Source organism: Glycine soja, chromosome 7 (genome assembly GCF_004193775.1).
Source record: "Glycine soja cultivar W05 chromosome 7, ASM419377v2, whole genome shotgun sequence".
Lineage (NCBI taxonomy): Eukaryota > Viridiplantae > Streptophyta > Magnoliopsida > Fabales > Fabaceae > Glycine > Glycine soja.
The window spans coordinates 31,817,757-31,961,935 of NC_041008.1; the positions used below are offsets into that span (position 1 = coordinate 31,817,757).

The 144,179-nt window shown below is 37.9% G+C and overlaps 3 protein-coding genes and 1 pseudogene across 3 annotated transcripts; 1 reads left to right on the forward strand and 3 right to left on the reverse strand.

Annotated features, from left to right (window-relative positions):
* Nucleotides 1–2,229: 2,229 nt before the first annotated feature.
* Nucleotides 2,230–6,264, reverse strand: LOC114420586 (ATP-dependent DNA helicase PIF1-like). Its single transcript, XM_028386444.1, has 4 exons — nucleotides 5,694–6,264; nucleotides 3,792–3,969; nucleotides 3,156–3,699; nucleotides 2,230–3,078 (listed from the first exon to the last, which is right to left on the reverse strand). The coding sequence occupies exons 1-4, from the start codon at nucleotides 6,262–6,264 to the stop codon at nucleotides 2,230–2,232; spliced, it is 2,142 nt and encodes a 713-aa protein (XP_028242245.1).
* A 28,112-nt stretch (nucleotides 6,265–34,376) lies between these two features.
* On the reverse strand, nucleotides 34,377–36,390 carry LOC114420587. Its single transcript, XM_028386445.1, has 3 exons — nucleotides 35,649–36,390; nucleotides 34,736–35,548; nucleotides 34,377–34,651 (listed from the first exon to the last, which is right to left on the reverse strand). Exons 1-3 carry the CDS (start codon nucleotides 36,388–36,390, stop codon nucleotides 34,377–34,379), a joined length of 1,830 nt encoding a protein of 609 aa, XP_028242246.1.
* Nucleotides 36,391–37,007: 617 nt separating this feature from the next.
* Nucleotides 37,008–69,196, forward strand: LOC114420589 (annotated as a pseudogene).
* A 1,470-nt stretch (nucleotides 69,197–70,666) lies between these two features.
* On the reverse strand, nucleotides 70,667–71,047 carry LOC114420590 (uncharacterized mitochondrial protein AtMg00810-like). Its single transcript, XM_028386447.1, has one exon. The coding sequence runs from the start codon at nucleotides 71,045–71,047 to the stop codon at nucleotides 70,667–70,669; it is 381 nt and encodes a 126-aa protein (XP_028242248.1).
* Between the last annotated feature and the right edge of the window lie 73,132 nt (nucleotides 71,048–144,179).

Sequence of the window (144,179 nt, forward strand, 5' to 3'; positions counted from 1 at the left end):
GTGTTGCTGTTGTCCCATTCGATGGTTTTCCTGATGAGCAGTTCCCATGCATGCTCATGAAAACGGTAGTAAAAAGCTACCTCATCTCCGGATCTTAAATTTTTTTCATGAATCAGGTTGAACCATGGTTCTGTAATAGCTGGCATGTCATTGTGGATGTTGAGTGCCCATTTGGTGGATTTTGGAAGTCCGTGGTGGATGGTAATACTTTTTTTTGAGCCATAGACAAATTTGGAAGCTGTTGCAGGAAGTGTCTGTATCATCAAAACAAAGGATGGTTAAACAAATTGATGAGGAAACGACAAACTATGATAGATTGAAAAAAGTGTAGTATAACGCACCAAAGGCAGGTTCTGCTGTAGCATATCATGTGTGATATCAGCTGTGAAAATGTATCTTCTTCTATATATGATGGGCTTTAGGCTAGAGTGGTGGTGTGCAGGTCCGTCAATATAAACGGTGAAAGAGGTATTTTTGTCACTGGCAACCAAACATAGAATGACGCTTTCGTTGAGGTTGTGTGCCTTTCTAAAATCATTCAAGCCATCAGCAAAAAAGCATTTAGTATCGTATGTTCTTACCCGAATGAAATGTATCTCGCCATCGTAGTGGAATAAAACATATTTGGGGTAGTTCCGGAGCCATTGCCTATGATAGGAGAAAGGAACTTGGAGAAGGTTCTGCAGGCAAAGAAAGTAAGGCGAGGCAGTTGAAAAAAAAATGGAAATGCAGTTAAGTAGAAAACGGTTTTTTATGTGAAATGTTACCTTCTGAACTCTGAAGGGTGCGGTGAATCTTATGCTGTCCATTGCATCGCGTAGGAACTATACGAATAATGTGAAAATATTAAGTAACCAAAGGAATAGAGGAAACAGATATAAGAAAGATGAAAATGAGAAGAAGAGGAAATAAATTACAATAGTGGAGCGTGATGCGGAAGTGGCCATAAGGATGCAAAGAAGATGAATAGGGAGTCTAGTTTGGTTTGGCAGGATGCGAAGAAGATGAATAGGAAGTGTAGTATAGGTAGATATATGTGTATAGAAGTGTTGTAAGTGGCGGTGGTGTTATATCGATATAATGACTGATTTAATTAACAAATTAAATGGTGACTCTTCGTTGTTGAACGATGCAAAAAAGAGTTGTGAATAATCACAACCCTATACAGCGCTGACGTCTCCCGATAATGATTACATTTGATGTCGTATAGGGAGATACAACTGCAGTAATTGTCTTAGTGCATTTATTACGATAGTGCCTTAGTGGTGTAAGTTTTATGTGGGATGGGAAAGCGGTTTTTTTTTTGTAAACAAAGTGGAAGTTCAGAAGGCAATCTAATAGCAGAGTAAGCAGGGATATTAAGCGTGTAGGAAGTGTGTACGTATCGGGAAAAGTAAGGGTTGAGCAGCAATTGTGCAGTGTATTTATTAGGAATACAGATTCGTTGGTGTAATTTTAATTTGGCAATGAATATAAGTTGAATTTATTTGTAGACTAAGTGGAAGTTTAAAAGGTAATGGTATAGGACTAGAAGCACGAATACAAACTTTGGATGGTTGGTCCAGGACCCAGGGACTTCGAAAACATTTTCATTAAATTAAATCATATGGTATCATTCATATTCATATTAAATATTAAAGGATTGAAGTTGGATTTATTTGTAGACTAAGTGGAAGTGTAAAAACTAATCGTATAGGAGTGTAAGCACGAATACAAAATGTGCAGGGGTGGTCCAGGTAGTTGGATAACATTTTTGTTAAATCACATTAAATAAAAAAGGATTTCAATTTAATTAACCATAATATGGATTTGTACGTGTATTTCGTAAATAATTGTATGATTTGAAATTATATAAATAAATTACCATGAAATAAACAATTTGATATTGACCATGTAATATAAATTTTCAGATAACATTTGCAGCATTAAATAAATTTGTTGAAGTTGGATTGAATTCCCCAAAGTCAATATAGGAATTTTGGAATGCAACAGCATACATGGTATATGTGTTATATGTCAAACTGAACAAAAGGAGTAAAACCGAATATGATGTAGAATTAAATAAATTTGTTGAAGTTGCATTGAATTCCCCGAAGTCAGTATAACAATTTTGGAATGCAACAACATACATAGTACATGTGTTATATGTCAGACTGAATAAAACAAACAAACAGAAAGATGTAATTAATGCGACAGCATAATTGTATTGTACGATGGAAGGATACCTGCTTATAAATTGGCAAAGACTTCATTGTAAACAACATTACTGGTAATATTTTTTGGATTACCGTCATTGTCATGTATGAGAATATGAAGTCCATCTTTGCTTTTAACCCTTGAGAGTGCAACATATAGTTGGTCATGACTAAAAACTGGGTGTGGCAAATACAGTCCTATGTGGTGTAATGATTGTCCCTGATATTTGTTTATAGTCATAGCATAAGAAACTATGAATGGAAACTGCCTCCTTATAAGTTTGAATGGCCATGGAGATTCAGATGGAGACATATTTATTCTGGGTATGTATGTCCTATTTCTTGAATTAGGCCCAGTAATTGCTTCAGCCTCAATCACATTAGATCTGAGTTTGGTGATAATGAGCCTAGTTCCATTGCACAGGCCATCAGTCTGGTCGAGATTTCGTATTAGCATGATTGGAGTTCCAACCTTAAGTTTTAATTTATGATTAGGTATACCTGATGTTTGCAATGAATACATAAATTCAGGTGGCAATAATGCGAAAGCAGGATTGAGCAATTCATCTGATTTATCAATACTATCTACGATGCAATACTCTTTTTCGTTATTGGGTATAAGTGATAGGACATAATCATTTATTTTGTCAACAATTTCTTTTTTAGAGGCAAGAAAAGCTCTTTTTTGCAAGTAATCTGTGTCACTGTAGTTATCTAACAAGCTGGGATATGTGGCTTCAACAATAGCATGGATAGGATCATCATAATTTTTGATAAGAAACTCATCTGGAATAGTGATTTCTGAAAATCCATCATTATATTGTCCAATTTTTCCATCTCCTATGTCAGGTAGCCAATGTGCAAATTGTTTGAGTTCTTCATTGTTGGGTTGTTGGGGAGCATTTGATAGCAATCTCATGTTTTTTTTGTAAGTTTAAGAATTTGTCAATGGTCCCAAATGTATGATGCATTTATAGTTGCATGGACGATGTCTGAGCGATTACCTTTTGGAACAATTGGCAAGATCTGTCGAAAATCTCCACCAAAAACGATAATTTTCCCTCCAAAAGCCAGATTGTTTTGCATGATGTCTTTAAGACTTTTATCTAGTGCCTCAAATGCAAATTTGTGACACATTGGAGCTTCATCCCAGACTATTAGTTTTGTAACCTTTAATAATTCAGCTAACTCACTGCCTTGATGAATATTGCATGTTGAATTTTCTGTTGCAGGGACTGGTATAGCAAATTTGGAATGTGTGGTCCGACCACCAGGCAATAGTAATGAAGTAATTCCACTCGAAGCAACTGTACAAACAATTCCACCATTGGAGCGTATACCAGATGATAAGGCTATCCAAACAAATGTTTTGCCAGTTCCACCATATCCATAGAGAAAGTAAACTGTAGCTGATTGAGTGTTAACCACAGACATAATGGTATCGACAATAGTTTTTTGCTCATTTGTAATTATATATTCACATATTAACAAATAGTAATATATACTATTGTGATTAAGTAGTTGCTATATCAAATGTGTCATAATTTGTGAATACCTGTGAGCAATTGGTATGTCGTGTTGTATTGTTCTGCTAACATTTCTTTGTCATATGCCATTTCATTATGGATAAGATTATTATGATGTTGGTTTCGTGCATATCCTATTGGGTATGGCATGGATGGAAAATCTCGCAAGCTCCTTCTGTTCGCTTGTAGCATATTCTCAATCTTAGTTAAGCATAAATGAATTGTTTCCTTTTTAGTAAGGCGAATACCTACGATTAGTAAAATAATAAACATAATGATTATGAGTAACCAATATTTATTTAGAATATATAAAATCACCTTGTTTTCTATGATTGAATATGATATCATCTGTCATCCATTGCCATGTCTGTTGCCAAACATATTTTGGTCTGTCCATGGTGTTCAAAAATAAAAGCTTGACAAATAATTTTCTTAGGTAGTGTGCAGTACCCCAATTATTAGCTTCCTGTAAAGCACTAATAAATTCTTGATCACTACCTAGAAAGCCTTTTGCAAAACATGCTTCCCTAAATGTAGGATATACCAGACCGTTGACTGTTCTAATGTCACTGTAAGACTGTGCACCTTTGGCAGTGGATAACATCATTCTAAGGTAAAACAGTTCACCAGCTGAAGGTGGGACCCATATGAGTCTGCCTATTGTATTCCCTTGTTTTCTTGGTTGCCAGCATCTTTTGCGGGCGACATAAACAAATCTTGAGATATATTGATGATATGTAAGATCCCGTCCATAAGAACATATTTTGTTAAAATGCATCCAGGCTGTGAACATGGATTCTTTGATTGTGTTTTTTGATAGGACTTCACCTATTTGTTGATCATCTGTCCAGTAAACATGCTGTTGATTTTCAAGGTGGAAATATAGTCGCTCCACTGCCGGGGAACGTGCATGCATTGGGAATGCAAAAATTTTCCAACATGCTTCTGGGGGAGATACTTATCTAATGATTCAAGCAGCACACATATATTGTTGAAGATAGAATCAGATGTTGGTAAGTTTGAGTTAAACATATAATATCAAATAAATTAATTTATGCTAAATGATTTTGTTAATCAAATCAGGTGAGAATAGAAGGATACCTGCAATCAAGATATTGCTTAATTTCATCTTGATTTCCAAGAGAAGCTGTGATACGGTCAGAATCTTTGTTGATGTATTTGAACAGATATTTAATGGATGTACTTTGATTACACCATTCCATGTTTAAGTGTGTTTTATACTTTAATAAGAGTTGTGGATTGTATGGTACAACAAATCTTTTATCTAGTTCAATTCCATTTTTCATCACTGTACGTCCATCATTTCTTCTCCTATAAATTGGGAATCCATCCTGGTCAACAATCGTTGCTCCATGGAATTTTTTTGGAAAACATCCAATGCACTTTCCATTGACCATACATGGTGATTTTTTATTTGCAAACCCACATGGTCCATGCATCATATGGTTGGACACAATTTCAAATAATTGTGCTTGGGTCTGTTTGTCAGGTATTTCTGCTGAAATCATTTGATCAATATCGAGTGGGTTTGGTAACTTGTTTGAAGGGTGCAAAAAAATTAAAATGTAGGCATGTGGCAATCCTCTTTTTTGCCACTCAATTGTATAAATATCTGTAATAAACTTGCATCAGTGATATTATAAACATCAATTTAGAAAGTAGGGAAAAAGTCATAGAATTTTTTATTACTTACATCCAATAATGTTGCCAAAGATATTGTCATGTTTTAAGTCATTCATTAATTGATTGAGTTTTATTTTGAAAACTCGTGTGATAATATCAGGGCAATTATTGGGGGTCAGATTGGATTGTGTGACCTTGCGTTGTATTTCTGGCCATGTTGGATTACATGTCATTGTTAAGAATAAGTCTGGAAATCCAAGATGTCCACAAATTGCCATGCCATCAAAATACAATTGCTCCATATATCTTTGACTACCAACAAAACTACTTGGCAGTATGATTCTCTTTCCTCTGTCCCTACCAAGTGTTTCAAGATGGTCATTAGAGCCAGTTAAATTGATGTATTTGTCAACCCTGAGTTGTTGTTGATGTTGTCTGACATAGTTTAGTTTTTGAGGCTCAATCATACAATATCCATCAATAATCCATTGCTGAAATAATCTTCTGGAATGAAGTATAGTCTGTGCTTCATTAGTTCTTGACTGTAGGCGGTAACAAAAATATTCGCACAATGTGACTTGTTTCCTCTTTGCAGCATCTATATTGGCATGATCTTTGTGAGGTATATTTAGTTTGTAACCATCTTCTCCTTTTGGGTATAAAAGTGGATATTGCAAAGGCAAATATGCAGGATGAAGTTCATGTATTCTCTTCAGAAGTCCGGATTTTTTTTCTATTATAATATCTCTTTTATCAGCTGAGTGTTCATCACCAACAATCAAGGAAACAACTTCAGTGGTAGTTGGTAAGTTATACAACCTTCCGTCTGTTTGTCTTTGACTAATGAGTTTCATCTTCAAGTCTGGAACTGCAGCATAATGCAATTTGTCCCTTGCCATTCGAAACCTTTGAGCATAGTGATTATGATGATCAAGCATGTCTTTGATTGCAATGATAATCTATTCATCAAGCATATCATGCATCCTGTAAATAAAAAATTAGCCAGAACAATATACACAGCTATTTGAATATGTAATTTTTTACATGTGTGACATAAGTATGAATACTAACGGGTTTTGTGAAAGTCTGTTGATGATCTCATTGTCTGTATCATAAATATATAGTTGTGCAAACTTAGGTGGGTTATTAGGCATAGGGAGGAGGCTTCCAATAAGATGATGTGTTTGTCTATGTATACGAAAAGTTGGAGGTCCTTTTCCAGTGTTATAGGATTTGTCAAATTTGATACCGGGAGATGTAAAGGCAAACATTAGATTATATATTCGTATGTACTGCTGGAAATTCTTAGTTTTAGGATCCTGGTTATTGAAAAGTAAGTGATTTAATGGATGGGGTGGTTCATGCAACAGAGGCAATTGTATTTTTCCATCAGAACAACATAATGAAAACCTTGGTTTGTTTGTCTTTATTTATCCTCTCATCATACCATATCATAGCCTTACAATGTGGGCATTCCCATATAGGATCTCCGATATCAATGTAAGTACCACCTATAAATAAGGTATGAATAATAATTAAATATATCAAACACATTTGAATAAATTTTATAGTTGGAAGATCAAACCTGTATTTTGGTATGCAGATGAGGCAGATAGAAAGGTTTGTTCATCATAATCATCAAGATCATCTATTGTTGGGTCATTTAATGAGTATTCTATGCATATTGATATGGTATAACACACATCAGCCGAAAATATTCAATTTATTTATTTGATCATCAAAGAAACAGAATATAAAAAAATATAAATGATGGATAAATACCTATATCAATGTTTTCCTGTGTCATGTTTACATCATCATCAGTGGAATCTGAGTTGTCATGGCCGACAAATTGATCATGCTATGTAGTGTTAGTTGGTGTCTGATGTTCATCTGGATAATAAACAACCAATTTGGCATTCTATATATAAGTTGACTGTAGAACAAAATCTGAAAAGAATGTAATAATAAATAAAATGTGTGCATGTAGATATTTGATAATAGCATAACAATAAAAATGACCTCTATGAATGTCTGACTGTGTCATATTGGAATAAGGATTACTGCCTTGGCATGTGGATGTAGAAGCAGTTGTTCTATTTTTTTATGCTCAAAAGATGACATCAAATTTCTCTGGATGCAAGAAACATTGACTATATGTCTTTTTGAGCATCGTTCAGAATCATCTATAGATAAAGTCCCGTGCGATGGTGGTGTAGATTGGAAGCTTTTAGCAGGGTTATTATTATGGTTAATGGTTGGACTACATTGTGAGTTAGACTGCAAGTTTTCTATAACAATAGTTTTTGTAAGTATAATATAATATTAATATGATATGAACAATAATAATGTATAAATGTATTACAAATTGCAAATTAGAAATCTGTATTAAGTATTACCATTAGTAGCTGAACGTTGTTTTTTCCGTTCTTGTAAAATACTTTGCCTACGCTTCCTTTGTTCAGCATATTTGTCCATGAGTGGTTTGATTTCTGCAACAACTGCCTTATAATTGTCAAACAACACCAAAATCAAACATTGAAATTGTGTTAAATAAGTTGCTAAATACCAATATTGATCTTTTCCTGTGTCATATTTACATCATTATCGGCGGAATGTGAGTTGTCATGGGCGACAAATTGATTATGCTATGTAGTGTTAGTTGCTCTCTCATGTTTATCTGCATAATAAACAGACAATTTGACATTCTATATATAAGTTGACTGTAGAACAAACTTTGAAAAAGATGTAATAATAAATAAAATGTGTGCATGTAGATATTTGATAATAGCATAACAATAAAAATGACCTCTATGAATGTCTGACTATGTCATATTGGAATAAGGATTACTGCCTTGGCATGTGGATGTAGAAGCAGTTGTTCTATTTTTTTTATGCCCAAAAGATGACATCAAATTTCTCTGGATGCAAGAAACATTGACTGCATGTCTTTTTTAGCATCGTTCAAAATCATCTATAGATAAAGTCTCGTGCGATGGTGGTGTAGATTGGAAGCTTGTAGCAGGGTTATTATTATGGTTAATGGTTGGACTACATTGTGAGATACACTGCAAGTTGTCTATAACAATAGTTTTTGTAAGTATAATATAATATTAATGTGATGATATGAAGAATAATAATAATCTATAAATGAATTACAAATTACAAATTACAAATCTGTATTAAGTATTACCAGTAGTAGCTAAACGTTGTCTTTTTCGTTCTTGTAAAATAGTTTTCCTACGCTTCCTTCGTTCAACATATATGTCCATGAGTAGTTGATTTCTGCAACAACTGGCTTATAATTGCCAAACAACAGGAAAATAAAATGTTGAAACTGAGTTAAATAAGTTGTTGTAGTAGGCAGACTTTAAAATGATACCAACATTATAGTTATTTGCATTTGCTTCACCGAGTAAAGGGATATGTATTTGCAATAGAAAAAGCAGAATAACATAAAACAATAGAAAAATTTGTATTCAAACACGCATTAAATTTCATACTCAATGGTTTAGTGCAGCACGAATGATTTGTTGCTCTAAAATGTTAGGTTTGCAAATTCTCTATTGTGTGAACATTTATGATCATCGTTTTTCTTATTGAAGTTGTAAACATGTAATTTTTTATGAGAGAGAAAACAAAATGTTGGAAAATAAATGGGGCATTTCCAGATGAATCGGAAGTAACAAAAGTTTATTAACAATTGTTTTCATATCATTAATATTGATATTGATATTGATTGATTGACATCAATGGGGAATTGACAAAGTCCGTCGAATGAGGGAAATAAGTTGGTAGAGTTGGTGAATCCAACTAACCCATGAAGCTTAGTCAGTGTTGCTGGTAAACGTGTATTTATATGTGTTCTATTAAATGCATTGAGGCATTGAGTGTGGCATCCCAAAAAATAGCCGCCTATAAAACATAGAACAATGATACCATATATTTTCATAGCTGCACACATTAAATGCATTTGCAGATAATGAGGTCAATAACAAAATAATAATAATTGTAAAGTATTCAAAAAATCAGTGCATTGAATATTGTATATATGAATAATAATAATAAATTATGGAAGTCTGGGATACGTTAAGCATGGGTTAAATTTTTTAAAAATAATTATTATTATTATTATATAATTAGTATTATTTATTATAATTATTAAAATAGTAATAATAATAATATTAATAGTAATACTAATACTAATTGAATTAAAATTTAAAACCATATATAAATATATAATAATACTGATTCCAGTGTAATATGCCAACATATTTGAAAGCAAAAAACAAACCCTGTTATATACTTGAAAAAGGAACGAAACACTGTTATAAGTGTTATCCCTTGCCTGTTATATATAATTTTATATAAAAACATAAATAAATTAAACCATTAAATGACATAAGTCAATTTTTTTTGTTTCATCTTTAAAATCTTAAAATTAATTGATTGTAAGAATTTAAAGTTGATTGCTCCTCATAGATGATTTAAAGCTAATTGATAAAATACAACAGCAGTTTATTGCATGAAACCAAGTATTTTGTTCGTCATACAGTCAAACTTGACTTAGTAATATGCAAATAAAGCAAACCCAATCGATTTATATGCTATGGTATCGCAATTTGAATAGGTAATTGATATGGTTGTATGTTATTCATTTAATTAATAATTGTGATGGTATTCACGATAGTAAAGAGTATAAGACGAATGAATACCAATGAAAAGTTAAAGTTTAATCAAATATTATCATATATCATATAAATTTGATATTCAATTGTTTATACATCATTTGCTATGAAATGATGGTGGACCGCAGAAAATATATTGTCATATCTACTCAGTGAGCAGATTCAATACGATCAAATTGATGTTAAACAAAACATAGAAGCTGAAGCCACAGGATTGTGAAAGTCCTAATTACTCAACTTTGATATGTTTGTTAGTTGATAACGGATACTGTGCATGCTCATCAGAATCGAAATCATAACTGGTTTGCTGACAACTAATCCTTTTGGTTGGAGTTAAACAGGTAGAGTTTCCAGGATCGTAATCAGAAGACTATGACAACGATGGCGGTGAACATATTTACCAATATATATATTAAGAACAATATCATAAGTAAATATTTGACATGATGCAATATTGAAACAAAAGACCCAGCGTGGGAACAAAAATTGGTGGTGAACTTTCTGGCTCAACAACTATTCCTTTTCCCTTACTTGATTGTTCCTGCATGAAAAATATTAACACAGGAGAAACACCATTTATTGTTGTTGACCTTATACTGTGATAAACTTATTTAGTTATTACCTTCAACCCAAGGGTGGCTATCAATGATTGAATATGATGGAGTTCTTCACTCACATCCAACACAGATGATTGGCGTAATTGTGAACGGAACTTAAATCTGACAGCCCAAGTTTTCAACAGGATTTCATCAACACACTTTGGAAATACCTTAATATCATCCCCAGCCTAGACAGGTGAAATAAATGGTATCAATGACAAATCACATAATCATTATTTAATCTATGGTTCAATTGTGTAGAACATACCGCTATCAACTCATCTCGACATTCTCCAGCAGTCTTACCAAACAGCTTGATACATGTTGCATCCCAGAGAAGGAAGTTTCCTTTGTCCCCATTATGCTCAATCCTAACATTTAATTTATACCTTGACATCCATAGAAATTTCAGGGAAATTTGCTAAAACAGCAAAGCGTGTAAATAAATAATCAGTACAAAAAATGATCATGGCTAACCGTGGAATTGTATCGATCACACTGGTATGGCAAGAACGGCAAGCTGAGCCACCTTTTGATGGATCAAATGTGGTTGTACAGTTAGGACAACTGTCATAACTCCATGGAGCATCAATAATGATTTCGTCAACTATTCCAACAGTTAAGCAGTAACAATCTTGTAACATGGTGAATAATAGATGAGGAAACAAACATGTGGTAGAGGCCATATTAACAAAAGCATTGTTCAACTATTAACCTGTCTGAGATTGTTGATTTCACCTATACTGACCACTTGAGCATTCTACAGAATTTTTTCCACCACATTACTCTAGCTAGATTGGGACTGAGAACCATCTTTATCATTGATTATCCCACCAGAATAAAATGGCACAGACAAACTGAATGGACAACAATATAAAAAATTAGAGTTCAACCATTAAAGCGTATAAAAAATGCAAAGGAACTAAAAAACATAAACGCTGCAGTATGCCAACACTGTTAAAATGCAAATTTAATGACGAACCTTTGACGAAATTTGTGTATCTCTGTAATATCAGCGTTGACATACAATTTAGATCCAAATTTGATATTCTGCACGCTTAGGGGATACTTGTCTGGAATGATATCCATCAATATCATCAACAACATACATATTTATCACCCAAAGTAAATCAATCTACATAATAAAGACTAACCAACACCAGACACACCTGTAGCATCCTTGATTTTACCTAAGGTCAACATAACAACCAATGGTTCCTGAAACAAAAGGTTTTTGTCAATAGCATCATGTAGCTGAATAGCATTGTCCTCCCAAACAGTTATTAGAATGTCGCAGTTACTATAACCAAACAATCACAATCAGTATGTTAGTTGTTGCTAACCCATTCATCATATCATATATCATCATATATCATATATCATGTATCATCATATAAAATAATAAGGACAAACTGCAATCGTATGATTTGTTTAGTGTGTGAACACACATATATATATATATATATATATATATATATATATATATATATATATATATATATATATATATGTTTAGTGTATGACTTGTTATCCCTGAGCCTGACTGTCATCCTGTGAGGGGGATTAACTGTCTTAACATCGATCAGATCAACAACGACACCAACAATATCTTGTCAAACATGGTCAGGCAAGACAAATGTTAGTCTGACACAAAGATGCATATAAAATTGTTGGTTAAACAAAAAACTAAACAAACTGACCCACTAAAGTATGGCATGGTGCGAGGCCAGAGATTATATCAGTAAAAAGAGTTATGAGATAAACATTAGAAGGAATTTCTGGATGGTGAATTTCCTTGACAGATGTAGTTTTTAGCAAATAAACCAAATATGGAGCTGGGCTGACTCTGTATTCAGATTGGTTGTCAACAATCCTCAGGTTCTGAATCAAATACGAAGAACCACACTGTAACTTGTCCCGCAATTCAGTGAAGAGTTCTTGCCAGAGAGTAGCTCCAATTTTTGAACCCTGAAACACTTAAATCATAAAATGAAGTGACATGACATACAATACAAATTAGTAATAACAACAATCAGAAAGAACACAACAACAACTGTTTGGTCCATCAACACCATCTCAATTGTTTGTTTACTATTTTGCTTTCGAGCTTGCCAAAGATCAGTGATACGCATAGCTATTTTCCATGTTCCTTTTCTGGTGTGTAACTCAGATATCAGATTTTCTTTGCGAGACATCACTACAACACAGATAATAAAGACCATTGCGAATCACAAAAAGAGAGACTAATACAAAGAAAATAGGAATCACATTCAACAGGAACAAATAATTGGGACAATACCAACATTAAAAACCTTTTTGTCATTGCAAAAAACCCCGCCAAACAGAAATGCATAACTCAAAACGTGGTAAGAACAAAACAACAGCAGACATTAGCAAACCTTTTTGGTTTTGCAAACAGTGGCAAATAAGAGCAATCCGGCAAAAAAAGTTGGACGAAAATAGAAACCTGCATATAAGAGAAGAAAATAGCAACACACGTCAGTAAAGCCCAACAAAAAGGTAAAGGGTAACAGGAAAAAAATGGACAAAAACAGAGGAAATAAAAAAAAATCAAATACAAAAGTAATACAAGATTTTGACACAGCAATGAAAACGGACAGAAACACAATAACCATACACAAACCTAGAAAAAGAAGAATCAAATGACAGCTTCACGACTGGATATAGAAGAAGTCAAACAGTACTAATCAAAATGAGAGTGACAATGAGACAAAGGTTACATTTGTTTTTAGTCCAAAGCAAAAATCAAAATGAGACAACATTTGTTTTCAGTCCAAAACAATATACAACCAAATACAACGAAACTAAATGACAATAAAAATGAGACAAAGCTCAAGTATCTTCTTTTTTTTCAGTACAAAGCAAATATACACAAAAAAAACCAACTGCAAAGGCAAAACTTTAAACATGAAGGAAAATGAAGAGTCCAAAACAATACACATAAAAAACAAACACAAAGGTAAATGTTTTTTAACACATGCATGCAAACGAACATAAAGGCCAAAACGAACACATGCATGCAAACCTGTAAAAAAAACAAAATAGAAACAGTTGTAGGCATCAAAACGAACAGAAAGGCATAAACAGTAGCAATGTAAATCAGAATCAGGCAAAGCTCACGCATGTTTTCAGCACTTTAGTCCAAAGGAAACTAAAAAAGCTAAACTGACAATGAACACATAACCGAAAAAAATAAGCAAATGCAACACAAACCAAAAGTTCAGAAAGCAAGCGCAAAGGAGAGAAATAATGAACGGAGTGAGCACAGAAAATGCAAAAAGAAGAAATGGGAAAAAAATGAAAAGCAGAAAAGGGAAGAAGCAAAAAGGGGCAGGACGAACATAAACAAAGAGACAACACACGTGGACTGAAGTGAGCAATCAACAAAGAAATATAAAAGAGGGTTTTTTAATGGACAGGTGGCTACACACAGGCTGAAGAGCAAAGAAGCATAAAAGAGGGTTTATTATTGGGCAGGTAGCAACACATGGGAATGAGGAAAGAAGAAGCATAAAACACGACAATGAGCAAAATGAGCAAAGAAAGAAGCATAAAAGAAGGCCTATAACTGGACAGGTGTCAACATGACAGAGAATAGACAGTGGACAGGTGTCAACAGGACAGAGAAAATGTAGCCAGGGCCTTGTTTGTATAATTATATAGATTATATTCTTGGTACTAGCAAAAAATATAATAATATTTCATTAAAATATTTATTTGATTAAATTAAATCCTCTAATTTAATTATCAAATAAATTATTTTCTTTTCCAAAGATTAGACTAGTCATTTGTGTGTGACCCTGGAGATTCAATACTATACCAGTAGTAAAGTAATCATAATTAATTTACTGATCAAGGTTGGCGTATAGTAACACTCCTTAACGTCCGGATAACAGAAGTAACATCTTTTATCTTCAAGAATCAATAGAAGAATGATAAATAATGTAATATTTTCTTTCATCATTCATAGCTCAAGGTTAACTCTAGAGTATAGTATTATTATCAAACTCTAATAATCTATTAAGAAACTTTTTTCTTCTTTCATTCAATTGTCTTGGTCAAGGTCTTAATTTTATCATAGAGCTCAAATTCATTACCTAGAATTCATGGATTTCTTCTTGATTAATCATTAATTCTACAAGTATTTAATCATATCCAATATTCATTCAACTAGTGTCCTAAGGCATTAGGTGCCCAAAATTAAAATATAACAAATAACTTGTTAATTACTATGACAATCTCATGTCAAAGGAAACTATTATAATTTTTCTTGAGAACTTTCTATTGACATATCGAGGTAATATTAACTATTAAGAATTCTTAATTAAATCAATTCAATTATGATATCCACATATATATCATCTATATATACAATTTAATAAATGATATTTATTAATCTTTATTCAATAAAGATCATTACACATATATTGATCTATCTGAATTATTGATATTCTATTCACAATATTCCTACGATAAAAAATAATTTAGATTAAAATTATAAAAGACTTGTTTCTCATTATCATAATCTCTATCATGATAATAAATCTCTCATTTTAATCAAGGATTTACCAAATTAATAATTTAATAAAATAATAAATATGATAATAAAATAAAAAATAATTATTTTCTAAAAATAATAACATGATAAATTAAATATTGGACATACATATTTACCCCTTTAATCTCAAAGCTTCACATGTTGTGTTTTGTCATTTTTCTACTCCGGGTGAATTCATATAAATTATATAAGATGTCGGCGAGATATATTAGGAGTTAATTGGTAATATCATTAATTCATCAAGACCTATTGAGGGTTCATTAAAAACATCATTAATTCATCGAGACATATTAATGATTAATTGATAATGTCATTAATTTAGCGAGGTGTTTAATTTACAAGAATTTAAGTCCAATATGTGAGTGTTTAATTTATAGCGTGATTGAGATCTATAAACTCGATATGTAATAGTTGTAGACTCGAACTACATATTCACCAAAAAGGTAAAAACTAATGCTTAATTTGGTTGAAAAGATTTAACAAAGAAATAAATAGGAAGGGGTAGAAATGGAAAGGAGGTGGGTTTTGAGTGTCTTTGGCACAGTGAAATAGATTGGTTTTGGCCCCCCTTCCCTTGGTTCAAGTGTAATACTGACGTGGCATAGCCAGAAGTAGTCCTGGGATTGTCGGTTGTGGGGGAATTTTTATGGATAGCAATGTTGTTTTTGTTGGTAGTTTCACAATGAGAATTGGCATCCAAACAGCTTTCTTTGTTGAGGTTAAGGGGGCTATTTTAGCCATTGAAATGGCTTATAGCAACAACTTTCCATCCTTCATGGTTGGAAACTGACTCTAGTCTTTGTCCAAGCCTCTCTACAATAGATGGAAAAATTATATAAATCTGATCCTTAATTTAAGATTTAGAATCTCTCACATTTATTATGACACAAGACAAATTTGTCTTAGTGTACAAAATTTAGGATTTACTTGGTGGAATTCTCCACCTTCCTTTATATCACAAGAGCTCCTTAGGTACAGGATGGGGCTCCCCTCATACATGTTTCTTTAGTTGTTTTGCTTTGGGTTTGATGTTGTCTCCCCAATCCCCGTCGTCAAGTATTTTGTATATCTTCCTTTTACAATATATTATCGACTGTGTTGCTACCAGCAACATTAGTAGGGTGTCAATCTAGTTAGGATATTCTTTCTATTTTTTTTTTTTTTGCTTATGGGAAAAATGGAAACGAAAAACTACACATGACTATCTTTCACAAGAAGGTTAGCAAGAGAAGTACAAAGGGGGAGTCCTTGGTGGACACCCAACGCCACAAGGGAATGAGCCATCAAATTAGCCTCTCTACTAGTATGCTAGATAGACAAATTTTAGTTCCTGTGAATAAGGTCCAAAAGGCTAAGAATAAGACTTGCATTCGGATGAGGGGGGTAAACATCTTCTTGCAAAATGGTCACTAGGGGAAGGTTCTCAGGCTCACAAATAAAGTGTTATGATTCCCAATTGTCATGCCAAGTGAAAGCCATGAACCAGACCTAAGATCTCAGCCTTCACTACATCACCAATACCATTATAAGCACGGAAACTCGACAACCAATTACAAGAGCAATCTCTGATGATACCGTCGGATCCTATGTTACCCAAATCAGGAAGAAAACTTCCATCCACATTAACCCTAAAGGTTTGAGGAAGAGGAGGCATCCAAGTAAAGAGCCAAAGAGGGCCTTGAAAGTGTGTTTGGATGAGGAAATTTAAAATTCTGAGAAATTTTAAATTCTAAGAATTTCAAATACTTCAATTGAAATTCTTTTATTTTCAAAATTTTGTGTTTGGATAAAAAAAAATTGTGAGGGTGAAAGAAAATGAATGCAAAGAGAAGAGAATATATGGTTGGTGTGCTTTCAAAGAGAAGAATATTGATGCGGCATGGAGAGTTGCAGGGGAACCGGGACACGACGACATACAGCACCATATTCGACCACAACATTCAGTCAACGGTGCAAGGCATGGCCCAGGTTCTCTGCATCGGCAAGCACCTCCATCGTGTGATAGGCAGCAACGGCTGCTCCCCTAACTAGCGGGTACAGTTCTACGTGTCCCCATACGCCTGCACCCAATCAACGCGAGCTTAGATGGTATTTTTTGAAAAAGAGGATCATCGGCATGAGAGAAGAGTCGTGAGTTCTAAAACGAGATTTCGGGAACTTTAAGGTGGAAGAGATGATTGAAGGTTATAAAAGAAATACACATATGTTTTGGAAGGTTCTTCTATCAAGAAGAAAATTTTAATTTCTCACCTTTTAAAAGAAAATTTAAATTCCACATTTTTAGTTGTTTAAAATTCTATTTTAAAATTCCAAAAATTTAAATTCTTCATAAAAAAATATCCAAACAATGAATAGATTAAAAAAATTTAAATTTTTTGATAAATTACTTTCTTCAATTAAAATTCTTTATCCAAACACACTCTGAGAGTCATTAAGATGGAAATAGCTGATTCGGCAGATAACTTTGAACCAAAGCATGTTATTGATAACATAATTGATGTTCCACTTTCCATTGTTGTTTTGGAGTAATACAACATTTTTTGCCCAAAAAAAAGAAGAAAAAAAATAGAGTAGAAGAAAAAAAAGTGTGGATCTCACACTTTTTTAAACAAGAAAAAATGGACTGAAGAGTTTATTTTCCTCAAAACATAATTGATTATTTGATTTTCATAATCAATTATTTGACACCATCACAAATAATTTTTAGGGTTGCACATACACATTTAACCGATTACCAATATAGTTAATCATTAAAATTTTCTGTTTTAGGTTTTCTTATTTCTTTTTTTTTCTTTTCTTAAATCAAATACTCATACTTATTCTATTTTTCACATTTTTTTGACTTTATTTCTCAATTTCTTATTTTCATTTAACCTATTTTTTTACCTATTTCTTTATATTTATATATATATATATATATATATATATATATATATAAAGAATTAGTAAAAGGATATTATAACTTATAAGATGATTATTTCATTCTAAATATTATCTTTACCGAAATTAATTAATTAATTATTCGTTGTACCAAGAAAATTTATTACGTATTGAAAGTTGTTAATTATGAGATACTTTCTCCCGAAAACGAATTGGGTTACTTTACCTTTACTTTTGAAAGTCAACACTCCAGTCCCAAGTGGAAGATATATACTTTTCATACTTATTACGCAACAAGGAGTGTCGTTGATTTGCGGGAGAATAAAGGAAAAACAAAATACTACTAGACTTGCAAGTGGGACTTTTTTTTTAAAAAAAATCAAGATGGGTTATTTGGTAAAATTAATTATCAAATAGGTGTTTTACAAAATTATTTATCTGATGTGAATGATTTTTGTCACAGAAAATATAAGTCACCACCCTTAATAATAATTTATGTTTTTTGTTTGGCATGCAGTCAAAAGTGACCTTTGATTGAAACTTAATTGAAAATTTAAAAGTATTTTGAAATATCAAAACAATAGTATAAGTTAAATTCAAGAACTAAAATGTGTGATTAAATTCAAGAACTAAAATGACAATAATTTACTAAATTTAGATACCATGTTAAAAAGTTAACTTTTTTTTACATGTGACAGACACAGACAACACCCTCATATATGACATGTGATAAACATCCACTGACATGTCATCACCACAATTATTTGAGTTAAAAAAAAACTAACCATTAAAATTAATTTGTCACACTTTTTATAATTTTAAAAATAAAATTTAATTTTTCAACTTTAAATAATCTAACTATCCACACTTAATCTATTCAAAAATAAAAATAAGTATTTATCCTTCAAAATAAAATGATATACTTTCTCTTGGAATGAATTGAGTAAAGTTTTTGTGAAAACTATTGAAAAATCAAAAATTAAAAATGATAGACTGGGTCCACAGCCATTCTTTATGTCTTTGGCATTTGGAAACTTCCTTTTTTCTTTCCTTGTCCAAGTCGGGTGAATTATTGCTGCACTCCATGAATCTATTTGTACGGACTAGTACACATCATGCATATTTTATTATTGGATTTATAAACTTTATTACTACTTAATTCGTGCTTTATATTATGTAATATATAACTTTATAAAATATAAAGTAGTATACTAATATTTTCTTTCTTTCCTTTGGATCCAGTTCATGTGACAAAAATCTACCAACAACTAACAATGTAGCATATTGCTTGTAGTTAGAGAGAGAGAAATATAACGAACTCAGAATCTCTATAATTTATTTTAGTTTTTTAACCTTACAAAATTAATTAAGATATAACTATCAGCAACAGCAATATGAAGAATCTTCGAATCATTACTGTAGGGTCGACTGTAGGCAGTTCAGAGTTCAGACGCTTTTTGAGAAGTGAAAAGTTTGGTTAGTAAGTACAACATTTTATAATCTAGTCTTATTGTCATTGTTGTATATATATAAAGAATAAAAAGATAATACAACTGGTAAGAATAAATATCACGTATATTTCACAGGTGCAAGTTTGATGTTTTTTTTTTTTACTCATGGTACCAAAATTTTATAATAACTAATAAATTTTATTTAACTAATTGAATTACACCTCTTTAATAATCTATAAATACTCTTATAAATCCTTTTTGAATTGCGATATTCTATATATTGAACACTTGAAATCTACTTTTCTTAAAAAAAAAATCCTTCTAAACATATTTGATCTACAATTAAAACCAATTTTACAAATTGTAATATATGTTTTGAAGTTTAATTACACATATCCTAATGCAATCCTCTCTAGGAAGGGACCAGTCATTAGAGCCATGAGAAAGAGGCTCCAAGATGATTGGGCTAGAGCTGCTGAAAAAGGCTCTAGGGCTCTCACGAACCTCAGGGTAGATTTCTGGGCTCATGGGCTAACATTGGGTCCAATTATCTTTGTACATATTATACTAGGATGTCATTATATTTGGTCCTTGTATTTAGGGTTCCATAATGTAGATAGGGTACCCTAGAAATATACGATTTTTCAGTTGTTGTATTTTAGGGCACCTAGACTAGTTTTTGTATTAGAGGTAGTTTTGTAATTTCACATGCACTAAGTGAATATTTAATGTGTGTAGTTGGAAATAAATTTAATTGAATTGGTTGAAGCCCAATCCAATTAAATTTTAGAGGGGGAGGTGAGCATTTGCTTACTACACCCCATTGTCACATCATATAGTTATACTTTGGGCATGTCCTTCATGCTTTACATGCCTCATGACACCTAAGTACACTTAATGGAGAATCTTGGAATTGATCTTGGATTAGTGGGCTGAACCATAACTAAAATTCACTAATCATAATTAGTGTAATTTTGGCTCCACAAATTCAATTTCAAATACAAGTGAAATTTGAATTGAAATTCAAATTTCCCTCCAATTTTGTATGACACTTAGGCTATAAATAGAGGTCATGTGTGTGCATTTTTTTCAACTTTGATCATTTGAATATTAAACTTCAGATTTCAGAGCTCTTTTAGAGCACAAAATTCCGTGCTCTTCTCTCCCCCTCCCTTCATTCATCTCCTTCTTCCTCCAAGCTCTTATCCATGACCTCCTATGGTGGTGAGCTTCTTCTAGACTCATCTTCTCCTTGAAGTGGCGCCTCCTCTCTCTCTTCCTTCTCTATTTCGCTGTCATTCATCTTTCAAGAAGCAAAGGAATCCATTGACGAAGAAGATCCTAGGCCTACAAGCTCCAATGGAGCTTACATCATGTGGTATCAAGAGCATCTTCATCTAGGTGATGTTCTTATGCTTCCTCTATCTTTTTGTTTGGTGAATTATCTTTAATTCCTTGTTCTTCATTTTATTCTCCATGTATATCCTCCATTGTCTTGTGGTTTGGTGCTGTTTAGAGTAGATTAAAAAAAAAAACCCGATTAAATCTTATATCTACACTTGTTTTTGCATTTCTATGGTTCAAATTTTGTAGATCTACTCTTGAATCATGATTTTGTGTTGATTTTAGGTTCTATCATTTTTCATTCATAATATTCTTGTGCTGAACCTTAGATCTAAATTTTCTTCCAAAATATTGATTAGAAAAAAAAACTCAAAAATCTAAGTGTAAATCACTTAATCCATGTTGTCTTAGAGTTATGTTTAGTCATAGTAATTGTCACATTATGTTCTAAGTTTGTGTTGAATTTTTATTTTGTTGATTGAATTCTAGATACATTTGTTCATGTATTCTTAGCCTATCTTTTGAATTTTAAGTCTAATTCATGCAAGTTATTTAGTTCATAGCATGTTCTAAATCAATTCCTAGAAGTAGTCTTGTTGTTGAACTCTTTTTCTTTTTTTTGTTTTCTAAGTTTCCTACATGATGCCTATGATGAAGTTGAGTTGTGGTGCTGAGTTGTGGCTGGATTTGTGAATCAAATAAGTCTTAAGCTCTATTGAATTATTTTATTCAAGATAATTGAGCATAAGCAAACACAAATTGTAACTATCCAAGCCTTAAGCAACATAAACACTACTCTTGATTTTTAGGTTAAAATCGTTGGTGCTGGCAGTTTGAACATGCAAAATTGTATAAATTACTGGGAATTGGTCACTACGTTTTTTGAGCTGAAATTTTTACTGAATTTTCTAGACATCTGGACCAAAATTATAAAAAAAGAACAAAGCTATTTGGATTAAAGGAAAAAATAAGAAAAATTGCACAAATTGGCATAAAAATCAGTGTCCAGGAAAAAAAAGTGAAAGGGAAGTGTGCTTGTTGTTTTGGCTCAAAATTTGTTCTATAATTGGTGTCTATTTTATACCAATCCTAGTTCTGAAATTTCAATTGAAAATTATTGTGAAAACAAGTGCCAAAAGTAGAGGTTTCTTGAGTCTTTTTTTTTAAGTTTTTCTACTCTACTCTAGAGCCATTCTAGGTTTCTGTGAGTCCTAGCTTGCTTTTTTGTGCTTTTCATTGCTTTAACTGTTGAATAATCCTTGAAATTTTGTCTTGTTAAAACTCTATTGGTTTAGCTTTCATTTCATTTTTTTTTGTTCTTTGGTTATTGCATGTCTCTTTGTTTCCTTGCTTGTGAGTTGCCATATAGGGAATTGGAAAGGAGGATTGGTGCCATATCTTGAAGAATTTGAGTCAAGAAGCAAGGGGCCAACCACCTTAAGAGCTATTGGACTAAGAAACACTCCAAATTGAGTGAAACACTAAAGAGAGAATAGCCACCACAACTGAGGACTTTTTTTTGTAATTTTGTAATTGACAATTTGCTTTGCTTTCAAATTTTGTAACAAAAAGGCCTTTCATTGGAAATAAGTTGGGAGCCTCCAATAGGTCACCCCACTTCCATTTGTGTGTAATAATTTTAGGCAATTTTCCCTTAGGATAATGAGTGTTTTGTTGGGAACCTTAAATAAGGTCATTCAAACACTCTTAGGATCCGCCTAGTTTGCAATTCTTTCACTTTAATTTCTTGCTTACTTTCATAGCTTATTTCCTTTACCCTCCATTGTTAAACCGCCTAGATAGCTTGCCTTTTACCAATTAGTTTTTAGCTTATTTTTCACACCTCTTTTAGTGTTTATTTTGGCTAGTTTCAACCATAGTTTTTTTTACCTTTTTTTTTTCAAACCCCCAACAAGAAAGAACCATAACTTAGGAACCAACATGAGTCTTCATTCTTTATCTAGTGTTAATGGTGAGGGTTCTACTCCTAAGGACCCCATGTATAAGATATTAGATGAGTTGAGATCCCTTAAGTTGTGGAAAGAAAAACAAGAGAGAAAAGAAAAAGGTAAAAAAAAAAAGAGTGGAAGAAATAAGTCAAGATGAAAGAAAGAAAATAAGAGAGGAAGAAAGAAGAAAAATAATAAAAGAAATGAAAAGAGAAAAACATGTCTCCTATAATAGTCATGACTCTTGCAAGAGTTTAAGTGAAGAACTTAGCGACTATTATAGAGGGCACCATAGTTCACATACTAAACATCACTCCCAAAGAAAAGAAAAGGATAGAATGCCTCAAGAGGTTAACATTAGCCTCCCATATTTCCATGGAAAAGATAATGTTGAGGCCTACTTAGATTGGGAAATGAAGGTTGAACAACTCTTTGCTTGCCATCATATTAGCGAAGAGAGAAAAGTTCCATTGGCTACCCTTAGCCTTCAAGGGTATGCCCTCTATTGGTGGACTTTCCTTGTTAGGGAACGAAGGATTCATGGGGATCCTCCAGTAGAGTATTGGAATGATCTTAAGAGTGCCCTTAGGAAGAGGCACATTCCCTCCTACTATGAAAGGGAGCTTATGGACAAGCTCCAAAGGCTTAGACAAGGGAGTATGAGTGTTGAAGAATATAAACAACAAATGGAACTACTCTTTTTAAGAGCTTGACTTAGGGAGGAGGAAAGAATAAGCATAGCTAGGTTCCTTAGTGGACTTAATATGGAAGTGAGGGACAAGGTTGAACTCCTTCCATATAAGAACCTAGATGAGCTAGTCCAACTTTGTATAAGAGTGGAGCAACAACTTAAAAGAAAGCCTTCTTCAAAATCTTATGGCTCTCACTCTTATCCAAGGAAGGACCAAGCCCATGGAATTTTGGGGGTTGCACCTTCAAAACCTAAGGAAGATAAAGGTAAGACCATAGAGAAATACACCCCTAAGACTAGTTCCCAAGAAAGGACTAGTAATATTAAATGCTTCAAATGTCTTGGGAGAGGTCACATTGCCTCTCAATGCCCCACAAAGAAAATTATGATCATGAGGGGTCAAGAAATTTATAGTAGTCAAGAGGAGACTACTTCTTGCCCTTCCTCTAGTGGAAGTGAAGATGAAGTAAGGGGTGAAGAGTCTAATGAGGAAGTCTACCCCCACGAAGAAGGTGACCTCTTAATGGTTAGAAGGCTCCTTGGAGGTCAATCTTGTGATCTATCTCAATCCCAAAGAGAGAACATCTTTCATACAAGATGCAAAACTTTAGATAAAGCTTGTTCTCTCATTGTGGATAGTGGATCTTGTTGCAATTGTTGTAGCACAAGATTAGTTTCCAAGTTGAACCTCACTATCATTCCCCACCCAAAACCTTATAAACTTCAATGGCTCAATGAGCAAGGGGAAATGATAGTTAACCAACAAGTGAAGGTACCTTTCTCTATTGGGACATATAAGGATGAAGTTAATTGTGATATAGTTCCCATGGAGGCAGGACATATTCTTTTAGGAAGGCCGTGGCAATTTGATAGGAAGATCATTTAAAATGGCCTAACTAATGAGATTACCTTCACCCATCTTGGCACTAAATTTGTGTTGCATCCTCAAACACCTTCACAGGTGGCCAAAGATCAACTAACTATGAAAGATAAGAGGGATGAGGAAGAAAAACTAGAAAAACAAAAGAAAAAGAAGGATAGTAAGGCCTTGTCTTCAAAGGCAAAGGGGAAGGAAAAAGAGGAAAAGGATTCCTCCAAAAAGATTGTTAAGAAGGAAAATCATTTTGCAACAAAAGGTGATATTAAAATAGCACTCCTTCTTAAACAATCTTTCTACCTTCTCCTATCAAGGGAAACATCCCTTAGCATTGCCACAATTCCTACATTTGAGACCTTACCCCCAAAGGTCCAAGAACTCTTACATGAATTTAGTGATATATTTCCCAAAGAGATACCCCCTGGGTTACCTCTTTTAAAGGGAATAGAACACCAAATAGATTTAGTCCCAGGAGCAAGCCTTCCTAATAGGCCAGCCTATAGGACTAACCCTCATGAGACTAAGGAGATAGAGTCTTAGGTTAAAGAATTGTTGGAGAAGGGCTGGGTCCAAGAGAGCCTAAGCCCATGTGCTATGCCGGTGTTGTTGGTGCCCAAAAAGGATGGTATGTGGAGAATGTGTACAGATTGCAGGGCCATCAACAACATCACTGTAAAGTATAGGCACCCCATTTCTAGACTTGATGATTTGCTTGATGAGTTGCATGATGCCAATATCTTTTCAAATTTTTATCTTAAAAGTGGGTATCACCAAATCAGGATAAAAAAGGGTGATGAGTGGAAAATCGCTTTCAAGACCAAGTTTAGTTTGTATGAATGGCTAGTGATGCCTTTTGGGCTCACTAATGCATCAAGCACCTTTATGAGGCTTATGCATCATGTCTTAAGGGATTTCATAGGTAGATTTGTAGTTGTTTATTTTGATGATATTTTAGTGTACAGTAGGAGCCTAGATGATCACTTAGGACATCTCAGGCAAGTTCTTTCAGTCCTTAGGAAAAACACCCTCTATGCAAATATAGAGAAGTGTACTTTTTGTGTAGATAATATAGTTTTCTTAGGGTTCGTAGTTGGTAGAAATGGGGTCCAAGGGGACCTGAGAAAATCAAGGCCATCCAAGAATGGCCCACCCCAAAAAGTGTGGGAGATATTAGGAGCTTCCATGGGTTAGCAAGTTTCTATAGAAGGTTCGTTCCTAATTTCTCTACAATTGCATCGCCTCTCAATGAGCTAGTGAATAAGAATGTGACATTTACCTGGGGTGAAAAACAAGAGTAAGCCTTTTCTTTGCTCAAAGAAAAGCTTACTAAGGCACCTGTTCTAACTCTTCCTGACTTTTCTAAAACTTTTGAGCTAGAATGTGATGCCTCTGGAGTGGGAGTTGGAGCTGTATTATTACAAGGTGGGCACTCTATTGCTTATTTTAATGAAAAACTTCATAGTGCCACCCTCAACTACCCCACCTATGATAAAGAGCTTTATGCCTTAATAAGAGCCCTCCAAACTTGGGAACATTACCTTGTTTCCAAGGAATTTGTCATTCATAGTGATCATCAATCACTTAAGTACATTAGAGGGCAAAGCAAGTTAAACAAGAGGCATGCAAAATGGGTAGAGTACCTAGAGAAATTTCCATATGTTATTAAATACAAAAAGGGAAAAACAAATGTGGCAGTTGATGCCCTCTCTAGGAGACACACATTGTTTTGCTCCCTAGGAGCTCAAATTTTAGGATTTGATAATATTAGGGACTTGTATGCTTTAGATGAACATTTCTCTCACATTTACGAGAGTTGTGGGAAAAAGGCTCAAGATGGATTCTATTTGGCTGAGGGGTATTTGTTCAAAGAGGGAAAGCTTTGCATACCCCAAGGATCCATTAGGAAATTACTTGTGAAAGAGAGCCATGAGGGTGGGCTCATGGGCCACTTTGGGATAGACAAGACCCTTGTCTTACTCAAAGAAAAGTTTTATTGGCCCCATATGAAGAAAGATGTCCATAAGCATTGCACTAGGTGTGTGGCTTGTTTACAAGCCAAGTCTAGGGTGATGCCTCATGGACTATACACACCCTTACCCATCCCCTATGCACCTTGGGTAGACATTAGTATGGACTTTGTCCTTGGGCTTCCTAGAACCCAAAGAGGTGTAGACTCTATCTTTGTGGTGGTGGATAGGTTTAGCAAGATGGCACACTTTATACCATGCCACAAGGTGGATGATGCTTCCCACATCTCAAAACTCTTTTTTAGGGAAGTTGTGAGACTCCATGGTTTGCCTAAAACCATTGTGTCAGATAGAGATGCTAAGTTCCTTAGCCACTTCTGGAAAACCTTATGGGCTAATCTAGGAACTAAACTTCTTTTCTCTACCACTTGTCATTCACAAACTGATGGGCAAACAGAGGTAATGAATAGGTCTTTATCCACCCTTTTAAGGGCTATTCTGAAAGGCAACCATAAGTCTTGGGATGAGTATCTTCCTCATGTATAATTTGCCTACAACAGGGGGTTCATAGAACCACCAAGCAGTCCCCTTTTGAGGTTGTCTATGGGTTCAATCCCCTAACACCGTTAGACCTCATTCCTCTCCCACTTGACACTTCTTTTATACATAAAGAAGGGGAATCTAGGTCAGAGTTTGCAAAGAAGTTGCATGAGAGGGTTAAGAACAAAATAGAGAACCAAACAAAGGTGTATTTAATTAAAGGCAATAGAGGAAGAAAAGAGCTAGTTCTTAATGAGGGTGACTGGGTTTGGCTCCATCTTAGGAATGATAGATTCTACTAAAAGGAAATCCAAGCTTAGCCCTAGAGGAGATTTTCAGGTTTTGGAGAGGAACAATAACAATGCCTATAGGTTGGACCTCCCAAAAGAGTATGGAGTCAGCACCACTTTTAACATTTATGATTTAATTCCTTTTGCAGGTGGAGTTGATATTGAGAAGGAGGAACTAACAGATTTGAGGTCAAATCCTCTTCAAGGGGAAGAAAATGATGCAATCCTCCCTAGGAAGGGACCAGTCACTAGAGCCATGAGCAAGAGGCTCCAAGAGAATTGGGCTAGAGCTGCTGAAAAAGGCCCTAGGGCTCTCATGAACCTCAAGATAGATTTTTGAGCCCATGGACCAATGTTGGGTCCAATTATCTTTGTACATATTAAACTAGGATGTCATTATATTTGGTCCTTGTATTTAGGGTTCCATAATGTAGGTAGGGTACCCTAGAAATATAAGATTTTTTAACCTTTGTATTTTAAGGCACTTAGACTAGTTTTTGTATCAGGGGTAGTTTTGTAATTTCACATGCACTAAGTGAATATTTGATGTGTGTAGTTGAAAATAAATTTAATTGAATTGGTTGAAGGCCAATCAAATTAAATTTTAGAGGGGGAGGTGAGCATTTGCTTACTACACCCCATTGCCACATCATATAGTCATACTTTGTGCATGTCTTTCATGCTTTACATGCCTCATGACACCTAAGCACACTTAGTGGAGAATCTTGGAATTGATCTTGAATTAGTGGGCTGAACCATAACTAAAATTCACTAATCATAATTAGTGAAATTTTGGCTCCAAAGTTTGACTCCACAAATTCAATTTCAAATTCAAGTGAAATTTGAATTGAAATTTAAATTTCCCTCCAATTTTGTGTGACACTTAGGCTATAAATAGAGGTCATGTGTGTGCATTTTTTTCAACTTTGATCATTTGAATATTAAACTTCAGATTTCAGAGCTCTTTTAGAGCACAAAATTTCGTGCTCTTCTCTCCCCCTCCCTTCATTCATCTCCTTCTTCCTCCAAGCTCTTATCCATGACCTCCTATGGTGATGAGCTTCTTCTAGACTCATCTTCTCCTTGAAGTGGCGTCTCCTCTCTCTCTTCCTTCTCTATTCCGCTGCCATTCATCTTCCAAGAAGCAAAAGAATTCATTGATGAAGAAGATCCTAGGCCTACAAGTTCCAATGGAGCTTACATCATATCCTGAGTATGTTTTATATTTATTATAAAACTTAATAAATTTATTATACATATTACATAATAATAATGTTAGATGGGATGAAAATATAGCTTTTTTATATTCTTGATGCATTTTGGTTATTTTGATAAGATATTTTAATTGATTTTTTTTACTAGCTAAAAAACTTGTTTGATTGTTCGATAAACAAGTTTGTTAATAACTTCTTGATAGTATCTAGTATTTTTGAAATCTCACTTGAAGTAGTGTTTTTTAAAATATTAGTTTCTATTTTTTCTTCTTCATATTTTCTTTCATTTTTAGGCTCAATATATTTATCCATTTTCCTAATTATTATTTTTTATAAAAAAGTAAATTATGATTTTTTTCATTCTTCACTTTTCAATTAGTTCAATAATTAATTTTATCATATACTTATAATTTAATAATATAACTTTTTTAGCTACCAACTTCTAGTTAGTTTTTCGGCTAATTTTTTTGGAACATATCATTTAATTAAACTTTATGTTTTGTTGTGAAATATGCGATTTAGATAATTTAAAGTATATATTTTAATTACTTATAAATATTTAAAATTTATTTATAAAAATTAATTTTACAAAAAATTCAAAAGAAGCAAATATTTTTGGCCCAATTATTTTGTAACCTGAATGAACATTAACAGCGCAACATATTGTTGCCTCTCAAAATACTTGCCTTGAAATGTGTCCAACATCATTTTAACATATTATTATAAAATGCGTTTGTTTGGTTTGTTGTTTGGGTCAGTGTGATGCGCTTTTTAAAGTAACTTATACTATACATGACTAAAAAGCATATTGATAAAAGGACTGAAATTTATTGATATCCTAGTACTAGTATTATATATACAAAATTCCTTTAAATGTTCATGATAAAAGGACCGCGATTTATTTTTGACCCAAAATATTATACATGACATTCGCTCTGTCACAAAATAATAGTCGTTATTGATTATTTTACATATATTAAGAAAAAATAATAAATAAATAAATTAATAATTTTATAAAATTAATCTTATATATCATTAATTTTTTTATAGATTTTGTTATCCACCATTAATATTATAAGATCTATAGATGAAAAAATATAAATTAATATTATATTAAAAAGTTAAAATGATAAATTTTGGGATAATTTTTTTATATGACGATTATAACGAGAATAAACAAGTAAATGCTATTGATTAAATTGATTGCAACGGTTGTTTAGAAGAGTAAAAAATAATACAGATAATAATCTATTTATTTAGTTTAATGGAAGAGAAATGAAAAATGAAGGTTTTTTAATTAAAAGTAATTTTTCAAATTTTCCCTTTTTAATGTAAATGTTAAATTTTACTTTCCTTCTTACCAAAGAAACCTTATCTAACACTTTGAAACGAAGTTTGGAACAAGGAAGGAATTTTTTCTACAAAAAAAAAAACTACCTTTTCCAAAAAAAACCTACCTTGAGCAATGTACTTTTATCCGTGTGTGTTATTAAAAACAAATCAATACAGAGAGTTAAATTAATCTTGTGGAGCATCGGGTGTAGCTTAATTGGTAATGCATACTAAGTTTATGAGTAAAAATTTATTGTAGAATACATTTTTAAGAAGGGAGGAACCGTCTTCTTAAGTGTTGTGACTAAGTTGATTAATTCTGTAGTCAATCCAAACGACCAAAACGTCTTAAGTGTTGTGCCTAGAGTCTTAATTAGTGTAGTATCAAATAATAAAATTAATCTTGTGGAACCTAGGAGATTATAAATATTAAATATAAATTAAAACATTAAAATATTAGTTTCATCATTAAAAGCATTTTATTAATGATAAACATTAATTAAAATATAAATATAAACACTTGAAAATTTAATTAAAAATAAAAATTATTGGTCGTTATTTTGAAATATTTTATTATGTTCCATGTTAATTAAAAATATAAAAAAAACCCTCATTTGATTGGATCATTAATTGAAAAATAAATATTAATTTATTTTGATATGAAAGCATAATATGTTGATTTACAAACATATAAAATGAAAAAGAATAGAAGTTGCCTGCCATTAAAAAAGTGCGAACCGACTAGGTTCTAGCTTAATTGATTAAGATATATAAATAAGTTGTCGTAAACAATCGCTATCTAAATTCGATTTCTACGTGAAAACAAAATGATTGCATTAAAGAAAGTACATATAATATTATTTCGCTTAAGAATAAAAATTTTAATTTGTTATATAAAAGTGAATCATCATTTTTAAGTTTTAATTTATTTTTAGATTTTTTTTATTAATTGAAATAAAATAATTAATGATGCACTGTTTGGATAAAAAATAAATAGGAACATTTTTTAATCTGTTTTTAGTTGAGAAAAGAAAATATTTTTAAACTGAAGAGGAATACAAAAATGCAAAAATAAAAAATTATTATTTATGCAATAAATAATATATTTATGACTTTGTATATATCTTTTATTATCTTTTATGATATTTTTTTATTTATATTTATCTTTTATATCTTCCCATTTATTTTTTATATCCATAAATAAGCTACTTCTATTAAAATGAATACACATAGTCTTGTTTTCTCCAAAGTTTTGGCTTCTCTATTTTTCTAGTCCAAATTATATTTTATTTAATACGTTATTCATTTAAATGTTACATTGTTTTCTCCTTTGTATCTTTAAATAAACACCATAAAAACGAATAATGTCTTCAAATAAAATTCCTTTTAAATTAAAAGCAGTTAATTTTCATGTAATTTAGTTAAATATATTTTGTTATATAAATAAATTTTTAAATGACAAATTAAATAAATATTTCCGTTTTTGGCGCTATTCCTTTCGCATACTCTCCACATTGCTTGCAATTGCATAATCAAACAAAGGTGTGTGAAAACATTGTCAGAAATCACTATCTGATGCGGTAAGCTTCACCAAACTCCCTCAAACTTTATTTTTTTCTTTCCCTCAATTCATCTATCTTTTTGAATTTAAATTTAATAAATATAAATTTGAAAAATTATTTTATTTTCGTTAGCCCTAAAATACTTTTAAGAATACTTTCCATAATACTTTTGTTAATCCTTTTTGCTTTTTCTATTAAGATAGTTAGAAACAATTTCAATTTTTCACTTTTAAGAATAATTTTCCACTCAATTTTTCACATAATTTTTGCAAAGAAAATGCCTTAATGGTTGCTGGTGTGGAAGAATTCTGTCTTTCTTAGACAAATATGTTGCATTTCTGTCAAGTTCGCATTTTTTTTTATTGTTTTTTTCAGAAGATTGGAGAAAAACATTTGAGCTTTACCACACGATTGTAGAGCTTCTGATACTTTTGGAAGAGGTGAGCACAAATGAATATTTTTATGTCTAACAATTCCTTTGATGGGGAGGTTTTTATGAACTAAATGGGTTTTTCTTTCTATGGTTTCTTTGACTAGTACATCTTTTTGGGAAAATATGTAAACGTAGATCATATTTTGGGTGGAAGGCAGAGTGAGATATCAGAAAGGAAAAAAAAAAAAAGAGAAGGTAGAGAAAAAAAAAGTGGTAGATGTGATAGTTGTTGTAATAAGAAAAGAAGAGAGAAATTCTTGAATCAGTTTTCTAATTCACAAAAGTAAAGTAAAAATTCATGGATCAGTTTTGTTATTAAGATTGGACTCAAAATTTACCAGCTTTATATTTTGACTATGTACAAAAAAGTTTTAATGGATTTCTATCTTCTTTTTTAATTTACTTCTTTGCCCAAATGGCTGAAAGCAACGGGTATTTGCCAGTTTTGTTGATCCTATATAGCTTGTTTGTTAATTTTTAACCAACTTTTTCATGTTTGAATCCACATCACGAACTACAACCAGGGCTCTATTTCTGCTGCTGCTTATTTTGAGAAATGAGGTAGCATAATTTACTAGATATCGAGAGATGTAAAGCTAAGGTTTAACAGTTTTGTGTATACCATAGATTTAATTGTTTGATCTTCTTTTTGTGTAATTTCTGGAGCTTTAAACTCTTTGAATTTTACTCCTTTATACTTACTGATAGCAACTGGAGGACAATTAAAGTTGCTGACATTGTAATCCTGTGATTATTTAGTTCCTGAGATAGGTGGAAGCTGCCTTTACATTTTTTTACGAATGAACCATCTGTATTTTGAATCTGAATATTTTCCTGAATTCATGATCTAACTCGCATGTTACATTTGAAGCAAAGGTTTCTAAAAAATGCAGGCTAAAGGTTGAACTAGTTCTTGACATCTGTTTTCATTTTCTTCTTTATTTTTAGTTCTATTGGGCAATTAGTTTTTGCAAGGGAGAATTCATTTTCTCTTGTGGAATATTTTTCCTTGAATGTTATTTAATGTGAAACAAATGAAATAATGTATTAGGTATTATGATGCTAGGCTACAATCTTCTATTGACAGTAATTTCTCAATGCTTTATCCCTGCTGCCACCTTCCTACTTTTATAAATAATTGGAGGTTGGACTTCCATAAGTAGTGCTGAGTTGCTAAGAGTTGTTTTCTCATTTTTATTTTTTTATTTTTTTTATGTCTGGACATAATCTAGGCTTGACAAAAAAAGAAGCACCTGAAATTTGTTGAGAGGTGTTTTGCATTCTTCAAATGGGTCAAATTGTTAAAAAACTTTTAGATAATTCAGTAGAAGTATACAATGTATGGTATGTTTGGAGATCCATTGGAATGCACTTTAAAGTCCGTTCACACTTTCCAATAGACAAAACATAGATGCAAGATTTGTTTCATCCGGGTGAACGTGGGTTTCTGTTGTGATGACTGTGAAACAGACACACTAGTACTCTTCTATGTAGATTCCATTTTGTATCTAAAGTTGTTTGTCCCTGCAAATTTGTGTTACAATTATTTCAACTGTTTGAAGATTATTTGCTGTTTTTGAAAGATATAAGGGATAACTACGATTCCTCTGGCACCATAAATATGTCTTGTTATATCAATGTGCTTGCAAAGTTTTTCTGAATATGGTTAGACTATATGGACGCTTTACATATTTAAGTATGAAAAGGAAAAAAGTTAAGTTACTTTTAGGAAACTTGAAGACTTAAAAGAATGCAATATAATATCTATGTAGATTCCATATTGTTTCTAAAACTGTTGCTACCTAGCAAATAAATGTTGCTCTTGTTTTCTTCCTTTTAGGGATGTTTACATTTTCAAAAGACATTATGAGTCTTCTTAAGTTTTGCTGACTATGGTTTGACTATAAGGACCTGTTGCATATTTAAGTTTTACATGCATAACATTCAGGGTAAAGTGAATAAATTTTGAAGTTGAACCTTTCCACTTTTCTGTTGCGAGTATACTGGATTTCTATGTTGTTCATTAGTTCAAAACTCTTTCCAGTTTCTGAGTAAGAATATTTAGATTGTTATATGCAATAAGAAATGAATATGTGGAACACGTTATTTCTCAATAATTGGTTAAAAATAAACCTACACTGTGAACTTACGTGTAGTCGTGTTCCGACTTCAGTGATATTTCTATCATTAAGAAGTGATTAACAAGTTGCAGACGTAGCAGTCTTAAATTTAACAAATTTGGTGAATATGCTCAGTGTATATACAATAATGTGTATATTTACCTGGATAATGTGCGTAAACTTTATTCTGCTTTAATCGTCACAAATTGTTGAATCTGCTTGTTAATACAAATTGATTTCTTTTAATTACTTGTTGTGGCATTATAATTTTTTCCAGTGCTGTTAAATTGCAGTGCCATGGCCACAATGGCAGGATGGTGTGGCAGATTTTTTGCCAACCGCCATAATCAATTTGTGAAGGGAAGCTCCCTATAGTGGCACCAAAGGCCGCAATGGCGGGTCTATATGGAGGAATTTTGGCCTTCCGTCATCCGTCATTGATAACATTGATATTTTCACATCTGTATTATTTCCATTTTTTAATTTTTTCTACTTCTATCCAGGAAAGGAGAAAGAATTAGCATTTAGGATGGGTAAAACAATTGAGTTGTATGGATTCCCTACATCTGTGAATGTGTCTGATGTAAAGACTTTTGTAGAGCAGCGTACTGGTGAAGGAACTGTGTTCGCCAAACTTAGAACTTTCCGTACATGCTCAAAGGTACTCCAATTACGCTCACATCCTGATGAGCTATAAGTCAAACTTAGAACTTTAATGACAATGGTTTGCAAGTGTGGTGTTTTTCCTCCATACAATTTCCACCACTTAACTGTAAAATGCAATTCATATGCATTAGCATTTACAGATATTATTAATTAATCATTCAAATTTATAAGTGAATTTTTCCACTTACCAGGAGATATTTCAGTCCTTGCTTTCATTGCTGCAGTCATACCAAACCTCTCCCCAGCCCTTTTATACACTAGCAATTGTTTGTGAACTTCAACTACAAAATCATCATCTTCACTAAGCTTATCAATACATTTGTAGAGGCCATCCACCACTTCATTATCACTGTCAATGTTTGGATTGGTGTAAAAGAACTTTGGATTTAGATAATAACCCGCTGCATGCAAAGGGTGGTGAAGTTGGCAATCCCATCTTTTATCAATGATTGCAAGGATATCCTTATACTTCCCTTCATTGTTATTGAAAGCTCTTTGAATTGCTTCTTTGGCCCTATCCATTGCTTCATAAATGAAACCCATTGCAGGTTTTTTTTTTTCATTATCCACCAACCTTAACACCCTTACAAGAGGCCCCATAGCCTTTAAAGCATAATCAACATCATTCCAAAATGATGGCATAAGAACAACATCTGTTGCTTGCTTCCCCTTGGGCTCTTTAGCTGCCTTAGACTTCAACCATTCATCTGAAGTAAACATCCTTCTAAGATTGGCCTTTTGCTTATGCAATCTTTGCAAAGTTAAGAAAGTGGTAGCAAATCTTGTAACTCCATGTCTCACTAATTCAGTTTTTTGTGTGAATTTCCTCATGGTGTTCAAAGCCAATGCATGGTTGTAAATGTAGCCTACAAGCTTGATGCCTCTCTGTATAACCCTTTTTACTTTTGGGATCTTTCCAATATCTTCTAGCATCAAGTCAAGACAATGTGCAGCACATGGAGTCCAAAATATTTTTGGTCTCGTGACTTGTAAAATTTTAGCTAAAAAGACCAAAATCAATAAACTTGTATGAGTAGTGTAACAATTAAAAGTTATAAGTAACTACAAAAAAAACTTCATTAAGTATGATTGAATTCTCACCCGCCAACACATAATTACTTCCATTGTCCGTCACCACTTGAATAACATTCTTTTCTCCAATCTCCTCAACAAAGCTATCCAAAAGCTCAAAGACCTTCTGACCAGTCTTCATGTATTCAGAAGCATCCACACTCCTCACAAATTGTGTTCCCAACGAACAATTTACCAAAAAGTTAATCAAAGTTCTATTCTTCCTATCCGTCCAACCATCTGACATAATTGAACACCCATATTTGATTCGCTCCTCCTCATGACCCCTCAATAAGCCCTTCGTGTATTCCAACTCTATTTTAAGGAGTGGAACTCTCAATTCATGATAGCTTGGAGGCTTTAAATGAGGACCATAGGTTCCAATCGCCTCAATCATCAACTTGAAACTTTTTGATTTAGCAACATTGAATGGTATTCCATTCCTAAAAAAGAAACGAGCAATGTACTGAACTGCCCTGTCTCTTGTAGCCTTGTTATAAGTTTCATTTACACTTGATTGTCTCATGGTTTTTCCTAATTTGATACTTTCTTCAGGTGCTTTGGAGAACAAAAAATCAATAGGGCCTTTTTTAGTTGTGATCCTCTTATTGGAAGCAGTTGAGGAGGCTTCATTTGATGTTGTTGGATGCTTTTTTCCACTTTTAAGTCTTGCAATCTCTAGGATCCCATCTTCCTCTTCCTCGTCTTCTTCTTGCATTGCCTCCATGTATGCTGCAGTTTCAGCTATTTTCTTCTCATAAGCAGCAATCATTTCTAATTTAACATCCTCCGGTACTTTTTTACAAGAACCCACATCTCCTTTTATTTGAAGTTGATGTCTTTTTGCTCTAGAAATTCCTCTCGTAGTCGTTTTGTGACAAAAATCACAGGTTACACTCTTCCTGTTATTTTTATCCTTTAAACTGTTCCATTTCCAAAAGGCATCTACCCTATCACCGGTAGGCTTGAACAACGAAGATCCCTCTGAATTCAACATTCTAGTAGACTAAAGTCTAATGCACAGTAAGGAGACTAAAGCACTGCAACCAAATAAAAAATTACATAAAATTCTGCACTCTATTATGTAAATAAATAGTGTCACTCCCTAATGCTAGAGTTCTTACTTGAACAACAAAAAATTGTGAACTAATTGATACAAACCATTCACAGTTACAGCCAAAGCCAAAAATTAGTAAGTAACAAGGTAAAAATTAATTATCAAAAAATTAATTAGTAAGTAACAAGGTAAAAATTAATCATCAAAAAATTAATTAGTAAGTAACAAGGTAAAAATTAATTGACACAAACTATTCACAGCTACAGTCAACTCTTTTTAAATTCTTTGGCTTTCATTTTCTGCACACATGCATCAACAGGTGGATAACAACTATGGCTGAGATTGTTCCTCAATTTTTTATTGTTGATTCAACACTTTGCTAGTTGCTAGACAATTCTAGAATCTAGCATATGTGGCAGTCACATGACAGGTGGTGGATAATAAGTTAATAACTACTTCATGCTTCACAAAAAAATGAATTCAATTCATATAAAATAAAAATCACAGCACAGAGCCGCAGACACCCAAGAGGCCAAGACCCAACAGCAAGAGGCCAAGACCCAACAGCAAGGTAAGAGTAAGACCAAAAAAATCCTCTTCGTTGTCTTCCTCACCTCAAGCAAGGGGGTGGCGGCGTGGCGCAGTCGCAGGACGAAGACTCATCGGGTTGCAGCTTCGTCGGGTGCAGAGTCGTCGCCGGAGTCGCTGGACGGGATCGTCGGAGTCGCTGGACGGAGTCGTCGGAGTCGCAGGTCGAGGTTGCAGCGCAGCTTCAATGGAGAAAGGGTTTCTCAAGCCGTTTGGATAACAGATCGGGGAGGGAGCTTCAATGGCCAGGTAATAAAAAAAAAGCCAAAAATACCCTCACTTTCTCGCATTAAGTGAGGGCATTTTGGGCTGTCAGTGTAGCGCGCGAAATTTTGCGTCGAGATCCCGCGCCGCGCCGCCGCTTTAGCAGCCGCGACGGCCGCTACTCTGAACTGCCCCGCTTCTCCTGCCTTCGTCGCGGTAGGGTGCCGCGCCGCGCCGCCGTGATAGCGGCCGTGACGGCCGCTATTAACAACATAGGGGAAAATTCTGTTTTATGGAAAAAGCAGGATGTTGTTGTAAATTTTGGGACTGGAATGAGAAAGATGCATTTCTTATTTTCCCACAACAATGTGCAATACAAACTTGAGCTTTCATATGAGAACATTCGGAAGATTGAGCTGCATCGACCACGGAATGAGACTACATGATATCTCTTGATTCGGGTTGTTAAACTTAACTTTTTCATTATGTGTTTTAAGGCATATAATTTAATTTCTGAATGAAATTAATAATGAACATGTTAAACTTCCAACTGGAGTTGAATCATGACAAATACATAGCTTGGCTTCGAATCCAGGGGTTTGCAATTGGAGTATGGTAATATTAACTTTTAAGTTTTTCTATGCTTGTGGCCTTTCCTGTCCTTGGACTGGGGCAATCATCTCTTCACCCTAATTTTTTATTTTCCAAAAATAAAAATGCTACCAAACTGACAGTTGCAGAGACCACCAATAAAATGATATGCCTAAGCATCCTTCCTAGTGTTCCAGAACTCAGTTACCAAAAAACAAAATACAAAACAACAAAGCACAAAACATGTAAAATGAGGAAGATATGGAGTTATAGATTCTGTAGAAAGTTCTTGCTTATGAATTTCAACTAAGGAAATTTGAAATAATGATTCGATGAAGAATTTGGCATCTGAAAATTATTGTATAAGAAAAAGTCCCTTGAATGGTATGTAATTTGGTTTTCCATTTCCATTTCCATCAGGTGCTAAGATTTCTCCTACTCTTTAGTTTAGAATAGTTTTTCCTCTATTTCCATGGCCTAGATTAATTTATCTTTAGGAAATTTATTTTTATTAAACAGTGTTGGGTTATTATAGAATTTCATACAAAAACGGAGAAGATAATATTTTAGGTTTGTTGCTCAATATGATTAGGAAAGGTGGTTTTAATGTTTAGAAATGGTTCTGCAATTAAAATCAAAGTTGAGTGAACTTGGGACATTTATGGCTACTACATTAAATAAGATATAAAGGAAAGGTAGTTTTAATGTTTAGAAATGGTTCTTCAATTAGTTTTCTTAATCAAAAGTTTCTCAATGTTCTCCTACATTTTGTTTTCATGTATGTTTTCTTTCAGAAAGTAAACGTAAGATTATCTCCCAAATCAAAGTAGTTATTTTATTGTCTCTCAAATTTTTAATTGTTACCTTTCATGTTGAGCAAGTTTTCCTAATTGAAATTATTCCATATTATATCTTCTGCAATAATGGGTTTAAGAAATTTTGTTTTGTGCTAAATACGTTACAGTCTATTACTTATCAGAGATAAAACTTCGTGCAAATTAATATTTACTGCATTAGCTTTTTCATCTTTAATTATGAACTCTTATCAGATTTTATGATTGTCTCTTTTCTGAAATTGTATTTTACTATGATTGCTGAATCTTATCCAATTCGCTTCAATTGTCAGTTACTTGGTGCTCCCCGGGTTTTTGAGAATGATGTACCTACATCAGCAAATATATTTGATGATCCTTTGTTCAACTACTACAGAGATGTCCTTGATGAGCAATGGATCCGGGCAATTGATTTCACTTCTGATAGTCGTATTGGGCAGTCCTCTGCCATATGTCTGGAGCTTCCTAATGGCCGACAATTTCCAAATTTCAGTGAAAACTTTGCTTATTACGAGGAAAGTGAGAGGCAATACACTTTACAGACTGGAGTTCCCTTTTCTCAAAATTGGGGTCTGGTCCCCATTGTTGCTCCTCCTCAAGGTGGTCAAATTCCATATGACATCTTGTTTAAAGTCAATTCATTGGTTCAGCATGCGTGTCTTGCAGAACCTTCACTTGATGGTGACTTCTATCGCTTGGTTGATCCCTGTAGAATGCCCCTTGAATTTATTGAACATGCTTCAGAAAAGATTTACCATTCAAAGCAATTCTGCGATGAACCCACAAAGTGGCTGACGGATCAGTACAAAACGTACCTTAAATCAAAGAATCATCCTCGGTCACCTGCAATATCCTTGGATACACGGTTGTTATACGTTCTCTGGGTTCAGATCACACCTTGCAAAGTATACTTTTGTGTTCCAGAGATTAATATCTCAAATCGTGTTCTCCGTCATTTCCATGAACATATTGATAATGTTGGACTGTGACCTAAATCCATATGGAAGTTTATTCTGTTATTTTTTTTTTTCTGTTTTGTCCTCTGCCTATATAAAGCAAGGATGCCCTGTATTTTTTTTAGAGACAAGCTTCCATTTGTATACTGCAACCATAATAAGAAAAAAGCTTTCTGTTTTTCCTCCCGTGGATGTAGCCTTGATCAAGGTGAACCACGCAATTCTGTGTGTGTTCTTTCTCTCTTTCCTTCTCTTTCACCTTGCTGCAAAACTCTATGTGTATGACATAACTTTCTGTTGTTTCTGTTGCTGTTGTTCTTGCTTGTTCTTCATCACTTCCATAACAAACTGGTATCAAGAGCTCAAGTTGCGATCAAGGGAATTCAATATTCTCGTCTGAATATAAAGATCAAGCTGTGGGAGTCTTGTTTCTGGTTCTTTCGCTGCTTCTTGGTGATCAAGAACACTCAAGAAATCATGTCAAACACAATCAGGATTGAGAAATTCAATGGAAAGAACAGCTTCGATCTGTGGCGCATCAAGATGCGTGCTTTGTTGAAGGAACAACGTGTTTGGGCTCCTGTTGCTTCTGCATCTCTGAAGAAAGAAATGGCTTCTGAATCCAAAGAAAAGGCCTCTGTGATGCAATCCTACCCCCTAAGGGTATTGGATAGAAGACTCCTAGAGGCTTGGGCTAGAGCTACTAAAGAAGGCCCTAGGGTTCTCATGAACCTTAGGGTAGATTTTTGAGACCATGGGTCAAGGTTGGATCCACTCTTCTTTGTAAATATTAGAATAGGTTTTTCCTTCTTTTGGGCCTTGTATTTTGGCCATTCTAGTAGTATAGGGTTTTAGCCTTGTATTTCAGGGCATTTTGAGTAGTCTTTGTAGTAGGGACTTTTTTTTTTGTATTTTCATGTATTTTTGGAATAGGGGTGAGCTTAGCTATTATAGGGGTGTGTAGTTAAGCTCTAGCTTCTCAACTCAAGGAGGTGAGCTTAGCTATTAGAGAGGTGTGTGTAGCTAAGCTCTAGCTTCTTTAGGAATCTTCTCAAGGAAGCTTCTCAAGGATGTGAGCTTAGTTATTAGAGAGGTGTATGTAGCTAAGTTCTAGCTTCTCAAGGAAGTTTTCTCAAAGAAGCTTCTAAAGGAAGTTTTCTCAAGAAAGCTTCTCAAGGAAGCTACCTAGTCTATAAATAGAAGCATGTGTAATACTTGTGGTAACTTTGATGAATGAGAGTCTTGTGAGACACAACTCAAAGTTCAACTTCTCTCCCTTTTTCTTCCTTCAATTTCGTGCTCCCCCCTCTCTCTTTCTCTCCCTCTTTCTTTTCCTCCATTGAAGCATCCTCTCCAAGCTTCTTATCCAAGGCTCATCTTTGTGGTGAAGCTCCTTCTTCCATGGCTTATTCCCTAGTGGATGGCGCCTCCTCTCACCTCTTCTCCTTTGTCTTCCGCTGCATCTCCATGGTGGAAAATCACCATTAAAGGACCTCATTGAAGCTCAAAGATCCAGCCTCCATAGAAGCTCCATAAGCAAGCTTCCATCAAGTGGTAATCAGAGCACAAGAGCTTCAAGTAGGTGCTCCTTAAACCTCCATTAATTTTTTTGCTTTACTTTTCTTCCATTGTTATTTCTTCATTTTTCTCCACTATCTCCTCACATGTATTGTGCTAAATGTTGTTAACATGATTCTTTAGAGTTTCCACTGATTAAACTTGCTATAGAAGCTAGATTTGATTTTCTATGGTTCAAATTTCTTGTTCTTGTTCTTGAACTATGAATTGTGTTGAGTTTAGGTTCCTTTGAGTTTTGTCTTGTTATTTTTTGTGGCTGAAACCTAAACCATAAAATTCTTACAAAAATATTTAAGTAGGAGAAAACCTCAAAAATCTAGAGTGACTTGTTCACCTATTGTAGTTTTGTCATAGAAGTCATGTCTAGTCATGAAACTTGTCACATAAGATTTCTTATGTTGTGCTGGATTTTATTTTCTTGTTTCTTTGTCTAACTCATTTGTTCCTGAGTGTATGAAATTATTTTAGCCTATGATTTGATTTGAGTCAAATCTTTCATGTTAATTAGTCCTTAACATGTTCATGCAAAATTCTTAGAGAGTCTTTGATTGTGAACCTTTTCTTGAACTTTTAGGTTTCCTTATGATTGTGTCTATTGTGAATTTGAGTTTTGGTGATTGAATTGCTGGCTGAAACGTTGATCCTAAGTGAATATTGAACTCCTAAAACTGTGGTAAACAATCCTAGTGAGTTCAACATACATAGGAAGGTTGAAAGTAAGCCCAAGGCAATCAATATACCATGCTTAAAAAAAAATCGCTGGTGCTGGCAGCTTGGACATACAAACTTGTAAAAATTACTGAGAATTGGTTACTTCGAATTTTGAGCTGAAATTTTTACTGAATTTTACAGACATCTGGAAGAAAGTTATAAAAAAAGAACCAAGTGATTTGGAGAAAAGGAAAAAAAATATAAAAATCATACAAGTTGGCAGAAAAAATCAGTATCCAGAAAAAAAAAGTGAAAGGAAAGTGTGCTTGTTGTTTTGGCTCAAAATTTACTCTATAATTGGTGCCTATGTTATACCAATCTTAGTTCCAAAATTTCAATTGAAAATTACTGTGAAAAAAAGTGCCAAAGCTAGAGGTTTGTTGAGTCTTTTTTTTAGTTTTTTTTACTCTACTCTAGAGCCATTCTAAGTTTCTCTTTGAGTCCTAGCTTTCTTCTATGTCATTTTTATTGCTTTAATTGTTGAGTAATCCTTGAAAAATTGTCTTGTTAAAACTCCATTGGTTTAGCTTTCATTTCATTTTTTTTGGTCTTTGGTTATTGCTTGTCTCTTTGTTTCCTTGTTTGTGGGTTGCCATATAGGGAATTGGAAGGAGGATTGGTGTCATCCCTTGAAGAATTTGAGTCAAGAAGCAAGGGGTCAACCACCTTATGAGCTATTGGACTAAGAAGCACTTCAAATTGAGTGAATCACCAAAGAGAGAAAAACCACCAAAATTGAGGACCTTTTTGCAATTTTGTAATTGACAATTTACTTTACTTTCATTGCTTTCAAATTTTGTAACAAAAAGGCCTTTCATTGGAAGTAAGTTGGGAGCCTCCAATAGGTCACCCTACTTCCATTTGTGTGTAATAATTTCAGGCAATTTTCCCTTAGGATTGTGAGTGTTTTGTTGGGAACCTTAAATGTGGTCATCCAAACACTCTTTAGGATTCGCCTAGTTTACATTTCTTGCTTACTTTCGTAGCTTATTTCTTTTACCTTCCATTGTCAAACCGCCTAGATAGCTTGCATTTTACCAATTAGTTTTTACCTTATCTTTCACACCTCTTTTAGTGTTTATTTTGGCTAGTTTCAACCATAGTTTCTTTTACCTTTTGTTTTCAAACCTCCAACAAGAAAGAACCACAACTTAGGAACCAACATGAGTCATCATTCATCTAGTGTTAATGGCAAGGGTACTAGTCATAAAGACCCTTTATCTAGAATCTTAGATGAGTTAAGTTCCCTCAAGTTATGGAAAGAAAAAAAAGAGAGAAAAGAAAAAGGAAAAAAAAAAGAGTGGAAGAAATAAGTCAAGATGAAAGAAAGAAGAAAAATAATGAAAGAAATGAAAAGAGAAAAACATGCCTCTTATAGTAGTCATAACTCTTGCAAGAGCCTAAGTGAAGAACTTCGCGACTATTATGAAGGAAGACATAGGTCACATCTTAGACCTCACTCCCATAGGAGAGAAAAGGAAAGAAAGTCTCAAGAGGCTAACATTAACCTCCCATACTTCCATGGGAAGGACAATGTAGAGGCTAACTTAGATTGGGAAATAAGGGTAGAGCAACAACTTAAAAAGAAGTCTACTTCAAAATCTTATGTCTCTCACTCTTATCCAAAGAAAGACCAAGGTCAAGGCATCTTAGGGGTGTCACCTTCTAAGCCCAAAGATGATAAGGAGAAGACAATAGAAAAGCAAGCCCTTAAGGCTAGTATGCAAGAGAAGACTAGCTCTATAAAGTGCTTTAAATGCCTTGGAAGAGAACACATTACTTCTCAATGCCCCACCACGAAAACCATGATTATGAGGGGCCAAGACATTTATAGTAGTCAAGATGAGGCTATTACTTCACCTTCCTATAGTGAAAGTGAAGAAGCAAAAGGGGAAGAATCTAATGAAGAAATCTACCCCCAAGAAGAAGGACAACCATTAGTGGTTAAAGAGAAGTGTAAGGAGGTAAGTGTCTCCTCCAAGAGGTTAGCTAAGAAGGAAACTCATTTTACAATATAGACAAACATTAAAGAAACTTTCCCTCTTAGACAACCTCCACATATTCTCTTTTGTAAAAAGACACTTGCTAGCATTGCCACATCTCTCGGGCTTGAGTTTATTCCTCAAGTAAAGAAGTTGTTGGATGAGGGTTTGGTTTGCAAGAGCTTAAACCCTTGTGCTTTGTTGGTGCCCAAAATAGGTATTATTAGGCACCAAATCCCTACAATAAGTGATATGATGAATGTGTTGAGTGTTGCAACCCTCTTTTGTAAAATTAGTCATGCACCCAACGTCTTCATGATTCATGTACATAGGGACTCATTAGGTAGGTTTGTTCTTATTTTTGGTTTTAATACAAACTTAGGTGCTCATATGGGACACCTTAGGTTTGTCATATTTTTTTGTAGGAATAATCAACATAAAAATACAGAAAAAGGCACGCTTTATTGCATTACTTTCCTTAATTTTTTAAATAGTGATCAAGGGGTTCCCATGGACCCTAAGAGAATAAAGGTCATTCCTGATTGGCCCACTCCACCAAGTATAAGGGAAATCTGGGGCTACCATGACTTAACAAACTTTTACAAAAGGTTTGTTCCATATGTTTCTATACTTGTAGCACCACTCATTGAGTTGGTGAGGAACCGTGTTCCCTCATGGGAAGATGTCCATGAAAGGGGTTTTCAAACCTTACCCTACTGTAACATACCCAACACCACTAATACATATGTTTTTATTCTTTTTACAGGTGTTGAGGGAAAGAGCCCAGAGTATAAAGAACCTCGGGATTTGAGGTCAAATCCTTTCCAAGGTGGAGGGGATGATGCAATCCTACCCCCTAAGGGTATTGGATAGAAGACTCCAAGAGGCTTGGACTAGAGCTACTAAAGAAGGCCCTAGGGTTCTCATGAACCTTAGGGTAGATTTTTGAGACCATGGGTCAAGGTTGGATCCACTCTTCTTTGTAAATATTAGAATAGGTTTTTCCTTCTTTTGGGCCTTGTATTTTGGCCATTCTAGTAGTATGGGGTTTTAGCCTTGTATTTCAGGGCATTTTGAGTAGTCTTTGTAGTAGGGACTTTTTTTTTTGTATTTTCATGTATTTTTGGAATGAGGGTGAGCTTAGCTATTATAGGGGGTGTGTAGCTAAGCTCTAGCTTCTCAACTCAAGGAGGTGAGCTTAGCTATTAGAGAGGTGTGTGTAGCTAAGCTCTAGCTTCTTTAGGAATCTTCTCAAGGAAGCTTCTCAAGGAGGTGAGCTTAGTTATTAGAGGGGTGTATGTAGCTAAGCTCTAGCTTCTCAAGGAAGTTTTCTCAAAGAAGCTTCTCAAGGAAGTTTTCTCAAAGAAGCTTGTCAAGGAAGTTTTCTCAAGAAAGCTTCTCAAGGAAGCTACCTAGTCTATAAATAGAAGCATGTGCAACACTTGTGGTAACTTTGATGAATGAGAGTCTTGTGAGACATAACTCAAAGTTCAACTTCTCTCCCTTTTTCTTCCTTCAATTTCGTGCCCCCCCTCTCTCTTTCTCTCCCTCTTTCTTTTCCTCCATTGAAGCATCCTCTCCAAGCTTCTTATCCAAGGCTCATCTTGGTGGTGAAGCTCCTTCTTCCGTGGCTTATTCCCTAGTGGATGGCGCCTCCTCTCACCTCTTCTCCTTTGTCTTCCGCTGCATCTCCATGGTGGAAAATCACCATTAAAGGACCTCATTGAAGCTCAAAGATCCAACCTCCATAAAAGCTCCACAAGCAAGCTTTCATCACTCTGTTTCAAAGACTGAAGAACTTGCAGAACAAGAAGAAAAGAATCACTCACTAATCTTGCTTTCTTTTTCTAATGAAGTTTTATATGAAGTTGGAAATGAAGAAACTGCAAGTGGCTTATGGCTCAAGTTGGAAAAGCTGTATATGACTAAGTCAATTTGCAACAAGCTCTTCTAGAAGAGGCATCTATTTGGTCTACACATGAAAGAAGGTACATCTCTTAAAGATCATCTTGATGAATTAAATTCTATTTTGATGGAATTAAGAGATATAGATGTTAAGATAAAGGATGAAGATGCTGCCATGATTCTGTTAGCCTCTCTACCACCATCATATGAAAGCTTTGTCAATTCTCTTAGTGTTGGTAAGGAATGTGTCACCATGGAGGAGGTGAAATCCAACTTATAGTCAAGGGAACTTCGATCTAAAGCACCTGGAAATTCTGAAGAATCAAATGGATCTGGTCTTGTTGCCTTTAACTCTAACAAGAACATCAAGAAAAAGGTGTTTAAAGGAAAGAAGAAGACTCATATCAATCCAAAGGATATCTGTAACTACTGCAAGGAGCCAGGTCATTGGAAGAAAGATTGTCCTAAGAAAAAGGGCAAACCATCTGCTGCTGTTGCCAAGGAAGGTTCCACATCTGAAAATGAGCTTGTTCTCTCAGTTGCTGATCATCACCAACATTCTGAAAATCAGTGGATATTAGACTCTGGTTGTTCCTTTCATATGTGTCCTAACAAAACCTGGTTTGACACCTGTCATACCCTAATTTCGTCCGGGGACCTTTGCTTGATGACATGCGACCATTCTTTGGTCCTCGTGAGGTGCTTGGCACCCATCATTAGGCAATTTGTGAAATTCCAGGACATGCCGAAAAACCAAAAAATATTGATGCACAATCCGTAAGTTTCCGTGACACACCGGAAATCAAATGGAAGCATCGTTGCATAATTAAGTGAGGTTCCGTAACATTCCGTAAGTCAAAAAGGGGATGATTATGTAATCCGCAAGGTTCCGTGACATTACGGAAAGAAAACAAGTATCGTTACGAAATTCGTAAGTTTCCGTAACTTTACGAAAAAAGAATTACCAAAAAACAGCAGAGGGGGGTGTACTTAGTAAAAATGGGGGTGCAAATAGCACCCAGGCCCACTTGGGCCCTCCAGAATATTCCTCCAGAAGGCGGTTGCTTCTGGAGGAAGCAACCCTGCTCGCCTGGGCGAGCTGAGCTCGCCTGGGCGAGCTGGGCGGCAACCACCTCCCCTATTTTGCTATAAATAGGGGAGGAAGTGAAGAAGGAAGGGGTTCAGCCCCTTAGGCACTTCTCTCTCTTTCGAATTTGCTTGGAAAAATTGTTTCCGTGAAGAAAATCTAAGCCGAGGCGCTTCCGAAACGTTTCCGTAACGTTTTCCGTGAGGAATCTCGCAAAGGTTTCAACCGTTCTTCGACGTTCTTCATTCGTTCTTCATCGTTCTTCGATCTTCAACGGGTAAGTACCTCGAACCAAGCTTTTCGATTCATTCTATGTACCCGTAGTGGTCCACATTGTGTTTCGTGCATTTTTATTCTCGTTTTGTTTACTTTTTATACCCCCTGTTGACGTGCTTAAGCCATTTTACTTAAGTCATTTCTCGCTTAACTTAAAAATAAAATAAATTTCCACCGAACGTTTGAATTGTATTATCCATTAACTTCGGTCAAAATAAATTCCGACCGTTCGGTCGTGCCGTAACCACGTTGGAAATCAAAAAGAGGTAAAAAATAATATAATAATCAAAAAGACATCTTTTAGTAAAATAAAGTGGAAAATCAATCGGACGTTTTCTCTTTGGGATTTCTCATTCTTAATCGAATTGATTAATAACTAAAGTGAAACTAAAGGCTAAAATCAATTCGCCTAGTCAAGCTCGTCCATAAAAATAGGCTTTTGAAGTTTGTCATTTCATTTCCTCACTAAGTAAAATGGATCATTTTTAAGGTCCAACGCCTTAAAATGATCACCTCTTAAAGTAAAAAAGAATCACTTGATAAGAAAGAACTACGTAGGTCTGATTTTCTCATCCCAATTGAGGAATACGTAGGAGCAAAGGGAAACACCCTTGTCGACCACAAAAAGAGAAAATATAAAAAGGGTATAAAGGATATAGAGACATAAAAAGGAAACATAAAAAATCAAAGTCATGTTTGCACATTCGATTAAAGGCTGCCGTCCCTTGGGGCGGACGTGTGGGGTGCTAATACCTTCCCCGTGCGTAAATACAACTCCCGAACCTTTCACTTAAAAGTTCGTAGATCGCGTCTTTTCCGGTTTTTCCGACGTTTTCCTCAAATAAACGTTGGTGGCGACTCCGCGCGTATTCCTTTCGTGGAACACGCATCCCGCGAGTCACGCGTCGCCCTCCCGCCGAAGGGTAGGTTGCGACAGTTGGCGACTCCACTGGGGACTGTTTTTTTAGAGAGTTAGGCCATTTAATCTTGTGCAATGTTTTATCATGACTTTCTCCTTTGTTGGTTTCCCTTTATTTGTCTTATTTTCTTGTGTATATAAACTATTTGTTGCTTTTAGTGTGTTTTAGAATGTATGCATGAGGTAAATATTTATTCATTTGATGCACACAAACACTAACACTATTTGCACACACTGTGAGTGAAAAAAGGGCCCTATACCCGGGTTCGTGGGAACATAAGGAGTGGAGGTGAATCTGTGATCATGCTAGGTCTCCGACTTGCTTGATTACAGTGAACCCTCATCTAGAGCTTTTCTCTTTGAAAACCTATTGTTGCTAGTAGTCCCTACTGCTACAATATGTTCTTCAAAGGGGATGATACCTCTAGAAACCATCAAGAGAGATATAACTACCTTGGGGATTATTGCTAAAAGCCTAGTTAGTTCTCTCCCTTATAGATCCCTTAAATAGGGGCACGAAGCAAACACGCTGCGTGCCATTTTTCACGCTGCCATGCATGAGTATCATATACCCTTTTGCTTATGTTCGGTAAATATTGTCATACTGTGCACATTCCCGCATTGTGTCGTTTGCATAGGCATTGCATATGGGTTCTGTCTTGATCCCTACTGTAAACAAACCAACGGAGGGTCCGTGTCGCCTTCTTAAAAACGTGCGTTGGGGCATTTCGCTACCCCTAGACGTCGTATCTAAGAAGGGGACAAATTCCCCGGACCCCCGCATTCCTAGATTGCATCTGTGTCATATGCATTCCATCATGCATGCATCCATCCCACCCATGAGATATCGGAGTTTTGATTTGCACCAGCTTTTGTCTCACTTTAGTAAGCATGGGAACAAATCAAACCGGCAAGAGGTTCTACCAAGTCAAGGTCAAAAGCCCAGATACCACCAGCATCAAGGAATTAGGGCGGTTGATGGAACCCCTCCAAATGCAAGCCTTCCGCAAGACTTACGGAAAGATCTTAGAGTTGACCATAGCAGAGGTGTCCATAGAAGCCATTGCATCACTCACCCAATACTACGACCAGCCTTTGAGATGCTTCACATTCGGAGACTTCCAATTAGTACCAACCATTGAAGAATTTGAAGAAATTCTAGGATGTCCTCTCGGGGGAAGAAAACCATATCTTTCCTCCGGATGTCTCCCCTCTTTGAGCAGAATTGCAACTGTGGTCAAGGATTCAGCAAGAGGTTTGGACCGCATAAAACAGACTCGGAACGGCATAGCGGGCCTACCACAGAAGTACCTAGAAGACAAGGCGAGGGGTATGGCCAATCAAGGAGACTGGGTCCCGTTTATGGATGTGTTAGCTTTGCTAATTTTTGGGGTCGTCCTCTTTCCAAACGTGGATGGTTTGGTAGACCTAGCAGCAATCGACGCTTTCCTTGCCTACCACCATAGCAAGGAAAGTCCGGTGGTAGCTGTCTTGGCAGATCTATTTGACACATTTGACCGAAGGTGCGAGAAGAGTAGCGCACGGATCATCTGTTGCTTACCCGCCCTCTGTGTTTGGTTGGTTTCACACTTGTTCCAACAAGACACAAGACATCCATGTCCGCTCCTGAGCCATCGCTCGTGTACTGAAAAGAGGAGAATGGATTGGGACCAGCTCATGGCCGGGATAGGAGGTAGAACAATCAGTTGGTTCCCCCGATGGAAGGAAGGAAAAGAAGGAGTCCTTTTCTCATGTGGAAGATACCCAAACATTCCGCTGGTAGGAACGAGGGGTTGTATTAATTACAATCCCACGCTCGCTATAAGACAACTAGGGTACCCCATGAGGGGAGCACCGACGGAAGAAAGCATGTCTCCTTTCCTTGTGAGGGATCTCGGCGCACAAAATTCCAAGACTATACAAAGAATCCATAAGGCATGGGAAACCCCGTTAAGGAAAGATCAAGAGCTTAGAGGCATTCGTAATGGCATCATTGGTGGGTACCACGAATGGCTGAAAGTTCGCATACGAGGTTTAGATTGGCTCGCCAAGTTAAAAGTCGTCAGCGAAGAGAATTTTGAAGCACCGGAAGAGGACGAAGAAGTCCAAGCTCTCAAAAGCGAGTTAGGAAAGGCAAAACTCGCCAAGGAGAAGTTCAAGTTGGCTGCTACACACGTTCGGAAGGAGTGTGCCGGGTTACGGGAAGAGAATGCAATTACCGCAAGAGCCCTTGAACAAGAGACCAAGAGGGCTCGCAAGGAAGAGTATGGCCGGAACAAATTTCGCGGAGCTCTATGGGGTAGAAATAATGAACTCAAGTTGCGAAGGGAAGAAAGGGACCAGTCGCGAGCACATAGCATGGTTCTGAAAGAGGAGTTGATTGCTTGTTCAAGGTCCAAAAGAAGCTTGTCTCAGCATTTATGCGAGACGGAGACCAACATGCTAGCTATCATCGCCAAGTACCAAGAAGAGTTAGGTCTAGCCATGGCCCACGAGCATAGAATCGCGGATGAGTATGCTCAAGTATATGCGGAAAAAGAGGCTAGAGGAAGGGTGATCGACTCTTTACACCAAGAGGCAACCATGTGGATGGACCGGTTTGCTCTTACCTTGAACGGGAGTCAAGAACTTCCCCGCTTGTTAGCCAAGGCCAAGGCAATGGCAGACACCTACTCCACCCCCGAAGAGATTCATGGGCTTCTCGGCTATTGTCAGCATATGATAGACTTAATGGCCCACATAATTAGAAATCGTTAGGAAACTTGTATGGTCTCTCAGACCTTGACTAGATACGACTTCCTTTTTTTTGAAATAAAATGAGTTGGTCCCATGTTTCTACTCCAAAAAGCTTGTGCAAATCAAATCACTCCTACATTTTATCTCTAGCATGCATTGTATGTTGGTCTCGTCCTTTGTCACGGGAAGCCGGAAGGTCCATATCACCTTCTTAATTGTACACATGGGGCACTGCGCCCCCAAATGCGCGAGTAAGAAGAGATAATTTTCCGGGCTCTCGTGTCCGTAAAATGCATTCATATCATGCATCGCATAAGCATCTCTTCATAACATCATAATGGACATATCCTGCATTTGTCCGTTATCATATTCCAGCCTCACATTTTGCATGAGTCATGGCATCATCATGCATATGCGTTCAACAAACTTTTTGATCTGCAAAATTGCATACCATTTGTTTTCATGTTTGCTCATCCTTGCGTTTTCCTCTACAAAACAAAAACAAAGAAGGGGGAAGCGTGAAACTTCACACTACATTCTTAGTTTCATGTGTTAGGAGCCAACCATGTTGGGATCATAAACCCGTTTCACTTAAAAACAAAATAATTGAACATGGTACCTAATGCATGGTTAACTAGGAAATGGTGTTTCTTCGGGCATCTCAATTTCATAATTACATTTTCCGTGCATAAGCTTAAAGTATGCCCGAGTCATTCATCCCTATGAGATGTTGTTGAAGTATTGGCGATCAGAATTTCCATTCCTTGGATTACGGGGTTGAACCAAGCTCAAGCTTTTACAAAAAGGTTCATCAAGTCAAGTTGAAATATGGAAGTAACCATCCTGCAAAATTGGGGCAAAAGATGAATCGAGTCACATCACTGCTTCGTCTACTGCCAAACATATTTAGGATTATTGATGTCCTTGTTACTTCCAGTTTCACCTTGACAAAGATGTCATGGACCATGTTGAAAATCTAAATTGATTCAACCCCATATCCTGCGTAAAAATTCGCAATACTTCGACTGTACATCATTCGCATGCATCCATGCTTTTCATTGGTTGCATTGCTCATTGCATTCTTTCCTTGAAAAATAAAATAAAATAAAATGAACTTATCAAAAAGAAAAGGAAACGCTTTACGGCGCCCTTACCGAACTCGTGCTAGAGCTAGAGTAATGGGTGAAGCAGAGAAGGTGCAAGAGAAGATGAAGGCCAAAAATGGAGGCCATAAAAGAGCAAATGGCCACAATGATAAAGGCCATGATGAGCATGAAGAAGATAATGGAAGCCAATGCGGTTATAGTTGCCGCTATTAAGCGTTGTCGCTAAGGTGAACCCAATGCTCCCATCTGGCCTCAAGCAAATGAATCGTCCAACCTCAAATATGGTAGGCAAAGATTTGGGAAGTACGGATGACCCCATGATGTGCAAATTCAAAACGAGCACGCCTTCCCATCATATGGCTTGCCTCCCAACTATACACCACCCAATGTGGCATACACTCTCAATGAAAATCTCAATAACTCCACTCCGATACTCATTGAGAACCAATAACCTCATCAGGCACATATCTCTCAAACCATGGGAAAGACACATGAAATTCCCCACCACAATCTAGCTGACTTCGAGCCTTGGCTCGGATATGCCACTGAAGGGCAAGCAGTTGGTGGTATACCCTTTGAAAACACTTTGGAGAGCCCTCAGTTTCGCCCACAACCACAACCATTGCATTTTTGCGGTGGGAAGAGCCCCTCCTGCTATGGCCGAAAAGGGAAAGACGAATCATCTAAAGGAAAGGCTCAGGGCCATTGAAGGAGGTGAAGATTATGCCTTTGCTAACCTAGAAAAGTTGTTCCTAATACCCAAACATGGTCATTCCCAAGTTCAAGGTGCTGGACTTTGACAAGTACAAGGGGACTACTTGTCTCAAGAACCATCTAAAGATGTATTGTCAGAAGATGGGGGAATACGCAAAAGATGAGGAATTGCTGATACATTCCTTCCAAGAAAGTCTTACTGGGGTAGCTGTTACCTGGTACACTAACTTGGAACCTTCCCGAGTCCATTCTTGGAAGGACCTAATGGTTGCCTTTGTTAGGCAGTATCAGTACAATTTTGATATGGTTCCGGATAGGATGCAACTACAGAACATGTGCAAAAAGGGGGACGGATCATTCAAAGAACACGCCCAAAAGGTGGAGGGATCTGGCGGCCCAGGTGGTACCCCCAATAATGGAAAGGGAGACGATAATCGTGATGGTAGACACATTATCGGTACTCTACTATGAAAAGATGGTGGGCTGCGCACCCTCAAAGCTTTGCAGATTTGGTCTTCGCCAGTGAAAAGATCAATGTGGGTCTGAAAAGAGGCAAATTTGATCATCCTACTAGGACGACTGAGAAAAATGGGGCAAATAAAGAGGGTGAGAAAGAGGGAGAAACCCATGCTGTGACTGCCATTCCTATACGGCCAAGTTTCCCACCAACCCAACAATGTCATTACTCAGCCAATAACAAACCTCCTCCTTACCCACCACCCAGTTATCCACAAAGGCCATCCCTAAATCAACCACAAAGTCTGTCTACCGCACTTCCAATGACGAAGACCACTTTTAGCACAAACAAAAAAAAACACCAACAAAAAGGAATTTTGCAGCAAAAAGCCTGTAGGGTTCACCCCAAATTCCGTTGTCATATGCTAAACTTGATCCCATATCTACTTGATAATTCAATGGTAGCCATAACCCTAGCCAAGGTTCATCAACCTCCGTTTCTCCGAGAATACGACTCGAACGCAACGTGTGCTTGTCACGGAGAAGCCCCGGGGCGTTCCATTGAGCATTGTAGGGCTCTGAAGCGTAAGGTGCAAGGCCTAATTGATACGGGCTGGCTGAAATTTGAGGAGAATCGCTTGTTGAATCCTAACATTAACAAGCAACACCATACATGGGGCAATTCTGGAAGCTGTTGTTATGACTCATCAGGATTTTCAAGTTTATGCCATAAACCACAGTTACAATGTTAAATGATATGGATAAAATGGACATCCTCTCACGAACACATCTTTGCTTATTCAACTTCCACCGGAATGTGAGTGTAAGCCATTGGTCTGTTTGCTCAAGCAACCTGCGCTCCTGAGTGTTGACTTCCAAGACCGTTCAATCAGAGATTACTCATCTTGCACGTTGGTGGGGGTGCCGTAAAACAACGAGTAAAGTTCAAAACAAACAAGTTTCAAAATAAAATAAAATAAAAGTGTTCAAAAAAAAAAACATTTGATTGACTGTGCTTTCAAGACGTTCATGTGACCTCATTTTATCATCCTGGAAAGTTTGTCTTTTTAGAGAGAAGTGAGTTATCAAGAATAGGATGTTGGACAAATGGCTTCAGTAACCTTGAGAAGAAGAGGGGATTGAATTAAGATACGAATATTATTCCCCAATTAAACTTTCACTCTCTCTTTTTGGATTAACAATGCACATAGGGACAACCCTTCCCTTGTGTTCAAGAATCCCCTACAACAAGAGACCCACGGTCTCTTAATCCCTTTTCAGAAATAAGAAGAAGAGAAGAAGAGGTCTCTCGTAAAAGAGGTAGATTGTAAAATGAAGATCAATCAAAAATTCCTTATTGAATAAGCAAGTGGTTGACCAAGGAATCTTTTTGAGAGGATAAGACATTTCAGTTCAGAAAAACTCTTGATCTTTCGAGAGGATAAAACTGTTTGGGCAATGAAAACTCTCTTTAAAACATTTGAATGGCCATTCATAAAACATTTGAATAGATATGTCTCTTGGAAATTATTTTCTGAAAATCCCCTCTGGTAATCAATTACAAGACTTATGTAAACGATTACAGGTTTTAAAAATTTGAATTAAAACATTTTCAACTGCTGGTAATCGATTACCAGAGAGCAAATCTCAATTTGAAATGATAGAATTCTTTGGTCAAACCTTTTGTTTTTCAATTTGGAAACTTCTTCCTATGATTCTAGAGATCAAATTGATCATATATCTTGATTTCTTGTCTCGAATAAAACTTGGAAGCACTTGATCCTTTGGCATCATTAAGACATCAAAACATCTTGCTTCTACATAGGAGTCATTTGACTTAATCCATCAACTGAAAGATCCTTCAACTATTTCTCGTCCTTGGAAAATTCTTTTTGCAAGAATCAACTGCTTCTTTCATTCTTCCTCACTACGAGGTCGTGAAAACAAGACAACACTTGGTACCTCTAAGCCCTACACTGGGGCAACGAAAGGCACCATGCAAAAACCTCAAGCGAACCTAGGGGCAGATTAGCAGTTCTCACCCAATAGGTTCCCTCCTACAAGGTCATGACGAAAGGCAACGATTGGTACCTCAAAGCCTTACACTGGGGCAATGAGGGGCACCGTGCATGAGCCTCAAGTGAACATAGGGGCCGATCAAAAGTTCACACCCGTCGATGTTTTTAAACAAGAAAAAAAAGGGAGACAAACCCTAGGATTTCGATGGATTGATTAAACATCAAATGGCTCCATTGCCGTCACTCCAAAACGGTCAAGTGACTAAATCAAACAGAACATACACTCTGAGGGAGTTCCCGGAGAGATTTGCAAAAAGATAGGATGAGGTTGCATGAATTATCACCTCTTTCAAAAGGACAGTCAATCTGTGTTTTCCAAAAAAATTAAATCAAAATCAAAATCACAAAATAGGGAAAGAATGTCATGAACATTGTACAACTTTCCATTACATTGCATTGTTTCATATGAAGTCCGCATTTACCAAATTTCACGACAAAGGTTGCATGCATCTGCATCCCTAAAAATCATGTTAACTGCATAGATTTCCTACATCTAATGTCCAAATCTTGTGGATTTGGGATAACCGGCCCTCTCGATGAGTCGATCTCTTGCTTTCTCATAAGGGTGGACCCTTGGGTACTTGTACCTATCACTTTTAGAGGACTACACGTCCTCGCCAACAGAGGGCTGCACGCCCTTACCTCCAGAGGACTACATGTCCTCGCCTTGAGAGGGCTACACGCCCTCACCTTGGGTACTAGTTACCCTCACCGTCAGAGGACTACACGTCCTCGCCTTGAGAGGACTACACGTCCTCACCACCAGAGGGCTGCACGCCCTTACCTCCAGAGGACTACATGTCCTCGCCTTGAGAGGGCTACACGCCCTCACCTTGGGTACTAGTTACCCTCACCGTCAGAGGACTACACGTCCTCGCCTTGAGAGGACTACACGTCCTCACCACCAGAGGGCTGCACGCCCTCACCTCCAGAGGATTGCATGTCCTCGCCTTGAGAGGGCTACACGCCCTCACCTTGGGTACTACTTACCCTCACCGTCAGAGGACTACACGTCCTCGCCTTGAGAGGACTACACGTCCTCACCACCAGAGGGCTGCACGCCCTCACCTCCAGAGGACTATAAGTCCTCGCCTTGAGAGGGCTACACGCCCTCACCTTGGGTACTAGTTACCTTCACCTTCAGAGGACTACACGTCCTCGCCTTCAAAGGGTCATGTACCTTCAACTTCAGAGGACTACACGTCCTCGCCGTCAAAGGGTCATGTGCCTTCACCTTTGTAGGGCTACACGCCCTCACCTTCAGAGGACTACACGTCCTCACCTTTAGAGGACTACACGTCCTCGCCATCAGAGGACTACATGTTCCCCATTTTCAAAGGGGGGCATGCCCTCACCTTTAGAGGATTGCACGTCCTTGCCATCATAGGACTACACTCCCTCGCCTTCGAAAGGCGACACGTCCTGAACTTCAGAGGGCTACACGCCCTCGCCTTTAGAGGACTACGCGTCCTCACTTTCAGTGGGCTCCATATCCACACCTTAAGATAATTTAAGGTCCTCTGTCCTTAAATGCTTAACCGAGACTTGCACTCCCGGTTAAGGGACCAGTAGTTTCCTTTTAACGGTTTCGGGGCCACCCCCTGATATTGGAGGAGGGCCAACTGTGCGAGCACAACTAGAAAGGGAGGCTATCACACTGCTACTATGCATACTGGGGCAAGATTTCACCCGTGCCGCTGCAAAGAGACGAGTGCGGATCATGCGCACCAACATGACCACTCTTACATAGATATAGATGACGTTGCTACTTAGCAACATTCTGCCCAGCGACCGCAATGCCAATCTCCCCCTGCAAAAGTATCAGTTGGTCTGTGTCGTCCCGACATGGGTAAGTATGCATATAGTTCAACTGATTTCTGATACCATCTATTGTTTGCAGGGATCGCACCCACAAGACACCCAGTGGACCCGGAAAAGTCCAACAGGGCCCTGGGGTTTCCAGCTCTGGTTACGGGCCTCTATCAGTCCTACAGGGTGCCCGTACCCCCCCGGCAAGGTCACGTCATCATAGGTAAGTATGCATATGGTTCAACTGATTTCTGATACCATTTATTGTTTGCAGGGATTGTGCCCGCAAGACACCTAGTGGACCCGAAGAAGGCCAACAGTGTCTTGGAGTTGCCAGCTCTAAATACGGGTCTCTATCAGTTCAAGGGAGTGCCTGTTGCCCCCAGCAGGGTCATCAGGCCCCCTACCAATCGAGTTTTCATCTAGAAGTGTTGCGCCCCCAGGCAGGCGCAGGGCGAGACACCACAGCAGCATTGGGATGGACGGTAGCGGGCAATAGACACACCGCCATCACCACTAAAGTTCACCTCAGCTCATCCATAAAAAGGTTAGAGCGTTGCCTACGACACATGGCCGACCAATAGGCAACCAAGTCCAAAGCCAAAGGTAAGCAAAGTACTAGGTCAGTGACCGACAAGTCATAAGGCGTCCAGCTAAAGACGTTAAAGAAGCGCTACTAGGAGGCAACCTAGTACCTTTTGAATCTATGCTTGTTATTTGATCACTTTTTATAGTAGGACGCACCTAGTTGCTCATGATCCTGGGGATTTAAATAAAACAAGCGCAAGCTCGAAAGGTAGTCATACCTCACAAAATATATATATGTATGTTTAGGTAGTGAAAATACCTTAGATATGCATGTATGTAAACAAAAAACACTTCACAAAATATATATATGTATGTTTAGGTAGAAAGATACCTTAGATATGCATGTATGTAAACAAAAAAAACACTTCACAAAATATATATATGTATGTTTAGGTAGAAAGATACCTTAGATATGCATGTATGTAAACAAAAAAACACTTCACAAAATATATATATGTATGTTTAGGTAGAAAGATACCTTAGATATGCATGTATGTAAACAAAAAAATACTTCACAAAATATATATGTATGTTTAGGTAGAAAGATACCTTAGATATGCATGTATGTAAACAAAAAAATACTTCACAAAATATATATATGTATGTTTAGGTAGAGAGATACCTTAGATGTGCGTGTATGTAGCAAAAAAATACCTCACAAAACATATATATGTATGTTTAGGTGGCAAGATACCTTGGATATGCATGTATATAGCAAAAATACCTCACAAAAATATGCACATGTTTAGGTAGCAAAATACCTCATGAAAAAAAAAAAAGAAAAAAAAAACAAGAAAAAGAAATAAACAAATGATAATGATAAAAAAAAAAGAAGGAGAAAAAAGAAAAATAAGTTGTCAAGCTGAAAAACCAACATGCTTTTGGAAAGAGATGACTTCCAACTTTTCTTTGGGAAAAATTCACTGATCATAACTAGTTTTTGAAAAAAATGTGTATACACCTGAAGGGTGAATGCTGTGAAGATTTTCCTAGACGCCCGAAATGGACTCGGATGAATGCACAAATTGATAAAAGAACATATTTTGGAAACATTGGGTTGATTTAAAATAGAGGAAATGAATCCTGAGCCCTAGCATCACATGACCATAAAAATTTGACACTTGAGTGTCCGCATAGGTGCATGCACGACCAGTTTTGCATAAAGTTTCCAAATCATCATTTTTGCATTTTGTGTCATGGAAATAATGTGGGGCATCCCTTTTATCCTTGAGCCAAACCAAACCCCGACATGTATCATGTCTAGCCATTCTACAAACCTTGAGCCAAAATCCTGACTCACCATAATCCTTACCCTCGGAAGCAAAAAGAAAAGAAGGAAAATTTCCAATCAAAGAGAAAACAAAAAAAGAAAAGAAAGGAAATTCCCAATCAAAGAGTGGGAGAAAGCAAAAAGGAAAGAAAGGAAATTCCCAATCAAAGAGTGGGAGAAAGCAAAAAGGAGAGAAAGAAAAAAAGAAAAGAAGAAGAAGAAGGAAAGAAAGCCCCTGATCGGGGATCTAAGGAAAGACAGAAGGGATATGCAGAGAGGTCTTTGGACCGGACAATATCTGAACAATACAGAATTGTCACCAAATGAACAAAAAAAGAAGAAAAGGGAACCACGACCTAAAATAGTCTTCTCCCTTTGATTACCAACCAAAATCCCGTGCGCTAGCGACTTTTTTTTCTCGCCCCGCACTAAACAAAAACAGAAAAAGAAAAAAGCCAGAAAAATCAAAAGCCAAAAACACACAAAAGCCGAAAGAAGAAACCACCAAAAGAACCCATTCCCAAGGGAAGCCCTATTGATCCATGATCACGCGTGTAATTTTTGATTTGATAGGAAATAATTTGCAAAGCCAAGTCATGACATATCTATGGTTCGGAATTAGGATGAAACACTTACCTGTGCGAGATTGATACACTTTGAGTGATTTTCTTCTATTTTTGTCGAACCCAGTGTTTCCTCTAAATGGTCATTTAGAAACGAAATGCTAACATCCAAAATCTCATTTATGGTTATGGGAGATTTCATCAGCAGACTCTCCTTCCCCGGTAGACGCATTGTTTTTCACTCAAAAAAAGCATATGCTGCTCTAAATCAGTTGGAATATTTGTCTCTTTGCTAAAGCATGTTTGCATTTTAGCGGAGAAAACACCGAGATTTTTTCAAGTCTCACAAGTTATCCAGAACTACGTAGGTCTGAGTTCCTCATTGGAGGATACGTAGGAGCAAGAGCCTCGCTTTTGTCGACAACACCGCCTTTTGTTGCCATGACTCAAGAGCTGGTAGCCCGCGGAGACACCTTACGGTTATCCGCACCTCGTCATTCAGTGACCCCAAGTGTGATTCACGAGCAGAGACCAATATGGTCATCTGCGCCCTTTCCGGAGATGTCAGCATTTTCCGATGGAGACTTTTCAAGTCTCACAAGTTATCCAGAACTACGTAGGTCTGAGTTCCTCATTGGAGGATACGTAGGAGCAAGAGCTTTGCTTTTGTCGGCCGCCCCATAATCTTTGTCATACTGACCCTGAGGCCATGTGACGTGCACCCTTGTATCATCCAGAGGCGGCGGGCCCGATGATACGCGGAGATACCTTACGGTTATCCGCACCCTTTTGTCATCCAGAGGCGGCGGGCCCGATGACAAGCAGAGACCAAGTTTGGTCATTCTGCACCCTTGTATCATCCAAAGGCGGCGGGCCCGATGATACACGGAGATACCTCGGTTATCCGCACCCTTTTGTCATCCAGAGGCGGCGGGCCCGATGACAAGCAGAGACCAAGTTTGGTCATTCTGCACCCTTGTATCATCCAGAGGCGGCGGGCCCGATGATACGCGGAGATACCTTACGGTTATCCGCACCCTTTTGTCATCCAGAGGCGGCGGGCCCGATGACAAGCAGAGACCAAGTTTGGTCATTCTGCACCCTTGTATCATCCAGAGGCGGCGGGCCCGATGATACGCGGAGATACCTTACGGTTATTCGCACCCTTTTGTCATCCAGAGGCGGCGGGCCCGATGACAAGCAGAGACCAAGTTTGGTCATTCTGCACCCTTGTATCATCCAGAGGCGGCGGGCCCGATGATACGCGGAGATACCTTATGGTTATTCGCACCCTTTTGTCATCCAGAGGCGGCGGGCCCGATGACAAGCAGAGACCAAGTTTGGTCATTCTGCACCCTTGTATCATCCAGAGGCGGCGGGCCCGATGATACGCGGAGATACCTTATGGTTATTCGCACCCTTTTGTCATCCAGAGGCGGCGGGCCCGATGACAAGCAGAGACCAAGTTTGGTCATTCTGCACCCTTGTATCATCCAGAGGCGGCGGGCCCGATGATACGCGGAGATACCTTACGGTTATTCGCACCCTTTTGTCATCCAGAGGCGGCGGGCCCGATGACAAGCAGAGACCAAGTTTGGTCATTCTGCACCCTTGTATCATCCAGAGGCGGCGGGCCCGATGATACGCGGAAATACCCGAGTGGTTATCCGTATAAACATTCTTTTGCTATCTGTAAGACAGAACGCTTGATAGCATGCAGAGGCTGACATAGTCTTCTGCACCTTTTGTTCCTCCGGGAACAACAAGTCATTTACATGCGGAAATTTCATGGTCGCCCGCGACTCTCGTCAACCGAGAGGAGCGAAATTAGTGTCATACACTGATTTTCGGGGACCTTTGCTTGATGACATGCGACCATTCTTTGGTCCTTGTGAGGTGCTTGGCATCCATCATTAGGCAATTTGTGAAATTCTAGGAGCGACAAGTCATGGTCACCCGCGACTCTCGTCAACCGAGAGGAGCGAAATTAGTGTCATACACTGATTTTCGTCCGGGGACCTTTGCTTGATGACATGCGACCATTCTTTGGTCCTTGTGAGGTGCTTGGCATCCATCATTAGGCAATTTGTGAAATTTTGGGAACAACAAGTCATTTGCATGTGGAGATTTTATGGTCACCCGCGACTCTCGCCAAATCGAGAGGAACGAAATTAGTGTCTTATCTTTACTTTCCTTTTATCTCCAATAAAAGACAAGTAAAGAGGGGCAACTGTCATACCCTAATTTCGTCCGGGGACCTTTGCTTGATGACATGCGACCATTCTTTGGTCCTCGTGAGGTGCTTGGCACCCATCATTAGGCAATTTGTGAAATTCCAGGACATGCCGAAAAACCAAAAAATATTGATGCACAATCCGTAAGTTTCTGTGACACACCGGAAATCAAATGGAAGCATCGTTGCATAATTAAGTGAGGTTCCGTAACATTCCGTAAGTCAAAAAGGGGATGATTATGTAATCCGCAAGGTTCCGTGACATTACGGAAAGAAAACAAGTATCGTTACGAAATTCGTAAGTTTCCGTAACTTTACGAAAAAAGAATTACCAAAAAACAGCAGAGGGGGTGTACTTAGTAAAAATGGGGGTGCAAATAGCACCCAGGCCCACTTGGGCCCTCCAGAATATTCCTCCAGAAGGCGGTTGCTTCTGGAGGAAGCAACCCTGCTCGCCTGGGCGAGCTGAGCTCGCCTGGGCGAGCTGGGCGGCAACCACCTCCCCTATTTTGCTATAAATAGGGGAGGAAGTGAAGAAGGAAGGGGTTCAGCCCCTTAGGCACTTCTCTCTCTTTCGAATTTGCTTGGAAAAATTGTTTCCGTGAAGAAAATCTAAGCCGAGGCGCTTCCGAATCGTTTCCGTAACGTTTTCCGTGAGGAATCTCGCAAAGGTTTCAACCGTTCTTCGACGTTCTTCATTCGTTCTTCATCGTTCTTCGATCTTCAACGGGTAAGTACCTCGAACCAAGCTTTTCGATTCATTCTATGTACCCGTAGTGGTCCACATTGTGTTTCGTGCATTTTTATTCTCGTTTTGTTTACTTTTTATACCCCCTGTTGACGTGCTTAAGCCATTTTACTTAAGTCATTTCTCGCTTAACTTAAAAATAAAATAAATTTCCACCGAACGTTTGAATTGTATTATCCATTAACTTCGGTCAAAATAAATTCCGACCGTTCGGTCGTGCCGTAACCACGTTGGAAATCAAAAAGAGGTAAAAAATAATATAATAATCAAAAAGACATCTTTTAGTAAAATAAAGCGGAAAATCAATCGGACGTTTTCTCTTTGGGATTTCTCATTCTTAATCGAATTGATTAATAACTAAAGTGAAACTAAAGGCTAAAATCAATTCGCCTAGTCAAGCTCGTCCATAAAAATAGGCTTTTGAAGTTTGTCATTTCATTTCCTCACTAAGTAAAATGGATCATTTTTAAGGTCCAACGCCTTAAAATGATCACCTCTTAAAGTAAAAAAGAATCACTTGATAAGAAAGAACTACGTAGGTCTGATTTTCTCATCCCAATTGAGGAATACGTAGGAGCAAAGGGAAACACCCTTGTCGACCACAAAAAGAGAAAATATAAAAAGGGTATAAAGGATATAGAGACATAAAAAGGAAACATAAAAAATCAAAGTCATGTTTGCACATTCGATTAAAGGCTGCCGTCCCTTGGGGCGGACGTGTGGGGTGCTAATACCTTCCCCGTGCGTAAATACAACTCCCGAACCTTTCACTTAAAAGTTCGTAGATCGCGTCTTTTCCGGTTTTTCCGACGTTTTCCTCAAATAAACGTTGGTGGCGACTCCGCGCGTATTCCTTTCGTGGAACACGCATCCCGCGAGTCACGCGTCGCCCTCCCGCCGAAGGGTAGGTTGCGACAACACCTATGAAGAGAAATCGGGTGGAAATGTCTTCATGGGAAATGATGTCTGATGCAAGACAGTTGGAATTGGCACAGTAAAAATCAAGATGCATGATGGAATTATCCGAACACTTACTGAAGTTAGGCATGTCCCAGAGCTGAAGAAGAACCTAATCTCTATAGGTATTATGTATGGAAAGGGGTTCAAATGCAACACTGAAAATGGGGTCATGAAAATTCAGAAAGGCTCTACAATGGTGATGAAGGGTATAAAGAGGGGTAATCTCTATATACTTCAAGGTACAACATGTGTTGAGGATGGTCGAGTAGCTGTAGTATCAAGATCCAATAAGAGCATACCTGACTTAACTCAATTGTGGCACATGAGACTAGGTCATATGAGTGAAAAAGGTATGATGATACTTCAAAAACAGCAGCTGTTGGGAAATCATAAACTGGATGAACTGAAATTATGTGAGCACTGTGTTTTCGGCAAGCAACATAGGATTAAATTTCCTAAAGCAACTCACACCACCAAAGGAACTCTTGATTATATTCATGCTGACTGTTGGGGGCTTGCAAGAATACCTTCACTAGGTGGTGGAAGGTATTTTCTATCCATAATTGATGACTACTCAAGAATGACATGGATCTACATCATGATTCAGAAGAGTCAAGCTTTCAAATGCTTCAAAGAATGGAAAGCACTGATTGAAAAAAAAACTAAAAGGAAAGTTAAAAGACTCAGAACTGATAATGGTTTGGAGTTTTGCTCAACAAAATTTAACAAATTCTGCAGAGATGAAGGGATTGCTAGACAACTTACTGTTAGGAACACTCCTCAGCAAAATGGAGTTGCTGAAAGAATGAACAGAACACTCCTGGTAAGAACAAGATGTCTATTGTATAATGTTGGTCTCAACAGAAGTTTTTGGGGAGAAGCTATCAATACAACTTGTTTTCTGATCAATAGAACGCCCTTTACTGCTATAGGACTTAAAACTCCTATTGAAATCTGGAATTGCAAAACAGCAAACTACTCAAACCTAAGAGTATTTGGCTGCAATGCTTATTATCATGTCAATGAAGGAAAACTGGTACCTAGATCAAGAAAGGGTCTGTTCATGGGTTATGGTGATGGAGTGAAAGGCTATAGGATCTGGTCACCATCTGAAAAGAAAGTTCTTCTCAGTAGAGATGTAATTTTTGATGAATCGCATTTGTTTCATCCCAAGCTTGAGGTTCCAATTGCTGGAACACAGAGCTGCCACTCTCCTCAAGAAAAGGATGTAGAATCTGAAATTCTGATACCAATGACAGATGTCGTACCGGATGTCACGACATCACGCTTCAGAACATGCAGATGATATTTGACAGTATGAACAGATTAAACAAGTAAATAACACAAGAGAATTGTTAACCCAGTTCGGTGCAACGTCACCTACATCTGGGGGCTACCAAGCCAGGGAGGAAATCCACTAAAATAGTGTTAGTTCGAAGATCTAACAACCACTGTTTACAACCTTCTCACCTAACCACTACCCATGCAACCTCTACCTAAGAGCCACTCTTAGATATGAGAACCCCTCTCACTCCCTCTCAATCACTCTCCCGTGTTTACAAATAAATCAAAGACACACCAGAGATTGCTCTCTGAACAAAAGAGATCAACTCTACACACTCAGGTCCAACACTTGATGTTAGGGTACCATCAAGGTGGCTCACAAAACACTCAAGTCCCAAAACTCACAAAATAACTCTTCAATCCCGGACTTGGTAGAAAACTCGTGCAGCCTTCATGTTTATATAGCAGTGTGCGTATCTGGGCTGCAACAACTTGCGCTGGATAAGATCTATCATTCTCCTGAAAATCTGCACTTAAAGATCTAAAAGATAAAGTTTGATCTTTTAGTTTTTATCTTTAATCTTTAATCCCTGAACGAACTATTCAAGTTTGTAATTCGAACTTTAATTATCTTTTAATTCGTTTCTAAAGATAGATCGTCTAATCTGTTGCTAACTGCACAATAATCTGTTAAAGATATAACAGATTTATGTGTCCAGTATTTTCGGGCAGGATGTCCTGGACATTGTATCCGACATCGTGGATCCTGCAGCTTCAATTCTTCATTTGACATTTTATCTTGCCTTGTGCATTGTGGAGCCCAATCTGATTCCTTGACATAATGTTGGACATCATGTGCAGCAACTCCAGCTTTCCTTCATTGTCTAAGTGCTTATGTTTTAACAAAATCTTAGCCAATCTTTTAAAACTCAGTAGAGCTAAGCACTAACAGAATCTACAGCCAAAGACTCAGAAAAAGGGGGTCATTCTGAAACATCTCCTGTGGTTCTTCAAGAAGGTGAGAAATTAGAAGATTTATGTGCAAATGAGTCTCATTTGGCTGCTGTACTTGATCCTCCATAACTCAATTCTGGAATCAATCAGAGACCAAAAAGGGTCACTAAACCTCCTGAAAGATACGGATTTGAAGACATGGCTGCCTATGCATTATATGCAGCTGAAGAAATAGATTCAAATGAACCAGCCACTTACCAAGAAGCTATCAATCATCCTGAAGCTGAAAATTGGTTGTTAGCTATGAAAGAGGAAATGGAATCTTTGTATAAGAATCAGACCTGGAAACTTGTTGAACTACCTAAAGGAAGACATGTGGTAGGTTGCAAGTGGATATTCAAGAGGAAACCTGATCTTTCAGAAAAGGAAGGGATAAGATACAAGGCTAGGTTAGTTGCCAAGGGATTCAGCCAGAAAGAAGGAGTAGATTTCAACGAAATATTTTCACCTGTGGTCAGGCATACATCCATCAGGGTTATGCTTGCTATAGTGGCAAACCAAGATTTGGAACTTGAACAACTTGATGTCAAAAATGCTTTTCTCCATGGAAGATTGGAAGAAAATATTCTAATGAAATAGCCTGAAGGGTTTGAAGTTCAAGGAAAAGAGAGGTATGTTTGTCAACTACAGAGGTCCTTGTATGGTTTGAAACAATCTCCAAGGCTATGGTACATGAGGTTTGACAGCTTTATCACCAGCCAAGGATTCAAGAGAAGTCTCTATGACTACTGTGTTTATCACAACAAGGTGGAGGATGGATCAATCATCTATCTTCTACTCTATGTAGATGACATGCTTATTGCAGCAAAAAGCATGCGTGATATACAAAATCTAAAGATCCTCCTGAATGGTGAATTTGATATGAAGGATCTAGGGGCTGCAAAGAAAATCTTAGGAATGGAGATCTATAGGGACATAACTCAGAAAAGGCTATTTTTGTCTCAAAAGGATTACATTCAGAAGATACTTGTGAGGTTTGGAATGGCTGATTCTAAACCTATCAGTACTCCCCTTTCAGAAAAAGAGAAGCTGTCTGCTATGATAAAGGTTCAAGCTCAGGTTGATCAGGATTATATGTCAAAGGTTCCATACTCAAGTGTTGTTGGCAATCTCATGTATGCCATGGTCTACACCAAACCTGACCTTGCTTATGTTGTTAGCATGGTTAGTAGGTTCTTAAACCAACCTCAGAAGGAACATTGGAAGACTGTGAAGAGAATTTTCAGATATCTTAAAGGGATTGCAGATATAGGATTGATCTATGGATCTCACTCGGATTGCTACCTCACTAACTATTCTGATGCAGATTTTGCTGCTGATCTGGTCAAGAGAAGGTCTCTAACAGGGTATGCTTACACCCTTGGTGGCTGCTTGGTGAGTTGGAAGGCAACACTTCAACCTTCTGTTGCCCTATCAACTACTGAAGCTGAATATATGGCTCTTACTGAAGCTGCAAAGGAAGGAATTTGGCTGAGAGGTCTGATAAATGATATCGGAATTAATCAAGAATATGCTAACATCTACTGTGACAGCCTTAATGCTATATGCTTGGCCAAGGATCAGGTTCATCATGATAGAACCAAGCATATAGATGTTAGATATCACTTCATTCGGTCATAAAGAAGAATCAAAGTTCATAAGATTAGCACTCTGCACAATCCTGCTGATATGTTCACAAAGCCAGTTCCAAAGAGCAAGTTTGATCATTGCTTAAGCTCGCTCAATGTTGATTGTTGGGGTTAAGTTCTTGTGTGCTTGGAGGGAGCAGTTTGTGTCCTATATGGATGTTAGTTTAAGGTGGTGAATTGTTGGACTGTGACCTAAATCCATATGGAAGTTTATTTTGTTATTTTTTTTTTCTGTTTTGTCCTCTGCCTATATAAGGCAATGATGCCCTGTATTTTTTCAGAGACAAGCTTCCATTTGTATACTGCAACCATAATAAGAAAAAAGCTTTTTGTTTCCCCTCCTGTGGATGTAGCCTTGATCAAGGTGAACCACGTAATTCTGTGTGTGTTCTTTCTCTATTTTCTTCTCTTTCACCTTGCTGCAAAACTCTGTGTGTATGACATAGCTTTCTGCTGTTTTTGTTGTTGTTGTTCTTGCTTGTTCTTCATCACTTCCATAATAGATAACTTTCTACCTGTTTCATTTGTCGATGAGGAGTTGGATAAACTGTTTTCAACTGATTTATCATCACGTGCACAAAACAAGAAAACTGAGATATACACCAGAATTCTTTCCATCCTTAATAATGGTGTAGTTATTGGTGATAAGAAGTTTGAATTTCTAGCATTCTCATCAAGTCAGTTGCGGGAAAACTCTCTCTGAATGTTTGCTCCTACAACAACTGGATGTACTGCTGCTTATATAAGGAAATGGATGGGTAATTTTAGCCAGATTAGGAATGTTGCTAAATATGCTGCTAGGCCAGGACAATCTTTTTGGTTCATCTACTGAAACTCTAAGCGCCTATAGGGATGAAGTTGAAATTATTCCTGATGTGAAGAAGCTTACACATAATGGAAACGAATATGTCTTCTCTGATGGAATTGGGAAAATATCTCTTGAATTTGCCTGGATAGTGGCTAAAAAATATGGTTATGATTCCACTCCATCTGCCTTTCAGATTAAATATGGTGGGTACAAAGGAGTTGTGGCTGTTGACCCAACATCATGTTACAAGTTATCATTGAGGAAGAGCATGCAGAAGTATGATTCAATTAACACAAAGTTAGATGTTTTGGCCTGTAGTAAGTTTCAACCGTGTTATCTAAATCGACAGTTAATTTCTCTCTTATCCACTCTTGGTATCAGGATGGTGTTTTTGAGAAAAAAAATTAGAGGCTGTTAATCAACTGAACACTATACTAATAGATTCATTAAAGGCTCAGGAAGTTCTGGACTTAATGTCTTCTGGGGAGATCACTAATGTTCTGAAGGAGATGCTCATTTGTGGCTACAAGCCTAATGAAGAACCATTCCTTTCCATGATGCTGCAAACATTTAGGCATCAAAACTGCTGGAATTGTGACTCAAATCCATGATCTTTTAATCTAAAAGGAAGAGCAATGATGGGATGTTTAGATGAAACTAGAACCCTAGAATATGGTCAAGTATTTGTTCAGTTCTCTAATAATAGGCTGTGGAGTCTATCTGATGATTCTTTTCCATATAATTCACCAAAGAATTATATTGCCACAGGTAAGGTAGTAGTAGCCAAAAACCCCTGCCTGTAGCCAGGTGATGTGCGTGTTTTACAAGCTGTGAATGTGCCAGATTTGTACCACATGGTGGACTGTGTTGTTTTCCCTAAAAAAGGACCAAGGTAAATATGCTTCTTAAATATTTCTATTTTTAGGCATGTTCAACACTATTTTATGGAATGATCTAACTTTTAAAGATTGTGTAGAATTAAAAAATTAGTCTCTAAAATTCAAATAAATGAAACTGGTGAAATAATGGTTACTTAGCTGCAGCCTACATTGCTTTTGTATGTTTAAGGGTTTTTATACAAATTTAAGGGTGTTCAAGTATGTGATAGGCATCTCTTTTATAGATCTTGGACACTAAGACTAGAACTCAGAATTTTACAGTAATTAAAAGGATCTTGAGAATGAACTGAAATAAAAGATACCACTAGCTTGAGAGAGGCTTTCTAAATCCCTACTCAATCTTTGCCTCTTTGTCATGAACACTTTCCTCTTACAATCCATTAACACTCCTCTCTCCATTGCCGCCATGTGTCTGGAAAGTTACAAGGAAATATCCCCTCATGACCTTTCAATTTATTTTTCTTCTGATAGACTCTAGAAATAGGAGAGTAGCCACTACTATGCTCAATGAATATTAGTATCACTTTACTGCCTAATATGCATGAATTTTCAAGAGAACAACATTTGAACATAGGGTAGGAGTAACAAATTTCTAATTTTGCATTGGATGGTTGGGAAGTTGCTTTAGCATGGTTATTTCAGTAGAAGGTCCATTGGTAGTATTGCTAGCCTTGACATGTATTAATAATCATTCTAAATAAACCAAAGATACATCCATATTTAAAACTTTTGCATTATTTTTTTTTGTTGAATTAGGTATCAATTTCTTTGTGCGGAAAGATGTTTTATTTTCCCTTGAATCTGTGAATGGTACATGGGAGGTATATATAGAATGCACAGGACATAAATAAGAACAATAATCTAGCCAAGAAATTAGGGGCTTTGATCACCCTATAAATGCAAATTCTAAATATGGTAAAGACAGAAATGACAGCTAGCTAATAATTATGTACATAAAACCCTAATGAACTATACAAATAGAATCTGTTGATTCTGCGTTGATCTTCAACACTCTCCCTCAATCTCAATTGTGGATATCTATCATACCTTGGATATGATATTCTTGTCTACATTTCTTGGTAAAGGCTTTTGTTAAAATGTTCGCTGTTTGCTGGCATGATGGAACATGATTGACACTTATAATCTTATGATCAATTTTCTCCTTAATGAAATGTCTATCAATCTCTACATGCTTTGTTCTATCATGATGCGAACTGGATTCTTCGCAATGCTTATGGAAGCTTTCTATCACAAAATATCCTCATGGTGTAGTTGGTAGGAATTTTGATTTCATTCAACATTCACTTGAGTCATATTCCTTCACAAATACCGTGTGCCATAGCTCTGAGTTATGCTTCTACACTCCTTCTAGCCACAACAAACTATTTCTTGCTTCTCCAAGTTACCATGTTCCCCCATACAAATGTGCAATATCCTAGTTGATTTCCTGTTAGATAGACATCCTGCCTAATCCGAATCAGTATAGACTTCAATACCTCTGTTTGAGTTCTTCTGGAAATAGAGCCCTCGCCCTGGTGTACCTTTAAGGTATTGGAGGATTCTATTCACATTTCTCATGTCAGTTTCAATTGGGTTTGACATAGAACGACTAGCCATGCTTACAGCGAAGCCAATGTCTGGCCTAATATGAGTTAGATAGATTAGTTTTTCAACTAGACTTTGATATCTATCTTTGTCAGCTGCTACACTATCTTCTTCACTCCTTTTGAATGGTTCTATGGGAGTATTGGCTACTTTGCATCCAAGCATTCCCGTTTCTTGAAGTAAATCTAGAGTGTACTTCTTTTGAGAAACAAAAATACCATTCTTTGTCCGAGCAATTTCCATCCCTAGAAAATACTTGAGCTGGCCTAGATCATTGACTTCAAATTCTTGGCTAGAAGATTCTTCAGATGATTTATTTGATCATAATCGTCTCCTGTAATTACGACATCATCTACATAGACAATAAACAAAGCTATCTTTCCATTCACAAAATGCTTAACAGACAAAGTATGGTCTGTTTGGCATTGAGCAAAACCATCTTGCTTGACAACTTTTGTTAACCTGTCAAACCACACCCTTGGAGATTGTTTAAGGCCATATAGAGATTTACGAAGCCTGCTCACCATGTTTGAGGTGTTGGGTGATTCAAGTCCTAGAGGTATTTGCATATATACCTCCTCTTATAACTCCCCATTTAGAAAAAAAACATTCTTTATGTCTAGTTCGTGTAGAGGCCAATCTAGATTTATGCTAGAGATAGTAGGACCCGAACAAAATTGAGTTTAGCCACGGGTGAAAATGTCTCTTCATAATCTACTCCATATGATTGTGTAAATCCCTTTGCAACCAATCGAGCCTTGTACCTATTTATACTGCCATCAGCATTGCATTTAATTGTGAATATCCATTTACATCTTACTGTTGTCTTCCCTTTTGGAATAATGGTGACTTCCCATGTGCCATTTTTCACAAGTGCTTGAACTTCTTCTGTTACAGTTGCTGCCCATTCGAGTCTTTGTATAGTGCCTCTTGAATATTTCTTAAAATTTATACACTGTCAACAGCTGCTACAAAGAACCTATAGTTTTGTGACAATTTTTCATAGGAGACATATCTCTCAATAGGGTGTTGAGTACAAGTTCTCACCCTTTTTCTCTTAAGAATAGGAATATTAGTATCTGATGCATTTATATCAAAAGCTTCAGGGTTAGGAAGAATATTACTTGTGAGAACTTCATTTCCTAGAGCTTGGTTGGATTCATGGTTTTGCATTAGAGTTGTGCTTGACTCTGCATCCTTCCCCCTTTTTCTCTTATAAACCTTCCAATTATCTTCTTGTGTTTTCGGGCCATGGTTTTATTGAGATGCAGTTGAAACTTTAACTACATCCTGTTCAGTTTTTGCTACAAGTTCTATCACAAACTCTGCTGTCCTTTCAACTGGTTTAGGTACAGGTTCAACTGTTTGAGTGTTATGGTTCTGGTCTATTAAGGTTTGTGCAGAAGTAGTACAAGTTCGGTTATCTCAAGAGCTAAAGGTTGGTAGTCTGAGTTTTCAGTTGCATAGGTGTTTGGTTGCTCCCCCTGAATGCCAACTTTGGGATAATAGGGCTGATTTTCATAGAACTTTACATTCATAGTGTGGTAAAAAATTTTAGTATCGGAGAGTAACATCTGTATCCTTTTTTATGAGGAGAGTAACCAATAAATATGTGTCATACCCTAATTTCATCCGAGGACCATTGTTTGTCGGCATGCGACCTTCGTTTGACTACCTCAAAATGTTTAACACCCATCGTTGTGGAATCCGTAAAGTTCCGAGATGTTTCAAGAAGAAACCGGTCAAAAACACGAAAACGAGAGTGTATTTAGCAAAGTGGGGTGTGTGTAAATAAACTGTTACACTCTAATTTCATCCTAGGACCATTGTTGATCTCTTCGGAAGGCTTAACACTCATCACGGTGGAATCCGTAAAGTTTCGTGAGATTTCGGAAAGAAAACGGCCAAAAACACAAAAATGGGGGGTGAACTTATCAAGATAGGGGTGTAAATAGCAATACGGATCTAGCCCTTCCGACATATTTTTGGAAATTGGGTTGCTTAAGGAGGAAGCAACTGGGCAGCAAGCTCCTCCACGTTGTTGAAAAATGGTTTCCGGGGCTTCCGTAATGCTTCCGTAAAATTTCTGAAAACCTTAGGTAAGCATATTTCACTTAACATTGGTGAAAGGGAAGATAAAAAAAAGATGAAAATCAAATTCGAAATACTTCCATAAGGCTTCCGTAACTTTTTTGTAAAGTACGGAAAGGGGGGTGAACTTAGTAATTAGGGTGCGCTTACTCAAGAAGCCTCTGGGCGGCAAGCACCTCTCTTTTTCCCTATAAATAGGGGAGGGGGGATGTTTGAATTCATTCATGACCCCTAAGCTATGCATTTCGGCTATTTTGGGCAAAAAAACATGTTTTCATGAAGAAAGATCTAGTCGAAGTGCTTCCGTAACGCTTCCGAGACGTTTCCGTAAGCGATTCTGTGGAAATTCTTCATCGTTCTTCACCGTTCTTCGTTCGTTCTTCGTCGTTCTTCAATCTTCAACCGGTAAGTTCCCAAAATCGAATCTTTCAATTCATTCTATGCACCCTTAGTGGTCCCTACTTGTTTTGTGTACTTTCACTTTAATTTCGCTTACTTTCAGTTTTCTTTTCTTCTGCTTTAACGAGCTTTTTACTATTTATTTTAGCCGTTTTCTCACCTAATAAATGATAAAATGAATTTCAACCGATCATTTGTGTTGTAATCTCGTTTAATCACTGTTAAAACAAAATCTAACTGATTGTTCATGTTGTAACCACAGTTAAACAAAAAAAGACAAAATAATAATAAAATAATCAAAATATCTTGAAAAATAATAATAAAATAATCAAAATATCTTCAAATAAAATAATAAAAAAAAATCAATCGGATGTTTTTCTTTGAAAGTTTCCTTGAATGAATTGACTAAATAACCAAAGTGAAACTAAAGCTAAAATCAACTCACAAATCAAGCTTTGTCTGCAAAAATCACTAAAAACCGTTTTAAGGTCCAACGCCTTAAACGGTCCTCTTTGCTTTTATCGGTTAACATGGACCGTTCAAAAGCATAAAATCAACATGTAACTTTACCACTTTCGCAAGAACTACGTAGGTCTGATTTCCTCATTGCAATTGAGGATATGTAGAAGCAAAAGCCCTGCTTTTGTCGACCACCCCAAGAGATCGTTTATGGTCCAACGCCTTAACGTTTCTCTACTTTCAAAAACCAAGAGATCGTTAATGGTCCAATGCCTTAACGTTTCTCTCCTTTCAAAATCAAAAGATCGTTTAATGGTCCAACGCCTTAAATGACCTTTTGTTCGGTTAAAATATATCTTGCGAAAAAAGATAAAAACAACTTAACCAACGTTTAATTGTCAAAGAACTACGTAGGTCTGATTTTCTCATCGCAATTGAGGATACGTAGGAGCGAGAGAAACACCCTTGTCGACCACAAAAAGATAAAAAATACAAAAAACATAAAAGCATAAAAACACAAAAAGACATAAAAAAGGAAAAATAAAACATTTTGAAGTCATATTTGCACACTTGATTAAAGGCTGTCGTCCCTTGTGACAGACGCGTGGGGTGCTAATACGTTCACCATGCGTAAAAACAACTCCCGAACCTTTCACACCTAAAGTTCGTAGACCACACCTTTTCCGGTTTTTCCGACGTTTTCCTCGAATAAATGTTGGTGGTGACTCCGTGCATTTTCCTCCCATGGAAGACGCACCCGTGAGCCCTGCGTCGCCCTCCCGCCAAAGGGTAGGTTGCGACAATATGTATTTGATGGATTTAGGGTCCAATTTGCTACTGTAAGGGTTTAGGTTGTGGACAAAAGCTGAACATCCAAAGATTTTGAATGGAATGAAAGAAAAGGGGGTCCAATTTGCTACTGTAAGGGTTTAGGTTGGGAAGAAGGTTTGAAGTATGGAGAAGGGGGTCTTAAAGTCAAGGATACGGGAAAACATTCTATTTATGAGGTAAGTTGTTGAAAGGACAGTTTCTCCCCAAAATTGTTTTGGAACATTGGAGGCTAGCATGATTGATCTAGTCCCTTCCAGAAGGTGTCTATTCTTTCGTTCCGTAATCCCATTCTATTGGGGGGGTGTCCACACAAGAACTTTGGTGAACAATTCCAACCTTTTGAAGATACGAATTTAGAGTAAGGTTGTAATACTCACGACCATTGTTAGTTCTAAGTATCTGAATCTTGGTTTGAAATTGTGTTTGCACCATATTGTGAAAGATTTAAAATATTTTTCCTACTTCTGATTTTCCTTTATTAGAAACTCCTAGGTGACGTGTTGTAGATGCAATTGGCTTTGATGTTTTGATGATGATCATGATGATGTGTTGCAATTGATGCAAATGGGCTTTTCAAGATTAAAATTCAAGACAATACTTCAAGATTACAAGTCACAACATCAAGATGATCACTAGAATATTAGGAAGGGAATTCCTAATTGAATTAGCAAAGGTTTGGCCAAGTGATTTAAAATAAAAAGTGTTTTTCAAAGGTTTTACTCTCTGGTAATCGATTACCAGAGGATGTAATCGATTACCAGTGGCCAAATACGTTTTATAACAGCTATAAAAATTTGAATTCGAAATTTTAAAAGCTGTAATCGATTACACAATTTTGGTAATCGATTACCAGCAGTTAGTAAACGTTTTAATTCAAATTTTAAAAGCTGTAATCGATTACACAATTGCTGTAATCGATTACCAGACAGGAATTTCAGAAAAATAATTTCAAGAGTCACAACTTTTCAAAGGCTTTACTCATGACCACCAATGGTCTATATATATGTGACTTAAACACGAAATTGCTCAGAGATTTTCAGTACAATAAAAGTGTTTATCCTCTCAAAGAGCAAATTCATTTTATCCTCTTAAGAATTCCTTGGCCAATTCAATTGCAATTCATTAAGGAATTAATTGAGTGCTCAATCTGTAAAATCCATCTCTTTCTAGAGAGATTTGTTCCTCTTCTTCTTCTCATTCTCTAAGGGATTAAGAGACTGTGAGTCTCTTGTTGTAAAGGATCTCTAAACACAAAGGAAGGATTGTCCTTGTGTGTTTAGAACTTGTAAAAGGAATTTACAAGATAGTGGAACTCTCAAGCGGGTTGCTTGGGGACTGGACGTAGGCACAAGGGTGTGGCCGAACCAGTATAAAACTGAGTTTGCATTTTCTCTTCCCTTAATCTCCTTTATTTATTATTGCTTTATATTCATATTCAAGTTGCTTTGTTTGAGTTAATATTTAAGAAGATTGTCATTAAGGGAATTCATAACTTGAGTAAAAAGTGAAATAGATTTTTAATTAGGGGAAACAGTTTGGAATATCTTAATTCAACCCCCCCTTCTTAAGATATCTGAGGCCACTTGTCTAACAAGTGGTATCAGAGCTTCATTCTTGTACAAAGTTTAGAAGCTTCAAGAAAAAGATGGCCTCAGCAAACTCCTTATTTCCAGAAGGGAATTCTATCAATAGACCTCCAATCTTTAATGGAGAGGGTTACCACTACTGGAAAACCCGAATGCAAATTTTTATCGAGGCAATAGATCTAAATATCTGGGAAGCCATTGAAATAGGGCCTTATATACCCACCACAGTAGAAAGAGTTTCAATAGATGGTAGTTCATCAAGTGAAAGCATAACCATAGAAAAACCTAGAGATAGATGGTCTGAAGAGGATAGAAAACGAGTACAATACAACCTAAAAGCCAAAAACATAATAACATCTGCCCTAGGAATGGATGAATATTTCAGAGTTTCAAATTGCAAGAGTGCTAAGGAAATGTGGGACACTCTTCGATTAACACATGAAGGAACTACAGATGTTAAAAGATCTAGGATAAATGCACTAACTCATGAGTATGAATTATTTAGAATGAATACAAATGAAAATATTCAGAGTATGCAAAAGAGATTTACACATATAGTAAATCATCTAGCAGCCTTAGGCAAAGAATTTCAAAATGAAGATCTTATAAACAAGGTGCTAAGATGTTTAAGTAGAGAATGGCAACCCAAAGTAACGGCTATTTCTGAATCAAGAGATTTGTCTAACATGTCTCTTGCCACTTTATTTGGTAAGTTGCAGGAACACGAGATGGAACTATTGAGATTGCACCAAAATGAAGAAAATGACAAGAAAAAGAAAGGAATTGCTCTTAAAGCATCATCTTCAATTCAAGAAGAAAGTGATCAGGATAATGATGCAGATGATGATGATGATCTAAGTTTCTTTGTAAAAAGATTCAACAAATTTCTTAAAGTAAGAGGAAATCAGAGGCGACAAAATTTTAAATCAAAGAGAAGGACAGAAAATTCATCCTCTACTCTAAAATGCTTTGAATGCAATCAACCTGGACATCTGAGGGTTGATTGTCCCATCTTCAAGAAAAAGATGGAAAAATCTGAAAAGAAAAATCATAGTGAGAAGAAACTAAAGAAAGCATACATCACATGGGATGAAAATGATTTGGAATCCTCTGATGATTCTGAAAATGAAGAGATAAATCTTTGCCTTATGGCAAAAAGTTACGAAAGTGATGAAGAGGTAACATCTTCAAACAACTTATCTATTTCTTTTGATGAATTGCAAGATGCATTTGCTGATTTGCATAAAGAATCAATTAAACTTGCAAAATTAGTTTCATCATCAAAGAAAACAATTTCAAATTTAGAAAATGAAATTTCAAAATTAAACAAAGAATTAGATCTTCTTAGAAATGAAGTTTCAATCTCTAAAACAAATGAAAAAGTTAATATCTCCACTATTAATGACAAGAAAATAATAGATTCTTGTAGTTGTTGTGATAAATATGTAAAAGAAATTAAAGAGTTAAAAAATTCACTTGCAAAATTTTCATATAGTAGAAATAATTTAGATGTTATATTAAGTAAACAAAGATATGTGTCAAATAAAAATGGACTAGGGTATAAATCTGAAAAACTACAAAAGGTTCATAAAAACTTTTCCACTTCCACACAAAAATATAATTCTAATTCTATCACTTGTTTTTACTGTGGAAGAAGAGGACATGGCATATCAACTTGCTACTTCAAGAAAAATTACAGTAATATTAAAATGATATGGGTCCCAAAAGGATCCTTAGTTTATACTAACATGCAAGGACCCAATAAAATTTGGGTACCTAAGTCAAAAACTTGATTATGCAGGTATCTTTGAGAAAGAAGTGGTACATAGATAGCGGATGCTCAAAACATATGACTGGAGATGCATCAAATTTTACACACATATCTCCAAAGAAAAGCGGGCATGTAACATATGGTGACAACAACAAAGGTAGAATTCTTGGAGTGGGTAAAATAGGTACAAATTCTTCAAACTCCATTGAAAATGTTCTACTTGTTGAAGGCCTTAAGCATAGCCTGCTTAGCGTTAGTCAACTATGTGACAAAGGCTATCTAGTATCATTTGATTCTCAGAAATGTCTTATAGAACATAAGCATGACATTAATATAAAGCATGTAGGACATAGAGTCAATAATGTTTACATGATAGACTTAAGCATAAAACAAGAAAACAATCATTGCTTTCTTAGTAAAGATGATGATCCATGGTTATGGCATAAAAGAATTGCTCACATAAACATGGATCACTTAAATAAATTAATTTCAAAAGATTTAGTAGTTGGTTTGCCTAAATTGAAATTTGAAAAAGATAAATTATGCGATGCATGTCAAAAGGGCAAACAAACAAGAGTCTCATTCAAATCTAAAAATGTTGTTTCAACCACTCGACCATTACAGTTATTGCATATGGATCTATTTGGTCCATCTAGAACCATGAGTTTTGGAGGAAATTACTATGCTTTAGTTATAGTTGATGATTTCTCTAGATATACTTGGACATTATTTATTACACATAAAAGTGATTCATTCCATGCATTTAGGAAACTTGCTAAAGTCATACAAAACAAGAAAAATCTCAAGATTGCATCCATTAGAAGTGATCATGGGGGTGAATTTGAAAATAAAGATTTTGAATTATTTTGTGATGAACATGGTATTGAACATAATTTTTCTGCACCAAGAACTCCTCAACAAAATGGAGTTGTTGAGAGGAAAAATAGGTCATTGGAAGAAATTGCAAGAACTTTATTAAATGATACTTCTCTTCCAAAGTATTTTTGGGCTGAAGCTGTCAATACTGCATGTTATATCATGAATAGAGCCTTGATAAGACCTATTTTAAAGAAAACCCCATATGAGTTATTTAACGGTAGAAAACCTAATATTTCTCATCTACATGTTTTTGGTTGCAAGTGCTTTGTACTTAATAATGGTAAAGATAATCTAGGAAAATTCGATGCAAAATCTGATGAAGGCATTTTTCTTGGATATTCTTTACAAAGCAAAGCATATAGAATATATAATAAGAGAACTATGAATATAGAGGAATCCATTCATGTTACCTTTGATGAATCTAATGCTATATTGTCAACAAAGAATATGCTAGATGACATTGCAGATTCTTTAGAACATATGAACATTCATGAACAAGATTCCAAAGGAAATGACAAAGGAAACAATGAAGATCCTCCAGAAGAAGGCAAAACCAATGATGTACTCCCAAGAGAATGGAAAACTTCAAGAGATCATCCCCTCGATAACATTATTGGTGATATCTCAAAAGGGGTAACAACTAGACATTCTCTTAAAGATTTATGCAATAATATGGCTTTTGTATCTATGATTGAACCTAAAAATATAAAAGAAGCCATAGTAGATGATAATTGGATCATTGCCATGCAAGAAGAACTAAACCAATTTGAAAGAAACAATGTATGGAAATTAGTAGAAAAACCTGAAAATTATCCTGTCATTGGAACAAAATGGGTTTTTAGAAATAAATTAGATGAACATGGTATAATTATTAGAAATAAAGCCAGGTTAGTAGCAAAAGGGTATAATCAAGAAGAGGGGATAGACTATGAAGAAACATATGCTCCTGTTGCAAGATTAGAAGCCATTAGAATGCTTTTGGCATATGCATCCATAATGAACTTTAAACTTTATCAAATGGATGTTAAGAGTGCCTTTCTAAATGGCTTAATTCAAGAAGAGGTATATGTTGAACAACCCCCTGGTTTTGAAATTTCTGATAAACCAAACCATGTTTATAAATTACAAAAAGCTCTTTATGGTTTGAAACAAGCCCCTAGGGCATGGTATGAACGATTAAGTAATTTTCTTCTTGAAAAAGAATTCTCCAGAGGTAAAGTGGATACCACATTATTCATAAAAAGAAAGCATAATGATATTTTGTTGGTTCAAATATATGTTGATGATATAATTTTTGGATCCACTAATGATTCATTGTGCAAGGAGTTTTCCCTTGATATGCAAAGTGAATTTGAAATGTCAATGATGGGAGAACTAAAGTACTTTCTGGGATTACAAATCAAGCAAACTCAAGAAGGTATATTCATCAATCAATCCAAATACTGCAAGGAATTGATCAAAAGATTTGGGATGGATAGTGCAAAACACATGTCTACACCGATGAACACTAATTGTTACTTAGATAAAGATGAATCTGGTCAGTCTATAGACATAAAACAATATCGAGGTATGATCGGATCTCTTCTTTATTTATCTGCTAGTAGACCTGATATTATGTTTAGTGTATGCATGTGTGCTAGGTTTCAATCCAACCCCAAACAATCACATCTAAGTGCAGTAAAGAGAATCATGAGATATCTATTAGGAACAATCAATTTAGGATTATGGTATCCTAAGAATTCAACATGTAACTTAATAGGATATTCTGATTCTGATTTTGCCGGATCTAAAACTGATAGAAAAAGTACAAGTGGAACTTGTCAATTTATTGGATCGGCTCTTGTCTCATGGCATAGTAAGAAACAAAACAGTGTTGCTTTATCTACTGCTGAAGCGGAGTATATCTCTGCCGGTAGTTGTTGTGCACAAATTTTATGGATGAAGCAACAATTATCTGACTATGGCATCATTCTTGATCGCATACCTATTAAGTGTGATAATACTAGTGCCATAAATCTATCCAAAAACCCAGTTCAACATTCAAGAACTAAACATATAGAGATTAGACACCACTTTCTTAGAGATCATGTCTTAAAGGGAGATTGTGTATTAGAATTTGTTGATACTAAGAATCAACTTGCTGATATTTTCACTAAACCTCTCCCCAAGGAAGTGTTTTTCTCTATTAGAAGAGAATTAGGTCTCTTAGATGTAAGAGATTTAGAAAAATAGGAATTGATTGGTTGATTGATTGGTTGATTTATTTTTTACCTTTTGATTGTAGATTATTTTGTTTGATCTTGTTTGAATTCTTGTTTTTATGATAGAATTTATGATTTCTTGTGTATATAGTAATTGAATGATTGAATTTAGTGTATTAATAGTAAAAATTAGTCATATAGGATGTATTTGAGCATAAATATAGATATTCTCTTAGAAACTAGCCTAGGATAGGCTCTGGTAATCGATTACCATCCAGTGTAATCGATTACACATGAACAGGCAGCCTGTAATCGATTACAACATCCTGTAATCGATTACCAGAAGGCTTATTGGGCCTGTAATCGATTACCAATACCTGTAATCGATTACAATGCGTCATCTTCTATAAATACTCACGAAATCAGAGCTGCTGCGCAGCCAAAGCTTCCTCCACGTTTTCCTCCATACCTAGAACTTCAAACCTTCGATTCTCACTCAATTCTTCACCAAATCACGTCCCGTAAAGCCCAATCTTCCTCTTTTTCACTCCTCTTTCACTTCCACCGATCGAAATCCAGAAAAACTTCATCAAATGGCAGAGCCATCAAAGAAGAGAAAGGGATCATCCTCCACCGCTACCGCTGCTGCCCATCGCCGTCACGGCCCATCCGGAGCACCCACAGCACCTATTCCTCCTTCTCTGTCATCTCCAAGATCATCAACACTGTTTTCATCCGATGATCAACGTCTACGGTACCTTTCTCAGTTTTCTTCTAGAATAATCTTAGACCCTAAGTACCTAGACGTAGAGTTCTTTAATGATGAAACGTTTGATTGCTATCAAGTGTTTCAAAATTCTGGTCTTGTTGATTTCATGTCATTTAAATTGCCATATTATCCTGAACTTGTAAAGGTCTTCTACTGCAATTTAAAAATTCAGGATGGTATTATTATGTCTGAGGTGCATGGTACTTCTATGGTCATTGATCAGTCACTTTTCTTTTCTTTGACTCATTTACCCAGTCAAGGTGCACCTTTTGAGGGCACCATTGTTGATGACTGGAAATTCGATTATTCGAGTCATGATGCTCGTCGCATGGTCTGCAATGATCAAGCTAACATGACCGGTAGATTGTTGGCCGGGTCATTAACTTTTGATAATCGCATCATGCATTATATCATTGTTAGAATTTTGCTTCCTCGGTCTTCAAATTTAGCACAAGCCTCTGAGGAGGATTTGATTTTTATGTGGGCTTTTCTAACCGGTCGTCAGATCGACTGGGCCCATTTGGTTCGGTACCGAATGCATAAGGCATTACGGGCCAATGCACCTCTTCCTTATTCACATTTGATTACTCTGTTTTTGCGTCATTTTCAAATTCCGCTTGATGATGAACCCTTTGTTCAAGTCAAGCGTTCCTTTGCAATTGGTGCTGGTGCAGTGACCTCCTTTGGGTATCGTAAAGATCGGAATGGACAATGGCTGAAGAAGGATGCACTCCCTCCTCAAGATGAACGTACTCCTTCACCTCCTCCTCAACGTGCAGATTCCGCACTCATGAATGAAGTCCTCTCCGAATTACGGGGTCTTCGTTCGTATGTTGGTGACCGCTTTGACTCGTTAGATTCACGCTTTGCCGGTATGGACATTCGTCTTACACAGCTTGAAGAGGATGTCGGATACATTCGTCAGAGTTTCGATCTTCCACCACCTCCTCCGTCTTCTTAGCTTTTAGATTCTGATTATTTATCTTTTATAAGCCGTGTATTTTGGCTTTTAGTTTCTTAGAATTTACATTATTATGCTAAGTACTTTGCTTATTTTTCTTGTGTTTTTAAATTTCAGTCTTGGATATTTTGTGGTTGTTAATATTTTATGTTATTTGAATTCTGGTTTGATTATTTTCTTGATTATGAGTTTGGCTTATTGTGTTTAATACTCTGATACTTATATCTTGCTCCTCCATTGTTATACCTGTGTTGATTTCCGAGTTCTTTGGCTTTTTGATGTTGCCAAAGGGGGAGAAAAAGGTTGTAGCAAAAGCTTAAGAAAAAGCTTAACAAACTTAGAAATCAAATGATCATGTATTCCGAAATATAGGGGGAGAAAACGGATGCACATTTTATCTATATACAATTGTTTGTTGCTTGCTTGAATCTTGATTTCAGGTATTGTATTGTCATCATCAAAAAGGGGGAGATTGTAGATGCAATTGGCTTTGATGTTTTGATGATGATCATGATGATGTGTTGCAATTGATGCAAATGGGCTTTTCAAGATTAAAATTCAAGACAATACTTCAAGATTACAAGTCACAACATCAAGATGATCACTAGAATATTAGGAAGGGAATTCCTAATTGAATTAGCAAAGGTTTGGCCAAGTGATTTAAAATAAAAAGTGTTTTTCAAAGGTTTTACTCTCTGGTAATCGATTACCAGAGGATGTAATCGATTACCAGTGGCCAAATACGTTTTATAACAGCTATAAAAATTTGAATTCGAAATTTTAAAAGCTGTAATCGATTACACAATTTTGGTAATCGATTACCAGCAGTTAGTAAACGTTTTAATTCAAATTTTAAAAGCTGTAATCGATTACACAATTGCTGTAATCGATTACCAGACAGGAATTTCAGAAAAATAATTTCAAGAGTCACAACTTTTCAAAGGCTTTACTCATGACCACCAATGGTCTATATATATGTGACTTAAACACGAAATTGCTCAGAGATTTTCAGTACAATAAAAGTGTTTATCCTCTCAAAGAGCAAATTCATTTTATCCTCTTAAGAATTCCTTGGCCAATTCAATTGCAATTCATTAAGGAATTAATTGAGTGCTCAATCTGTAAAATCCATCTCTTTCTAGAGAGATTTGTTCCTCTTCTTCTTCTCATTCTCTAAGGGATTAAGAGACTGTGAGTCTCTTGTTGTAAAGGATCTCTAAACACAAAGGAAGGATTGTCCTTGTGTGTTTAGAACTTGTAAAAGGAATTTACAAGATAGTGGAACTCTCAAGCGAGTTGCTTGGGGACTGGACGTAGGCACAAGGGTGTGGCCGAACCAGTATAAAACTGAGTTTGCATTTTCTCTTCCCTTAATCTCCTTTATTTATTATTGCTTTATATTCATATTCAAGTTGCTTTGTTTGAGTTAATATTTAAGAAGATTGTCATTAAGGGAATTCATAACTTGAGTAAAAAGTGAAATAGATTTTTAATTAGGGGAAACAGTTTGGAATATCTTAATTCAACCCCCCCTTCTTAAGATATCTGAGGCCACTTGTCTAACACGTGTGTGTGATCATCAATAATGGTGATAAACCATCTTGAGCCAGTAGTGTTGTGAACTCATGATGGTCCCCATACATCACTATGAATTAGTGAGAAAGGTTTGAATGGTTAATCGGGTTGGGGTGGGTAATGGCTGCGTGTATGTTTAGACAATTGGTAGATTTTACATTGCATACGTTTCTTGTTTTTATTGAATAATGAGGGAAACATCTTTTCCAAGTGCATGAAATTTGGGTGGCCTAATCTATAGTGCCACAACATGACAAAATTATTACTACTTGGAATTGCTGTTGCTACATAAGAATGGCTCTTGAGTTCTTCTAGTTTTTTAACTTGAAGGAGGTAGAGTCTAGCACACTCCAAAATCTGAAATTCACATAGGTCTAGAAAGAATTTAGTAACACATTTCAAATCTCTTGTAATCTTGCTAATGGACCGCAAGTTACAATCAAGTTTTGGCACATACAGAACTGATTCTAGTGTAATATTTTGTGAAATAATGATGGATTCTTTACCCATGACCTTGGAATGAGTCCCATCAACTATTTGGACAGTATAGTTATAGGAACATGGAGAATAACTACTAAACAAAGTAAAATCTCCAATCATGTGATCTGAAGCTCTTGAGTCAATTATCCATGACTTTGTTCTTTCTTTACTAGTGTTTAGGGCATGTAAAAAGTTACCTCTTTGAGCCACTACAGCAATACCACCTTTTTCTTTACTAGTGGTTTGGTTCCGAGGATCCTTCCACAAAATTCATCAAGATCCTTGTTTAGTCTCAATAGGAACTTGTAAATCTTATCTTTTTCCACCAGCTCCTTATACTTCTTATCTTCTGTACAACACCATGAAACTTCTTCTTATATGTCTAGTTGCTGCCAATGTCTGTAGAGTATGTTAAAATACTTAGTAACAAAGGAAGCTCCCTCTCAAAGGTCATGGATTATGTTTTTTATATCAAAAACAACAGATGTGTTGTCCACGTTTGAGCACATTTCCTTCACTGCATCCCATATATCTTTTGCAATGTCATAGAACATGAAATTTTCACCAATTTCATTTGTCATGGTGTTGAGTAGCCATGACATTACTTGACTGTTCTCAAGTTGTCATTTTTGAACATTTGCGTCCCCTTTCTTAGGACACTTTGAATCTCCTGTGATGTAGCCTTCCCTTCCTTTTCCTTGAAGAAAGGTCTTGACTGACCTTACCCATTGGGTCTAGTTTTGACCATTGAATTTATGGTCGGTGATAAGGTGAGTAAGTGCATCGTGTGAGCTGGTAAGAATTGATCCAGTCTCCACCATGAGCAGCTCATCGGATTTTTAGTCTCCTATGGCTTTGCGGCACTAGGTTTAGGAATGGTTCATATCGAGCCTTGATACAATGCGGAAAAGGGGTTTTATTTTCCCTTGAATTTGGGAATGGTACATGGAAGGTATATATAGAATGCACAGGACAAAAACAAGAGCAATAATCTAGCATAGAAATTAGGGGAATTGATCTCCCTATAAATGCAAATTCTAATTATGGTAAATACAGAAATGAAAGTTAATAATTATGTACATAAAATCCTAATGAATTGTACAAATAGAATCTGATGATTTTGCGTTGATCTATAACTTTAAATGTTACAGTGTGAAAAGTTAAAATTTTAGGTTTACTTACATTCTAAATTTTTTTGGGAGGTATAAACTGCTAGGAAATTGCAATTTGTTAGTTTCCTGTAATAATCCTTTAGACTTTTTAGTTTGCTAGTCTTTTTTTCTTTTTTCTCTTTGTTGGCTATGTTGTAAATCTTAAGTGTTCTCTATATTAATAATTATATGAAACCAATAGGATCTTGAAACCTATAATTCTCACAAATAATAGATAAACAGTACGTACCTTTCTCCATAGTAAGGTTTTTCTCTGGTGCACTTTGATTCCTTAGAAGATTTCGCTTCCTTGACTATTCTTGTTGTCTCTCTATGTTTTTGATGGCTAGGGGTTAGAGAGAACACTTTTGTGCTAGGAAGGTAACCTTATTTCACATTAGTGGGTATTAACCCCTTTTATAACAACTACTTCCATCAAGTAGCAATTACCTCTAGAAACTTCTCCTATTTAACCCAATTACAATTTAGTCCTTAATTATCAATTATTTATTTATTAGTCCCTACATAAGTTACTTGCTTATCATATAAGACATTAATTCTAATATTCTCCAACTTGACTCATGTGATATTACTAAACATTATGGACTAAATAAATAAATGAATAAATTAAACTAACATAATGACCATTAAAATGACTAAACCATTCTATACATTGGATACATCATAATTTCATGATTAAGAATAGGAACCAATTCAAGTTATGACGGTTGTACATCACTTAATCGACATGGTCCCTTCCATGTACTAAAAATTAGTCTTCTCCTTAATATAACCATTAGTGAGGAGTACATAATTGGTCTAACATAAAGTTCCACAACCAATTAGCCTGAATTCAACAGCCTAGCAATACTATCGATAATTCTAAGTCCTGAAATAAAATTCCACAGCCAATTAGCCTAAATTGTAGCCTCAAAACATGCTACAAATTCAGCTTCCATGGTAGATGCAACAACAACTGATGCATATGAAATTGGTTCCATTTGTTTTCGCTCCAAATCATTTTTAGGACATTGTGCAAGACTAAATTTTTTTCCTTTCTAAATTGGAATAGGTAATGCTGAGCACTTTTCCATCCTGAATTTCTCTAGTACTTTATTGATATATTCTTTTTGAGACAAACCTAACAATCCTTGTGATCTATTTTAGAATATTTCTATCCCTATCACATAGCTTGTCTCACCCATATCTTTCATTTCAAAGTTGCTAAAGAGAAACTTCTTAGTCTCATGAAAAAGACCAAAATCATTAGTTGCAAGCAAGATATCATCAACATACAAAATTAGAAAAATAACCTTACTTACAATGACCTTCAAATATATATGCCATTCAACAGTATTTTCCTTAAATCCAAAGGAAACAATGATATCATTAAACTTCAAATACCATCAACGAGAAGCTTGCTTAAGACCGTATATTGATTTCTTTAATTTGCACACCATATGTTCCTTTCCATCAATTGAGAACCCCATTGGTTGATCCATATAAACATTCTCTTCTAAATCTCCTTTAAGAAAAACAATTTTCACATCCATCTGATGTAGCTTCAAGTCATAATGGGCTACTAATGTCATGATAATCCTGAAAGAATCCTTTCGTGAGACCGGTTAAAATGCCTCCTCTCTATAATCAATGCCATTTTTCTGAGTAAATCTGTTAGTCGTCGTATATGACTAACTTTTGTATAGAAAACATTTTCTAAAACTTGTATAATTCCTCAATTTATAGTTCTTTTGTAGGAATTTATATATAAATCTTGTTTTGTTTGAATAGTTGTCCTTAGAGTATCTCCCATGTGAATTAATGAGAAAATCTGTACAATTTCAAGTCAAAAGAGGCTAAAATCTTGAAGTGCTAAAAGGAGTAGTCGCGCTAAGCGGACCCTGTGGGCTCAGTGCGCATCCACCGCTAAGCGCAGTTTTAGCGCGCTTAGCATGACAAGGGAATCTAGAAGAGCACAAGAATTAAGGCCGCGCGCTAAGCACGAGATCAACTCGCTAAGCGAGACGATTGTCTCTTACCAAGCTCAGCGCACGACTGGCACCGAGCCTAAATCCACTTAGTCGCGCTAAGCGCGAGGGTGACGCTAAGCACAACGTCGCAATTTTAGAGCCTATTTAAGCCTGAATTGTCAGAATTAGGGTACGATTTGAAGAGACCAGAGCTGCATATTTTTGCACAGACTTCAAGAATAGTGCTCTAGAGGCAGCAAAGAAGAGCAACTATGCAGAGAAGCCTAGAGTTCTACATTTTTAGAGAGATTAGTGAGTGTTAGAGTGATTGTGAGGTGCTAAGAAGAGGAGGAGGGATCCACCTTCTTGTGTAAGCAACAATTATTTTGTACTCTTTATCTCATTTGTGTTAGGGTTTCCTTGTATGGCTGGCTAAAAACCCTAGTTGGGGATTTCTAATGAAAAGTTGATGTAATTACTTTTCATATCTAATTAATTTTGTTTTGTGTGTTCAATTTTTCTTTCAATGCTTAATTACTGCATGCTTTTGGCCTGATCACCCATTTGTGTGTATTGTTAGGTAACTTTAGCATTGGGAAATGCACTGTTGCCTTAGAACTTGATAGAAGTAAGACTAAATAACTACATTACCAGGGATGGATTGTGGGGTTTTGGTTTTCTGAATATGTTGTGATGATAATGCTGTTTAAGTTAAGCCTAGTCTTATAAGAGGGATTTGCGGACGAAGCTTAGGTTAAATTAGTCTGAACTTATGAGGGATCGAGGTTTAGTACTTTAGGCTACAACATGGAACACAAGAACATGATTAATTAGAGAAATATCCTCATATGCATCAACTTGTTTGTTAGAAAGACCCAACGCTTTTTACCTATTGCTGTCAACTTTTACTTACTTGCATTTACTGTTTTTACCATAGAATTAGTTTATTTCTATTTTTAAGCATCAATTATCAATGTTTGTTCCAACAATGCCTTACTTCTGAATAAAACTCTATCTAATAAGCAAGTTCCCTGAGTTCGATACTCGGATCACACCGTTTTAATTTTAAATACTTGACGACCCGGTGCGCTTGCCGATATTTCATTTCCCTTGAATATATTTGTTAAAAATTGGAGAAAAAGGAACCATATGGGAAAATGAACAAAATTCCTTTGCATCAAGTCTAGACTTGTAACGTTTAAGGTTGCCATGAAAGTCACGTTTAGTCTTGAAGACCTACTTGCAATCAACTCTCTTACAACTCTTTGGAAATTCTACAAGGTTCCAAACACCATGATGTTCCATGGAATTTATCTCTTCTTGCATGAAATTTAATCACTTCTTAGAATTATCACAGCTTACAGCTTGAGAAAACAAAACTAGATCATTATCATTAATGCTTAAGTCTATTTCTGTTTCATGTAAGTATACCACATAATCATTTGAAATAGCTGGTCTCCTTTCTCTTTGTGACCTCCTTAATGTTACTTCTTGTGGTTCTTCCACAATAGGTTCATTATGTATCATGGGCTCATTATTGAGGTGTTCTTCTTCATTATTGTTTGGAATAACAACTAAAGGAGCAATCACCTTATTGCTAGAGGCACAAGCTAAAAGGACTTGTAATCTAACTTCTTTAATTTCCACATCTAGTGGAGTTGTATTCCCACTGATTTCACCATTTTCAATGAACCTTACATTTCTAGTTTCGATAATTCTCATACTATGATTAGGACAATAAAACATATATCCCTTTGACTTTTCTGGATAACCAATGAAATATTCACTGATTGTTCTTGTATTAAATCTTCTTTCTCGTGGATTTTAAATTTTTATTTTTACCTGGCAACCCCAAACATGCAGGTGCCTTATACTAGGTGTCTTATTTGTACACAGTTCAAAAGGTGTCTTTGGAAATGCCTTATTAGGAATCCTATTCAACAAATACATGACAGTTTTCAAGGCATACATCTACAAAGATACGGGTAAAGTTGAATTGCTTAACATACTCCTAACCATATCCATTAAAGTTCTATTATGTCTTTCTGACACACCATTTTGTTTTGGTGTACCAGACATTGTGTATTGCACACAAATGCCATGTCTTTCTAATTGTCTTTCTACTTCATTCAAGTAAATTTTTAAGGCATTCACTGCCTGAGATTTCTCATGCAGCAAGTAGACATAATTGTAATGTGAACAGTCATCAATAAAGGTGATAAAATATCAGTATGCACAATTTCAAGAAGCTGAGTGCTTCTTGTAGCTACTTTCTTTGTATGTTTTGTTTGTTTTTCCTTAATACAATCCACACAAATATTTAGATTCGTAAAATCTAGATCAGGAAGAATTTCATTCTTTATTAATCTTTCCATCCTTTCTCTGGAAATGTGATCTAAACGTTTGTCCCACAAGAAAACAGATCGTTCATTCACTAAACTACGTTTAGAGCCAACATTATGATGCATAGTAAAAATGGTTTTAGCATACAAACAATCTAATTTCAATTTATATAAACTATCGCAAAAAGAGTATCAAGTAACATCAAGTTTAGATAATGAAACTAAATTCTTAGATAAACTAGGTACACAAAGACTTTCCAGTAAATCTAAATGATGTCTAGTGTCGAGTTTTATACGATAAATTCCGACTGCTTCCGTTGGAGCTTTCACTCTATTTCCCATGAAGACGAACTTCTCATTTGGACTTATGGTTCTGATTGTAACAAATCTCTGCACAGTATTAGAAATATGAGTTGTACATCTAGAATCAACCATGTATTATGGGGAACTTCAGTTAAGTTTGATTCAAAATATACAGGAGCATTAAGCTCACCTTTTTTTCCGAATCAAGACTTACACTTTGGGTAATCATTTTGGAAGTGTCCAGATTTCCCATAGAAATGAAAATTATTACCCTTTGGTACCTTCTTCTGGATTTGCAAAGAGTCGTCATTGATCTTTAATGGCTCTTTGCCTTTATCATGCTTCTTCACTAATTTCTTTTCAGCTCCTTGATTCCCTTGGTGACTTACATAATGGACTAAGTGACTTCCTTGATTCTTAAGCCTCGTTTCTTTCTAAACTAACATATTGTACAATTCATGCACATTCCATTTATCTTTCGTAGCATTATTGCTCATTTGGAATGGACCATACTCAGACAGTAATGAATTCAAAATAAACTAAACAAGGAAATTCTCATTTACAACCATTCACAAGGTCTTAAGTCTTGCTATAGTGTTTGTCATCTCAATGACATGCTCATTCATAGTACGTGAACCATCAAACTTCTTGGTGATCAGTGTACTCATTAATGTCCCACCGAGAAACTTATCAGCGGTTTGGGAGCACTCTCTCACTAATTCCATAAACTCTTTAGCATTATCGGTCTTAGAGAGAGCTGTCTTAATATTGTCTACAACATTCATTCTCATGAACATTAGGTTGGGTCTGTTAGATCTTTCTCAAGCTTTATAATGGGCTTTCTCTTCATTGCTACTAGTATCAATAATAGTAGTAGGTTTCTCTTCCAATATAGTAAGATCAAGATCCAAAACACCGAGATGAAATTGGATTTGCTCATTCCAATAAGAGAAGTTAAACCCATTAAAAATTTACACAGATGATACATGAGAATTCAGTGAATTGGGAACAGGTACTGTATAATAAAATTCAAATAAGCATTTTGAGATATAAAACACATGTCATACATATAATTCATTTAGATAATAATTAATGTACATTGTTGTTCTCCTTTGGGTGATACACCAGCATAACATACAAATATGACGATGCTAATAAAACTCTTAACATTATTTGACAATTAAATATGTACCAATTAATGGTACCTATTACCTTTGAGTATATAAATAAAACTAATAATACATAGAAATCACCTAAAATTATATTCATTAATTATAAGAACAACTAATCAACCTTTGGGTGATCCATAAATATCTTATAACAATGAATTTTAATTTATCCATAAACTAATAATCATATAATTTAGTATCCATTATTCTATGGGTAATTGAAATAATCATTATTTGAAACTAAATAACCTTATAGATTTGATCACTTTGGTGACTAACAAATCCATCATACACTTAATTCTAACCAAATACATGGCCTGCACATATTTGTTGTTACCAACATTCGTAGCATTCTTGTTTGTTACGTTCCAAGCCAAAACCAATCAATCATATTTATTTGCCTTAACAACTAAAGATCCATCCCGTTAATTACGTTTATAAAACATGGAAACAATTATATATTACAACTATTCAATAACGTTGAGGAGGCCTTTCTCCAAAATTAGAATTCAAGAATTAAACTTCCTTGATTTGAATTCTCAAAGAATGCACATACTAAAATACACGAGAATATGGATCACAAATTTAAAATTCACGTACACGGATTGATAAAAAATATCAAATAAACCTTTCGCCAGTATTTTATATATATATATATATATATATATATATATATATATATATATATATATATATATATTAATCACATTCACTATTGTATCGACGACCATCATGGGGATATGATGATGATTGATACCATGCCCATAACTCCATAATTGGATCTTCACGATTAAAATTCACATACTGGATATGCTTTCATCCAAAGTATAAATAATTAAAGCTCCAAATAAAAGAATTTTTAAGGAATTCACATTCTGCAAATTGTCAAATGAATTTAAGGGTACGAGATGTTCATAAGGAAATTGCTTGCCTGTTCTTTATTATATATCGATCAATATAAGATGCAACCGTGGAAAATATACACGCACTTGTAGCAGAAAAACATATTATCAATTGTTTTAATTTTAAAATTAGGGTTCATACAATTTGGGGAGAAACATCATTACTGAAAAGTCATAAATTTCATAACCGATGCTCTGATACCACATGTAAATCTTAAGGGTTTTCTAAATTAACAATTATAGGAAACCAATAGGATCTTGAACCTATGATTCTCACAAATAATAGATAAATAGTGTGTACCTTTCTCCATAGTGAGACTTCTCTCCAATGCACTTTGATTTCTTGGAAGAGGAAAAAAATAAGATTTCGTTTCCTTGACTATTCTTTCTGTTTGGTTTTAGTTTGTCATGACTAAGAATTAGAGAGAACATTTTTCTATCAGGAACTACTCCCTCAATCACGTAGCAGTTATCTTTAGAAATTTCTCTTATTCAACCCAATTATAATTTAGTCCTTAATTATTAATTATTTATTTACTAGTCCCTACGTAAGTTGTCACATGAGAAATTAATTCTAACATATGTTACTTAAGAAATTATGAGTATGAAATCACACATACAAGTACGTCTTATCTAAATAGACTTCAGAAAAATATTACCATCACTATTAGAAAATACACTTTCAACATCGGTTATTTAGAATATTCTACATCGGTTCTAAAACCAATGTTGAAAATGCCGATGTTGAATGTATCAATGTTAACATCGGCTTTGGAGAACCGATGTTAACATGTATATGACAACATCGGTTCTCTAAATACCTGATGTTAAACACATTGAACAACAACAAAAAAACTGTACGCATGATGAACGTTGACATCGGTTTTCCAGTAAAACCGATGTTAATATGTTATATTAACATCGGTTTTGCTAGAAAACCGATGTCAACGTTGATGGTGCATACACTTATTTGGTGTAGTTCTTTGTGTATAACATCGGTTATGTGTACATAACCGATGTTAATATTCAAATGTTCACATCGGTTATTTATAACTAACTGATGTTAGTGTACAAGAGTTGACATCGATTATCTACAGATAACCGATGTTAAAATACAAACGTTGATATCGGTTATACACATATAACCAATGTTAATATACATACGTTAACATCGGTTTTGGTTTTCTATTACAACCGATGTTAAGGTTCATATCGACATCGGTTTTTGTAAATAACCGATGTTGTTTATGATATTAACATCGGTTTTTGTTAATAACTGATGTTGTTTTCAAGTATTTTTTTTATATATACTTTCTGTTTTTACAGTAAACCCAAAATTGTACCTGTCAAATGCAATTTCAGGCCCAATTCACAGGAAATAAACATTTTATTCTGCTTTCAAGCAGTTTTAATGATAATAAACATCAAATAATTGATTTATCATAAAGAACAATCATCAAATGAATTCAATGTTCATGTTGCATAGAAAATTTAAAAAATGTTAAACCAAAGTAAACTAAAGCTAAAGATAATGTCCCTAAATCCTAGGCCTGATTTTTAACTCGGAGATAAAACTGTGCCCACTGGATCCGCAATGCTTTTAATCTCTTTGGCTCCAATGGTTTAGGATCGTTAAAATACTGCATGATGAAATAAATCATAATAAGTTAATAATGTAATACAAATTATAAATAAATCGATTTTGTTTGAAATAAACTTACCGCTTTCCAATTATTCCTAAAAGTTCCTAAAATGATGGTGGACATCCAGTGCATCACATAGTAGCCGCACTCAGTACTTCCTTTTTGTCTATTACACTAAATACATAATGAAATTTGGATATTAATTAAACAACTAGTGTACAGACACATAAAGAAATATATATAAGTGGAAGTTTTATGTAAATGACGTACCTTGACGACAATCCACCTAGCAGAAGCCTTTGATTTAGGCTGTGGAGCATCATCAATGTAGAAGCAAGGCTTCATGGTGAATGTGATTCAAAGGTGTTTTGATGATAACAATGATGACAACAAAAGATGATGACAAAGGTGATGAACAAAAAGCTGCAAGATCAAAGAACAACTCAAGTGAATCAAAGAACATCTCAAGTGAATCAAGAACAAGTCAAGAGTTCAAGAATCAAGAAGAATTCACGACTCAAGAAGAAAGCCTAGAATCAAGAATCAAGATTCAAGATCTCAAGAATCAAGATCAAGATTCAGGACTCAAGATTTAAGAATGAAGAAAAGACTCAATCAACATAAGTATTAAAAAGTTTTTTCAAAACTTTGAATAGCACATGAGTTTTTGACAAAACCTTTACCAAAGAGTTTTTACTCTCTGGTAATCGATTACCATATTGTTGTAATCGATTACCAGTAGCAAAATGAGTTTGAAAAAGTTTTCAAACTGAATTTACAGCGTTCCAATTATTTTCAAAAAGCTGTAATCGATTACAATGTTTTGGTAATCGATTACCAGTGCCCTTGAACGTTGAAATTCAAATTCAAATGTGAAGAGTCACATCCTTTCACTCAGAAGCCTTGTGTAATCGATTACACTAATTTGGTAATTGATTACCAGTGACTGTTTCTGATAAATCAAAAGATGTAACTCTTCAAAAAGGTTTTTGACTTTTTCAAATTGGTTTTAAGTTTTTCTAAAAGTTATAACTCTTCTAAATGGTCTTCTTGACCAGACATGAAGAGTCTATAAAAGCAAGGCTTGGGTTTGCATTTCAATCGACTTGAACACTTATTCATACAATCCTTTACAAGCCTCGAATCTCTTTGAACTTCTTCTTCTTCTTTGTACCAAAAGCTTTTTGAAGTTTTCTAGTTTTCTAAACCTTGAAAACTTGTGCTATTCATCTTTTCATTCTCTTCTCCCTTTGCCAAAAAGAATTCGCCAAGGACTAACCGCCTAAATTCTTTTTGTGTCTCTCTTCTCCGTTTTCCAAAAGAACAAAGGACTAACCGCCTGAATTCTTTTGTGTCTCCCTTCTCCCTTGTCAAAGAATTCAAAATGACACAGTCTGAGAATTCTTTTGATTCTTCCCATTCCCTAATACAAAAGTGTTCAAAGGACTAACCGCCTGAGAATTCTTTTGTATCCCCATTCACAAAGTATCAAAGGTTTAACAGCCTGAGATCTCTGTCTCAACACATCGGAGGGTACATCCTTTGTGGTACAAGTAGAGGGTACATCTACTTGGGTTTGACTGAGAACAAGAGAGGGTACATCTCTTGTGGATCAGTTCTAGTGGAGGGTACATCCACTAGGTTCAAAGAGAACAAGGGAGGGTACATCCCTTGTGGATCTTTGCTTGTAAAAGGATTTTTACAAGGTTGAAAGAAATCTCAAGGACCGCAGGTCGCTTGGGGACTGGATGTAGGCACGGGTTGTTGCCGAACTAGTATAAAAACTCTTGTGTGTTTGTTTCCTTCTTCCCTACTCTTTTACTTTCTGCTGTGCATTTAATTTCCACTTTTACTTTCTGTTAAGTTTCTCTTCTACTCCTCATTCTCTTAACAATTTAGTAAAAGTCTTAAAAGAGTAATTTTTTAATCGGTAAAGGTTTAGGAATAATTAATTCAACCCCCCTTCTTAATTATTCTGAGGCCACTCGATCCAACAATCAAGACCCTTGATAGCACTGTTCCATATGAGTAACAATTAAAAACTGGTGTTGTACGTTGAGGTATTACAATGCAAATGTATTGAAAAGAACACTAACCTATTAATAATCCCCTTAAGGTAGTTGTCTGGCCTGTTATGCAATGAACAAAACTAGACAACTAAGTGCTCCTTGGGCAGGATGACCACCATCTGCCAGTGTCCGCTACAGTGGAACCTAAAATGGGTTAGTACATTAGTAAACATTAATTAAATTTAGTTATTTTGTGACTTACCCATTTAGGTAGGCTCCAAGATAGACATCGCGTTGCGAACTCTGCATCCAACTCTTTATGTAACTTTCAGACTCAAACTGTGATTGCCCAGACCTCTGAATGGACTGTGACTCGAGGAATCCATAGATATCAGAATTCCGCATTTGCATACATGTTTCAGTGAGATGTCTGTTTATGTTAAGTCAAAGTTAAATATTTATGAATTGAAAGCCATAACTTAGGTAATTAAAAGTAATATAAAATGACTTACAGAATCCACAACTGTAACAGTGATATGATGAGACATTGACCACCGTGTGCGATTTCGGAGAGGTCTTCGTGCTTTATGTAAAGGGGGAAATCTGGATTAAAGACCCCGAACACGGTGGCATCCCATCTAACCTGATAAGGCCTCAAGAAAAGCTCTTGGATGGTCAATGTCATCAGATAAAGCGGATTATCAACCTCCGGATCGGGCTTCAGAGGTGGTTTTGCCGGAGACACAGCTACCTGTTCATGAAACAAAGTTAAATAGCCTAATTTGAGGCACGCTTAATGAATTAATTTAAAAAGAAGAAACATATAGTAAGGACAATAAGTACCTGCTGTGAAAAAGACTTGACCAGATGTGTCGGCCAAGCAAGGAAGGTGTGAAGTGCTTGCCCCACTAAGGAAACCTCATCAGTGGGTACAGGAACTGGAGCATCTGCATCTGTAACCTCCTCCACACTCACCTTTACTTGGCCATACAATAAAGGAGTGTTACGAAAAACAGTGGATCCCTCATAAACTCTCCCCATGGCAACCAGGCGGGCAGGATCTGCTTCTATGTACAAGCCACACTTGTCAGAGTCACCCGTCTCAGGATCGTTTCCTGAGGGATCAGCACAACTCCCCTTTGTGCTCACTCGAGGACCCGAGGGACCAACCAGAGGCTCAGGAGGCACTGCAAGTCCCTGAGATTGCATCTGTGACTGAAGCTGGCTGAAGGATGCCATGACCTGCCTCGTCACTTTCTCTATGATGGACTCCTCTAGCTGGTCCCTGATCTGCTGGGTCAGCTGCTGTAATTCGTTAGGAGGCAGGGAGGAAGCGCTGCGAGACGCCCGTGGAGCCGATCCAAAGTATTGCTTGATGGTGACTCCGGCTCCAGCAGCACGGACACGTCCAGGGTGCTCTGGACGTCCAATAGCAGCGGCGAGAACATCCTGACGTCCATGGGGGACGAACGATCCCTGTGTGGCCTGCTCCTCAAACGAATCCTGCACAGAAAACACACAGTGGTACATGGCATTCTCAAAATATTGAAACATAATTGTAATGGTTAGTTGAAAATGACTTACAATCTTCTCAGCGATTTCCTTTGCGGCCTCAGTCGTCATCTCCCCTGTCTTCTTCGTGCGGGCCATCTTCCACTTCACGTGGCGTCTGACCGGGGATGGAGGGTCGATGACGCCATCAACGCTTCCTGACTGTGCAGCTTCCTCCAGCTTCTTCTTCGTCTTCTCAGCCAGGAGCTTCTGCTCCAAATAATCATAACCTCCACGAGACAAAACGTGGGGGGCAGTATTCTGCTTCTGGATGGCTCGTGCCTTCATGCGCACATCCTGAAAAAATTAAACAATAATGTTTGAAATGGGTAGAATGAAGTATAGTAACATTATGTTTAATATGAAAAACAACTTAAATGGCAAGGAACATACCTCCCAAGAAGGGTCTCTGCGAGTCTGGCAAAACTGGGCCCACTTTTCCTTGCTGATGCCGTATTTCTCACAGACAGTGTCCTCGACACCGTCCTGATCGGCTGCAAGGGCCCATTTCCTCGTGAGGTTTGATTTAAAATGCCTCCATCTCTCCCCCACGGTCTGTAGTAACTTCCTTTTCGTCCTACTGTCAGAAGCCTCTGGGATATCAAATTCCGCCTGACAACATCAAATAAAGTTTATTTGTTACAATAATGTATTTTTTGGCTATTAATTAAACAAAATCAAATAAGAAAAGAGAAATACCTGAATATCCTCCCAAATCAGGTCCTTCTGAGCAATAGGGACCTCCTTCCAGTTCTCGTAGGTGATTTCCACCTTATCACGCGCCACAATCCCCAAATATGTTCTTAATTTCTTCCTATGGGGACCGTCGGCCTTCCCGGTAGCAGGATCAACATGCACCACTGGTCTCTCAACACCAAGTGGTCTAGTGGACAATGATCGTAGACGTGAGGCTTTGCGTGTCCGCATCACGGCAGACGGCGAAGCTGATGCGTCCAAAGTAGGAGGAGGAGGAGGAGGAGGAGGAGGAGGAGGAGTGGAGGCAGGTGGAGAACCCATGATCTTTTATACAATAACATACAAAATAAGATTAATGAAAAGAGGATTAGTCATAAGTTTTTTTTGGAAGGCAAAAAGTATAATATTATTAAACAAAACCCCACCACAGAAGGAGACAAGACAAATTAACCAAAGGACTCCGAAAGATTGGTAGTTGTGCTTTTTAATTGTGATTTGGGGCAACCATGTTATAAAAAGTCTATTACATGTAATCAACAGTCAATGTATGCTTGATGGAATATAAATACTATATCTTCTTGAAATACACATGTACATGGCATCCTTAGGACTTCATCCATGTTTTCTTTGATATTGATTTTCTTTTTTGCAGAAAACAAAGAGGGGAACGAGCAACAATTTGAAGGTTGTACATTCAGGAACTAAAGAATTCAAAATAACTAGTAATAAGAGGGATTTGTTTTTGGGATTTTCTGAGCACCAAGAGCGGCTACGCAAGAAGCTTGCACTTGAGGAGGGAAAGATATTTGCAGCTAATGAACAACTTTCTTAACTATTTGTCCTTCAGATTTTACTGTTTCTGTATGTGTGTGTGTGTGTGTGTGTGTCTATGTGTGTGTGTTTCTCTGTGTGTGTGTCTGTGTTTGTGTGTGTGTGTTTCTGTGTGTGTGTGTGTGTGTTTCTGTGTGTGTGTGTGTGTGTGGCTGTGTGTGTGTGTGGGTGTGTGGCTGTGTATGTGTGTGTGTGTGTTGAAGATGCACACGAAGCGATGCACTGTTAAAAGGGTCCAGAAGTTAGAAGCTGAGCTTAACAAGCTTGAATCTGAAGCTGAACACAGGCAGTTGACTTCCCAAGAAAATATGGAAAGGAAGAAGCTGCAGCATGATCTTTGGTCAGCAGCCCAAGCTCACGAGTCTTTAATGAGGCAGAAGGCGGGATCACGTTGGATTAAGGAGGGGGTCAGATATCTCGATGTTTTCACCTGGTGATTAACTCCCATCGAAGTTTGTAGCTTTTTCCAGCAGAGATTTCAAGAAACTATGAGCAGCAGACCATTTTTGAATGGCACCTCTTTTCAAGAAACTATGTTCTTTGGGGAGGCTACTATGAAAAATGTCAAGACTATCAAATTGATTTTGAGGGCTTTTGAATTGTCATAAGGACTTAAAATAAATTATAGGAAGAGCAGCTTTGGGGTGTTGGGCAAATCTGAACAATGGAAATTGCAGGCTGCCAGTTATCTGAATTGCAGAATCATGCCTCTGCCTTTCTCTTATTTGGGAATACCAATCAGGGCTAATCCAAGGCGCTGTGGGTTATGGGATCCAATCCTGAGAAAGACTGAATCTAAATTGTCTAGGTGGAAGCAGAGACATCTATCTTATGGGGGAAGAGTGACCCTCATAAAAGCAACTCTAACCTCTATTCCTATTTTCTATCTTTTTTTTTTTTTTTTTTCAGAATTCCTAACAGGGTAGCGGAAAAACTGACCCAAATCCAGAGGAGGTTCCTATGGGGTGGTGGCCTTGATCAGAAGAAAATTGCATGGGTTAAATGGGACTGCTGACTCATGGAACAGGAACCTTTAAGGGTGAAATATCCCAGATTGTATAACATATCCTATCAATAGCAGAAGCTTATTCAGGATATGGGATGCCACTCTGCAAATGTTTGGGAATGGAAGCTTGAATGGAGAAGACACCTTTTTGACAATGAGGTGGAAGCGGCAGCCAATTTCTTGGATGATATCTCGCGGGGTCATATTGATCGTTGGACATCAGACTGCTGGGTTTGGAAACCAGAACCTAATGTCCAGTTTTCTACAAGGAGCGCATACTGTATGCCTACTAGAAGGAGCAGCAGATCAGACTGTGGATGAGGCTTTAGAGGACCTATGGCAGCTCAAAATCCCTTTAAAACCAACAACATTTGCTTGGCGATTGATCAAAAATAGAATCCCAACTAAAGGGAATTTGCGGAGAAGACAGCTGGAGAAAGGCTTTGCCCAGCCCTACAACTATTGGTCTAGTAATTTATCAACATCATTTTTTGATTAGGGTAGCAGTGCAGGGTTATTGTATTCTATTTAGATTGGCACCTGATTCGTAGGACCTATGGTTCTGCTAGTCTGCTGGTTTCTACCTTGTATATTCAGTACCTCTGGTACTCACAGTTATTAATACAAATTATAATTTTGCTGATAAAAAAAAAGATAATACAAGAGAGAGAGAAGGGCAGTGGCAGTCACAACATATATATAGAGAAGGGCAACAGATAAAATTACAAAAACATTGAACACTAACAATGAACAAGTTTTGATAGTTTAAATCACAATAAATACTTCAAAGATATCAGTCCAATGAAAGAAAGGTCATGTAGAGAGGCATGAACATATCAGTCCAATGAAAGAAAGGTCATGTAGACAGGCATAACTTAAGTTACAAATATACCAGTAATGCATACAACAACAATTTCAAATTAGTTTTCGAATCAAAGATATAAATACCTGAGTTCGAGGCTTCAAAGATATAATCAAAACGCTTCCACAGCAACGCCAATTAGCAGTAGTAAATGATAACCCTAAAAAAAACCATACAGAAATTAGCCACAGTGTATTTAAAGCCTTTTATCAACAATATGACTCTCACTTCATGGTGATACATTGACTCTCAAAAGACATTATACTGAGAGTGTATTTAAAGCCTTTTTCAGCAATGTGCACCTTTTGCCACAAAATAAGGAAAAGACCCTTCTCAATGCACAGTGCTGGCTATGGTGAAGTAGTTAAAGTCTGATGCACCACTGATGACCTGTTATAGGAGGTAACAGTCGATTACATGAAAGTTATAAAATTTGCAAATGAGGATCTCCTATGTTCATCCTATACTATTCATTTGTCTTCTTCCAAAGACATTACCTCTGAATCCTTTCTATCACATTCAACACAAACTACACTGATTTCAAAGTACCAAGTTTGATTTGTAAGAAAAATAAGTTCAAAATACAAAGAAAATTTCAATTCATTCTCAGTCATTCTATCAAACAGCTCAAGGACAATTTTTTAATAATACATATCATACTTCTATCGAGTCAAACTAAAGAAATAACTAATTAATTTAATTAAACAGGGACCAATTTAGATGCGAATCATTAAAGGTAGATGATGGCATTCAAAGAATGATAGCGCCAGTTCAAATTTTAAGAAGAAGAAAAAAACAATTATACTATATTTCAATTATAGACAATAACAGAGTAGAAAACAAGAAAGAGGTGTTACTGGATACGAGACTCGTGATTTAAATGGGAACACAAAACCACAAGGACCAGAGAGAGTGCATTATTATGCGCAGAGAGACAGGGAAAAGTTAGTAAAAGTTGCTTAGACTTTTCTCCAACTTCCATGAATCGCCATGTGGCTTAACTTACCACCTGGACCTCACACTGAAACTCAAACGCAGAATTATAAATTGTAAATAATAAATATTTTAATTCCGCGCATGAATTCTTTAGACCCTCTCTTCTCTCTATAACACAGTGACGCAGACAAATATTCCAGTTTTCTTAAAAGCATATAACATCTGTTTTCGTTATTCTTTAGCCCATAAAAAGCTTAAATGCAAGAAACAACAAATAAACAAAATGATCCAAACAAACAATAATTATTAATAATAATATTGAATCATGAACTTTAGAGATTTAAATCTGTTGGGAGAAGACAAAGTGAAAGGCTAAGAGTTAAGAGAAGAGACGAAGGTAGTAGTGGCCACTAGGAAATGACAATGTCACAGTTTCAAGTTGTATATACTTTTGTTTATTGATCCTTTAATGTTTTGTAAATTATTCTAACTAACGCAAGCGCTTCCCACTTTTTCACAGTGAAAAGCGTTTCTGGTGTGCTCTTATTTATTCATCGTAACTAAGAAAAGGTTCCCAAACGAATATACGTTTTTCATATTGCTGCTTTATGGCTATGCTTCACTGCTTTTCAAGGTCTGTTCATTGAGGGTGGGTAGGTCCATGAGCCTAGCAATGTTAAGATTGCACTCTTCAATCATTTTAAACATAGATTCTCAGAGCAGAATCCCTCTAGGCCAACCCTGGATGGGGTCCAGTTTCCCTCCCTTGGCCAAGGGCAGAAGGAAAGCCTTGTTGCTAGATTCTATGAAGTGGAAATGAAATCAGCAGTGTGGACAGTGTCCCCTCTGTTCAGCCAGCTGGTGGTTTACTTTCTTTTTGGAAAAATTCAGCTTTTCATGTGGAAAGGAGAATTAAAGGCCATAGCTTTTTATTTTTAGATGGGAGATGGGTTAGTGAAGACCACAGACTTTTCATAGTCAATATCTATGCCCCTTGTGATCTAGCTGGGAAAAGAATTCTGTGGGAGGAGTTAAGACAGCTGAATCAAACAGAGGGGATCACTTCCCCTTTTTCTGACCAAGAGATTAAAGAGGCTGCTTGGAATTGTGGTGGAGACAAATGCCCGGCACCCGATGGATTTAATTTCAATTTTATTAAGGCTTTTTGGAGGGTTTTGAAACCTGAATTCAGGAGATTTGTAGATGAAATCGACTTTGATGGAAGGTTTCCTAGAGGCAGCAATGCTTCCTTCATGGCCCTTATTCCTAAAACAAGTCATCCTTAATCTTTAAATGATTACAAGCCTATTTCTCTCATTGGGTGTATGTATAAAGCCATAGCCAAGCTTTTGGCAAACAGGCTGAGGAGTGTCATTTCTGGTATTGAGGCTTCTTGGGAGAATGTTCTTGTCTTGAAGGCAATGCTTAGAGGCTTTGAGATGGCCTCTGGTCTGAAAATTAATTATGCTAAAACTCAGTTTGGGATCTTTGGCCAATGCTGTTATTTAATTTTGTATTGCAGAGTGGGATCTTTGACCAACCTCTGAACCACGCTCGGGGTTTCATACTGAGCGTTTTGATATATATATTGCCTACTTTCGAAAACTGGCCCCGACGGGTGCAGAGAAACGCGAGGGATTGGAACCAGAGAAACGACACGCAAACCGAGGCAGGATTTTAGCGTTGCAAAGGTCAGATTTTTCCCTTTTTTGTGACTGAGTATGAGTCACATCAAGAGGAAAAAGTGGACCCTTTTTACTCCACTCAAATGGAGACATGTGGCATAGCTTAAAATAAAATAATAAGAAAAGAGAAAAAGCTTTTTTAAAAAAAATAAAAAGCAACACTCTCTCTCTCCTCACTCAGCCCCACATTTCAGAAGCTTTCTCCCTCTCCCTCACGTTGCTTTTTCTTTCTTCTTCATCCTCCATTGAAACTCCATTAAAGCTCCAACCTTTGCACACCATTTCTGCCCCAAATCGCGAAAGGAAGGCATTTTCGGAGTCGTGAAGCGCATCTCTACGTGTGGGACCTCGAAATTTCAGGTTTGGGTAGACTTCTTTCTCACTTGATTTTCGTGGGTATGGGGCTTTGGGAGATATGATGGGTAGTTTTGCTTGGTTAATGCTTTGTGATAGTTATTTGTGAAGAGATTTGACGAAAGCATGCTGAACTTGTTATGTTTGAGTGAGTTAAGCTTACCCATTCAGTTTTATGGTTTTTATGATGATACTTTTGTTGTTGGTGTGCTGAAATTGCTTATGGAAAACTGCTAGGGATGAAGGGTAGAGTTAACCTAGGGTTAGAAAGTGAGAATATGGTGTTATGAGTGGAAAAAGAGTGAGTTTTTGAGAGTTGGAAGGCCAAATCTGGATTTAGTGGTATTTGGAGGTTAAAGTTTTGAAATGTCATTTAGGACTTATGAGGAAGCTTGGGCTGTGCAAGAGAGAAAAACAAATGACCAAAGTGAACAAAGAGCCATTTCTAGGGTAAAATTGGGTGTTGAGGAGTCAAATTTTGATTCGGTGGAATTTTAGGTGTAAATCCAGTTTGAGCAAGTTTAGATTGATGTTATAGACTTGTGTGAGGTGAGAGCTTGCTCCAAATTTACCTCATTCTCAATTTCACTTCTCAAACCTTGAAAATCCATTAAATTGAGGGGTTTTGGATACCTGGATTTTATGTTGCTTTGGTCTGAAGCTTGTCCTTGGTTTAGACATGATTGGTACATGATTTGGGACTTGTAGGATTCAATTTGGGCAAAATTGGATGAGGGAAAGAGTGGTTTTCGAAATCTGCACTTTATGCAGAATTTTGCTGTTGGAATGTGCAGCAGAATTTTGTTGTTTTTGCTGTTGGAATGTGCACCAGAATTTATTATAAGTGCAGAAAAATGTTTGTGTATGGCTGGTTGTGAAAATGGTAGTACATATAGGGTTCTGGACATTTTCTAGCAGATCCCAACGGTCAAAATGTAGACTTATGTACTAGAGACTTCCAGTAAAATTTTTGAGTCGATCCAACGGTTAACAAACTGGAACGAAGAGAATGTTACTGGGGTAATTGAATGTGCAAAGCTGTGATGTTGGTTTGTGTTTTCGGCAGAGTTTTCTGCCTTTGCCCTGTTTTCTTGGCTGTGTTAGTTTGTGATGATTGAATGTTAAATTACTTGGATGTTGTGGAAGCTTGGGAGGATTGATGGGGACCCGGCGTTGAGAGGAACAATGATAAGGGCTACGTGGGAGTACGTGAGCTCAGTTGGAGGTGGGAAACAGGGGATGGTGGGTTATACGTGATTTGTGGATGTGGAGAATCGTTTTGAACCATCGCCGGACCGCCACCTAGTACCACATGTGATGGATACCCCATAATCCTACAAGCTTGAAATGAGGAAGTGTGGAAGGGTGAGACTTCCTTTTTTTATTGTTGACCACAGAGTGGTACCTGGAGATATGTCGCGGGGGTCAGGAGACCTTGGGGATGTCAGGTGGGGTGCTATTGCCCAAAACCAAGCTTGACCAATCCCGACCCAACCCGGGCATAGTCAGTCAGTGAGAACCTGTGATGTACCTAAGCAGGCGAGCTCCTGGCAGTCAACAGATAAAAGGAACTAAGACCACAAAGCAAGGAGGCTTGTGTGGTGGCTGGCCAGCTATGAAATTTGATTGATATATGGGATATGACCTCTGGTAATCGATTACCAAGGGTGGGTAATCGATTACAAGGCTTAAAAGTGAAGACAGGAAGCTAAGATGGTCTCTGGTAATCAATTACCAAGGGAGTCTAATCGATTACCAGGCTTGAAAACGAGGTCAGGAAGCTAGGAGGGCTTCTGGTAATCGATTACCAGGCTTAGAAATGGGACTGGAAGATTATGGAGGCCTCTGGTAATCGATTACCAGTCTGTGTAATCGATTACACAAAGGAATAGGCCACTGGTAATCGATTATCAGGTATGTGTAATCGATTAAACAGTGCCTTTTTCAGGTTTTCATGTCCTGAAGCTGTGTAATTCGAGTTTGGCCTCTGGTAATCGATTACCAAGGCTGTGTAATCGATTACCAGAGATGAAAAGCCTAAAGATACTCCTTTTACTTGCATGTAGTGGTTATGAGACGCATTGTGTTGCGGCGTAGTTAGATTTTCGTGAAAGAGTCTACCCCTTTCTTTTCTTTCTTGTAGATCGTGATGGCGGCGCAGCTAATCCATGATCGAGTGGAGATGGAGTGCCTAGAGGGAGCTTGGGAGACCCTCGAAGGCAACATGAGGTGCCGATTTTGGGGCACGATTCAATTTACGGCTACTTCATTGGTGCATCCAGATGAACCCGCGCGCACGCTTCAGCGTACTGTGGAGTGGATACTACCCACGCCTACACCATACCGTCTAGTGGAGCCAGTCCAAGTGATTGAGGTAATGTCATCTGAGGAAGACCCTGAGGAGGATCTCGAGGAGCTACCTCCTGAGCCTGCTATGGATGCTCTTGACTTTCTAGAGGGTGATGAGGACCTACTCCCTGAGGTGGATTCTCCCGAGGACGTCATGTCGGAATCCGAGGCAGACTCTATGGAGGATAGTGGCCTTGGAGAGATGGCGATCAGTGGAGGCTCTTCATCATAGTAGACAGTTCTATGGACTAGTTTTATATACTTTTTTAGGGTGGGTGTATCTAGGACTGACTGTTAGGTTTACTCTTTTGTTTTTATATGGGTAGACCTATTGTATAGGAATTTGATGATTGTATACATGTGGCTGAAGCCACCACTGTGGACACCTTTGCTCTGGATGACACTATGTATTTTGTAAAACTCTCATATTTTGGACAGCTTTTAAATGATGAATGTACTTATGTTTAATCTTGTTATTTGAAAAGAAAGTATTAGCAAACTTTATTTGCAAAAGAGTTTACCGACCGTATTTTATTTTATTATTTTCACGTGATGACCTAAAGTAATGGCTGGTATACTCTTCCTTTTGAAACAGCAAAATAGTTTAGAGATTACGAGTGGTAAGAAAGAATGTCTCTGAATAGAGTTGTGAACTGGCCATTCAGGACTCTATAGTGAGGATTTTCCTTCTGCACCTAATTATTGTGAAAAGAGAAAGAAATGAAAAAGATAAAGAAGAAAAAAAAATTTACCATGGTTTTTGTTATTTAAATCATTACTATTAAACCAGTCATTATCTTGGGGACGCCACATTGATGACCAATGCAAATAGGCTTTTGATTGCCTCAAGCGTGCGGTGACCACCACCCCTATCATTTAGGCTCCTGATTGGACAGCCCCATTTGAGCTAATGTGCGATGCATCCAATTACGCATTGGGGGTTGTCCTTGCTCAAAAGATTGAAAAGTTGCCTCGAGTGATCTACTATGCTTCCAGAACTTTGGATGCTACTCAAGCAAATTACACTACCACAGAGAAGGAGCCATTAGCGATAGTTTATGCTCTTGAAAAATTTCGTTCATATTTTCTTGGTACTCGTGTTATTGTTTATACTGACCATGCAGCTCTAAAGTACCTATTGAAGAAGGCTGAATCAAAGCCTAGATTGATCAGGTGGATGCTTTGGCTCCAAGAGTTTGATTCGGAGATCCGTGATCGGAGTGGTGCGCAGAACCTCGTGGCTGACCATCTGAGTAGGGATTGAGCGTGTGTTTGAGGACTCACCCATTCGGGGTGATTTTCTGGATGACCATTTGTACATTCTGTATAGTATTTCTGATTCCTTCCTCACTCCCTGGTTTGCTAATATTGTGAATTATTTGGTTGCTTCTATTTTTCCTCCCTTAGCATCTAAAGCTCAAAATGATAAAATTAAGAGCGATGCTAAGCATTATATTTTGGGATGACCCCTATTTGTGGAAGTTGTGCAGTGACCAGGTTATTAGGAGATGCATTCCAGACCATGAGATTGACTCAGTCCTGCAATTCTGTCATTCTTCCGCACTAGGTGGCCATCTTGGCATATAGAGGATAGCTCGCAAGGTACTTGATTGCGGTTTCTATTGGCCCACCATCTTCAAGGATGCGTGGAGAATCTGTAGCACTTATGAGCCTTGTCAGAGAGTAGGTGACTCACTTTCATGGAGACAGCAAATGCCTCAACAACCCATGTTATTCTGTGAGGTGTTTGATGCCTGGGGTATAGATTTTATGGGGCCTTTCCCTGTCTCTTTTGGTTTTGTTTATATTCTCCTTGCTGTTGATTATGTTTCAAAATGGGTGGAAGCCAAACCCACCAGAACTAATGATGCTAAGGTTGTTGTGGATTTTGTTAGATCTAATTTGTTTTGCAGGTTTGGAGTCCCTAGAGCTATCGTTAGTGATCAAGGCACCCATTTTTGTAACAGATCCATGTATGCCTTGCTCAAAAAGTATGGGGTCGTGCACAGAATTTCCACACCTTACCACCCCCAAACTAATGGGCAAGCTGAGATTTCAAACAGGGAGATAAAAAGGATCTTAAAGAAGATTGTGCAGTCGAACAGAAAGGATTGGAGCACCAGGCTGGATGATGCTCTTTGGGCGCATAGGACTGCCTACAAAGCACTCATAGGAATGTATCCTTATCGGGTTGTCTTTGGCAAGGCATGTCATCTTCCTGTAGAGATAGAGCACAGAGCCTACTGGGCTGTAAAAACCTGCAACTTCTCTATTGATCAGGCTGGAGAGGAAAGGAAGTTGCAACTAAATGAGCTAGATGAGATTCGGTTAGAAGCCTATGAGAATTCCAAATTCTACAAGGAAAAGACCAAGAAGTTCCATGACAGCTTGATAGCTAAGAAGGACTTCGTGGTTGGATAGAAAGTTTTATTGTATAACTCTAGGCTCGGACTCATGAGTGGTAAGTTGAGGTCAAAGTGGATTGGTCCTTTTGCGGTGACTAATGTTTTTCCTTATAGTACAATTGAGATCAAAAGTGAATCCACAGATAAGAGCTTCAAGGTCAATGGACATCAGCTGAAACCATTCTTCACAAATCCCTGCTTAGTGGATGTAGTGGTGGAGGAGACCTCCTTACTTCACCCTACTTCTCTTCCGCCATGACTTAGGGAGTTTTCTTTTTTTGTCTCCTTCTTTACTTTTATTGCACTTGTCCAAATTTATTGATTGTTTTGATTGTTCTAGATCTTATGATTGTGCTACATTGAGGACAATGTGTTGTTTAAGTGTGAGGGGGGGGGGAGATTGTTCTTTAATTTTGTTGGGTATTCTAGTTTAATTTTGTTAGGTTTTTTCTACGTTAATTTTGTTATTTTGGTTTTATGTTTTGTGTACAACATTGCATGTTCCTCTTTGAATTTTGGGTTATGTACAGGTAATGGGTAATTGTTTTTGAAATAGGAGTCTCTTGGCATTTTGTGAATTGAAACCCTTGTTTTTCTCTACATGTCAAGTTAGTTTTGAAAGTTCGAATTGAAAGTGATAGATTTACCCTTGGTGAGAATTTAAGCCATCATCATCTATTTTATTCGGTGTGTTTTGCCCCATTGATTGCTTGCATAATAGCCTTGGCTTGACTCTTGTTGATACTTCTTGCTTCACATGCATGTTGGGAGATGATTTAGGCATTTTGTTCTTATAAGCCTCTAGCCAAATGAGCCTACCTTGAAATAATTCCTTTGATAGCCCCTTTGAGCCTATATTCCCCTTTCTTTGTTTTGAAGCTCATTACAAGCCTTAAGTGAAAAACCATGATTTCACCCTACTCTTAAGGAATTTTGGAGCTTTGGAATTGTTTTGGGAATAAGTGTGAGGGGGGGATATGTTTCATTGGATGATATGTTTTTATTGGCCATGCTTGATGATGTATACATATATTGCCTAATTGTTGTTTTATTTTTCAAATGCTTTCAATTTTTACTGTCCATATATGGCCCCATTACAACCTTAAAAGACCTTTTGATCCTCATGTGCATGTGCTTGTGATGTGGTTGTCAATTTTAGAGTCTTGCCAAGTCTATTTGGTGTTTGTTTTCATGGGTGCTTTGAAAGTAAACAGTAGCTTAGACACTTGAGAGACAGAGTGCATATCTTGTGAGGCTTTATCACTTTTCATTCTTGAGTTGATTGACTATCTTGTCATGTTTGAGATGCTTGGATGATTTTCATGACGACCTTGATTCTTTAACTCTTTACGTGTTGGATGTTACCCATTCTTTTCATTCCTTGAGATTTATTGAGAAATATATAATTGTTTTTGTGTCTGTTTGTTTCTCTTTGATGTCTTTGGATTTGTCCCTTGCTTTGTTTTTTTTTTTTTATTTTGCCCAGGAGTGCAAAAGGCTAAGTGTGAGGGGATTTGATGTGTCATCATTTTCTCCTATTTCTTAACCCTTTTTATCACCATTTTAATTACTGATTAGCCTTAATTGACAAATTAATTATGCAATTTTATCATTTGGGCCTACTGGACTAATTTTGTGTTTTTAATTTAATTTCAGAAGAATTATAAGCAATTGGGCTTGAATCCGAAATTGGGCTTGGACTTGAAGAGAGCAGACAATTTTATTATACCAAATCTTATCTTATCTAGATTTTATCTCATCTAGATATTATTTCATCTAGATTTTATCTTATCTTATCTTATCTAGATTTTATTTCATCTAGATTTTATTTTATCAAATCTTATCTTATCTTGTCCATATTTTATTTTATTAATGGGCTTGGACTTAAAACAGATTTGTAAGCTTTGGGGGCTAAGAACCAATATAACAGCACCAAGGTTTTAGTTTTAGGGCCTTTTTCATTTTTGGGGGAGGAGAATAATTCTAGGATTTTAGAATTCCAGTTTTTACTATTCATGTGCACTGTTCATGTAGAATAAAATTCGTTTTCTACAATTTCGTTTATGCTTCAATCTACAATTTCATTTTCTACTGATTAATGGAAAGTTAAGTCTCCAGCTTTGTTTTCTCTTGAGTATCAAGCACAACTCTCTTTGAGGTTTTGTTATTACTATTGAATTCTGATCAGTTTTTCCTCTTCACCAATTACTCTGTATTTGTTGCTATTAATTCATGCATGCTTACTGCTTGATTAATTGTCTCCGCGCTTAATTTATGTTCGTGCTTAATGATCAGTTTCATTCATGATTAATTGGTGTATGTGTTGCTTAATCACATAATGACAGCCTTATGTTAATTTTCGCTTAGTAATTTAATTTAAGGTTGGATTAAATGGTTGAATTGATTAAAGATAAATTCTCATAACCTAGGATAAGAGACTTGCTTGTGAATCAAGGGAAAACAACATGTTTTAATTCTGTTATTTTCTAATTCAAATTTGCTTGTTGTTTAATTTACAAAAACAAACAACCCCCACCCCCCAATTCGTTACTGTTTTATTATTATCTATTATGAACGTTTGATTGACCATTGCTCATTGGGAGACGACCTAGGATCACTTCCTAGATACTGCATTTTAATGTTTATTTGATTCGGGTACGACCTCGATCACTTGGCCTTTCTCTTGTAGTTGTGAATGACATGGGCATTCTTGTCTCTAACCTTCAGTGCCTTTGTGACTCTTCATTGTCACCCTTTTGTTCTATTTTTTCTCTTTCTAACCAACTTGTTTCTTTAGCAATGACCATTAATGATCTTGTATGTAATGTTTCTGGTATCTATGGATCCACCAATTATATTCACAAAAGAAGACTCTAGCAAGAATTGTCCTCCTTGCAGCTCAATCATCCTAGTCCTTAGGTCTTCATTGGATACTTCAATGTTGTCCAATGAGCCCATAAGAAATGGGGCGGGAGACTTTCTTTAAGCATTTCTTGTGAATAATTTTGAACTTGGTCTTCTGCCAATGGTCTCACTCATCCAAGGATGCTAAATTCACATGAACCAATGGTAGACTAGGGTCCAATAGAATTAACATAGGTCTTGGTCTTGCCCTTTGCAACTAAGGCTGTTTTGATACCTAGGACAATGTTTCTTGGTTCACCCTAATAAGATCCAAATCTGGTCACTTTCCTCTTCTCTTGGCCCATACTTATATAAGGTGGTTTCTGAGAACAAGTGCATTCCCAACGACATGGTCACAAATCTTATTCCCCAACCTATTTCTCAAGAAGATAACTTCATGTTGACCAACCTTCCATCTATTGAATAGTTAAAAATTTTGTTTTCACTTTTGATAGTACTAGTGCGTCGAGTCTTGATGGGTTTGGAAAGAGGTCTTTAACTCAGTTCTTCAATTTTTCCTTCAAAATTGGTTGCTCCTAGAGCTCAATTTGAATATGAAGTAACTAAAATACCAAAAGAAGGGGGGGTTGAATTGAGATTTTGAAAACTTTTAAGATTCCTTTGTAAACAAAAAGGTTTCTAAAGATAGTTCAAAATGAACTAGTTCAGAATGAAGAACTGTTTTGAGCTCAGCATAGAAATTCAAGTTGTTTAGAATGAAAATAAAAATTGTTCTGGAAAAAGTTCTTTTAGCAGTACTAGTGCGTCGAGTCCTGATGGGTTTGGGGGTCATTTCTATCATTGTTATTGGCACATCATCTCTAAAGAGGTCTTCAACTCAGTTCTTCAATTTTTTCTTCAAAATTGGTTGCTCCTAGAGCTCAATTCAAATATGAGGTGACTAAAATACCACAAGAAAGGGAGTTGAATTGGGGTTTTGAAAAGTTTTAAGCTTCTTTTGCAAACAAAAAGGTTTCTAAAGATGGTTCAACATGAGCCAGTTCAAAATGAAGAATGGAAATTCAAGTTGCTTAGAATGAAAATACAAATTGTTTTGGAAAAAAGTTCTTTTTGAAGTATAAAGCTTTTTGTTTCAAAGACAATGTTTAACTTAAAATCTTTTGATAACATACAGTTCAATTCAGTTGTTAAGATGAAAGGTAAATAGATTTAATGTTTTGATAAAAAAATAGTTTTTTAGATCTGTGCAAAACAAAGTCAAGAGTAAGAAAAGAGAAGAGTGCATAGAGGTTTTTATATTGGTTCACCCCAACCTTGGACTATGTCTAGTCCTCGTCCTTAAAGATGAGATTTCACTAACACAACCAGTTCACAACTAGACTAGCAAACCATTGGGTTTCAACAACCTGTTAGTTTCCTACTAGACTTCAATCATAGCCTCGACTAGACCAACTATACTAATGGGTTTCACCTTTGCCAGCTAATGCTATACTTTTACAGAGAAATGGATTTGTATTTGACTGCACAAATATAGATTTTCATCTCACAAGATGAATTTCACTCAGGAACTTAATCTCACACTTCTATATAATATTATTATAAGCTTTGTAAGCATAAATCAAAAGTGGGTCATTCTCACAAAGAGGGTTGAAGCAAATATATAAATTTCTCAATCAGAGATTTTGCACCCAGTGGTGCAATTTTGGAATGCTTCAACATATCTTCATGCCTCATGAAAAATGCTCCAAATAACTCCAAGAAGTTTCTTGTAGTATGCTCCACATAACTGACAAGCTTCTAGAGCAAGTTGGTGCACTTTATAGCTATCATGAAGTTACAACTAATAGAACCATCCTAAGATTCCATTCTGAGGAACCTTTCTGAAGAATCATTAGAATCGTCATTCTGATGTTTGCTGAGAATGAATTCATACTAGATGAATTTCTTTGATGAAATTCATATAGATCTTTTATTCTGAAGTAACATAGCTTCATCACTCTTAACACTTCTTCACAACTTCAAGTATTTTGAAGTTGATTACTTCAGAAAGACTTAGTAGAAGTTTAGGTGTTGGTGTGTTAGTGTTCTGTTTGAGGTCAGACTGAGAAGTATTTTGTAGTCCTTTGTTTTGATGCTTCTCATCTGTGCTTCTCATGGACAACTTCATTATTCATCAATCTTGCATCTTCTTATGTAGTTAGTTCTTACTTTCTGATGTGCCCTTAGTGCTTGTGGTAGTATGTGGAAAGTAAAGAACTTGCAGACTTCAATCTTCTGTTATTATTGTCCAAGTGATGCATTTTAAGTCTTTTTGAATCATTATGATGTTCAAAAACTCAGAGTCAAGGTCTTCATCATGATGTAGACTTTGCATAGCCTCATTCTGAATCAAAATACTCTTTATCCAGCCTTTGATGAATCTTCTATTTAAGGCCTTGATGTTCAGTATCTTGCTAGGAACTAAGTACTTAGAGGAAAGCAAACTTCATCATTTTGATGGATTTCAAGAATTCTTCTGAGTTCTCAACTCTGACAACTGTTCTCTGAAACTTTCTAAGCATCATTTTGAGAACTTTATAATGAAAGAATATATATATATATATATATATATATATATATATATATATATATATATATATATATCTTAATGTAATAAACATTGAAACACTCAAGCATAATGTTAGCCATCACTTAAACCAATCATCCTTTCAATTTGCGCTGCTAATGGTTTGTCATAAATAAAACCAGGGATGTGGATTTAACAATCTCCCTATTTTTTATGATGACAAACCATATGAGCAAATGTAAAAGGTGATAATACCTTTTTGAGATTTTCAATGTTTAGCTCCCACTATGATTATGCATCAATTTTATTTCATTTCAATTAAAGGGAGGTTCCCCCTCAATTCATGCTGTCGCAACGTGCCCTTTGGGGGGCGAGCGAGGCGAGGCTCACAGGTGCGCTTTCCAAAGGAGGAAAAGATGCACAGAGTCGCCACCAACGTTTATTTGTGGAAAATGTCGGGAAAACCGAAGGAAACCGGTCAAAATGAAAATTCTAAGTTCGGGAGTTGTATTTACGCTTGAGGAAGGTATTAGCACCTCTTACGTTTGTCTCGAAGGACAACAACCTATTTTTTAGAATTGTGGAAATTGTGTTACCTTAACTTTATTTCTTTTTATTTTTTGAGGTCGACCAAAGCGGTGCTCTTGCTCCTACGTACCCTCCATCAAAGAGGAAATCAGATCTATGTAGTTCTTTCTTAAGGGTGAATCAAGCGATTCTTTTTACTTGAATTTATGATCATTTTAAGGCGTTGGACCTAAAAAATGATCCTTTTTACTTGGTAAGAAACTGAAATGATAAACTTTCAAAATCCTATTTTTTGTGGACGAGCTTGACTAGGCGAGTTGATTTTAGCCTTAGTTTCACTTTAGTTATTAGTCAATTCAATTAAGAATGAGAAATCCCAAAGAGAAAACGTCCGATTGATTTTTTTGCTTTATTTTACTAAAAGGTATTTTTTATTATTATATTATTATTTTACCTCTTTTTTGATTTCCAACGTGGTTACGGCACGACCGAACGATCAGAATTCATTTTAACAGAAATTAACGAATACTACAATTCAAATGATCGGTGGAAATTTATTTTATTTTTAGATTAGGCGCGAAATGACTTAAATAAATGACTGAAGCACGTCAAAATGGGGTATAGAAAGCGAATGAAAACGAGAATAAAAATACATGAAACAAAATGTGGACCACCACGGGTACATAGAATGAATTGAAAAGCTCGGTTTGAGGTACTTACCCGTTGAAGACTGAAGAAAACGAAGAACGAATGATGAATGTTGAAGAATGGTCGAGAATCTTCGCGTAATTACTCACGGAAACGTTACGGAAGCGCCTCGGCTTGGATTTTCTTCACAGAAACAATTTTCCTCAGCAATTTCGAGAGAATAAAAAGTGCCAAGAAGGCTGAACCCCTTCTCCCTTCACTCCTCCCCCTATTTATAGAAAAATAGGGGAGGAGCTTGCCACCCAGCTTGCCCAGGCGAGCAAGGTTGCTTCCTCTAGAAGCAACAACCTTCTGGAGGAAGAATCTGGAAGGCCCAAGTGGGCCTGATTGCTATTTGTACCCTTTTTTTTTACTAAATGCACCCCCTTTACCTTTTATGTAATTCTTTTTCCGTAACGTTACGAAACTTTACGAATTTCGTAACGATACTTATTTTTCTTCCGCAAGGTTACGAATCCTTACGGATTATGTATTTACTCTTTTTTAGCTTTCGAAGAAGTTACGAAAACTCACAGATTGCAAAAAACACCTCCTTTCGATTTCTGTCACATTACGGAATTTTCATGGATCACGTAAGCCTGCTTCCTTTTGATTTTCGGCACGTCTCGGGACTTCACATATTGTGCAACAAAGGGTGCCAAGTATCTCAAAGCGGCCAATCAAAGGTTGTATATCATTAAATAATAATCCCCGGACGAAATTAGGGTATGACAGTTGCCCCTCTTTACTTACCTCTCATCGGAGATAAGAGGAAAGCAAAGATAAGACACTCATTTCGTCCGTCCTGCCCTTTCCGTGATGACGACTCTCGTCTCTACTCCTTCTTTTTTTTTTCTTCTGCACAACACAAAACAAAATACAAACAACAACAAGAACAATGAATATAATATACATATACACATGTTCGGCGAAGGAACCAATCCGGAAAATAACAGAAAAACATATTTCCCAGTCACCAGAGGCTTCGCGCTTGATAATGGAGGACACATGAACAGCGCTAGGCAATGAATTCGTGGGTCTCCGAATAAAAAGGGGAGAATGGAGAATTGGCGAACAGCGCTACACAATAACTTCGCGGGGCTCCAGACTCGAAGGTGGAGGACACATGAACAGCGCTAGGCAATGACATTCATGGGGCTCCGAAAAAAAGTGGCGAATAGAGAATTGGCGAACAGCACTACGCAATAACTTCGCGGGGCTCCAGACTCGAAGGTGGAGGACACATGAACAGCGCTAGGCAATGACATTCATGGGGCTCCAAAAAAAGTGGAGAATGGAGAATTGGCGAACAGCGCTAGGCAATGACATTCGCGGGGCTCCAGACTCGAAGGTGGAGTACACATGAACAGCGCTAGGCAATGACATTCATGGGTCTCCGAATAAAAGTGGAGAATGGAGAATTGGCGAACAGCGCTAGGCAATGACATTCGTGGGGCTCCAGACTCGAAGGTGGAGGACACATGAACAGCGTTAGGCAATGACATTCATGGGTCTTCGAATAAAAGTGGAGAATGGAGAATTGACGAACAGCGCTAGGCAATGACATTCGCGGGGCTCTAGACTCGAAGGTGGAGGACACATGAACAGCGCTAGGCAATGACATTCATGGGTCTCCGAATAAAAGTGGAGAATGGAGAATTGGCGAACAGCGCTAGGCAATGATATTCGCGGGGCTCCAGACTCGAAGGTGGAGGACACATGAACAGCGCTAGGCAATGACATTCATGGGTCTCCGAAAAAGAGTGGTTGGCAGGACCGAACGGTCCACCGGGTTTTTCCACTTGAAAGATAAACATGCTTTTTGGAAAGAAAAATAAATCATTCGTGAGAGCACCATATCTTAGAGAAACAATATACTTGTGCCAAGGGTAATCTTCCTTGTAACCGAGAATGAAGGGCAGGATGTCAACTTTTAGCTTTTAAATGAACATGCAGGGGAAACATCGGGCTAAGCAAAAAATAAATCACTCATAGTGTATAAAACTCACACAGGCAAGTGTTTTATCCTATTCCCAAACCATAACTGCACCATGACTCTATTTTGCACACGACTTCCTATCGAATCAAAGACCAAACGTACGATCACGGACCAATAGGATTTTCTCGAGGGTAGTGTTTTTTGGAGAGGAAGCTGGGTGTTTCGGTCTTTTCCTGTTTGTTCATGTGGGGTGGGATATCGCCAGTCGACAACGACCTTGAATGGAAATTTGAAGGGAAGAGACACCAAAAATGGGTTTTCCTTTGCCGGCAGTCACTTACCTTGCCGAGAATTTATCTGGTCTTAAGATTTTCCATTCCCTTTCTTTCACTGACCCAAAATTATTTTGTTTGCCTCTGCTGTTTTCCATTTTCACTTCCCTTCGACCTTCAATTGGGAATCCTTCCTTTTCTTTTTTATTGTTCTTTTCTTTATTTTCATCTTTTCCTTTTTCTTTCTTTCCATTTATTCCTTTTCTTTCTTTTCACTTCTCCTTCCCCATCCCTTTGTTTGGAAAATCGGGTTTTAGCATTCTATTCGCTCTCCCTTGAGGAGATTCCACTGTCCTTTGCTTTAGGGGAAAGGATGAGGATTCTTTTTTATAGGTCAAGGTTCAAAAAGGTCTAAGGTTGTGTCTCAATGGGGTCTTTTATCATGGGAACCCCAATCTTGATATCTGGGGCGAAACAAATTTGGGTGTCAAGGTGTCGATTTCGGGCCGAACTTCCATATTACTCCACAAGGCACGCGTGACAATGATGATTTGAAAACAACGTGCAAAATTAGTCATGGCTACAGCCAGGTGGGCACTCAAGCATCCTGTTTATGGCATTGTGATACTACGGTTGGGAATTTACACAGACAGACCCAATGTTTCCAAATTATGTTCTTTCATCAGTTCAATGAATTCATCCATTCTTATCTCGGTTTATTCCGGAAAATAAACTCTTAGCATCAGTCCCTTGTTTCCAGAAGATACGTTTGCTCTTTACGAATGATTTATACTTCTTAACTATAACGTGTCGACCTTCGCGGTCTTTCTTTCTTTTTCCTTTTTGTTTCATTTTTACATATTCACAAAATTATACACCTATGGTCCTCTATGAAGAAATTTTCTTTGTATATCTACACTCTTGTACATAACAAACTCTTTCTGTATATGCATTGGAACTCTCTCTCTTCACGTCACACGGTCAAACCCTATTTACATTCAAAGATCTTTTTCGTTTTTCTCCAACGCACACTTATGGTTCATACAAAAGTTTCTTTATATATACTCGTTCACACACACAAGAATCCCTCTACACGTATTTTTTATAAAAAAACCCTTCTATGCACATTTTCCTTTTTCTTTATATACGCAGACATTTTACTCACTACACTTCTCTCTTTTTTATCATGATTTTGGTTCATTTATTTTTTTTTATTTTGGACGAAGTTCCTAAATGAAAAAAAAATCTACGCGATTCCGGAATTTCTACAAACACTATTGACAACAACGAAACAAGTACTGACGTAACAACTCAAACGATATGTATGTACAAAACAAAAGTCAATCAACACGAAACAAATGTTAGTCCCTTAGTCAAACAAAAATAAGATGATATATAACAGGAAAAAATGGAAACAAAAAAGAAATACGGATCAAGGGATCTCCCAATCATGTGGCTCCGCTCCCTCCTAAGAAATCAAGTAAATCGGTCATCTCCTTGTCCTCGCGGGCCTCATCTGCCTCGTCGGGAGCCTCTGCTGGTGCCTCTCCTGTCCGGGCCTCAGGCCAATCTCCGGGCCAAGCGACCTCTGCTCTGAACTGATCCGGAGTAGGGCATGGAAAAGAAGTAAAACCCTGGCTCTGCAGGCTGAGGCTCAACTGGTAAAGGCAATCATGGGTCTGTACATGCGCCCGGTGGTTGGCCGCCTGCTGGCGAACCAAATGCCGCAAATATTGCTCCGTATCAAATGATCCAGCTGGGCCAGCCTGATGAGGTGGCGGTTCGTCGGCGGCCTGCGGAGCATCCCCCTGGGCCTGTCTCTGCGTGCAATACTTCTCAATAAAAGCTCGGGTGATGGGCGGCCGAATCACCTTGCTAGGTGCGACGGGGACTCCGAACGACTGGCAGAGTCCTGTGATCAAAGTGGGAAATCCCAGGGCCCTGTTGGACTTATCCGGGTCCAGAGGGTGCCTGGTAGGCGCCATACCTGCAAATAGATAGATGGCATCAGCGATTAACTAAGCCACGTGAATGCTCATCCGTGTTAGGATGGCGTACACCAGCTGACACTTCGGTAGGGGGAGGTCAGAATTATGATCGCTAGGCTGGATGTTGCTGAGCAGCAAAGTCATCCAGATCTAAGTCAGGGTGGTCATGTTGGTGCGCATGATCCTCACCCGTCTTCCAGCAGCAGTCCGAGCAAAATCCTGCCTCGGTATACATAGCAACTGGGCGATGGCCTCTTCATCGAACCCATCGGACCGGTTCCTCCTCTGGCCATACTCGCATTCCTGGCCCTCCTCCAGCACTAAAGGGTATCCCAGGAACTGGCTGAGAGCATCCGCATCGAACGGGATCCACTGACCCCTCACCCAGGATCGCATATCTCGCACGCCCTCCTCTGTAGGCCAAGCATTAGCATAAAATTCGAGGACTATGTCTGGGTCGAACTTGGCCATGGGGGTAACCAGTGATGCCCACCGCCGGCGAACTACCTCCTCCTGGAAGTCGGTATACTCGTCGTCCCTGAGCTGGACGGGTCACTCCCGGAGAAATGACCATCCCTTGATGGCCTCGAAGCGCTGCTGATGCTCAACACTCCTAAAACGGTGGCTGTCATATTCAGGAGCGGAACTGGTTCCTTCAGCCGCTTTATCCTTCCTGGATCTCTTTGAGGCAAGCTTCCTTGGGGCCATTTCCTGCGAAAGCCAACATTTGGAAGTTATTTTTACAAGATAATGCTTATCTTAACGCAAAAAAATGTCATGTAACCTATTTATGCACACGCGTATGTGTGGAATACCCTACTATTTATATCAACATAGAGGCCATCCAACACATTCTAATTGTCATACATATATATGCATTTGAAAAGAACATATATTCTCACGCCCAAGGCATTGCGTCAAAACTCACACTTAATTATATCCTAAACATTTGCTATTACAAACTAACTACACACATTTGGAATATATATCATACAAATTTTATTGTTTCTACATATTGGAAAGCTAATTACATCCTGCACACACTTGCATTCAGAAGCGAATTCCATGCTATCATACATCCATTTAGGAAAATAATCATTCACACTTGGCAAGGAATTTCATGCCCCACATATATCCACATACCATTGAAAAGCATTTCCCACGTCACTTAGGTGTAAAGTACCGATCATGGGGCAGCCCAAATTCGAGTAAAAACTCTCACATGCAAGTCCTAATTTTCATGCTTTTCTAATTCTATAACCAAAATTTGGATTCCTAGTCATGAGTATGTCTTCTTGTATTGAAGCTAGAAAGTTTGGGTTCCTAAACTTGAAATTGCATTTGGGCACCTATTTTGACTCTCATATGCAGTCTCTATATATATAAACAGTCCCACCATCCCAATTTTGCAAAATCATACCCATATATCATTGGGGCATTTCACCGAACACTTGGTGGGCGCACGTTTGGACATAAATTGCAAGAGAATGGGGGCAATGTGGCATGCCCCATTGCTTCAGAATACAACATAGGCCTAAGGCCTTCTCATTCAAACCCTCAACTCAACAAAACAAGCATGGATTCAGATGCGAATTGCTTCACGAATTTTGCAAAAAATGAGCAACTAAAGGCACCAAAACACATCAATGGAGAGCCAAATAACCAAGGGAAATTGCACTTACTTGTGGGGAGTGAATTAAAGCGTGAAAAGGGAAGCAAAAACTCAACAATGGAAGCTCGGGGGCTGCTGTTCTCGTAGTTCCCGTGAGATTGGGGGTTTTTGAAGTGAGGGGGAAGAGTTTTGGGTGAAGAAAACGTTCCCCCTCCACCCCTTTATAATTTCGTACAGGGGTTGCTCGCCCAGCCGAGCTCAGCTCGCCCAGGCGAGCTAACCTGTACCCCCCCCCCTTTTCAAAGGATACTGGGCTGCCTTGCAGCGACGTTCTCCGCTGGCCCAGCGCCGGGAAGGGGTGACGATTGGTCGGTCGTGACCCTATCCTCCATTCGCCTCCATCCCTAAGTACCTGCAAGTAGGAGAAAAACAATATGCAGCCAATCGTGACCGGTCATCATCTTACCTTGGTTGATTTCTGCCATTGACTTGTCTTGACTTCTGACCGTGGCCTGAGACGATTCTGCTCCTTGCTATCACAAGATATGCATGTGCATGTGCATGTATGAATGTTTCTAATGCGATTATTTTTTTAGTGAAATCTGGTTAGATTCAATTTTAAATAAGCGTTTGGGGCACCCCATAAACCGAGCAAAGAGGGCTCAGATTATAACAAAATAAAACACAAGGTTTGAAACCAAAGAGAGGACTGAAACCTCGCCCATCTTTTCTTTTCAAAGCAACGAGACAAATACAGTGAATGGGAATCCCTAGAGGAAACCAAGAAGAACGAGAAAAACTCAGAAATAAAAACATGCAACGGTCCTCTCGATTGCCCCAGACTTCAAGCGTAATATCGTTTAACTACATCGGAGTTCACGGGCGAGGGCAGCTCCTCGCCATCCATGTGGGTGAGTATCAGAGCACCCCCAGAAAAAGCTCTTTTCACCACGAAAGGTCCTTCATAATTCGGGGCCCACTTTCCTCGACTATCCTTAACAGCGTGGGACATCTTCTTCAGCACGAGGTCCCCCTCGTTGAACTTGCACGGGCATACCTTCTTGTCGAATGCGTTCTTTATCCTTCGTTGATATAGACGCCCATGGCTCATGGCTGTCAAACGCTTACCTTCAATAAGATTGAGTTGGTCGTAGCGTACTTGAGCCCACTCTGACTCTTCTAGGCTTGACTCCGCTATTATCCTCTGAGAAGGAACCTCTACCTCAAATGGGAGTACTGCTTCCATCCCATAAACCAATGAATATGGCGTTGCCCCAGTAGAAGTTCGTACCGAGGTTCTATATCCGTGTAGGGCGAAAGGCAACATCTCATGCCAATCTTTGTATGACATTGTCATCTTCTGAACAATCTTCTTAATATTTTTATTCGCAGCCTCAACAGCCCTATTCATCTTTGGCCGATAAGGGGTGGAGTTATGATGCTGGATCTTGAAATCCTCGCACATTTCCTGCATCATCTTGTTGTTCAGATTGGTGTCATTGTCAGTAATGATCTTCCTGGGGAGTCCGTATCGACAAATCAACTCCTTCTTTATGAATCTGACTACCACACTTCCTGTGAGATTAGTATAAGAAGCCGCTTCGACCCATTTGGTGAAGTAATCTATCGCCACAAGAATGAAGCGGTGACCATTCGACGCTTTAGGTTCGATGGCCCCAATGACATCTATTCCCCACATGGAAAAAGGCCAAGGAGCGGACATAACATTTAGAGGATGTGGCGGAACATTGACATTGTCCGCGTACGCCTGACATTTATGACACTTCCTTACATGAGCGCAACAATCGCTTTCCATAGTGAGCCAGTAATAACCGGCCCTAAGGATTTTTCTGGCCATAGCATGCCCATTGGCATGTGTCCCAAAGGAACCCTCGTGGATCTCCTCAATCATGAAGTTCGCCTCTTTGGCATCTACGCATCGTAGGAGGGTCATGTCGTGGTTTCGTTTGTACAGGATGGTACCACTTACAAAGAAACCAGTAGCCAATCTCCTCAACGTCCTTTTGTCATTGTCAGAGATCCCTGGTGGGTATTCTTTGTTCTCGACACACTGTTTGATGTCGAAATACCACGGTTTCCCATCCCGCTCTTCCTCTATTGCATAACAATATGCCGGCCTGCCCTGAGATTTGAATTCGATGTACGGTAGATCCCCGTGTGGGGCAAGTTGAAACATGGATGCCAGGGTGGCTAATGCATCGGCCATTTGATTCTCTTCCCGAGGTATGTGGTGGAAAGAAATGTCGTCAAAGTACTTGGCCAACCTCAAGATGTGAGTTTGATAGGGTATCAACTTCGGATCCCTAGTTTCCCATTCTCCTTTCAACTGGCGTATCACCAAAGCTGAGTCTCCATACACCTTGAGTAGTTTTACATCAAAATCAATGGCCGCCTGAACCCCGAGGGCGCATGCTTCGTACTCGGCCATATTGTTGGTACAATCAAAACCTAGCCTAGTCGTGAAAGGAATACACTGATCATCCGGGGATACAAGGACTACCCCTACTCCGTGGCCTAAAGCGTTAGATGCCCCATCGAAGCAAACAATCCATTTGTCTATGTCCTCGTGTGTCCGCTTCTCTTCAAACAAGGCCATGATATCTTCATCTGGGAACTCGGGGTGCATCGGCTGATAATCCTGGAGGGGTTGCTGGGCCAAATAATCCGTTAAGGCACTTCCCTTTACCGCCTTTTAGGTGACATAAACGATATCGAATTCAGATAATAGTACCTGCCACCTAGCGATTTGTCCCGTGAGGGCCGGTTTCTCAAAGATGTATTTCACGGGATCCATTTTGGAAATAAGCCACGTGGTATGGCTGAGCATGTACTGCCTAAGCCGATGCGATGCCCATACCAGAGCACAACACGTCCTTTCCAGCATTGAGTAATTCATCTCACATGCGGTAAACTTCTTGCTTAGATAGTAGATGGCTTGCTCCTTTTTCCCAGAATCATCGTGCTGACCCAACACGCACCCCATAGACTCGTCCAACACGGTCATGTACAGGAAAAAAGGTCTTCCTGTTATAGATGGCATGAGCACCGGGGGGTTTGTGAGACTTTGTTTGATCTTCTTGAAGGCCTCTTGGCAGTCACTGTTCCATAGAACCGCCTGGTTCTTACGTAATAGCTTGAAAATGGGCTCACATGTAGGGGTGAGTTGCGAGATAAATCTCGCGATATAATTCAACCTGCCCAAGAACCCCCGAACCTACTTTTCCGTGCGTGGTTCCGGCATTTCAAGGATGGCCTTCACTTTCTCGGGATCTATCTCTATCCCTTTCTGACTTACGATAAATCCTAGCAACTTCCCCGACTTTACCCCAAAGGTGCATTTGGTTGGGTTTAGTTTTAGTTGGTATTTCCGCAACCTTCCAAACAGCTTACGCAGATTGACAAGGTGTTCATCCTCAGTTCGAGACTTGGCAATCATGTCATCTACGTAGACCTCTATTTCCTTATGCATCATGTCGTGGAATAACGCCACCATGGCACGCTGATAGGTTGCCCCAGCATTTTTCAGCCCGAAGGCCATCACTTTATAGCAGAACGTCCCCCATAGGGTGACGAAAGTGGTCTTCTCTACATCTTCGGGTGCCATCTTTATTTGATTATACCCCGAGAAACCATCCATAAATGAGAAAAGGGCGAACTTGGTTGTATTATCTACCAATATATCAATGTGTGGGAGGGGAAAATTGTCTTTAGGACTGGCTCGGTTCAAGTCCCGGTAGTCTACACACATGCGAACCTTGCCGTCCTTTTTCGGGACTGGGACAATGTTGGCCACCCACTCTGGGTACCGAGCTACAGCTAAGAACCCTGCATCAAATTGCTTCCTTACTTCTTCTTTAATTTTTAAAGACATCTCAGGTCTCATTCTTCGTAACTTTTGCTTAACCGGGGAAGACCCAGGATTCAAAGGCAACTTATGCTGCACAATGTCGGAATCCAGACCGGGCATGTCTTGATATGACCATGCAAAGACATCTTGATACTCTTCAAGAAGGGTTATCAAGCCTTGGCAGATAGGCACGGTCATACCGGTTCCTACCTTTACTTCTTTCTTTTCCTCTGTGGTCCCCAAGTTTACCAATTTGGTTTCTTCTTGGTGAGGCTTCATTTCACGTTCTTCCTGAGCGACCAACCTCTCCAACTCTGGTGAAAGGACGTCCTCTTCCTCTTCCTCGTTTACCATTTGGCTTATATCTTGATCAAAATCGATTGTCAAACCCTCGTTGTTAGGATCCTCAAAGAATCGACCCTCATATCTATACCAAACAAGACAAAAGAAACAAAAACATGCAAAATGACATGAGAAAAGGTGGAATTGCATGAACAGATGAAACAAGATCTCTTTGTTTTATTTAATAAGGTAGGTTTCTCAAAACAAAAGAGAAAGGAAATCTATAGGCTCTAATTACATTGAATCAGCGGTATAGACTTCTGGCTGGCTTATCACGCGCCAGTTCCCCACTTGGGAATCGGGATGGCATGGTTGCACGAAATTTGGTGGGTCTTGAGGGAACTCTTCTTCTATTGCAGCCACCTCCTCCTCGGACACCATTCCAGCACTGGTGAAACACTGGCTAATACGGTCGGGCCATACCCTATCCGCCCGAAGTCTTGACGGCACATTCCTCCTCCCCGGCATCCCGGGTTCATACCCTAATCCATATTTGCATGGATTTCCCTTGATATCGACCACGTCGGCATTTCCGAGGCCGTCCTTGCCTAGACCCATTCTGGGCTCAAATCCGTTCCTGAGCATAACACGCGCCACCATTATGGCCGCGTTGGAGAGAGAAGGTAGCAATGGACTTTGTTCCACGGAGGCATAACTCACCACCTCGAAGGATTGGAAAGCCGTTTCCAATGATTCTTCCGCCGCTTCTACATATGGTGCGGAGGAGGGGCAGCTCACTAACATATCCTCTTCACCCGACACTATCACTAAAAGTCCACCCACTGCGAACTTCAATTTCTGGTGAAGCGTTGAAGGGACCACTCCCAGGGCATGAATCCAAGGTCTTCCCAATAGGCAGCTATAGGCGGGATTTATATCCATTACTTGAAACACCACATTGCAAGTGTGGGGGCCTATCTGAATGGGAATGTCGATTTCCCCCATCACTTCCCGCCGAGTACCATCAAAGGCTCGCACTACCATCGAGCTCGGTTTTAAACGTGACGCACTAAAAGGAAGCTTTTCCAAAGTGGTCTTCGGCATTACATTTAAACTCGATCCATTGTCGATAAGCACCTTTGCGACAACATGGTCCATACACTTTACCGATACATGAAGAGCCTTGTTGTGTCCTCTCCCCTCTACGGGGATCTTTTCTTCCGCAAACGCGATATAATTGTTGGTGGATATATGATTAACGATGCCTTCAAAACCCTCCACTGAGATATCGTGGGCTACATGGGCATCATTGAGGACTTTTATCAACAGCGTGCGATGAGGCTCGGAGTTTATGAGCAGTTCAAGCAACGAGATCCTCGCTGGAAATTTATTCAGTTGCTCGACTACCTTAAACTCACTTTGTTGAATGAGGCGAAGGAACTCATGGGCCTCTTCCAAAGTCACCGTCTTTCCTTGAAGACCTTCTTTCTTTTCAGCCCCTCTTACCACTGGAGGATCTGCTTCTTTCGAGGGGGTGGCTACGTCTGTGGGCTCTTGGACCATGGGCGCTTTCCCCTTGGAGGGCAACTCCACCGGGTGAGGGGAAGCGAACACCCGACCACTGCGGGTTACGCCACTGAGGCCGGTGATGTTGGTTACCTTAGCTGACAAGGAGTCAACTTCGGTTGCAACTCTTTCGCTGAACGCGGGAGGGGTATACTTCCACGGAACGACCTTATTACTTTGATATGCAAATGGCGTTGGCTTGGGCACTGTCCAGGGGTATATGGGTGTGGAGCCGGTCCCTTTCCTAGTAAAACATATCACTAGGGCCTTGGGGGTTAAAGGAACCTTCTTCTCTTCCGACTGCATGCAAATTTGTGGTTCTTCCCTCCCTCCTATGGACACTTCAAGCTGCCCGCAATCCATGAACCGCTGAAGCAATTCTTCTATCGCGGGACAGGTTTCCATGTCGTGCGACTCCCCAGGTGAAACAAACATTCGTCCCTTTCGCCTCCGCCACGGGAGACCATACATGCCGCTTGCAGCGATTGGTAGATAAAACGTCTGGAAGTAGCCACCTCTCCTAATCTCCTTGCCCGCGATGGCCCATCTTCTTGGATGGCGTTTACGCTAGCCTTTCCATGACTAGCTAGCGGGTTAGTTTTAACATTTGGGCCTTCCTCTTGAAACGATAGCCAACCGGCACTGATTAGGTGCTGCACTTTATACTTGAACGGGTGGCAGGAGTCAATGTTGTGTCCGGGAGCTCCACTATGGTACGCACACTTGGCACCCGGGTCATACCACTTGGGGTAGGGTGGCTGTAGGACCCTCCCGGGTATGGCTACCACCAAATGATTCTCCAATAATGAAGGCCATAATTCGGAGTATGCCATGGGAATAGGAGAGAAGTTATCTTTCGGGAGTGGGCTCTGTGCATTATTATAGCTCGTGCCGGGGGCCGTATTGTTGACTGGTTGGGGCGTGGCTGGAGCTGTGCGTTGGGCCGGCGCTCTTTCTGCTGCGGGTGGTCCATTTACTTGAGTCGGGGGAAAACTCCCGGCTCAGATTGAAAAATTTGGGGGATTGGGATGGTATGAGCTTTGGATATTTTGGGGTTCTTTCATCCACATCGGGGCGGTGGTGACCGCGTGGGTGTCTCCTTCCTTTTTCCTTGCACCCACTACTGTGGCTCTTCTGTTGTTGTTGGGGGCCACATTGGAAGCATATTCGAACTTGCCTTTTCGCAGTCCGGATTCAATCCTTTCTCCGGCGAAGACGAGATCCGCAAAGTTAGCTGGCATGTAGCCTATCAGCTTTTCATAGTAGAACGTGGGTAACGTATCTACCATAATTGTGATCATCTCCCTCTCCGTCATGGGCGGTACGACTTGGGCTGCGAGATCTCTCCATCTTTGGGCATATTCCTTAATGGACTCATGCTCTCACTTAGTCATACTCTGAAGCTGGTTCCGATCGGGAGCCATATCCGTATTGTACTGGTGCTGCCTAATGAAGGCAGTTGCCAAGTCCTTCCATGATCGGATCTGGGAAGCTTCCAGATTGATATACCATGCTACAGTTGCTCCGACCAAGCTGTCTTGAAAGAAATGGACCAACAACTTTTCGTCCGCAGAATACGCCCCCATTTTTCGGCAATACATCCGAAGATGTCCTTTCGGACATGTCGTCCCTTTGTACTTATCAAAGTCCGGTACTATGAATTTGGGAGGAATGACGATATTGGGTACGAGACATAAGTCCGCTAGATCCGAGAATGGGTAATTGCCGAGGCCCTCGACTGCTCTCAACCTCTCTTCAAGCGCCTCAATCTTTCCCTTATCTTCCACGAAGGGGACAGATTCTTTTACGGGTGTGGGTGAAGCCGGGATATGGCGGACTATGTTTGGTTGGGGTAGTTCATGGGGGGACGGATCTTTGAGGTGGAGCCGGGGACCGAGATGGGTATCTCCTTCCTCATCGTCTTGCCCGGGATAGTTGTCATAAGGTGGGAGCTGCCCCTCGAAAGTAAGGGCTTGGCTTAAATCTTCCGGGGTGGCACGGGGAGTGAAGTCCGGAGGCAAGCCATAAGGATAAGCTTGCGGGCTATACCTTCGACCAAACACTGCCGTGTTTCTGTCTCGGCCCGGATTTAAGGCGGGCTGCAGCACCGGCTCCGCTTCCCTAACTGTACTGGAGGCGGTTGCCGCGGCTTTATCCTCTATAGCTTTCTGAAGTTTTAACATGACCTCCGAGATGGAAGTCATTTGATCATTTAAAGCCGATAGATCGGCCTTCATCTGTTCCTACACGCCCTCTTCATTATCCATTTTTCTGGATCGAGTGTTATAGGGGTGCCTTGGTGTTTTCTTAGTTATGATGAAATTCCTAAAGAAATAAACAACGGTGAGTATGCCACCAAAACATGAATATGCAAATGAATGATCGAAGCACTTGGACCCACCCCAAGGTTTTTTAGATAACGTGATGAGTTCAAAACTTCTCATTTTATAAAAAGAACAAAGCTTTCATCCAGCCAAGATTATACAAAGGTGTTACATGAGAACCTAACGGTTTCTAATTATATGGGCCATCAAATATATCATGTGTTGACAGTAATTGATTAGCCCATGAATCTCCTCGGGAGCCGTACACACTTCAGCCATGGCTTTTGCTTTGGCTAATAGATGCGGGAGGTCTTGACTTCCATTCAAGGTCAAGGCGAACCTATCCATCCACATAGTCGCTTCTTAATGCAATGCATCAATCACCCTCCCTCTTGCTTCTTTTTCGGCGTACACTTGTGCAAAATCCTCTGCTAGCTTTTGTTCATGGGCCACAGACTGGTTCAACTCTTCCTTGTATTGCCCTATGATAGCTAGCATGCTTTGCTCCGTGGCTTCCAAGTGTTGAGCCAAACTCCTCTTAGACCTTGCGCAAGCAGCTAACTCTTCTTTTAAGATCATGCCATGCACCCGTGACCGGTATCTTTCCTCTCTTCGGAGCTTGAGCTCATTGTTGCTACCCCATAATGCTCCGCGGAATTTCTCTCGGCCATGTTCCTCTTTGCGGGCCCTTTTGGTTTCTTGTTCAAGGGCTCTCGCTGTGGCCGCGTTTTCCTCTTGTAACTCGGTGCACTCTTTCCGGATGTGTGTAGCGGCTAATTTGAACTTCTCCTTGGCGAGTCTCACCTTCCCTAGCTCTAATTTTTTAGCTTGGACTTCTTCATCTTCCTCCGGAGCTTCAAAGTTCTCCTCATCGATAACTTTCAACTTGGAGAGCCAATCTAACTCTCGCGTGTGAATTCTTAGCCATCCATGATAACCTCCGATGACGCCATTTCGGATGCCTCTAAACTCCTTGTCTTTCCTCAACGGATTTCTCCACGCCTTGTGGACTCTTTGTATCACCTTGAGACTTTGCGCGTTTAGATCCCTCACAAGGAAAGGCGAGAGACTTTCTTCTGTTGGCGCTCCCCTCATGGGGTACCCTAGCTGTCTTATGGCGAGTGCGGGATTATAATTAATACAACCCCTAGTCCCTATCAATGGAACATTAGGGTAGTCCCCACACGAGAAAAGAACTCCTTCCTTGCCTTCCTTCCAACGAGGAAACCAATTGATTGCGTTGCCTCCTATCCCAGCCAAATGTTGGTCCCAATCGACTCTTCCTTTTTCGGCACATGAGCGATAACTTTGAAGCGGACACGGGTATCTTGTGTCTTGTTGGAATAGGTGTGAAACCAACCATACACTAAGAGCGGGTAAACAACAGACAATCCGTGCACTGTTTTTCTCACACCTCCGGTCAAAGGTGTCAAACAAATCTGCCAAGATAGCCACCACTGGACTCTCCTTGCTGTGGTGATATGCGAGGAAAGCATCAATGGCAGCTAAGTCCACCAAACCGTCCACGTTCGGAAATAGGACAACTCCAAAAATCAACAAATCTAATATATCCGCAAACGGCCCCCACTTCTCTTGGCTCGCCATATCCCTTGCCTTGCCTTCCAAGTATTTCTGAGGCAGGCCCACTACGTCGTTCCGAATTTGCTTCATGCGACCCAACTCTCTTGTAAAAACTGATCCCCCTTCCAACTCAATCTCTCCTAACTTCTCCCCCTTTGTCATCAAGCAAAAAATATAAGGGAACAAAGATGATAGATCATATAGGCTTGGTAGGGGATGAGTTTGTTGATGATGAAGATAAGGAAAGCATGGTGGTAGCTCTTGGAGGTGGTGGTGGCTCGTGCTGCATAGTTACAAATTCAGGAATCAAGGTAGGTGTTGCCTTGTCTAAGATCCACCCCTCAAGTTTGAGGAATCTCTCGAAGAGCTCATTCATGGTTCTCTAAAGTTAATCAATGTTGGTAAAAAACAAAATTTGGGTCAAAATAAATATTCTTGATCCATTTCTCCAAAGAAGTCAGTCTAGATTCTACTGACTTAGAAGAGGGTTCAGCAACAACAGTAGGATGAATTAGAATATGAACATGAGGAACATCCTCCTGAACCCTTAAGGTTCTACAGAAACTAATAGTGTAGGAAGCAGAGGATAAAAGATAAAGAATGTAGAAGATTCACCTAAAATAGGGACTAAGCCATAAATAATATTGATAGAGGTGTCAAAAAAGGGAAAGTTGAGGAGATTCCCAAGATTTTCAGTGTTGAAAATTGAATCCTTCGTAGACCCAACAAGAATCCTTTCACCAACCTTTGCTTCTGGTGCATTTTGAGCAACATCAACATCATTATCTTCTGCCTTATAAGAAGGCTAATCTTATTGTCCTTCTCCTTTCTCTGTACTTTTTTTCTCTAAGCTAAAAACAATAGTCCTCAACTTGGCCAAAACATCTTCAATGTCATCAACATTAAAGCCATCTTGTCACTTCCATACCTTAAAAGGGTGAATGTCTTCAATCTAAGCTTTAGCTATCTGAACTCTTACATTCCGAGCTCTTTCTTCCTCATTTTGAACAAGTTGACCACCTTCATTAGTTGTAGAAAGCTCATTTTGAGGCTCATAAAGGTCTTCTTCTTCCTCTTCCTCAAGTCAATCATCATAAAGTCTTTCATTATCAGCAGGGACACCTAATAAGTCAGCCAAGAGTTGTTCTGAGATTAGAATCCCAATTCCCTTTAGTGTAGCCTTCAGTGTGAAGTTGTTTTTATCCACCTCAATAGTAACAAAGAAGGCCCTCACCAAGCTTAGGTAGACTGGTTCATACATCTCAAAGAACCCAATCCACTTCAGCTTCTTGATAAAATAGAGAACGTCCCAACCATTCTTTTTTATCTCAAGGAGATCAATGTATCTCCCATAGACCACTTTCTTCTGAACCCAGCTTTTGTCAAACTTCTCCTTAATGCCTTGTCAGAGCAAAGAGTAGGAATCTCATGTTTTGACCTCTTCATTCTTTTTTTTTTCTGACTTCTCCAATTTCATAGAACATATCTTCCTTGGAGAGTCAATCACTATGTCCTTAGCATGAGGGGGTGTTAAGGTCATGGTTGCTTCTGAGTCAAACTCAGAAGAGATATAGATTGCTTTGTCTTTACCCTTATCTAGGGTTCTATGAGAGGGTGAGTGAACAAACTCACTTTCTAAGCTAGAAGAATTTGAGGGGTTTTTAATAGCTACTGCTTTAGTTCTGGCCATTTGTGAGGTTTGAGGGAGAAAATGTGAGAGAGTAGAGAGAGAGGTAGATAGGAAGAGAGTAAAAGGAGAAATAGTGAAAGTGAAATTTGTTTTTCACTGCAACTCTTTATATAGAAATAGTAGAGGAGACAAAAAATTTAAATGATAAAATAGATTTTTATAAAAAAAATAGCCGTTTATTTACCATAAATGCACTTGGACCATAAAACATAAACAAACCCAATTTGGTTAAGCAAAAAAAAAACACGATCATTAAGGCAAGAAAACATAACAAACACCTAAGCATTTCTTTTAGTTAAAATAGATTGCATGCACAAAATTTCATGCTTTAATTAAAGATCAGTCAAACATTTAACATTAATCAAAGATTTAAGAAACTTAAACCTCTCTCCAATCAAGGGTTTAGTGAGAATATCAAATAATTGAAGCCTGGTTTTAAAGAATTTCAATTCAGTGTTCCCTTTTTGAGCATGATCCCTAATGAAGTGGTGTTTGACATCTATGTGTTTGGATATTAAGTGTTGGATTGAATTCTTTGACAAATTTATGGCACTTATGTTGTCACACCAGAAGCATATCTTTGTGTATTCCAGTGAGTAATCCAACATCTGTTGCTTGGTCCAGTTGATTTGAGAACAAAAAACAGTTGTTGAGACCTACTCAACTTTTGAGGTTGATAAAGAAATTGTGCTTTGTTTCTTTGATGACCAAGAAACCAATGATTTTTCAAGGAATTGACAGGCACCACTAGTGCTCTTTTTGTCTACCTTATCACCAACAAAATCAGCATTATAATAGCCTACAAGATTAAACTCAGACCCTTTACTTAAACCAGAGGCAATGATTATTAGTTCTAACAAAATATCTTAAAATTCTCTTAAATGCAGTAACCTGAGAAAATTTTGGACAAGATTAAAATCTTGTACCAAGGCACAAAAAAAATACAATATCTGGTCTACTAGCAGTTATCTTTTTACGAGTATCATTACCTCTTTCATCCTTATCAATGACTAGAGAAGGATACATAGGAATAGCCATAGGTTTGGCTTCATCCCTTTTGAACATCTTAAGTATGTCCTTTGTGTATTTTTCTTGAAGGATAAATATCCATCATATCTTTCTGAATGATTTCAAGCCCTAGCAAGAACTTTAACTCACCCATCATACTCATTTCAAATTCACCTTTCATTAGCCCAGAAAACTCTTTGCACATCTTTTCTAAGGTTGCACCAAAGATTATGTCATCTACATAGATTTGAACAATCAACAAATTTCCTTTCTAGCCCTTTTTGAATAGTGTGGTGTCCACTATTCCTCCAGTGAATCCATTATAAACTAAGAATAAGCTTAACCTTTCATACCAAGCTCTTAGGGCTTCTTTCTATCCATATAGAGCTTTAACAAACTTGTACACATGTTGAGGTTTCTCCTTATCTTCAAATCCAAGTGGTTGCCTCACACACACACTTCTTCATTTATGATTAAAGCCCACTCCTAAAGAAACAAGTGCACTCCAGAATAGCCTTTCCCGAATGTTTTTTTGGCTTCCAAAAAAGGTGTCTCGGAAAGGCCTTTCCAGAAGCAACAAGTACATTCCAAAACAGGCTTTTCGAAATGGATTTGCTTCCAAAAAAGTTGTTTCAAAAAACCTTTTATCTAGAATGATCATTCCTTAATAAAAAAAAACCGTTCTGGAAAGCTTGTTTTAGAAACATGTCCACAATGTGATTGGGAAGTGTTGAAATGTACTTGGCATGGAGAGTTGGAGGAGGAGATGGACTTCTACACTGAACCTTTGGCGTAGAGAGTTGGAAGAAGACTTGAGTTGGAGAAAAAAAGTTGGTGAGGAAGAATAGGAGAAGAAGAGAAGAACTGGAAAGTCGGGTGCACTATGGGAAGAAGAGAAGAATGAACGGAAGAATGCACAACTGTTGTGGGAGAAAGAAGAGGAAGAAAGGGGAGAAGATAGAAAGGGTGGGTTGGGGGTTTTTTAAAAAATGGGAGGTGTAGGATGCAATTAGGGAGGTGTAGGATATAAGTCTCTCGACCTTAACTGCTAAGCTTTTTATATGTGTGGGGGGCAGGGGAGCTTGGTGTATATAAAAAGGGCCTTTGTGAGAGAAAGGGGCCCAAAAAGACCCATAAAATCCTTCTCTAAATCTCTAAAAATCTAAAACACCATCCTAAAATCACTCACACTCACATTTCTCTTCTCTTTAAGTCATTCTCTCTGTGTTGAGTCATAAGACAAATCAAGTCCCTCGAATATTTTGATTAAAGCAAATATATATTAAGTTTTAAAGTTTTTGTTTTATTATGATTAGACGAAAGCTTTGTTGTGTCTACGTCTATCTAACAAATGATTACTCAACAAATGCTAAATTTGTGCATATATGATATTAATGCTCTGATGCTTTGCTTCTATGCAGAGAATGTTCCTTTATTCTTCATATGATTTGTCAAAGAGTAAGAAAGAGAAAGAAGTCAAATGAAAAAATTACCTACTTTATCAAAAGACTTGTCAAAATAAGTTTTAGTGTACTTTAGTGCAAATTAAAGAAAATGACTTGACATCTAACATAGGATATGAAGTGCGAATAAAAGGAACATAAGCTAATTGTTTAATCATATTAGTTTGACAAGTTAGTGACATACTGTCGCAACCTACCCTTTTGCGGGCGAGAGAGACGACGCTCATGGGTGCGTCTTCCAAAGGAGGAAAATGCGCAAAGTCGCCACCAATGTTTATTTGTGGAAAACGTCGGAAAAACCGAAGGAAACCGGTCATGAAGAATATTCCAGATTCGGGAGTTGTATTTACGTTTGAGGAAGGTATTAGCACCTCTCACGTTTGTCCCAAAGGACAACATCCTTAATTTAGAATTGTGTGAAATTGTGTACCTAAACTTTTATTTCTTTTTTATTTTTGAGGTCGACAAAAGCGGGGCTCTTGCTCCTACGTACCCTCCATCGAAGAGGAAATCAGACCTATGTAGTTCTTTCAAAAGGGCTAATCAAGCGATTCTTTTTACTTTGAAGGTGGTCCTTTTAAGGCGTTGGACCTTAAAATGATCCATTTTTACTTGGTGAGAAAAAAAACTGAGGTATTGAACCTTTAAAATCCTTTTTTAGTGATTTTTTGCAAACGAGCTTGACTTTGTGAGTTGATTTTAGCCTTAGTTTCACTTTAGTTATTAGTCAATTCAATTAAGAAAGAGAAATCCCAAAGAGAAACGTCCAATTGACTTTTTTTGGTTTATTTTACTAAAAGATATTTTTTATTATTATTTTGCCTCTTTTTGGTTTCCAACGTGGTTATGGCAATGACCGAACGGTCGGATTTCATTTTAACAAAAATTAACAGATATTACAATTCAAATTATCGGTGGAAATTTATTTTATTTTTTATTAGGCGAGAAAATGACTTAAGCAAATGACTAAAGCACGTCAAAAGGGGGTACAGAAAGTAAATGAAACGAAAATAAAAGTACGCGAAACAAATGGGGACCATTAAGGGTACATAGAATGAATTGAAAAGTTCGATTTTCGGGAAATTACCGATTGAAGACCGAAGAACGACGAAGAACGAACGACGAACGACGAAGAACGGTTGAAAATCTTCGCAAAATCACCCACGGAAACGTTACGGAAGCGCCTCGGCTTGGATTTTCTTCACGGAAAAAATTTTCCTCACTAATTTTAAGTGATTACGAAGTACCAGAAGGGCTGAACCCCTTTCACCTTCACTCCTCCCTCTATTTATAGGAAAATAGGGGAGGAGCTTGCCACCCAGCTCGCCCAGGCAAGCCAGGTTGCTTCCTCCAGAAGCAACCGCCTTCTGGAGGAACATCCTGGAGGCCCAAGTGGGCCTGGTTGCTATTTGCACCCCCTTTTTTACTAAATACACCCCCTTTGCTTTTTTTTGGTGATTCTTTTTCCGTAACGTTACGAAACTTTACGAATTTCGTAACGATACTTGTTTTCTTTCCGTAAGGTTACGGAACCTTACGGGTCATGTAATTACTCCTTTTTTAGCTTTCGGAATGTCACGGAAACTCACGGATTGCGTAACAATACTTCCTTTTGATTTTCGGCATGTTACGGAATTTCACGGATTGCGTAACAATGCTTCCTTTTGATTTCTGGCATGTCTCGGAACTTCACGTATTGTGCAACAAAGGGTGCCAAGTACCTCGAAGCGGTCAACCAAAGGTTGCATGCCATCAAACAATAGTCCCCGGACAAAATTAGGGTATGACAGTCGCCCCACTTTACTTAGCTTTTATCGGAGATAAGAGGAAAGCAAAGATAAAACACTTATTTCGTCCGTCTTTGCTCTCTCCGTGATCTAGTCTATGACGACTCCCGTCTCTTTTTCTTCTTTCTCTGCGCAACACAAAACAAACACAAACAAAAGACACCAATAACATAATATATACGTATGCACATGTTTGGCGAAGGAACCGATCGGGAAAATAACAAAAAACCATATTTTCCAGTCACCGGAGGCTCCGTGCTTGATAACGGAGGACGCATGAACAGTGCTAGGCAATCAATTCATGGGGCTCCGAATAGGATGGTGGAGGATACACGAACAACGCTAGGCAATCAATTCGTGGGGCTCCGAACTCGATGGTGGAGGATGCATGAATGACAATCAATTCATGGGGCTCCGGATAAGATTTGAGGGTGGAGGATAGACGAACAGCGCTAGGCAATCAATTCGTAGGGCTCCAGACTCGATGGTGGAGGATGCATGAATGACAATCAATTCATGGGGCTCCGGATAAGATTTGAGGGTGAAGGATAGACGAACAACGCTAGGTAATCAATTCGTGGGGCTCCAGACTCGATGGTGGAGGATGCATGAATGACAATCAATTCATTGGGCTCCGGATAAGATTTGAGGGTGGAGGACAGACGAACAGTGCTAGGCAATCAATTCATGGGGCTCCAGACTCGATGGTGGAAGATGCATGAATGACAATAAATTCATGGGGCTCCGGATAAGATTTGAGGGTGGAGGATAGACGAACAGCACTAGGCAATCAATTCGTGGGGCTCCACACTCGATGATGGAGGATGCATGAATGACAATCAATTCATGGGGCTCCAGACTCGATGGTGGAGGATGCATGAATGGCAATCAATTCATGGGGCTCCAGACTTGATTTGTTGGCAAGACCGAATGGTCCACTGGGTTTTTTCACCTAAAAGGTGAACATGCTTTAGCAAGGAAAAATAAATCATTCACGAGAGCATCATATTTTAGGGAAACAATATACTCATGCCAAAAGTAATTTTCCTTGTAACCGAAAATGAAGGGCAGGATGTCAACATTTAGCTTTTAAACAGGGGAAACGTCGGGTCAAACTGAAACTGGGAATAAAATCACTCATAGTGTATAAAAACTTACACAGGTAAGTATTTTACCCTAATCCCAAAACCATAGCTGCACCATGACTTTATTTTGCACATGATTTCCTATCGAACCAAAAGATCACACACACGATCACAGACCAATAGGATCTTCTCGAAGGTAGTGTTTTTTTGGAGAGGAAGCTGGGTGTTTCGGTCTTTTCCTCTTTGTTTATGTGGGGCGGGATATCTCCAGTCGAGAGCGACTTTGAACGGGAATCCCAAAGAAAGAACTACTTCAAAAATGGGTTTTCCTTTGCCGGCGGTCATTTACCCTGCCGAAAAATTTATCTGGTCAAAAGATCTTCTGTTCTCTTTCCTGGTTTCCTGTATTGATCAGGAATTATTCCATTTTTTTCCTTCGATCTTTTTCTTTTTACTTTCTTCTGATCTTCGATCGGGAATCCTTCTTTTCCTTTTCTTTTCTTTCCTATCATTTCTTCCTTTCCGATCTTTGATTGGGAATTCGAGTTTTAGCATTCGTTATTCGCTCTCCCTTGAGGAGATTCTGCTGTCCTTTTCTTCGGGGGAAAGGATGAGGATTCTTTTCATGGGTCAAGGTTCAAAGTAGCTTAAGGTTGTGTCTCAATATGGTCTTTTCATCATGCGAACCCGATTTTGATATCTGGGGCAAAACAAATTCGTGTGTCAAGGTGTCGGTCTCGAGTTGAATTTCCATATTATTTCCACGAGGCACGCATAACAATGATGATTTGGGAACAATGTGCAAAATTAGTCATGGCTACAGCTAGGTGGGTACTCAAGCATCCAGTTTATGACATTGTGATACTAAGGCTTGGGATTTACACCAGTAGACCCAATATTTCCAAATTATGTTCTTTCATCGGTTCAACAAATCCATCCATTCTCATCTCGGTTATTCTGGAAAATAAACTCTTAGCATCAGTCTCTTGTTTCCAAAAGATATGTTTGCTCTCTACGAATGATTTATGCTTCCTATGACCATAACATGCCGACCTTCGAGGTCTTTCTTTATTTTTCTTTTTGTTTCATTTTTTATGTTTGCAAAACTATACATCCATCGTTATCTATGAGAAAAGCTTTTCTTTGTACACCTACATCCCTATACACGACAAACTTTTTATGTACACACACGCATTAAAAACTCTTTCCCTTTATATCAACATGGTATATATAAAAACTCTATTCCTGTTCAAAGATTTCTTTTTTCCTTTTTCAACATACACTCGTGGTTTTATACTTAAAATTTCTTTATATACACTCATTGCTCACACACAAGAATTTCTTTTCACACATTATTTACACACACAAAATCTTTCCATACATTTTTTACATATAAAAAACTTTTCTTTTCTTTATATATAGACACGACATTTGTTCACAATGCCTCTTTCTTTTTTCTATTCTTGGCGTTATCATGATTTTTGTTCGTTTTATTTTTAGGACAATGTTCCTAAAGGAAAACTCTACAAGGTTCCGGAACAAACATTATCGACAAATAACAAAGTAAGCATTAATGCAACAGTCCAAACAAAATGTATGCACAAAACAGAAGACAATAAAAAAACAACAAAAACAAACGTTAGTCCCTCAAGTCATAGAAACAAGATAACATACAAATGATAAATGATGGAACATACGAATTTGGGGATCCCACGGTCATGTGGCTCCACATGCCACCGGACTCTTGGGTCACGGTAACAAAGGTGGGGTGGTCGACAAAAGCAGGGCTTTTGCTCCTACGTATCCTCAATTTGTGATGAGGAACTCAGACCTACGTAGTTCTTGCTAACTGTGAGACTAAAAATAGTCTCGGTGTTTTCTTCATTAAAATGTGAACATGCTTTAGTAAAGAGACAAAAACTTCCAACTGATCAGAGCAACATATGCTGATGAAATTTTCTCATAACCGTGAATGAGATTTTGGATATTAGCATTTCGTTTCTAAATGACCATTTAGAGGAAGCACTGGGTTCAACAAAAATAGAAGAAAATCACTCAAAGTGTATCAATCTCACACAGGTAAGTGTTTCGTCCTAATTCCAAACCATAGATATGTTATGACTTGATTTTGCAAATCATTTCCTATCAAATCAAAGATTACATGCGTGATCATGGATCAATAGGACTTTTTCTTGGGAATGGTTTGTTTTCTTGGTGGGAAATTTGGCTTTGAGTGTTTTTGGCCTTTTCCTTTTTTTGTTTTTGTTTAGTGTGAGGTGAACAAGTCACCGACGTACAGGATTTTGGTTGGCAATCAAAGGGAGAGGACCACTTTAGGTCGTGGTTTCCTTTCTTTTACTTGGTGACAATTCTGTATTGTTAAGATATTGTCTGATCCAAAGACTTTTCTGCATATTTCTTCTGTTTTTATTTCGATCCTTGATCGGGAACTTTCTTTCTTCTTTTTTTTTTTTTTTTGCTTTCTCTCTCTCTTTGATTAGGAATTTTCTCTTTTTGCTTCCCTTTTTTTGTTTTCTTCCGAGGGAAAGGATTGACATTCTCACCCTGGGTCAAGATTTATGGTAAATTGGGATTTTGGCTCAAGGCTTGTAGCACGGCTGGACTTGATATATTTCAGGGTTTGGTTTGGTCCCAAGATAAAAGGGGATGTCCCACATTATTTCCATGACAAAAATGCAATAATGATGATTTGGAAATTTTATGCAAAACTAATCATGCATGCACCTATGTGGACACTCAAGTGTCGAAAAATTTTTGGTCATGTGATGCTAGGGCTCATAATTCATTTTCTCTATTTTAGTCAACCCAGTATTTCCAAAATATGTTCTTCTATCAATTTGTGCATTCATCCGAGTCTATCTTGGGTGTTCGAAAAACTTTTCACAGCATTTACCCTTCAAATGTGTACACACATTTTTTTTCAAAAACTAGTTATGATCAGTGAATTTTTTCAAAGAAAAGCTGGAAGTCATCTCTTTTTAAAAGCATGTTGGTTTTTCAGCTAGACAACTTATTTTTCTCTTTTCTCTTTTTTTTATCATTTGTTTATTTTCTTTTCTTGTTTGTTTTTGTTTTTTCCTTTTTTTCATGAGGTATTTTGCTACCTAAACATGTGTATATTTTTGTGAGGTATTTTTGCTATATACATGCATATCCAAGGTATCTTGCTACCTAAACATACATATATATATTTTGTGAGGTATGACTACCTTCCGAGCTTGTGCTTGTTTTATTTAAATTCCTAGGATCATGAGCAACTAGGCGTGTCCTACTACAAAAAGTGATCAAATAACAAGCATAGATTCAAAAGGTAGTAGGTTGCCTCCTAGTAGCGCTTCTTTAACGTCTTGAGCTGGACGCATGATGACTTGTCGGCCATGGACCTAGCACTTTGCTTACCTTTGGCTTTGGACTTGGTTGCCTATTGGTCGGCCATGTGTCGTAGGCAATGCTCTAACCTTTTTGTGGATGAGCTGAGGTGAACTCTATAGGTGGTGGCAGCGCGCTTATTGCCCGCTGCCGGCCATCCCCAAGCTGCTGTGGTGTTTCGCCCTGCGCCTGCCTGGGGGTGCAATACTTCTTGATGAAAGCCCGGTTAATAGGGGGGCTGATGAACTTGCTGGGGGCGACAGGCACTCCGTAGAACTAACAGAGGCTCGTAATTAGAGCTGGAAACCCTAGGACCCTGTTGGACTTCTTTGGGTCCACTGGGTGTCTTGCGGGCGTGATCCCTGTAAACAATAGATGACATCAGAAATCAGTTGAGCGATGTGCATACTTACCTATGTCATAATGGCGTGACCTCGCTGGGGGGACGGGCATCCGGTAGGACTGATCGGGGCCCGTAACCAGAGCTTGAAACCCTAGGGTCCCGTTGGGCTCCTCCGAGTCCACTGGGTGCCTTGTGGGCACGATCCCTGTAAATAGTGGATGGCATCAAAAATCAGTCTAGCCACATGCATACTTACCTATGTCGGAACGGCAGAGACCAACTGATACTTCCGCAGGGGGAGATCGGTATTGCGGTCCCTGGACAGAATGTTTGCTAAGCAACATCATCCATATCTATGTAAGAGTGGTCATGTTGGTGCGCATGATCCACACTTGTCTCTTTGCAGCGGCACGGGTCAAATCTTGCCTCAGTATGCATAGTAGTTGCATGATAGCCTGCCTCTCTGGTTGTGCTTGCACAGTTGGTCGCCCTCCAATATTAGGGGGTGGCCCAGAAACTGATAAAAGGAAACTACTGGCCCCTTAACCAGGAGTGCAAGTCTCGGTTAAGCATTTAAGGGTAGAGGACCTTAAATTCTCTTAAGGTGAGGATGTGGAGTCCACTGAAGGCGAGAGTGTGTAGCCCTCTAAAGGCGAGGACGTGTAGTCCTCTAAAGTGGAGGACGTGTAGTCCTCTGAAGGCGATGGCGTGAAGCCCTCTGAAGGCGAGGACGTGTAGTCCTCTGAAGGTGAGGACGTATAGTCCTCTGACGGAGAGGACGTGTAGTCCTCTAAAGGTGAGGACGTGTAGTCCTCTAAAGGTGAGTACGTGTAGTCCTCTGAAGGTGAGGACGTGTAGTCCTCTGAAGGTGAGGGCATGTAGCCCTCGGAAGGTGAGGACGTGTAGTCCTCTGAAGGTGAGGGTACTAGTACCCTAGGGCCCACCCTTATGAGAAAGCAAGAGATTGACTCATTGAGAGGGCCGGTCATTCCAAATTCAAAAGATTGGACATTAGATGTAGGAAATCTATGCAGTTAACATGAATTTTAGGGATGCAGATGCATGCAACCTTTGTCGTGAAATTTGGTAAATGCGGACTTCATATGAAACAATGCAGTGTAATGGAAAGTTGTACAATGTTCATGACATTCTTTCCCTATTTTGTGATTTTGATTTTGATTTGATTTTTTTGGAAAACACAGATTGACTGTCCTTTTGAAAGAGGTGATAGTCCATGCAACCTTATCCTATCTTTTGCAAATCTCTCCGGGAACTCCCTCAGAGTGTGTGTTCTGTTTGATTTAGTCACTTGACCATTTTGGAGTGACGGCAATGGAGTCGTTTGATGTTTAATCAATCCATTGAAATCCTAGGGTTTGTCCCTTTTTTTTTGTTTAAAAATATCGACAGGTGAGAACTTTTGATCTGCCCCTATGTTCACTTGAGGCTCATGCACGATGCCCCTCATTGCCCCAGTGTAAGGCTTTGAGGTACCAATTATTATCTTTTGTCATGACCTTGTAGCTGGGAACCCATTGGGTGAGAACTTCTAATCTGCCCCTAGGTTCGCTTGAGGTTTTTGTATGGTGCCTTTCATTGCCCCAGTGTAGGGCTTTGAGGTATCCATTTTTATCTTTCGTCATGACCTTGTAGCTGGGAACCCATTGGGTGAGAACTTCTAATTTGCCCTTAGGTTCGCTTGAGGTTTATGCATGGTGCCTTTCATTGCCCCAGTGTAGGGCTATGAGGTAACCATCGTTGTCTTGTTTTCACAACCTCGTAGTGAGGAAGAACGAAAGAAGCAGTTGATTCTTGCAAAAAGAATTTACAAAGGACGAGAAATAGTTGAAGGATTTTTCAGTTGATGGGTTAAGTCAAATGACTCCTATGTAGAAGCAACATGTTTTGACGTTTTGATGATGCCAAAGGATCAAGTGCTTCTAAGACAAGAATCCAAGAATCCAAGAAAATCAAGATATATGATCAAGTTGATCTCTAGAATCTTCGGAAGAAGTTTCCAAATTGAAAAAGCAAAAGGTTTTGCCAAAGAATTCTATCTAAATCATTTTAAATTGAGATTTACTCTCTGGTAATCGATTACCAGCAGCTGAAAATGTTTATAGCAGTCACTAGAAATTCACAATTTATAATGTGTAATTGATTACACGTGGATGGTAATTGATTACCAGCAGTTTATTGAACGTTTTAATTCAAATTTTAAAGCCTGTAATCGATTACACAAGAGGGGATTTTCAGAAAATAATTTCCAAGAGTCACATCTATTCAAATGGTTTATGAATGACCATCAAGGGTCTATTTATATGTGACTCGGAAACACGAATATAAAGAGAGTTTTCAGTGCCCA

Bases quoted from the DNA above. Each gene is read 5' to 3' on its own strand.
- LOC114420590 (XM_028386447.1), bottom strand. From the start codon at position 71,047: ATGGAAATTGCTCGGACAAAGAATGGTATTTTTGTTTCTCAAAAGAAG.
- LOC114420586 (XM_028386444.1), bottom strand. From the start codon at position 6,264: ATGGCAAGGGACAAATTGCATTATGCTGCAGTTCCAGACTTGAAGATG. The intron at 3,970-5,693 runs GTAGTTTTGTTG...TACTAATCGTAG, and splicing joins AAAGAGAATCATACTGCCAA to GTATTCGCCTTACTAAAAAG. The intron at 3,079-3,155 runs ATTTGGGACCAT...CAACAACCCAAC, and splicing joins CAACTATAAATGCATCATAC to AATGAAGAACTCAAACAATT.
- LOC114420587 (XM_028386445.1), bottom strand. From the start codon at position 36,390: ATGATTGCTGCTTATGAGAAGAAAATAGCTGAAACTGCAGCATACATG. The intron at 35,549-35,648 runs GTGAGAATTCAA...TGGTCTTTTTAG, and splicing joins AAGTAATTATGTGTTGGCGG to CTAAAATTTTACAAGTCACG. The intron at 34,652-34,735 runs GTAAGTGGAAAA...TGCATTTTACAG, and splicing joins AAGGACTGAAATATCTCCTG to TTAAGTGGTGGAAATTGTAT.